Source organism: Argiope bruennichi, chromosome 4, assembly GCF_947563725.1.
Source record: "Argiope bruennichi chromosome 4, qqArgBrue1.1, whole genome shotgun sequence".
Classification (NCBI taxonomy): domain Eukaryota; kingdom Metazoa; phylum Arthropoda; class Arachnida; order Araneae; family Araneidae; genus Argiope; species Argiope bruennichi.
Genome location: NC_079154.1, coordinates 88,396,031 through 88,540,209, shown reverse-complemented (window position 1 = coordinate 88,540,209; position 144,179 = coordinate 88,396,031). Strand labels below are relative to the sequence as shown.

At 27.4% G+C, this 144,179-nt stretch overlaps 1 protein-coding gene across 7 annotated transcripts; it reads right to left on the bottom strand.

The window, feature by feature from the left end:
- Positions 1-57,753: 57,753 nt before the first annotated feature.
- Positions 57,754-122,811, bottom strand: LOC129965849 (regulator of G-protein signaling 11-like). Of its 7 annotated transcripts, none has more exons than XM_056080074.1 (16): positions 122,443-122,811; positions 118,220-118,314; positions 91,507-91,603; positions 81,699-81,749; positions 80,095-80,222; positions 79,324-79,372; positions 76,757-76,821; positions 76,598-76,674; positions 73,943-74,024; positions 71,346-71,429; positions 71,184-71,245; positions 69,293-69,406; positions 67,473-67,676; positions 63,396-63,614; positions 61,923-62,138; positions 57,754-60,699 (listed from the first exon to the last, which is right to left on the bottom strand). In XM_056080074.1, the coding sequence occupies exons 2-16, from the start codon at positions 118,277-118,279 to the stop codon at positions 60,528-60,530; spliced, it is 1,680 nt and encodes a 559-aa protein (XP_055936049.1). In that variant the 5' UTR covers positions 118,280-118,314; positions 122,443-122,811; the 3' UTR covers positions 57,754-60,527. The 7 variants fall into 7 exon arrangements, with proteins under 7 accessions (XP_055936049.1, XP_055936051.1, XP_055936053.1 ...); XM_056080076.1 differs by lacking the exon at positions 118,220-118,314 and adding an exon at positions 110,967-111,044; XM_056080078.1 differs by lacking the exon at positions 122,443-122,811 and adding an exon at positions 110,967-111,044 and having other exon boundaries at positions 118,220-118,311.
- Positions 122,812-144,179: the final 21,368 nt, after the last annotated feature.

The following is a 144,179-nucleotide window of genomic DNA, read 5'->3' as shown; positions in this document are numbered from 1 at the left end:
CGATGCAAAAGTTTCTAGGGATAGCTTTATGCGAGAAAGTTTTGGGAGGCCACACCCGCTGGTATAATATAGCAGATTGAATTAACATATTGACATCAATTTTCTTCCTTAGTAAGTAAATTTAACATTTGATGAATTTAGTGTTTGATAAAGATAAGGTGTTCATTTCAAATATTTTATATCATTTTTGTTATTTAAATTGGAGTCATAATGATCTTGACTGTCGTCTTTCAAAACTCGACTGACTCGCTGTCAAATGCATGGTCTTCAAAAATTGCCATCTAACAACTTATTACATCATCGTTTTTCTGTTATTTGATCCACGAGTACAATGTTATTGAAAGAAAATTTTGTCTTCACATTCTTTGAATATGGATGTAAAAAAATAATCTTATTTTGATTTATGTTTCGATCATTCTGTATTAACTCTTTTCCTTATTCACATGTTGTATATATATTTTGTAAAATAATGAAAGCTAATGAATTCTCCAATAATTGATAGAGAATGTTTAAAAGCTTATTAGTGAAGTAATAAAAAAAATTAAAGAAATCGCTTCACACACTACCCAGCCTGTTGCCAAGATTACACTTTCATTCAACAACTTTTGACGACCACCATGTTTTGTTTGAGTTTGATTTTTGTTAAATATATTATTCGTAATTTAATGCTCAGGATTTTCACACGAAGTAATTTTTAGCATTAAATTGTGATAGATTTTAAAGTTATGTAACATTTTTTCTGTTTATTGTTCATACGAACATTTATAATGGAATAAAGTCTCATAATGTCATAAAATTCCTAATTGTCGATCCTAATTCCTGTTATCCTAAAATTCCTAATTCCTGTTATCAGTCTTTAAATTATACATTATTGAGGTACTCTACTTTCTTGATCATTATTGTAAATAAAATAGTAAAATTTTCGCTCACTAGCTTCCAACATGGAAGAAAAATCAAATGATTTATATATTTGAATAATAATGAAAAAAGATGGGAAATAAAATGCCACAATTATATTTATTGTTTAAAATTATGCAAAAAAATTGAAAATTATCGAATTCAGGAAAATTTGAATTACAACTAAATTGGTTCCATTAATATTGCAAATTTTTGAACTTTAAAATTATGCAATAATTATTTTTGTACAATAATATAATATCCTACAGAATATTGAGAGAAATTTACTAATTAAAATTTTAAGAATCTGCTGTGAGTCATATATTCTTCCACGCAAATTTCATTTTTACCAAAACTCTAAATAAAACGGTCGGCTCTATAGTGCACTCGCACATAATTTCATTATTATTCTTTGATACAGTTATTCTTAGATAGCAATTTTGTTGATTAACACTATTTTACTTTACTTAATAATAAAAATTAATTTCGTTTGTTAATAATAAAAATTTCAATTGATGATTAAACTTTGTGCATCGAAATTGACTTTAAGAAATGAAAATGTTTAGTATACTGAGATCTGAAAAAACGTTCCCATTAGAAGACTTAATATGCTTTTCTTTCATATGGAGTATATTATTATACAAAAAAAAATCGCTATTGAGTTTTTATCAAGTAATAAGGTGTTGAAATTTCAACTTTTTTTCCCTGCCTTGAATAGACAAATGTTTATGTCTGAAAAGGGGCTATTATAATGCTTGAAAAAGTGCATTACCCTAATCCCAAATGTATAAGAATATTAGGGTTTTTTTCTTCAATTCTATTTTAGAAATTAAAAAAATATAAAAAAAGCCTCAATTTTTCCATTTCATTTTTTTTAATTCTTTTGTAATTTCCATTGCAGCAATGCGCTCCCTAAAAGGTAAATGAAATGAAGAAAATTTCAATATGTTTGATTTTTTTAATTTCCGAGAAAATACAAAATACTCCCTAGATTTAATTTCAGATATTTCTTCTTCAAACGTAAAATGCTAAATTAGGCTTCTTATTTTCTGTTTCCAAAAATCAGTAAATTTAATATATTTCGAAAGTTTTGATAAACGAGTTATTTCCATTACTTTTTTTCCACTCCTAATTCAACGCAATGCCATGGGACATTCTGAAATAATTTCGGCGCTTAAGAATTTTCCTTCCAAACAAGTAGATTTTACTTTGTTTATTCTTTAGAAACATTTTAAATAAATCTTTCCAGACTGAACTGTTTTCTTTGAAATGCTTTATGTCGTAAATTTCAAGAATAATAATTCATCTTTTTTTATATGTTTGGAGTAGCTTAGTTAGGTAAGATAGTGTTTTTTTATTTCAAAATCTCTAATGAATTTAGTTTTTATGCAAGATTCTTTATTAGAAATTCTTAAAACTGCATGGTCTTACGTTCTGCATTGTGATAAACAATATAAGAATTCAATAAGATACCAAATATATTTCATTTAAATTTTAAATTGAATTACATCAACGTTCTATTTTTTAGCAACATAGTTTAATTAGTAATGGGCTTTATAATATTGAGCCTAAGCCAAATGACGAAGACAACATATAAAATGGTATCTTCCTCTTCGAACTTCCTAATCTGAACGGATCTATTAAAAGAAAATTTGTTCATCAACGTTATTTTTAGATGCAACAGTTAGCCCACATAAATGGTGAACCTGTTTTGGAATTGAGTTTCGATCCTTCGACTTTTACTGCCACATCTCCACGATTCTCAAATTTATAATGTAAACAAGTCTCCTAGGGAAATCAGCTGGTTAATTGGGATTAGGGTTAAATTTGATTTCAGCTCAATCGTGTATTTTTTATGTGTGATGATACGCGTGTTGATGATTCAACCAAATTGTCTGGTATTAAAACCTTGTTGTTTTAAATGTCTTAATTAAGTTCGATTTATTGTGTACATGAACTTTCTGTTGGAGACGGTCGCATAATAGATATCTTAAAAATGTAAATGTTCAGTTTATTTTTCTTCTAAATTTCGCGGTATTGTAACTTCACTTTTTTATTTGCCTGGTAAGCAACGTAGATACTAAACAGAATCCTTTTCCCTCAGTTTTCAATACTAGAGGAAAATCATCCAATCAAATAGTTGATAAAACAGTGAAATCAGTCTGAATTTTAAAGCAAAAATATAATGTATTGTTGAAAATAATTGAAAAAAAAAGCATTTTTAAAATAACTGCCAAAATTCAGGAAAAAACTCTGTTTTAAATTTTAAAACAAGGGTAAAATTTATTTTTATGCATTGATATTTTTGGAAGCAATCCCGGAAGAAACTGCAAAATTTAACTTAAAACATCTCTCCCAAGTACATATGCGCCAAATTTGGCATTTGTAAGTCAAATAGTCTGGCTTATAGAGCTCCAAACTACACACACATTCATCTTCATTACTAGTCTAGACTAATCGCCTTTGGTGGCTAGTTGGTTCATCTAAAATATTTGTAGAATTTAAATTAAGTGAATAGCTTCAGTGAACATTTATTAAAATGTAACAAATCAGAAGCATACTTCCATGAATATGTACGATGCTATAATTATAAATGTTACAAGACATTATAAAAAGATTATGATGCAACTTTTTCTTATAGCTTCAGATAGTAAGAAAAAAGATTTCGTTTAAAATATTCATAAAGCATATTCTTATTTTATAGACATTTGAAATGAAAATTATGCCCATTTTTTATTATTATTATTATTATTCTGTGCAAACTTATTTCATCTCTGAGTGCGGTTTGCGAATCGTGAAATTTTTCTAATCAATAGTTTTCGAAACCAGTTTTGAGATGATATTTCACTTCTCTGTGAAATAACTACCTCCTTTAAATGTTCAAATGATTTCTCCCTTTTCGAAATAGCTGAGCTTAAGCATTCACAGCTAGAACAAGAATTCTCATTAACGGAAAAACAACTTTCTTCGTCTGTGGAGTTCTCGTTAAGACTTTTGGAAAATGGAATGAATGAAATTTTGCATGTCCAGAAGTATGATTACAGAAAACTTGCATGATTGATTATTTAATAAAAATGTTTGGAGTAAAATGTTTTTCGAGCCGTTTAGAACTTCAAATATTCGTTTTTAATAGCTTTTTCGAATTTTTTTCAGTTTTAAAGACAAATGAAATTTTCCAAGCTTATGTATATGTATTTTTCGTGCTACCCTTCATATTATTTTTTTTTAATTCTTATTAATTATTTTATAATTTTTCGTATTAAATAAGTGTTACAGACGATAATTTTATTATAATTTTTTTTAAGTTTTTTTCTAAAATGCCTATCATTTTTTAATATCAGGTAAGGGCTAAAAAGTGAGAAATTAATTCAAATCACTTTAAATTTGAGGGTTCATGTTTTAGTAATTGCTTTTAAAAAAATGCATATCGCCATCTAACTCTTTTTCTTTTGCACTCCAAAGATTAACTGTTGAATGATTATTTAAAAATCATTTTAAAACATTAAAGTTTTGATATGTTTGAATTAAAATATTTCTCTAAATGTATTTTTCATGCGCCTTTGGTTTTTAAAAAATATGATGTGCGCAAAAATCTTAAAAAGATTATCTTTTATTTTTAATAAAAAAAAAACAACTTTTATTTTCTTGTATACGTAGTATAGAGAAATTGTAGTAATCGAAAAAAAAATTCGAACTCGAGATTTTGACGAGTTTGTATGTTCTAGACCTCCCTGACTTCAAAAAACACTTTTTGGGAAAATGTCCGTCTGTCTGTGACAAAGATAACTTAAAAAAAGCCTTAAGCTAGACTGATGAAATTTGGTATACGCTCTTTACATCAAATTTGCATATTTCTATCAAATTTTGAGTAAACTCTGGTCAGAATAAGTCCGTCTGTTCAAATATGAGTTAACACGATAATTACGAAATGAAAAGAGCTAGATGGTTAAAATTTGGTACATATATTTAGCATCTTAACTAATCCGTCAATCCTAATATAACTATATCCGACAAGGGGTTGATAGACTGTCGGTCTACATTTTCAGGAAAACACATAAATGTGATAACTCATAAATGCAATGAATTTAATATATCAAATTTGATATGTAATTTGTGTCTACAATTGCAGTTTTGTGACAAATTTTTGGTTCGGAAAAAACAAATATAAAACAGAAATTTGATTTTTAGAACTATTAAGGCATGCCAGGAATTACTGGCCACCGTAGATTCAGTAAAAATACCAAATACACGCCAAAAAATATTTCGTAGCTATTGTATGTCAGTGCCATGTAAGGCGTTCTCTGGCATGATAAGCTTATTAGAGAGTATGCGAGAAAGTTTTTGGGAAACCATTCTCGCCGTTTTAAAAGGAGAGTTGCAAAAAATTCTCAAACTTTTGCCCAATGTATTTGCTAATGTTCTAACAGGAGCCGTGGTAGTATGGTGGTAAGGTCTTGGCTTCGAAACCGAAGGGTTTGAGGTTCGAGACCCGATTCCAACGAAGTACCGTCGGGTGAGCGAGTCTATGGACGCTAAATCCGTCAGGAGCAAACGTCCTCCCACCGGTTTGATGTAGAAGTTTTTAGAGAAGGTACCATCTCAGGTGTCGTCCTCGTCATCTGACCACGATTCAAAATTACGAGGTCCGTCCCAAAATAGCCCTAGTGTTGCTTTGGAAGGGGACGTTAATATAACTAAACTAACTAATATTCTAACAAGTGCATACCAGGTATATACTAAAATTTTCTATTCTTAACTGTAAGATTAAATTTCTTATTTTTCTCTAAATTGAAGAAATCTGTTACTATCTACAGAAATTTAAAGTAAGAAATATTGGCAATCCAATACCATTTTCAGAAGTGTTTTTATTTAACACTTTTTCAAAATATATTAAAAAATAAATCATTGGCATAAAATAACTGTAACTTCATTTGTCGAAAGAAAATCCCCATCAATATTTATGCATAGCTCCTGTTAAATATTTCTTCATGCAACCATTTTTAATAATCAAGTTTTAAAATATTCCAAAAATAATAATGAGTTTTCGACAAGTGATTAGGTGCTTAAATTGCATTTTTTTACAGAAGCTGAAAGAAACAGTGCAGGTTACTCGCTGAAGAACAATTTCTTTCCACACGAGAGAAAATCCTTTTAATCCCGAAAAGATTGCACATTCTTTTTGAATTATATTTTCGAAAATCAAAATGCAAAAGCAGCATTAATTTTTATAATTTTTTTCTCAAAAAAATCTAGCGCCGAAGACATCGAAGAGTTAAAAATAAAAACAATCCAATATATTTGATTTTTCAGATTTGTACCAGCAAGCAAAATATACCCTTGAGTTAATCTTGCATATCTTTTTTTCTCTTAAAATACGAAATGTTAAATTAAACTTCTTTACTGATTCTAAGAAAAAGATTTTAATATATTTTTGGATGATTTCGAATGCATTTCTTTTGCTGCTGCTGCAGAATCAAAAATACATTGGTAGATACATTGTCTCATTTGGCCGGGAATGAAACAAATATTATTTATTTTTTAGACGTATAGGTATCATTTGTCACACAAAAAGGCTTTATATATCAAATTTACTAAACAATTTTTTTTTAATTGTATTTAAATTTCTAAGTAAAAATTGCCCTTAATAGTGAAGAATTATTTTTCAACAATTTACTGTACAATTATTCATTACGAATTATGCAATAAATTCAAAATCTTTTATTCATAGAAAAAGAAATAAGCATAAAACAAATATTTATTTTTTTTAACCATATAGGTATGTTTCGAAATAGAAAAATACTTTATATATCTAATTTACTGAACCAATTTTTTAGAAACTATATTCACATTTGTAGGTTAAAACTGTCTGTATAAGTTAAAATTATTTTTTTAAAAATTATTGACATATTGTTCTTAAATATTAAGACATATTGTTCTTAAATATTAAGACATATTGTTCTTAAATATTAAGACATATTGTTCTTAAATATTAAGACATATTGTTCTTAAATATTTTTAGAAATATTTAAGAACAATATGTCAAAACTCATATACAAACATTTATACAATATATGTCAAAACTCATATACAAACATTTATACAATATTTGTCAAAACTTTTATCCATAGAAAAATCATATTAGCAAATATATGACTCAAAAGTATGATTTAATTTTAGTTAATTTAAAATTAACGTATGAAAGAAGCATGTTTATTTATCATTCTTGATATAAAATATTTTAATCTAAATATGTGATAGAATAAATATTTAATAACTCAAAATAATTTCCCTAATTAAAATACTGAATAGAAAGTAATTTTTTTCTAAAAATCATATAAGAAATAAAGTTATATTTTTGAAATTATTCTTTTCTTTTAAACTTGAAATGATTCTTTCTGCATGTTGTTCAGCATAGGAACTTCACTTTATATTCCAGTTATAAATTTCAAATTTATCAGCAACTATTTTCGTTTCTTTTAGATTATGGTTTTAAATTTAGTTTTTAAATTTGTTTTAGCTTTAGTTCCTATAATTTCATATTAATAAAGAAAAATTTAAGTAATTATGTGTATATTGTCGTTTCTAAAAGCCACAAATGTTGGAAATATTTTAGAAAGTTCGAAATATTATCCAAAATATTAATTTGAATATCTGAATTATCCAAACGATTATTCAAAATATTCATTTGAGTATTTGTATTTTCCAAACGATTATCTAAATGATTCATTTGAGTATCTGAATTATGATAAATATGAATGATTCTCATAATTCATATATTCAAAATATATGGCTCAAAAATAAATATTAAACTAAAGAAAATTATTCTAATCAGAATATTAAGAAAGATATAATTTTTTTTTGTAAAGAAACATTTCAAAAGTCATTATAAAGTCGATATATGAAACTCTCCCATTTGTTTCTGTTTTTGTTTTCATTAAGAAATCATACATTCCTTATATTTTAAGCCTTCAGATACGCCGAAGAATGAAATAATAGCTTCTTCAAAAAAATGAAACAAACAATATTAACATGTTCTGAACTTCAATATCTGCTCATAATTATGGGTTCTAAATCTGTAAATATTTTTCCTAATTTCCTATTCACACTATTTCTAAGGATGAAGAAGTTCGTGAAAAATATAATCCAAACTTACTCGCTAATGGAGAAAAATTCCATTAAAATGTTAATTCAGTGAATAATCAATCGCCATTATTTAAATTCTTTTTATGATACAGTTTTTTCTTGAATAATTTAGAAGAATAAAAGAATTTTTATTCGTGTATTTTTATTTTAACCGGCATGTTGATAATCATTTCCATCATTCAGATGAAGCTATTTTGAAAGAACGAAATAATTGTTGTTGCTTCTTTCTTTCCCAAAAATAAGTCTGATGGAAGAAGCTTTATTACTTTAGTAATAACTTCGAATCATTTCTACATTTTAAACGTTAAAAGCAAATGTTAGAAAAAAAGTTTAAGGCACTTGATTTCAGGAATTAAAAATTGTGATTATAAATAGGAATATTAACTTTAGGATTGCATCCAAGCCACAACACAATTATTAAAAGAATTACAAAATGTCTGTTCTGAATTATTAGTTCCACAGTTGTAGATTTTCTTTTCGTCTTTTGTATTAAAAATGCCTTTTTCATTTTTAAACAGAATTTAAATATTAATTGCTGAACATATTAAAGTAACCAGATATTTCCAATTTTTTTTCATTTTTTTCTCCAAAACTAATTTTAAAATAGAATTAGGTACTTTTGACAAAAGAATTTTCAATTGTGAAGCTGTTCATAATTCTTTTGATCATTATTAAGGAATTATAATTGGAATCAACTTACTGAAAACTTTTACTGATAAACGCAGTTTATAACAGTCATTTGTTGTTTAATATTACGGATTTTTTCAAAGTACAGTAGACTCCCGATTATCCGCGGGCGGGTTATCCGCGGAGCGGATTATCCGCGTCTGCCGCACTAAGTTTATTTTTTTGCTTCCAAGCAAAGAGAAAATGCTTCCAAAGCAAGAAGCAAACACAAATGACTGATTTCTTCAAAAAGGTGTAGTTTTACAGCTATGCTTTTGTAATTACATAATGCATTACAGTATTAAAACAGTACATATGTATTAATTTTTCTGTGTATCCTTGACGCCTCTCGTAAGTACAAAGCACTTTTCTGTTTTCATTAACAAAATGCATTTTAAGTTAGTTTTGAGTGATATACTAAAATATTAAGCGTTAGTTAAACATTTCCTGCTGTTTATTTTACGTTTTATTGTACATAAAACGATTTTTCAAAGTTGGAAGGACAGTTTTCTCTTTTTCTATACCCGTTTTTAGCTTTTTTCGGATTATCCGCGATTTTTGTTATCCGCGGCGGCCGCGCCACCCAATTCCGCGGATAATCGGGAGTGTACTGTAATTAGTTTCGTCGTAGCATTGTTCATAGAATTATCCTCGCACTTAATCTGATGAATTTATAAACATTTTAATCAAAACTAAAAAAATATACATAGTCGTAAAAGGCTTGAATATTACAATTTAATCATTTAAAACCTTAGACTTATTCTTTCTTATAAATAAATATATTACTGTTAACAGTATATTAATGATGCGCCTTCAGGTATATTAATATAAAGGAAAAAATAGATATATTAATATATGCACTCTTTTCAACAGGAACATACAACATTCAGTTTGATTCCAGAAAATTAGCTATACCTTAAATATTGTTACGAATCAGTAATGTTACTTTCCTGCGTAATTAGTCTCATAGTAAGGAATTGTCACTGATATTATGAGAAATGGGCACCCACTCAATGCCTTGGTGTTTGACGATAAACTTGGTGACAATTTGCCAAATTGATGATGAATCTAAAGATTTTGGTGACAAAAACGAATGTTCTAGAAAACACAAGAATCATCTCGATATCTCTATTAGGAATTGAGATCAAGACAATTTTATACCATGACACGAGATATTAACTGTTCTAAAAGGACTATTTTGTAGTTAAATTATATAATAACGATTTGCTGTTTGCCTCCGAGTTGTTGATTTCTGTCAGTGCTATTTTAGCGCATGCTTTGATGATGTTTTGTCGCGTGTGGCTCGTGCTTTCTAATGCAATGAAACTTCACTTTCTGTATTGAACTTGTTTGGTTTATTTCATTGTAGATTCACCGGAAGATTAGAACACCAGGACAATAAATATATGAATCAGAATTAAGGTTATTCACAGTTGTAGATTATCTTACACAATATGTATCTACTCTAAAATTCAATTAAATTTTCCATAGAATAGATTTCATGTGAATGAAACAATTTAAACTTTCCATTTGCTGACTTTTTGCAGGAACCTACGGTAGTGAAACTAAACAGGGTTGCATTTACTTACAATTTTACAGATTTAAAAAATAATGAGAAAATAGAATGAAAATTAAAAACTTTAAATGTATGCAAATCATACTCACTTTAACATATTTTGCTCACAAATGCAACAATTAAACTTGAAAAAAGCGAGGTTTCCATATTAAATAATTTTTGTTAATTCTATTACAGCAATTTTTGTTCGGAGAGAGATATGATTGATGAATTATAATTCAATTTTATAAAACTTTTATAGCGTTCCTTTAATTCCATTTACATCTCTTTACGTCTCATTGTATTGAACGAAATTTGTTTTGTGGAAATGCACACAATATACAAAATATTTTTTTAACTCTGTCTCTCCATTGAAGTTTATAAAGTAGATATTACTACTTAATTTCGAAACTTGTAATGTTTCCTATGAACTATAAGAACATGACTGTCGTAAAGATAGAAAAGTGTTTTTTCACTTTATTAAAAAGTAATCCCAAATACTATTTTATAGGAATGCTTGGAAAAGCGGGCCATCAACTTACAATATGTCACTATCCTCAGTTATTATTTCTTTAGTTGTATTCCAATTCACCAATAATATTAAGAATTCACCAAATTCACATAATATTAAGAAGTAAATGTGATAATCTAATGATTTGATTTGTTTTTTGAAAAAAGAAACTAATCTGTCTGTCAATCAATTTACAAGAGTATAGGGGGGTTGTAACTACCATATGTTAGACCCCAGATCGCTCAGAAAATGTGCTAATTAAAACAATATTTTATATCAGTTTTTGTGCATTTGAATTCATAAGATCGCAACTCTAAAAAATAATGTTAATAATTTCCACTTTTTAATAATTTTTGGATGGTTTATTTTTAATAATAATTGCCTTCAATATTTTTCATCTTTCAATCTTTCTTCTGGAAATGAACAAATGCAAAATGTTCAACGAAAATTCATATTGGAAAATGTATATTGTTTCGCATTTAAAAAATATATTACGTTTATAATGAGGTTAAAAATGATATACGAATGCAAAACACTACATAATGCAAAAACAAATTATCTATAAGCTATACTCATTTCAATTCACTGTTCTTTCGTTATTGCAGTGTCACCATCTATATTCTCTCCTGCCCAGGCTTCTAAATTATATTCTCTTCTATATTGTTATAATTGCTATTGAATATATAAATCATTAACTTAATTCTGCGAGTACTTCATTTCGTTTAGTAATCGTATTATTCTAAAGTCTTCTCTTATTCTTAACATATATTTATTCATAAGACTTTTGTTCCGTTGTATATTTATTAAATACTGATGTGAAATTTTTTATTATCATAAATAGGAACATTGTCAAATGTTGCATTCTACGTTATAGATAATGTAAATTTCTCAGTAGGTTTACAAATGCTTAACACATTTCAAGGAAGATGGAGACAGCGAGAGCCTCAATAAGTAATAAATTAATAAATGTGCAAGATTAAATTCCCTATATATGCGCAGTAAGGGAACATTCGACTCAATTTATGAATGTTAATTAAACTACTTTGAATTTACCACGCGATTAAACCAAAAACATTTTAGAGTTATAACACCGTCAATTAAATAATTAGCTTAACTTCTAGAATTCATATAAGGCATTGTTAAACCTTCATTTCTTGTGAGAAAATCTAATTAAAAAAATTTTCAGTTGCTGGACTAAAACATCGAAGAAATAATTAAATGTAGTCAAGTATTTTATAAATTCCTCCAACAAACAAAAATGTTATTTTAAAAATTTACGAGCAGAAATCATTTTATGTTAAAAGTCATGTCAGAAGAAGTCATGTTAAAATGTGATGCTCATAGCTGTAAAAAAAAGAAAAGGAAAATTGCTTAACGGGAACAATTATAGATAGTATTTAAGCAGAATTTAAAACTTAATTTCATATTAAATATATAATTTCTAAAGGAATCCGTAAACGGAAACTTAAACATTCATTTAATTTCAATAACTTTTTTAATCGAATGTCGAGCTCTATAAGGTTACTATTGCGCTATTATTTTTAATTTTATACATTCACATTCATTTATATATATATATATATATAATATATAATACGCTAACGTACATTAATGTGACACAGAAATCATTCCTATTACTTTATTAATTGAAAACAATTTAAACGAAAGCCGTATAAATTTATTTCATTGAACAATTTTACAGCATTGAACAATTTTCAACTCTAAACTTAACTAATTAATAGAGCTGCTAATGATTATAAGAAATACTCGGTTGATAGTTGATTGAAACTCCATTCAGTAAAATTAATGAAAGATATAAAAAATCAAGATTATACAAATAGGTATCTAACAGAAGTTTTAATAGAGCTCAAAAATAACCTTAGCACATTGATCGCTACATAACTCACTTGTGTCTCCTACATTTTGTCTAATTATATGACCTCTTCGAGATTTTAATTTTAAAAAATAACTAAGGAGGGGTCATCAAATTAGGTGATGGCTGAAATCAGGCGTAGATAGTGAACATCTATACCGTCACTAAATAAGGAAATCGTTATGACTTGCCTAACGATATTCCATCTTCCAAAAAGGATTTTTTTTATTATCTTAAAATTCGAAAGATTACATTTTTAATCGCATCATTTTCACTTACTAAAAGTTTATTTTTCTTTTTTTGACATTTATTTTTTGAATTTCATTTCTCACATAATCTGTAATAATATTTTTAATATTATGATAAAATTCTAACTCATTTATTAAAACATGCAATTTCGTGTCTTTGCCTGCGACTTTTGCATTCTCCAGAAATGTACTCAACTCAAATAATACGTTCTTTTCCGAGTTTTTTTTTTTTTTTTTTTTTTTTTGAAGTGTATATATTTTTCAATTTACAAGTGTAATAATTTCTAATATACTGATTCGATTAAATTCATGTTTTCAGTTTTATCAAATAATACGATAACAGAATAATTTTTAAGAAAATGCGTTCCATATTTGTAATTTTTAAGTCACTAATTGGACAAAAATTGGTCTCTAAAGGCATCTAGTATAGATAAATTTGTTTCACAGAAAAACATAAATCGTTTAGTACCTGAAAAGTATAATTTAAAGCTATAAAGCGCAATCAATGCATCGAAAAGGCAAAATTCTATTCTTGTCTAAATTTCCATTTTTATATGATCATATTTAAGACTGTATAAAAAAATAGTCTGGTAGTTGCAGAGGAAATTTTCTGTGCCATTATATATAATAATTCTCAGAAAAAATAGACGAAGAATCTGAGATTAACGCTGTAAAAAGAATAACTACGGATTTTTCTCATGTAGTCTCATTTTTCTCATGTTTTGTGCTCATTTAGCCTAATTCTCATGGTTGTCATCATATCAAACGAGTGAAAAAAGCGAGTAAAAGAAGACTGGATGAAAATTTAATGTTCAATAATTGTTATGGGATCTTGTAGCTGAAATCATATATCTATGTCAAATTTTCATCCTTTCGAGAGAAAGGAAGATGTTTAAAATGCCTTATATTATGATGATGTTAAAAATCTTAACTATCATTATATTAAGAAACACAAATTGCGCCATACTGCCCGATTACAAGAGAAAGTCAGGGGACAGTGTAGCAATCGTACTTGTCAAATGCTTTGACATTCAAACGTTAACCTCTTCTCACCCCCACACTACATCATTCTCGCTATACATTCAGAGAATGCAGAGAATTATAAACGGAGAAAAAAAATAGAAGTTATTAGGTTATATTAGTGTTAGAGAAATTAGAGGTGGTGGTAGTTATATATACTTTGGTTTAATCTGATATTTCTAAAGTGTTTCTCAGATTTAAAGAATTTGAAATCTTTACTATAAATTGAATTTCAGTAGTTGAAAATAATTTTTTTACTGCGAAATGAAACAAATTCGTTATTAATTTTAAAATGTGTTGTTAAATCTGATTTGAAGGTGAAAATAATTCGTTACTTACTTTACACTATTCAAAGCTTCATAACTCGGCAAATTTTGATAGAAGAATTACAATCTTGTTTTCTGTTTAAAATGTTAGCTTGCCAAAAATATTCTATTAAATATTTTTAACAAGGCAAGACAAATCTTGAACTTTCTTTCAGAAGTTTCTTTATTAACACCAACAACATAGTTTTGTGTCATTTGGAGCACGTTTTGCCATTGGAAGCTATATCTAACGACTTATAAAATAAAAAGTTGGTCACCATTAGTGGAGACGTCACACAAAGTTTTATGCTGAAGAAATCATAGAATTCTTAAACTTTTAGTCAGGATTAACATGTACGCATCACAGAATAAACAATAAAATTCAATTTTAAAATTTCCAACCCTCTTCTTTTTGAATCTCAATTTAAAATGAAAATTCAGTTCAATATTCTAAATTCAAACTTATCTATCCCCAGTTCTCATTTCGAATCTTGAGAGTTTTCGAAAACTTTCCAATCAATAGTTTCAAAAATCAACATTCCCCCTGATATTTGCTTTTGCTATGAAACAACTGCAGGCTTAAAATCTTTAAATGATTTCTAACTTTTGAAAACGGTACGACTTAAGCAGTCACAGTTAGAAGCGAGAATTCTCGTTAATGATAAAACAACTTACGACGCAGTCTGCAAAGCTTCTCGTTAAGACTTCTGAAAAATTAAATGAACGGATTCTTCTTGCGTGTTGGAAAGTATGATTGCATAAAACTTAGGTGATTGATCGTTTAGTAGAATTGTTTGGAGTGAAGTTTTGTAGATTTATTTGGAATGCTATAATCATTAACAGAATTTCACATCATTTTAAAGACTGACAAAAATTATAATGTTCATAATTATATTTTTCTAAATTAAAATATTTTGAACTACTGAAAGTATTTTTTAAAAAATAATACAAACTGGATATTAGACTTTGAAATAAATAAAACATGTTTAGTACTTTTAAATGTCTAAAAGAAAATTTACTACTGATGCTTTTCACTTAGTGTAAAATGTTAATGGTTATTCAAAGCTGTATATCATCTTTAATAAGTATAATTTCATCGTCTATACTTTATTTTAAGAATTACGTCGAATTTAATTTCAGTTTAGAGATTTTTTGCTTTTCTTCACAACATCCATTGTGGAACAAATATTAGAATATTATTTAAATAAAGATCCTTATATCAAGATATTTTGGAAAATATTTTTTTCAGGCAATTCCGCAAAATAGGAACAAGGTTGGTGTATGGTTCTAAAACCTACGCTTAATGATAAACAGAAAATACACTTTTTCCATAAAAATTAGGAAAAAATGGTTAAGATTATTTCATGCACAATTTTAAGGCATTCCAGAAAGTTTATAAATAATTCTTTCCAGACAATTTATTTAACTTGACCAGTTTCAAGTTTATTAAGACAGAATTCTGCAATTTGCTTGTTGCATTCTTCCTAATGTGCTAGAGTTTTGAAATATTGCGATTATGTGTATTCTTGATAATAATATACTATTTTAATATTTCTAAAGGTGTAATTAAAATTAAACTCTTAAAGTTATATTTAAAACTAATTAAATTGTAAATTGCATTTACCTAATGAACTACAGTACTATGCATTATCAAAGCACATGACTTGCATCACAATATATTATTTACTCCAGCGTATTTTTCATGAAAAAAATAAATAAAATTGTATCATGAAAAGTTCAAGAAAACTTGTTACAATGCTATTTCAATAATATTATAGGGACTCAAATTTAACATTGAAATTTTAAACGAATTGAATTAGTTGAAAGTTTAATATTGCCGCATTGAAAAGAGGCAGTCGACTCTCCATGGCCGAATGGTCATAGCACTGATCTAATAATCAAGAGATTGTGAGTTCGAATCCCACTAGAGACAATGCGACTCACAGTTTCTGTGAATATTTAATTCCTTGATTTTATGTTTCCCTTTATTTCATATTCCAGAAGATTCTGGACATTTCTTTAGTTTACCAGACAAGTGTTCTGGATTTTTCTTACTGTCTCCAGAAAAGTATTCTGGAACTTTCCCTGCTACTATGAAAGCAGAAGATTTGTCCGTCACTATGTTCAGAGTTCAATTAATAAATTGGTTTAGCTCTACTTCTTGTGTGTGGCATTGAGTTCTATGCTAAAGTATCTACGTGACAATATTGTTATGAACCAAAATGACTTACATTGCAGTGTATTATTTATATCAGTGTATTTTGATGGAAATGTGTATAATTGTCGTCATGGAAATATAAAGAAAATTTTTTAGTCTTATCAGAAATAAGTAATAGCTGAAATGGGTAAAAGTCAAAATATTAAAAATATTCATTCTTTAGTTTCTTCTGCTCAAGTTCTAAAGCCTCCACGATTATTAGTAGAACAAAATAGTTAAATTATTCCTATTTGAATCCAATACTCGTCGAAAAGCCTGTTTGTGTCCAAAACACGTCTTTTTCTTTTTTTTATGCACACTGCCCATTTTGATGAAAGTTAACCAGCGATTAAAGTCTGTCAATATTTGATAGTCATAGGTTAATTTCAAGAAACGGTTTAACATCATTCAATGTTTTTTATGTTTCTTTATATATAATAGTGTCAAGATAATCTTTAAAAATCCTAATCCATTGGATCTTTAACCCATTAATGGCTTTACACTAATGGGGTTTCTCTTTTTCAACGCAGAATTATTCCGCAAGTAAATGTATGCAATTGTTCAGAAAAAAATTTAGATAAGCTCTGTTTTAATTATTTTTTAATTTCTTTTCTTGTCAAAATTTCATCTGAATGCATTATTGAAGAAAAAAAGATAAGAAAATTCGTTTATTTTAAATTTTGTGACATACAACATTGACCAATATCTTTTAGAATATAGATTATCCATTATTGATCTCATTAAAAGATAGATCAAAATTTAAATTCATTTAATTTGTATACTTCTTTATAATAAGTTATGAGTATCGTTTTAAGCGAAAGCTCTAAGCTTCAACTCCTGTATCTCTGAAATAAATTTTTCAAAAGATAATTTTATACATTATTAACGATTTTAAGCTTATAAGATTATGAAAAGCAACTATATAAATATGCATTTTTCTCCTATGTTCTAATTTGAAACATTTAAATAATCTGTAATAATAATAAATTATTTTTAAAAAACGAATTTAGTATAATAATTGAAATAATGAAAATTATATAGAAATATTTGGTTTTAAAAATCGAAAGAATCTGAGTTTTTTATTTAAACAGTATTATATAGTTAATACTACATATTTTCCGACCAATGAAGTCAATATTTCCAAATGGAGCATTTTCCTATCTGCAATCAAAACTCCATTGTGAGATTTTTATGTTTATAAAACCAAAACAGAAATGATGGTGATATAAAACACCAGTATACGAATCGTTTATAAATACCTCCTGTTAAAAATTCTTTCATGCAACCATTCTTAATAATATTGTGTAAAAATATACCAAAAACAATAACGAGTTTTCGCCAAGCAATAAGATGTTTAATTTACATTTTTTTATGTCGGCAGAAAAGAAATAGTGCATGTTTCTGGCAGAAGAGCAACTTCCTAACACGCAAGAAAATTGCCTTTTAATGCCGGAAAGATGACATATTCTTTCTGAGTAACATTTTCCCAACATAAAACGTTAAACCAGTATCAATTTTTTTTTCAGAAATTTCTAGAGCAAAGAACAATTAAGAAAGCGCTAAAAATGAGAGAATTCCAGTATAATTGATTTTCAAATATTTAATGCGCAGCAAAATATACCTTTGATTTAAACGTACATGTTTTTCTTTAAGATATAAACTACTGAATTAATTTTCTTTATGCAAAAAGAAACTAATATGAAAAATAAAGCTTTGATATACTATTTTGAATGTCTTTTGTTGCTTCTGATTCTCAGTCAGTGCTTTTTCTTGAGTATGTTGATAATTTTCCTGAATTCTCTTTTCTTTGTAAAAATATTACATAAAATCATTCAAACTGCAAATGCAAAATTTGTGATTAATTAAATCAGAAATTAAGTAAATATCGTTTCAGTTTTTTTTAGGCGTATAGGTACATTTAGTCATATAAATGATCCTTTAAATTTGCTGAAAAAAAGTGTTTAGTAATTTTAGTTATCTTCCAAGATACAATTCCTCATAATCATGAACAAATTATTTTTACACAATTTAGAGCAGAAGCATTCGCTAATGATTAAGCAATGTGTGTTTAATATTTGATCGAATGAAAAAGGTATAATATATAACACAAAATAAATGATTTAATTTTAATGACTTTAGACTTAACAGATTGAAAAACAAATTAGAATTTTGTAATTCTATATAGGAAAAATTTTAAAGTTGATCTGTGATAATGCAAATACATAGTAACTCATAATTAATTGTCTGAATAACATTTTTCATGCATCATTTTAGAAATAAAGTTATTCTTTATACTTTTTCATATTCTTATTTAGGTTTTTTAGTATACAATTTCACGTTACGTTTCAGTCATGGATTTCAAATTTATCATTAATTATTTCCTTTTCGTTTTGATTTTAATTTAAGATTAAATTCAAAAACTTGACACTTTTTAGTCACTCTAACATCATGTTAATAAAATAAAGTAAATATTTTTTCTTGCTCATAAGTATTTAAAAATGCAGGGATTGGTAGGGAGTATTGTAGTTTGGAAATAAAAATCAATTATCAGAAAAAAAGTTCGAAAAATATGACACAATAACAAATCTTAAAATTTAGAGAATCGTGCTCTACAGAATATTAAATAAAATGCTGATAAAGTTACCTTATTCCATCCAGTATGTGAAACATTCTCGCAGATTTGTTTTTGTAAAATAAAATGCAAAAACAGATTTAAAAACAATAATAAATTATTTGTATTCTTTTTTTACACCTTAAAATACGTCGAAGTATATATAAGAGAAAACAATGAATACAGGCGTTGAATCAAACTACTGTAGCGTAGTTCAGACTTCAATACCTGTTCTTAATTGTGGAATCTAAATCTGCAAATATTTTCTCAATTTCCTATTCGTATTGTTTCTAAAGATGAAGAATTTCCAAAAAAACTACTATGCATACTAACTCAAAAATGGAGAAAAGTTTCATTAAAGTGATAATTCATTGAATAATTAATCGCCATTATTTAAATTTTTTACATTATACAGTCTTTATGCATAATTTAAAAGAATAAAAGAATTGTTTTTTCTTGTATTTTTATTCGTATCTCCCTTTTAATTATCCTTTCCGTCATTTAGATGAAGCTTTTTGAAAATAGAACCAAATAATTGTCGATGTTTGCTTCTTCCTTAAAAGTTTTTTTTTAGCTATTTTGTTCAAAACCTTTGTTGCTTTAATACCTTTCAATCGTTTCTATGATGAAGGTTTATTTTATGAGCTAAAACCCAATGTCTGGAAACTGTTTAACATTTTCTTTTAGATGTTAAAAATAGAATTTTTACTGAAGAAGAAGAAACAAATCCTTTGGGAGATTTCAGACTGAAGAACTATGATTTTATACTGAAGTGTTCTCTTACTAACTATTGATACTAAGTTACCAATGTCGAAAAGCAAAATAGTTGTTATATCTCCAAAGATACTAAGTTACCAATGTCGAAAAGCAAAATAGTTGTTATATCTCCAAAGATACTAAGTTACCAATGTCGAAAAGCAAAATAGTTGTTATATCTCCAAAGATACTAAGTTACCAATGTCGAAAAGCAAAATAGTTGTTATATCTCCAAAGATACTAAGTTACCAATGTCGAAAAGCAAAATAGTTGTTATATCTCCAAAGATACTAAGTTACCAATGTCGAAAAGCAAAATAGTTGTTATATCTCCAAAGATACTAAGTTGTCAATGCCAAAAAACAAAATAGCTGTTAATGCAAACAACACTGTGAAGTAATCTCCAAAAGGTTGCTAGCGGAATGACTCTGTTGTTTGAGTTACCATATTATCGACTATAAATTCAATGGGAACATCAAAGTCGATTCCAAACAAATTTAATTTCGTGGATTTTTTTGAGCGAAATTTTTTTTAAATTGCATGCATGAAATGCAGAATTTAATTTTTATTTCTTATATATTTCTTATTTTATATCTCGAAATAAAACAGCTAAATTATAGCTTTAAATTATTACTATTAAATAATAATTTAAATCTGCGAATTCTCAATACTTTTAATATTGAGCTACAAATTGAATTTCATGAATGTTCTATAAAGAAATTCTGTAGAATCTCTGTTATTTATATTTCTATGTGTTCAGACTCAGTAAAGCAAACAACCTATATGCTTATTTGAAAAAAAATTTAAAAAAATACAATTTGTTATTGAAAATATAAATTTTTTATTAATAATTATTATAGTGAATTCATAATACGGTGTATTAAGTATTGTGATAGCATAATACTCACGGTATACACCGAATCAGATATGGGGGAAATATATATTATAATGAACAATGGATAATTTTTTGAAATGCTAAAGAGTGCAGATAATGAATTGCAAAATCTAAATCGAAATTGTCTACATTTTTAAACTCTTTACATTATAGAATTGTTATTTGGTTATACTGTTTATGTATCAAATTTAGCCAATAAAAGTTTTAATTAATCATTAAGAAACGAAAATTAAAACAATTGCGCAAAGTTTTTCAATCTAAAGTATATTCAAATTATTTTCAATAAACCCGAAGAATAAATAATGTGTTTTTTTCCTAAAAGTGATGAAAAATGTTTTAAACTCATATAACTTGTTTTTAGTGGTTGTTATGAGGATGAACAAAAGAGAAAAGAAGAAAAAAAAAGAAAAATATCTTCGCTAGTTACCAATTTCCCAGAATCTCTATGATACCACTTTTTTAAGAAATTATTACCAACTATAAATGAGAAAGGTGGTAATTTTAAAAAAGAATGGAATATATCTCCAAATCATTACAATTAATTCTTGGGCATACTGGTGAAATGTAGAGAAAATTCAAATAAAATCAAAGAACAAATTTCACAAGAAATACGGTACAATTTAAAACTATGAATGAATTGAAGTATTTTACAATGGTAAACTTCTTAAAACAATTTCTTGCGTATTTTTTTAAAGCACTTTTCTTTTGAACAGTTAGATTTATACTAAGTATTAATTAAATTTGAAAGACTTCAAATGAAATAATATTAATTGCATATCGTCAGCTCATATAACTCATTAACCAAGAAAATGAATTGATCTTTATGAGTACTTTCTAGTAAAAAAATATAAACCGTATTTAACGGAACTATTAACAATATTTCTATGCTTTGAAATCAAACTGAAAATATTATTAAAATAGTTCTTCTTTAAATATTTTTCAAAGGCTATTATGGGACGGACTTCATAATTTGAGCTATGATCAAACGATGAGGACATCCTCTGAGCCGGTGTTCTACTCTTCAAACTTCAATGCTAAAGTCGTTGGAGAATTCCTTTAACCTCAGCATACTTTATACGCAACAGATCTTTATACTTTATAGGCAACAGACTATACTATACATACTTTATATGCAACAGAACTGATTAATTTTTCGTGAAACAAAATCTCGATATATGATCCTCCATCATAATGCTAATCATCTATCAAGAGATTACCATGGCTCCCATTTAGAAAGGAATGCTGAAACTAAATCTGTCTTTTAGCATTTCGTTATTACTATTATTTCATTTTTACGAAAACAGCAAATAGGAAATATTGAATTACCTCATAACACATTTCTGATTATTTTTTTACATTGAAAATGGTTGTTTTATGTTTTAGGATTTTTTTATTTATTTTCGCAACAGTTTTTTTTTCTTGTCTTTTATTCATTTCTCTTTCAAGAAAATTTTAACATCGATTGAAATTTAATTTCAATTGAAATAAATGCTGATTTTTTTTTTAGAAAAATACTTTTTTTGTTTTTATCATATATGTGTAACAAAACTCAAGAAGTCGGGTGAAACATTATTTCCTTTGAATTCTCCAAAGACGTTCCGAAACAAATAAAACATTTTTATTAGCCTTTCTCATAAAGAGATTTAACAGGAAAAAAAATAATTCCCTATTTCAGAGAAGAAATCTTTCAGTATTTCGCATTCAATTAAATGGAACTGTCAACCATTTTTATTTCACTTCTTCAAAAAAAAATGTTTCTACCAAAACTTGAAATCTTCTTTTAGAAATATTAGAGAAATAGAAGTGTCGTTCTCTTTTTCATTTCCTCTGACACACCAAGTGTATAATTTCTCAATCAATATTTTTCTGGGCAATTTTAGACCCATCACACGAAGCAATATATATCACAATATATATCTGCCAGTCTATTGCTTACATCCATTTTCTAAAGAATAATGCATCTACTATTTCCCAATTTGTCTTAAACCTATTTCATGAGATGTCGATGAAAGAAAATTATAAATCATTTTTAAATTCTTCTAGCGAAGCTTCTCAGCAGTTGGCGACAAAATAAATTTTTTAGAGAATTAGAATTCAACTAAAACTTTCAGATCTGTTGAAAGAAACTTAAAATTTGAAGTTATTATATAGATAACTGTTAGTTTTAGAGAGAAATCTATTTAAGAATGACTTCAATATTTCTTGATTTTTTTATGTTCGCTTTAAAATGTATACTGAATAATTATATTACTTCTATAAGTGTATTCTTATGATTATAAAAATAAAATGTTCAAAATTGAACAATCATACGATGCTATTCCGCTTCGTCTTTTCATTAGGTATAAGGATTTAATTTGAATAACCGTAACAGCATTGGCAGGAATTAAGCTTGAGTTCTAAGAGCCATCACCAGCCACGGTACAACCTTTCCCTTAGGAAGCATGTCCATTCATCGGTAAGAGGTAACCGATCCCCACCATATCTACACCAGCTCGGCTGGCATGAATCAATTACCATGATGAAAGCTTCTCATCTTTATACCAGAGGTACCTTCATGCGGGAGTTGAAATAGAATAAGCAAATTTTTTACATTAATTTTGAATTAACATGAAGTTTCAATTTAATGATAGAATACTGTAAAAACTATATGCCATGAAGAAGTTCATCATTTCTTTTGCGGTAGCCTAATGGTAAAGTCTCATCTGTTGAATCAAAGAATCAAGACAGCGTCGAAGGACAAATATATGTTAGAGTAATATGGAAGTTTCAAAGCAGGGGCCTGCTCGGTTGTCACCTTCATCATCTGATTATAGTTTAAATTTTCGTGAAACCAAAATAAAGTTCTTGCTGCTTCACAACATGATTAGCGAGTGTTGTGACGAAGTCATGGTTTTCTGATTCATATCTCATAAAATCAATAATAAAGTTCTTGATCTGGCATATCATCAGTAAATACCTTTTCAAAAGATCCTAACATATAAGCATCATACATATGTAAATTTTTAAAATGTTTTAAAATAATAACATTTTTATAATTTTATATGTATCTTGTCAAAATATTATTCTAGCCATATAAAGCTTGACAATCTTTCAATGAAATTTCAAAATTGAGAGCTATTTGAAATATATTTACGACATTTCAAACAAAACAGGAAATTTCGATTCAATTTAATAAGTGCTCAATAATGTAAACTTCCTGTAATAATATTTTCTAACATGCCAAGGAATTCTTTCATTTCATTTTCCAAAATGTATAAAAAGATATTTCACAAACAACAAAAAGTTTTTCTTCCATTAATGAGAATGATATTTTTGATAGACTGTTTATTCCTGGAGTCTCCAAAATCTAGAAATCTTTTAAACATTTTGAAAAGTTACTTGTTATACAGAAAAGGCAACTATCATCATTAAAGATTTTTTTTTTTTTTTTTTTTTTTTTTTTTGCTGAAAGTGCTTTTTGATAGATTGTGAGAAGAAATTCATAAAATGAAAATTAATTTGTGGAAAGTTGTATTAAAAATATTTAATAGAACTTCTGGAGTATATTTTAAGATTTTAAAACTGTCCGGGAATTCATTTTGTATTAATTCATTACTGTAGATATATGACCGTCATTTAACTTCTTGTCGTACGTGTTGGTAGAGTTTATCAACAATTTCTTCAGAATTACGTTCGTTTATATACATTCAAGCATAAGCACAAAATAAGATTCAAGTTTTTCTTCAAGGGGTGTTCAAATGAAAAGGTACAAAACGATACTGTGGGTAAAAATAAAGACTTTATTCAAAGTATACACCATAGGCCTGAGCACAACGATCCCATTGATTAACGAGCCGAAGGATTCCTTGTTCCCAGAACTTCTATGGCCGTGACAAGACCCAGTCCTTCACAGCGTCTTCGAATTCGCCATCCGAGTTGAAGCTCTTCCCTTTCAGATGTTTCTTCAGGGGACCAAACACATGAAAATCGCAGGGTGATATGTCTGGGCTGTAGGCGGATGGTCGAGCTGCTCCTACTTGAACTTGGCCAGTTCCGCGTGTGTGACCTTCGAGACGTATGGACTTGCGTTATCATGGAGCAGAACCACATCCTCCATGAGCAGCCCCGGTCTTTTGTTCTTGATGGACCTGCGTAGTCTTCGGAGTGCCTCACAGTACACGTCGTAGTTAATGGTTCTTCTGAGATCGAGGAATTCTACAAGTAGGGAACCTTGGACGTCAATTGGACGGCACTCTTTATAAGAGCCTCTGCTCTCTGCTGCGCGTGCGGGCGGGCGCTCGCTCATGCTCCGATCTACGCAGGAGACTCCAATTGCATCTCTAGATGTCGCGTTACATTCTCCCATAGAGGCATAGGCAAATATGTTAACGGTTACGTTGTTATGATGTTTCGTACCTTTTCATTTGAACACCCCTTGTATATACTTCCTATTGTATGTTTTTAATCAATTAAAGCATATAATTATTTAATAACTAACAAATTATTCACAAAATAATTAATGATTTTGCAAAAATGGCTTCATGTACTCGAATTTACTTTTAAAAAAATCGAATCAGTGAAAGTTCTGTCCTTAGTCAGAGCAGTACCCGATATAGTTACTTGTCATAACTATTTGAAATTGGGAAACGATGAGCAATTTTTCTTTCTGTTGGGTTCGAGGTATAATATGTCTGTTTAAAATAATAGATAGGTAACGGACAGCCAGTTAATCCAACCTTTCATTATTATATGGGATGCATTATTTTCTAAAATTCTGTTTTCTAAAATGTGATCCTATTGTTCATACTAACATTCTCATGAGTCCAAATTTAGCCCCCATTAGAATTTCTCTATAATTTTTCTTCTTTTAGATATATTCTAAATTACATTAACTAATTTATGATGACAAACAATCAAAAGAACAGGAAAAGATTGCAGAGGCAATCATGATTCAATAACGTTTTATTAATTTTTTTATTGTAGAAAGATGTCAAGGGGGGGGACAACAATTGCAAAAACAGACAAAACAAACAATAATTAATTATAAACTTTTAGACTTAAAAAATTTATAAAAAATATTATTATTAAAAATTAATATTAATAAGTATCATAGTTAAATTATTATTTATTTATTCATGATATAAAAACTTCTGAAGCTCTTCTATTTAAAAATTAAAAATAATCTTAGATATCATTTCTTGAAAATACAACTGAAGGCTATATAATTCCCATTAACTACATATAAAATCCTATACAAATCTTGAATTTAAAACTAATATCCAGAAGCCCTCTATACTTTGCAAAGCTTTCACCTTTTCATTTGATACAGATGATTCAAACATTTCATTTTAAAAGATTTTAAAACCTATTAGTATTTGCTATGAATCGCATGATGGTAACTATAAAGGCAGAAAAAAAGTGCTTTTTCACATCATTAAAAACTAATCCCAGGGGCTATTTCGCAGAAAATAGTTGTAAAATGAGCTTTCAACACATAATATTTAACTCCCACTCGTTTGTCGATAATTTTTTTTTCCAACATTTCTCAACGTTCACCAATATAATCGAGAAATAAAGATAATGCCTTAGAGATATGATTTATCGTTTGAAAGAATTCCTGTTTTCCACACTTTACAGGGGTATAATGGTTTCTTATAACTGCCATATGTTAAAACCCAGCGCTTCAGGAAATGTGGTAATTTAGGAAGATATTTTCTTTGTCATAAGGCCAATTTTTGCACTCGGCTATCTTTTTTTATTTCATATAATGGCAACCACAAAAAAATAAGCTAAATGAGCTCAACTTTTTAATAATCTTCAAGAGAAGAACATTTATTTACTCAATTGATTTTTTGGGTGAGGTGAGTTTTTTATAGGGTCTAGAGAACGATAAGCTTTATAACTTTTTCTTAACTATTCGCATTTATCATTAATTTGTCCTTTAGTGACATTGAACGAATTAGCAGTCATTCCCATTAGACAAAATTTTTCTAATTAATTAAGTTTTATATGTGATTATTAAAATATTTTTATTGAATAAATTTGGAATCCAATATATTCCAAATTTATTCATTCATTTTGAGAAATATATAGTTAAGAGAAAGCAATGTTTCTAGTTTAAATTTTTAAAAGCACAAAAAAATTTGTTATCATTTTAAAAAACTTTTAATAAAAGATAAAGCTTGACAAAAATAACGAACATACGATTCGTCGTTCCAAACTTTCTCATTTGAAAAACGGGAATTTTTCAAATTGAAGATTATTTGAATACGGTGATATAGCTTGTAGTTGTTAATGTTCCATTCAACATGAAAGACTAGAGGCCTTACCGTAGTTTCAAATACCATAGTTTTCATAATACCAGAATTTGATCAAGGGCATAATTATTATGACAGGTATTGAATAACTAAATATAGACATTTACTTCTGACTATCAGGTCTATGTTGTCAACTTGAGAATTCTTCTCAAGCAATTCGTTTCCAGAATTTGTCTTTAATCTCGTGAAAACTTAGCAACATTTAAAACATTTTAGTAAGCACTTTTAATCCAAGTTTTTTTACATAAATGTCTCTGGAAAATACACAATTCTATTTGGTGCATTGCTATCTTGATGTGCAAGACTGCACAGCACAGTGTGTGTGTGTGTGTGTGTGTGTGTGTGTGTGTGTGTGTGTGTGTGCGTGCGTGCGTGCGATATTTTTCGTTGTTGAAAGCTATGGAAGAAAGGAAAGATTATGTTAATTATCTGAACAGAATCTTCCAATGAGCAATCATTAAAAGATTTAATCTTATTTACTTGATCAATAATTTTATCAGGAAAAATTAGAAAGTGAAACTGCATTACCAAACTATCGCAATCGTATTTCATTACATGCAATCTCACATACATATCACAGGTACTTAAAATTATATTGGCACTCTATCTATAGAACTCAACATCAAAGGGCAAGTTCCTCCTTGGTTGAAAAAAAAAACATAAATATAAAATTATGCTGAAGAGATTAAACTAAATTAAATATAGCCATTATTCCTGTAAAACCAGAGGGTCAGGAAAGGTGACCAGTAAGACAATACTAGTGATGTAATTGCTTCTCAATAAAAGTAGAAAAGGTCTATTGTCTTTTTATATTAGATATATATACAAATATGTGACTACATTCGGGATGAATTTTTGATAAACGTTCGAAAATAGTTATATTTTTCAATATGTGCATAAAAAGAATTGAAAAAACATTTATGAAAACATGTACCAGATAAGTAGCAAAATGTTTTTAAAAATTGAAAAAAGGAGCTTTTTTTGGGGGGGGGGAGCGGAGGCTAAAAAGAAATGTAAAGCAAAAAATTTTCTACCTTAGAATTTTATTTTTAAACAAATATGGCAGCGCTATCAGATAGACCAGTATATATTGTTAACATTAGTAAATAATATAGCTTAGTAATAGAGTAATATAGATATATAAACGCAATTTAAAGTAGACACAAACAAAAACACAAAAAGCTTTATTCAAAACGAATTAGAAAATTAGCTAAAAAGTATTTTCTCTCAATCATAACATCATCTGTATATTGAAAAAATGAAGCATTCGAATATATGTCAGATATGGTTCCACTAACGGAATATTAAGAATATTGAATTTGGAAACTTATTCTTTGATCATTTTAAGGGTAAATATAGGGTAAATGATAAATTATAATATTTCTTTAAGAAACAGCTCTGACGCATTTGAGATTTCAGTATTCTTTTCATAGTTAAGAGATCCAAAGGTGTAAATATGTATCTTTAATTTCCCCTTCACAATAATAAAACAAGAACAGATCGCGATGAAAAATATATTCCCAAATTCCAAGCTCGTGGTGGAAGATTCCATTAAAATGTTAATTCAGTGAATAATCAATCACCATTATTTAAATTTTTCATACGATACGGTTTTTATGTGTAATTTAGAAGCGAAAAGAAAGCATTTTAATACAGTGTATTTTTTATTCTACAGAAATTTTAATACTCATTTTCATCATTTAGATGAGGTTTTTTGTTAAGAACTGAATGAAGGAAAAAAGAATCCGTATAATTGCTGCAAGCGATTGCTGGAGTTAAAACCTTTTTTATTTATGATATTCTTTTTTCTATCAGTTTGAGTTTGAAAGGTGTAATTTTAATACTGATAATTATATTCAGTTTTTTTAATAAGTTTATCCACGTAACGAATGCAAACGGTTGATTAAAATTATTAGATATTCAGAAAATATATTTCATTTTCAAAAGATTAAAACAATATGTAAAAGTAACGCAACGAAACAAACTAAAATGTTTTCAAAAGAAATCACATATATCTTCATTTCAGTTCAATTTTCTTATTTTATTATCATGTGAGAATATGATGTTGTTTTGGTTTGGGGGTTTAGAAGCTCGAAATCGCGTAGGCAATGAATATTGAATCTCGAAATCGCGTAGGCAATCAATAAAGCATAAATGGCAATTTTCATCACCATCTTTTAATCGCATATATATCTTTTACCTGCTTTTACCAGTATTGCATTATTATTATGTAGGTTTCTTTGAAAGCAGGTGCGATTTTAAAAGGTTGACCTGCTTTTATCAGTATTGCTTCATAATTATGTATGCTCCTTTGACATCAGATGCATTTTTAAAAGGTTGACGTAGAACCATGACATCATAGCTGTTATTTCATCTCAAACTCGGTCGAGCTCCAAAACTTTGTTTACCAGCTCGAAAAATTGAAAATGAAAGTTTTAAAAAATTATCATTATATATAGAGAGAGACGGGGGGACAGACACCGATACAGAAGTTTCGTGATTGTATCAAACCAGTTTAAACTGGTTAATGACTTAAATTAATTAAGAAAAATAATGACTTAAAAATAATAATGTTCTCACATGATAACTTGAAATATGCGATCGCAGATTTCATCTTACTTTAGTTAATATTTTATTTTTAATTTGAATTTAAAAGCTCATTTGATGATAAAACTATATTCAAGTTTTGCTACTATTGATATATTTAATTATTGTTTGTTTAATATTTGATATCGTTTTGAAAATATGTGTTGTTGAGTAGTTTAATAGAAAATATATTCTTTGGAGAATTTCACATCCTCACCTATGGATATTTTCAAAGATAATGAAATCTTTCATAAAAATTGACACAATAATCCATGCATTGAAATTAACTCCAAGGATACTAAAAGGCCCAATTTTTTCAAAAAAAGTTTGAAGGGCAAATATGATATTGAAAATGTATCTTTTTCACTGCATCTCGCGTCTGATTTTTCTTTTACAATAAAGTAATTTAATTTTCTTATGTCATGTATTGTTCTTATATTATTCAAAGTTTTTAGTACTTAAACCAATTAGGCATTTCAAATCGTATGAAATCAAAAAAATTTACTCTATGTTACGCCTTTTTTAAGATTTAAATTTTAATTATTGTTATATTTTTAGATGTTTATAAAAGAATCTAATGAATGTTTTTCGAATTTTAAAGCGATATATTTTTCTGTATTTCAAGTTATTTTAAATCGGCAATGTTATAAAAAAGAGAAAAATTGTCTGACATTAATACTATATACATTTTTATTTGTTCAAAAAAATTAAAAACTATAGTTGCACGGTTTCTAATTCATAAAATTTTTGATTTTAGTAAAGTTAAGTCAAATTAACTGCAACTCCTAGATCATATCAATTTGTATTTGTAATCCTTACACACACTTAATGATATTATTCGTTTTTTCACAGAATAAATATAGATCGAATACTCGCATTCCGTTCTTTAAAGAAACAAGAAAATGATAAAGTATACCAAAGGATTGAATGTCTAATTAAATTCAAATAATTGGACATTGTTTTAATTAGAAGTTCATTAATTATTATGAATAAACTTTCAGATTTTCCAAGATAGAAATGTTAGAAAATAGAAGACGCAATTCATTATGGTTTTGAGAGCATACGAATGGAAACGCGCCATACAATTTCTATGATTTTATAATTTAAATTAGATAAACAATATTGCCCCAGTACTCAAATAGTGTATAATATGTTATGATATTAAATGATTTTCGAATATTGTGTAAAATTGTTGAATATTTAATTACATAATATAATATCGCACAATATTGTACAATAATGTGCAACATGTTGTGCTACCTGGATATTGAAAAGATGAAACTTTTGGTCAATTTACCAAACATAACATATTATTTATGATATTCAATGATATTTGCAATATTGTAAAATATTGTTGAGTGTTTAATCACATAAAAAATATAATATCGAACAATATTGTACAATAATGAGCAACATGTTGTGCTACCTGGATATTGAAAAGATGAAACTTTTGGTTAATTTACCTTAATAACATACAATTTATGATATTAAATGATATTTTCAGAATTGTATAATATAGTTGAGTGTTTAATTGTATAAAAAATATAATATGGCACAATATTGTACAATATGTTGAGCTACCTGGACGTTGAAAAGTAGAAACATTTGGTCGATTTACCTTAGGACCATATCATTGTATTGTCGATTTTGATGCCCAACATCGCTTCAATAATTGCATAAATATGATTTTTATAATATTATAATATCTAGTTAGTGCACTGGGAATTATTGTGTATTACAAATTATCTTCTACGATAGCCAAATTAAATTAATATTTTAAAAATTGCATAAAAAAATTGCATGACAACAATTTGCAGAGACAAATCGCCAAATTCTTACCCTTGAAAAAGCATTTCAGATTCCCAAGGAACAAATAAATATTTCGAATTGACTCGCTTACATATATTTTATCTGAAGAAATATAGGATGCGTTTAATTTCTGCTTATTTACCATGCCTAATTTGCCGCTGATAATTCCTTCAACAAATTACTTTTAAGCACCAAAAACATTAAAGACACGTTATATTTTGTATTTGTTCTATATATTGCATGAATAAATATTGATAATGGAGTCAAGTCCCATTACGCCCTATCAATATAACCCTTGTAATGTCTTAATCCTGACATATCAAATAAGAGAGTAGCGTACAAACAATTCCTTTATTTACAGCCTTATATATGTACCCAAAAACAACTTGTTCTCATCTAGGTTAATATTATTTACAATATTAACAGTTGAAAGTTAATCATAAAATGATTCCTCGATCAATTTGGAGAATAATCACCAAAAAAAGGCTAACAGGCTATTAGCTCCAACGACTACTCCAGGATGGATCTAAACCCAGAAGCCCGAATCACACAGCTTCTCACAAAATCAGGTCTCAAGTCTCGCCAATCCCTCTTTAAAACGACTCTCACTACTCTCCTTTTTCCTTCAAAAAGTACCGCATTTTATTTCCGTCAAATCTCCGCCTCTCATTTTTTCAGTGGTGCACTTGGGCTACTTATCACCCAATAGCTGTTCAGTGATGTTCCCTCAATGGTAGCCAGTCGATCGTGGGAATGTCCGTTAATGATTATCTTTGTGTCTGACCCTTCCCGAACACATGTTAATTATAGTCTCTTTATAATGGGAAAAAGTTTAACATCTAGATGGTTTGAAGTTCTTCTTCCTTGAAAATATGATGGATCTCTTTGAAACGACGAAACACACATCTGCGGTTCTTTATCTGAATACAACTAATGACCAGACACGATGATTCTACTGGCATATTGGATCCCCCATTTGGCAATCAGGAGGCACTTAATAATGTGGGGGTACACAGTTGACGTTACATCTGGCCAAAATGCCAATTATCAGATGAGGGAAACGGGGAACGTTACACCTTACTGTCATTAAAAGCATAACTATCAATTCACCCATGCAAGATGTCTTTTATCACTTTTATATGTTTCATATAAACTGAGCAGATGATAAATAGAATCTTTCTTTAGCAGTCAACAAAAGGAAGAGAAATGGGATTAAATATTTAGCCAAAATATGCATATGGTTTGAATTTCACTACGTCAGTGATATATTTTGCTGAAGACATGCAAAAAAATATTTTTAATTATCAATCAAATCCTCGGAAAAAAATACATGACAAATAAATTGTAATCACTGACATCATAAAAATTTTTCAAAAATTTATCAAATCGAAAAGCAAAATTACAAGACATTTAAAAAGAGATATATATTTTTTTAATTTTAAGAAGCACAAAAGTCATTTTTACGCAATAATATTTTCATACATAGTAGGGAAATTATAAAATCTTACTTAATTTTTAATTAAAATTTCAAAAAAATTAAACGTTTTGAGAATCAATCGTATACTTCAAGTATATTTCTACCAAAATATTGCTTAATTAAGATGATCTGGCCTGTCTAGAGCGATCGCACACATACATACTCTTTTGTTATTAGAAGAGATTAATGATCAGACTATTTGAAAACTTTTATTTATATTTATTTATACTTCCGACTGATGTATCCTACACTAGCAATTAATGACTGCCGTCCCCTAAATGTTCTATTCTCTGTTGTTCAGTTTTCTGATTAATATTTTCTTTCGTACTATGTATAATTAATGTTGTGGAAATTATAAGTTATTATTATGTTTTCCTTGATGTTTTCTTTAATTTAATAATGGTGTTGTAATTCGCTGTTATTATTCTACATATTTTTATGTTTAGAATCTTTCTTGCGTGATATTTATTAAATGCTAGTGTACAATTGTATATTACCCAAAATCCTACACTTTATCTTATGTTAAATTATATGATATAGATAATGTGAACCTTCTTTGTAATTTGCATGCATCGTATATTCGTCTAGACAGGTGTAGTCGCTGAAAGATAAATAAATAATAAATGAATAACTATACATGTTTAAATTCCTTATCCATTACAATGAGGAAAGTTCAACTTCATTTATAAAAGTTAACCCTTTCTAGGACCATGGGAAGTATGCTTCCCACCAAATTTATCAATCTTTGTATGAAATTATGTAGGTTGGAATAAGTTCTGACAAATTTTTTTAGAAAGACAGAAACTTAGATGCTTCAGTTCTTTATCTCAGACAAAATGATGTGTCTTGATTTGTTACTTAATTATTAATGAACCAAATTAATTAATTAATCAAAATAAATTTATCTAATAAATTAAATGAATCCCTTTCCTTATTCTAATTTCAAGCCTGAAAATATTTTAACATAACATGACTAGAAAAAAATGACTCTTTAAAGGATTAATTAAACTAGCTATAAACTTATCATGTGATTAAATAAAAAATAATTTAGACTCATAACATTATTCTTATTATATTAGCATTATTTCTATAATTCACATAAAGCATTACTAAAACATGATTTTTTTATGAATAAAATTTAATTAAAACAATATTCAGTTGTCAAACACTAAAGTATCAAAGAAATAATAAGAGTTAGACATGTTTTTTCAAAATTCCAGGAATAAGCAAAATTTCTAAATTAAAAATTTCAAAGGCTAAATCGCAGAATTAACAAATTATCAGTTTATGTATGAAATTGTTACTTTTATATTCGATATTTTAATGCAAAGAAAAGTTACTGAACATGTGTAAATTTAGGAAGTAATTAAATGGCGTTTTCATTATAAACGATACTTGGATTTTCTGAGAAAATAATTATCATTATGTAAATATAATTTCTAAAGGACGGAATTTCAAAGAATGTTTAAATATTCCTTTTTTTTCCAACATTTTTGTCGATGAAGAAATTTACAGTGCAACCTTTTTCAATCTTATAACATTTTTATAACTTTATTATTTTTATTCATTCAAATTTATCTAAAACTGTGTTTTTCGGAATTTTTTGTAATCTGATACCATATAATTTAAAGCTAGAAATTGCGACAAATGCATTTAAGCAGTTCTACTCAAGATTTAATTTTTTTTTTCAATCATCAACTTTAAGTCTGTTTGAAAAATTAAACTGACAACAGAAATTCATCTAACAGATAAGATACAATAAATAACAAAAAAAAAAAGAATTTGACAAGCTTTTCGGGGCTATCTCTTTTCAGGAACTTTTTTGCTTTATTTAAAAAGTAAAAATTCTAAAAAAAAAAAGTCCCGAAGAATAAATGCGCTTCTTTCGAGAAATCGCGAAAATAGATTCAGCTCATTTGCTTTATTTCTCACGGTTGTCATCACCCGAAATGAAAAACGAAAACGAGTGAAAAGTGGCAGAATAGAGAATGAAAATTATCTTCCCAAATTACCACATTTTCTAAAGCACCGTGTTTAACGATCTGAAATTTTAAGAAGCTATGAAGCTACTGGAAACTGTGGCAGCTCAAAATTGTATTCTTCATAGCATGAAGCGCAACTCTGACGAATTACAATTAATTTTTTTATAATATTAATAAACGTTTCGAAAAACCTCGAATGAAAAGAGAAAGAAAATTTTCTTCTTAACAGAAGTGTTTATGAGTTAAAGGAGCGACCCCATTTGTACGGTGGCCTGATGGTAAGATCCTGGCTACGGAACCGGAGGGTTTCAGGCTCAAAACCCGATTCCACTGAGGAACCGTCATGTAAGCGGGTCTGCTTGCACTGTCGCGGCCAAATGTCCTCGCACTAGTGTGGAAAATTGGAGAGGGAGATGCCAGCTCAGTTGTCGTTCTCGTCTGACCCGGGTTACACGCTCTGTTAGAGTTTTGATTCCCTCCGGTGGGGAAAAGGGGAAATTCTGTTCCCCTAACCAGATGTATTCGAGACGCCGACGCGGCGACATGTACATTCTCTTTCTCCCGTATTTGTGTTGTGATGTGTTTGTGTAGTATTTTAGAAATGTTCGTGTCCATATATATGTGAAAATAAAACCTACAAAAGTTTCCACTCCTGCTTCGTCATTAATGGAATTGTCATGCACTAACTGAACACGCTCCTTCCCAAAATAGCCCTAGTGTTGCTTTAAAAACGGGACGTTAATATAACTAAACCAAACCTAAAGATATTTTTAATGATACTGAGGCAGACATTTTTTTCATAATTCATATAATAAACATTTCATAATGCTAAATATGAAACACTATTATTTAATTATGACTGTGCAATTAAAAGCAAATATTAACTGTTTTCTTAATCTTTCAAAATACAACTGTGCCAAATGTATCAAATAGAATCTTAGACTATTAAAATTATATGAAAAATATATACATTAAATATTTTTAATCAGACATTTCTAAAGTATTGCATGCATATAATGAATATTAAAATAGTTTCTATATATATTTAATAAAATAATAGACACATTTTAGAGATAAAAAAAAGTAGTGATTATTTTCAAAATAAAAGAAGAAGAAATGTTTTAAGTTGAAAATATGCAATTTAACGAAGTATGTAATTAAACGGAATATATAATTCTTCCCTTACTTTCATTAATTCAAAGTTTCATAATTCGCCACCTTTCGTCATATAAAAGTGAAGCTCTTTTTTTTTTAATGTCAGATCATTAAAATATTACTAAATATCATTCATAGAATAAAAGAATTATTTAAAAATTTATACATTTTAATCGTTTTAAAAGTACGTTTAACAACAAAAAGTATAATTCTTTATATCATTTTGGGCATTTCTCTATACTGGAATTAAGTACCCATCTTTCTTCAGTTTAGAAAACAGCTATTGAGAAACCATTTGACCCAACATCATGTGCAAAATATTAGAAAACATGATTTAATTTAAAATAGAAAATAACGATGAAATGAAAAATAGTGCTCCCATTCTCGTTTCCAAGATAAAAATTAAATATGCAATAGAAAAATTAAAGCATGCGCAGGTTCTGAAATTTAAATAAATATTTTTGCTCCTTTATTTTCATTTATTTGGTCAATCTATAAGCTACTAAATTTTGGTTCATGAGCATCTAATCACTTTCGAAATAAGGAGAAAAAAAACATAGAATTTTTATTAATTATTTCTTTTTTAAAATGTAGCATTATAGTGTTATAGAATATTATATATAAATGCTAAAACATTTATAAAGCGTTAACGAGTATTATGCAGAGAACTTGAATAACTTATATATGCATTTGTGTGCAAATAGTAGAATAAACATAAAAATTTAATTTAAAACTTTTCAGGCAAATTCTTTTTAGAATTTAATTTATAATAAAAATTTAATTCCACTCTCCTTTTTCCCCTCAATCCTCAGCTCGATTTTGGAATTTTGTCGAAAATCCTTTCTAATCAGTCGTATCCCATATGAAACTGTCCTGTGATATTTGTCTTTTATATAATAAAACTACATCCTTAAAACGCTTAAATGACTTCTAACTTTTGAAACTGATCTGGTTTAAGCAGTCCTAGATAAAACGGGAATTGTCGTTAACGTTAAAACATTTTTCTTCTTAATCTCTGAAGCCTCTCGTTAAAACTTTTGAAAAATTTAATTAATGGATTCTTCATGTGTATAGGGAAGTATGATTGCAGCATACTTATGTGATTGATCATTAAATATAGTTGTTTAAAATGAAATTTCCTAGCTGAGAGTATTAATATCCCCTTTAATATCATTCATGGAATTTTAATTTCTTTTTAAAGATTGTCAAAATTTCCAATGCCCACATTTATATTTCTGACAGCCTTTTAAATATATATTAAATATGAATATGGCATTATATTTTGGAATATATAAAGGTTGAGAAATCATTTTGAATGTCAGAAGTGAGCATATTATTTCATTTTTTTTCACTCATTTAGAAACATTTTTTTAGATCATTTCTAAAATATATTTCATCTTTTTAGAATATGATGATGCTATTTTTGGTAAAATAAAATACTGCACATCAATTCATTCGCACAATTAATAATTTTTTTATTTATTTTTTAAATTATGATTTTTTTGTTTCAATTTAATTTTAATATAGATCTTTGATTTGTCATCATAAGACCTATTATTGAACAAATATTTATCCAATCATTTTAGAAGATATTTTGATACAAGCAAAGAAGTTTATAGGATATTCAATTACTCTGACATTACGGTTATCTGTGACTGTACGATTGTAAATTAATTTTTAATTCTTAAAAAGGCATAAATTTCAAAAAACATATATATATCAGTTTGAAGGTGTTGCGAAATTTCCGGGTGTGGAGTACGCTCAATCAGCAGGCGGCAGTAGAAAATAAAACAACGACGTTTATTTACACGAAGACACACAGGACAGCACAAGGACGACAACTATATACAGCACAGAAGACGATTATCTTCAACCGAGACGTCTAGCATACACAGCAGCATACAACAAGACTCTCTACTGCAGACAGTAGCGCACAGCTTAGTTCAGCACTAGCTTGACTCCGTCGCTGTTCTGCTAATCTCGGGAAGGATAGTTCTTTACCGTCGATTCCGACTACGACGACTCAATTCACGACTCCTCCCCGGCAGCTGCAGCTCCTTTTATAGGTCTTAGGAGGCGGAGCTAGAAGCCTCTCAACCAATCAGGAACGTTCGAGGCGTATCTCCGTTCCTACTGGACGGATCGGGAAAATTCTCAATGTTTCGGGTATAATCTATTTTGGCGCCAAAGTCGCCAAATTCGTCGCCAAGCTCTGGGACCTCCTATGGAACCAACTATGCTGGGAAGCCGCATCACAGATTCGTAACAAAGGGAAAAGCAATTAAGCATTTTGGTACATTATAATAGAATAAAATATGAAGATATAACTTTATGTGGTCAAAATGGAGGAAAATCAGCATTTACTTACTTTGTTTCTATAACACTCATATATTTATCAAAATTGTTCACACTTTTTAATTTTTATGATAGTAAAAAAAAAAAAAAGAAATGGCTTCATTACATGAAATATTTTGTTCATGCCTTTTGAAGAAAAAATGAAACATGACCTAGTAAATCATTTCATGTTATCAAATACCTTATTAAACAGCAATTATTCAATTACAACTCGTAATAGTTTTTAATTTATAGCGAACTTCCTTAATTATCAGATGTCAGTTCAAAACCATAAATCAATTTCATACCAAAATAAAGTTCTGGCAGACATTACAAAACGATCTGTTTCTGCTAATACTAATTTCTTTTCCCGTTTAAAGATTTTTTTTTTTAATTTTGTTTCTATTTCAACAAAAGTAGTTTTTAAGAAGGTCAGCAGTGATTTATGTCTTTTAACTGGAAAGCATTGACTGCTCATGAAAGAGATTAAGACAGATGGACGGAACGGTGGATATATTGTTATTTAAAGAATGGATTCGAGTGGTAGTTTATCAGTCGTATTTTGGCCAGTCACGACATGTATTGCTCCTGGTGACGACTGTAAAATCACTAAAAGAAAAGCCCTGATTTATGGGGAAATGTTATTTGTAGAAATTGAACGAAGAAACTTTTTTAATTTCTAAAAGTTTGTAGATGGAGAGTTTCGGAGCTTATTTTTTTAAAGAAAAGTAAAGGCGATACAAAAACGGACATTTTCATTTCATTAAACAAGCAAGACTTTTTTTAACTTAAATTTTTTTTGTATCGATTAATTTGTAATGAATGTTAGAAAAGACATTTAATGTATTTCGAAACTTCATAGACTGAAGAAAAGAAAGTGTGCTTCATTCGGTTTTTGAATTCTACATTAATTACGCAGTTGAAACAAATGAAGGTTAGTGAAGGAAGGTTTTAGTGATATATACAAATTCATTGATTTAAATTTTAGCTAAAGTAATCACATATATTTCTTTTAAAGTAAATTTAATTATATTCTAAGCATACATTATGTTGAAGTATTGCTTTTAAGCTACAACGGGAAATACAAGGGGTGTTCAAATGAAAAGGTACGAAACGTCGTAACAACATAATCGTTAAAATATTTGCCTATGCCGCTATGGGAGAACGTAACAAGACATCTAGAGATGCAATTGGAGTCTCCGGCGTAGATCGGAGCATGAGCGAGCGCCCACCCGCACGCGCAGCAGAGAGCAGAGGCTCTTATAAAGAGTGCCGTCCAATTGACGTCCAAGGTTCCCTACTTGTAGAATTCCTCGAGCTTAGAAGAGCCATTAACTCCGAAGTGTACTGTGAGACACTCCGAAGACTACGCAGGTCCATCAAGAACAAAAGATCGGGGCTGCTCACGGAGGATGTGGTTCTGCTCCATGATAACGCAAGTCCATACGTCTTGAAGGTCACACACGCAGAACTGGCCAAGTTCAAGTAGGAGCAGCTCGACCATCCGCCTACAGCCCAGACATGTCGCCCTGTGATTTTCATGTGTTTGGTCACCTGAAAAAAGATCTGAAAGGGATGCGCTTCAACTCGGACGGCGAACTCAAGGACGCTGTGAAGGATTGGGTCCTGTCATGGCCACAGGAATTCTGGTAACAAGGAATCCTTCGGCTCGTTAATCAATGGGATCGTTGTACTCAGGTCTATGGTGTATACTTTGAATAAAGTCTTCATTTATACCCACAGTGTCGTTTCGTACCTTTTCATTTGAACCCCCCCTTGTATTTCTAAATTCTGCAACAAAAAAATTAATAAGTTCTGAATGAATCCTGCTTCTAATACTTTCTTTGATAAAACTAATAATAAAATTACAAATAGAAATAGATTTCCTTTTTAATTTAGATTTGTTGTTAATCAGTAAAAAAATTTTGTATTTTTCCAATCTTTAATTTTGTTTCTTATAAAGGCAAACTTACAAAGAAATGAATTATCATTAAAAAAAAGAAAGAAAAGAAATATTCCTCGTTATAGATTTTTTAAAATGTGATATTATTAAAATTTGATAAATATCTTTATGCATTTTCCAGATAATATATTAATCTAGCTACCTTACTTACTCTTCTCAAACAGAATAAAATTTGTTTGTGAGGTTTCAGATGTAAGAATTTTCTTGCTATTTTGCGGTTTTGAAAGAATTGCTATATCACTTAAAATCTGAACTTAATCTTAAACGGAAAAGGATGAAACTTTATTTTAACCAATAATATGTTTTCCAAATTATCATTATAAAAATACATGATTATAAAATTATAAGAATAGAAATTACAAATATTTAGTATTGAAGCCTTATGTGTAATGAAAAATATATTTTATGATTCATGTGATATTTTAGAGGATTATTCAATAACAGTTCCTCTGGTTTAATGAAAAATTTCAAAGTAATACAATAAGGAAACAAAACCCCATGCTAAAAAGCGATTATGCATTTTAGTACGTCTAATTACGTTGCAAGAAAAAAACAAAAATATTTAAAAATAAAGGAATTTTAAAAGCGAATCTCATTGCTTACTTTTGAAGTCAAGTATTTATTGTAAATGCAACGAAATTTCTGAATTTTTATTGAAAACTTTTTTAACAGAAATCTATTCAATATAGAAAAGTAAGCCAAATCCTCATACCTTGGTCATTTAAAGGTTAATGCTTGTGAATAAATTTTTAAAAAGCTTTGAGAACGAAACAAATTTCAACATTATCTCGCTTGCCAACGACATCTTTTTATAGACTTTGGAAAATACTTCATACAAATTTACAGAAATTCTTAAAGACCGAATTAAATGAATAGGAATAATTTAAGAGTTGATTCTAATAAATCTCGTTTTCATTTTCTTACAGGTTATATATAAATTGTAAAAGAATATTTTCAATGACTTGTGTGAAATCAAATAACTAAATAAATAAACACTGCAAATTGCAGAAACTGAAAACAAAAATTCCTTATTTAGAAATATAAAGGAGGCGAAAATGTCGAATAATTTCTATCACGTTTCCTTAATCCTTCTAGCTATACTCAGGAAATTTTTTAATCGATATAAAAAACCAAATTTTTAAGGGAATATAGAATTTAAATAATAAAAAGAGAAATTCGAAATATATTGAAGGAATTCAGTAACTTGTTTCTATTACAAAAAAAAGCAAAAGACACCCAAAGCAGCTCGTGGATCATTTCACTTTCGAGTTCAGAATGAAAACATATGAAAACTTTTATTAAAAATTTTTTTAAAATCGTTTTTTTAGAAGAAAAGCATCTCATGCACTTGTACTCACTAATAATATTCATTTTGGAAATAGAATTACAAACGGTCGGAACAAACATTGAAAGAATTCCAACAAAAGTTTCTTCCAAAAATTAATTAAATTGTTCGTTTGAAAGAAGGGTAAAGCACACAGCTGGTCCAGCTGAGAAGACATAAAAATTATTACAAACAGTGCAAGTTGGTAAAAGTAAATATAAAAATCCCATTGAATGTTTTTCTGCCGTGTAAGTTGTTTCTTTTTTAAAAGAAATTTTAATAAACAGTAATATAACACGAACTAAAAATTCTCCATTTATGTTTCACAAGTACTAGAATTTTTTTGATTCTCAAATAATGAAATAGAAAAATAAGCAATAATACTAATTAATACAAATAAAAAAATTATATTGAATGTTTTTGTTCCGTGTAAGTTGTATTGTTTTTTTTTAAAAATAAAACTTATAAACAATACGATAACAAAAACTAAGAATTGTGCATTAAAGTCTCACAAGTACTGGAGATTCTTGAATAATGAAATAGAAAAATAAGCAATAAAATAATTAATAGAAATAAAAAAAAATTATATCAAACACTTTTCTTCCGTATAAGTTGCTTCTTTTTAAAACAAATTTTAATAAATAGTAATATAACAAAAACTAAGAATTCTCCATTTATGTTTCACAAGTACTAGAAACTCTTGATTCTTGAATAATAAAATAGAAAATTATTATTATTTTTAGGGAAGTATCTGAAAATGGTGTAAAAAGGCAAACAAAAGAAGGCATACACTGCCATTTATGTACATTTATTTTCATAAGAGAGCTAAATATAACTAAAATGAAGAAACTTGAGCTAAAATGTTATTTTGTAGATATGATAAATTTAATTCTACAAAGAATAATTGAAAATAAAAAGTAAAAATTTTGAAAAAAATGAAACAAAAATATAAAAAAAGAGTCTAAACATTAAAAAAAGTTAAGAAAAATAATGATTTCATCGACTATTGATAAATTTTAAAACCCTGTATAAACTAATATGGCAACTTAATCTTTTCAATAGTCATAAGAAAACTGCGAACGATAAATCAGTAGACATTATATCTCTTTAAGAAAAATTGTGCATTTAATTTTGATATCTTGCAATTTTATATATCGACGTGTCGCAGAGTAAATTATACAATAGTTATTTTCTTGAAACTGAAGGATATTCTAATCTTTAATTCGAAATTATCGATCCATATTAGATAAGTGTAATTTTTTTTTAATGCTATTTATTTCGCTTCGGTAAAATATCCTACTTATGTTTTCCCAAGATATTTTTGTACGGCGATTTATTTTCATTATCTTATAGAATGTTTATCCAAAATAACATCTTAGAATTTGAATTTCAGTTCGTCTTATGACTTTTTTTATGATTCTCATTGACTGACATAATCTGATGATTAACTTTTGTAGAATGAAATATCATAATTTTTTTTTCGTGTGCGAAATATATGAAAGGAAATACTTTAATAGCAAAAAAAAAAAAAATTCGACTTTGAGATTTTGAATGATTTTTGCATTTTAGATAAATTTGAGTAAACAAAAAAAAAATAGAATTTCATCTCTCTCTGTCTGAACATCCTAATCCAAACATGCAATAAGCGAAACGGATGAAATGTGTGATGTATTTTTTTTTTCATTAAAACTGTAGGGTTCAATCTAATTTGAATTAGAGAAAATCTAGTAGGATAATGATGATGTACATACATTACACCAAAATTACATATCTCCATATAGTTTTAGACAAAAATCTGTCAACAAGCTGATTGTCTATCTTTATGCCTATTTATGTATGTGAATACTTTAACCCTTTAAAGGGCCATTTTTTTCTAGTCATATTATGTTAAAATATTTTTAGGCTTGAAATTAGAATAAGAAAAGGTATTAATTTAGCTTATTAGATAAATTTAAATTGATTAATTAATTAATTTGGTTAATTAATAATTAAGTAACAAATCAAGACGCATCATTTTGTCTGAGATAAAGAACTGAAGCATCGAAGTTTCTGACTTACTAAAAAAATGTGTCAGAACGTATGCCAACCTACATAATTTCATACAAAGATTGATAAATTTGGTGGGAAGCATACTTCCCACTTCCCTAGAACGGGTTAATTCAAAACAAGCGAGAGTGGTGGTGTCTCTAAAACTTTCTCACATATTCTCTAATAAATGTAGTTGTATATTATTAATCATGGGCCATGAGTGAACAGCAGATTTAGCATGGATCTTTCGTGATTTTTTTTTCTAGCTGTGAATTGTTGAAATGTGAATAATACGTATGTACAAGAAAATCGAATATATATTTTGGACGCTTTTTTCCCACCGCTTGACACCAAATTTTTGCATTGCGTTGCAATGAAATTGAGTTTGCAATTGCATCAAATTTGGATTATAATTGTAGTCACAAACAATCACATATTAAATTATATATATTTAAGTCATTGCTTTATGTTATCGCATTTACGTGAAGAGAAAGTACAAACTAATAGACAGACAGTCAACCCTTTGACAGATTTGCTTCAAAATTTAGAAAAAAAGATCCACGCTTTAGATACTAAATCTGTCTGTTACTTTTTATTCGTCTATCGCTTTAACTTTTGTACTCATCATGTTCACTTGTATTCGGATAGATTGGATGTTCACTTGTATTCGGATAGTTCACTTGTATTCGGATTCTTGTGAATGGATTTCGTTCAGAATCTGACAGATGGCTACACATTTGGCGTAAAGACCAAATACCAAATTTGGGTTTTTAAAGCAATTTTTGCTTTATTGTATTCACAGTCAGATATAATTATAAAAATGTATTTTTCGGATTTAGTAAGATCTCAAGCATGGAGATTCATCAAACCTGGAGTACAAATTTGTTGACATTACAATATCTTCTCTTTGTTATAATTCATAGATGAGATAGCAAAAATTCGAAGTTAGATAAAAGAAAATTAATTTGTGGTATTAATAGCAAAATTACGAATTTGTATCAAATTTGAAACCATTCAGCTAAATGAAGATTTAAAATACATTACCACTTTTCTTTGTGGGCATTATAAAAAGTTCAGGGCAGAACACTGCAGCTGATTTTTGAGGTGTCTATTGACAACCTTTATATCTCAAAATCCATATTCTGCAATCAGATCCCAATTTCATGCACATTTCCGACTGATTGAATAATTTCTGAAAATTCAAAATTAATCTTATGCATATGACATTCTAAAAGATAATTGATTCAAGCCAAATTAAAATTGATCAAATATTTACTTAAAAATTATTTAACATGACTGCAAATAATCACTGTGCTCCCTTCTGAAATTCGTTTCTTCGAACGTAATTTGCAACGAATAGGGGAATGCGGGTATGTTTATTAAAACCTGTTTGCTTTTCCAAGAACTTTTCTAAAAGCAATAATCATATTTCACAATACCGTTATAATTTCAGTCTGAAGCTAACCCTGCTCAATCCACTGAAGAGAGGATTGGGGAGGCTTTAAAATCTCATAGAATTCTGGTTCTTAGAAAGTCAGAATTCAGGGATGAAGAAAGTGATCGGTTGTTAGGGAAATATTAGTTGTGTGAGTACCCCAGTATATTGCCCAAAGACCGGCAAACGTCATCGTTGATAGTTAAGTCATTGTATGAATGGTTCGTTTCAGAATCCCGGGACTTACACTTTTGGAGAATTTTTCTCCACTGAGGAATGATATGCTGTATGATTAAAACATTTAAGATTTCTTTATTATGATTTCATGATTTATTAAGATTATTTTATGAATAAAAATTTTTTGGTAGTGCTTGACCCTGATATCAGTTCTGTTAGATACATTTTCTTTCATCTCTCCCCTATTGTGATAAAAAACAAACAAACGACTCATCGCCTATGTATAAACGTGCGACTGTTTTCTGTTTCTGCGAATCTATAGCATGAACATATGTTCAAATGTCGCTGTATTATTTACAAACCAACGATACTACTCTGAACCAAAAAAAAAGATGTTTGTATGTCCAAAGTTGTTTAATTAGTATATTATCATATTTAATACCCTATTTTTGAATAGACAGTAAAACCTATATTTTTTTATCAGCTACAAAAGATGGATCAAAATATTAACGCACAAAATATAAAAGTAGGGAGAAAGCACAGAAAATACAGAGTGTTTCACTACCAGTACAACAAATATTAAGAGATGTAGAAGGCATGAATGGAATCGGAATCACGTGGTAAGGCATGAACCAAAATTCCTGCGTCATGCGGTAGAAGGTGTTAGAAAAAATATCGCGGGAAGATCCGCGGGAAATCAGTATTTGTGAACTAGTTAACAAGGCAGTATGATAGATGAGTATGAATTCGGCCAAATGCACCTAGCGTACAGAGCGGTTGACTATAACGAGCGTGCCACTCTGCGTTTATACTAGGACCGTTTCCCATACAAGTGTGCTTCTCTTACTATGATTTACACATCACTTCATAGATCATGAGATTACATGAAACCGATTGTTTAAAGAGAGCTGCTATGAATCACGAGAAAACAACAAGAAAGCAATACAATGAGGGGACCATCTCACTTCATAAGAAGACAATTTGATTACGAGTACTCGAGCGATAAACCAACATGAGGATTTTTTTTCCATTCCTCTGCATGGTGAATACTATATGCTCCATACTATTTGTAACGCATCCAATCACTGCAACCTGCGTATTATCAAGTCCGGATTACTTTTGATACATGATATCTTCAATAGAATGCAGCAGAGAGCACATTTGTTCTACGTATTGATCACGAATGAATTAAGTGAAAGAGCAGTCAATCAACACAATGCCCATGCCCATTTGTGAGTTTGGGAGAACCCCATGATAAGTGACAATGTGCAATTCTACGCAATTTCTCAAACAATATCTGGGCAGACATTGCTGAATGCCACCTCATAAAACCGTATCTTCTTCCCCCTTGACTGAACGATAGGGTATACTTGATCTTCTAACAGCAAGTCACCCAATTTCTTCAAGAAGATCGTGTTCCTTTGTCGTTGCGTTGCGTAACGGGGACCCAACATATGGGGTACGCCCCCCCCCCCTTCACACACACATTACATCAATGACACCTTAACGTTACATTTGGACATCACTGAATAGGTTGTGGTGGTCAAATCTACTTGCATGCTCGATCGCCGGACTTCTGGCTCTTGGACAACCACTGAGATCAAATAAAAACTTTATTCTACGAGACTTCCGCTGTTTCAATTGAAGAGTCCATCTCTCGTATCTCTGTAGCTGCCGGGGAGATGCCGGATAACCAGGAATCTTTTAAAGAACCTTCTGTAGCATGTAACTGTTTGCCAACATGAAACTTGTCATTAAAATTACTTCTGTTGCTCTAACATGCCAATATTTCTGTTCTTTTTGTTCGCTTCTTTTAACCACCTGTCTTTACTCACATTGAAGGCATCTCAGAATTGCAATGCTGTAATTTGGATTCTCCTTGTTCTCCCTAGCTCCTGCAGGTTTTTCGCACTGGTAGTGAAACACCCTGTAGTTAGAATTACATTAAAATAGATACCAGAAAATGAAGTAGAAATCAGGTGAAGATGTATAAAAGACAAACTAGTAATTAATAAACACTTTTTATTTAGAAACCTAGCAACACTTAAACAGTTACGGCTAGTTTCATGAGAATTTCTCAAGGCTCTAACCATTTACATTAATATATGATTCACAATGGTTATACGTAAGTTGATACAATAATAATTCCATTCTTTCTGTCTTTCTTTTTTTTTGTTTGCGATTAACAATTTATCATACTAGATGCATGTCTGCCGTTTAAGCATTCATAAATACTTAAATGTTCTCATTTAGAAATCGACACTTTAATAAATTCACCTGGACTTAAGTTTCAATTCTGATAAACAACGTCTTCTTACTTCTCCAACTGACGTTTTTTGGTCATATTTTACTAAAGATGTGCTACATATATATATTAGCATTGAAAAAATATATATACTGTATAATTTTTAATTACTACCTCTAAAAGGTTGTACGATGTATTCCAATCTATATTTCAGTACTCATCATCTAACATATCTCTGCAATATAACAAGCTTCCAAAAAGATTTAGCATCTAAATTGCAAGAATAAAGGAGTGATTCAATCCTAGAACTTTGGCCAACATTTGACATAGTTACCCTGCAAAGAGTCATTCTCTCACCACCTAAATATCTGAAGAAAATTGAATGACAGTTGTCGCGGCAATAATACAGGAACTGAAGGTGGAGTCCTAAGGGCCATCGCGGCCTAATATCCAAGCCCTCCCACAAGAAATAAGCTCTTCCATCGGAATGACGATAACTCGATCTGATATTATTATTTTCGGCCCAATTTATTCGACAGGTTCTCATCTTCTTCCTCATGGAACCAACAGGAAGAGGGAGGTTCCCTAAGGCATAATAGAAGAGATACCTATTTAGTCATCTCCCATGACCCCAGAACGGCTCTGTGATGTCGTAGCTTGGAGCTTTGTGGAGTTCGAAGCTTGGTTAATCGTAATGGAGACAACTTGGCGCAACTTGGCATAAAATTCTCTCATATACAGTCTATTTTCATATTCTTACAGAATGTAATAGCCTTGGGAACCCCTAAGTGTTTAGCAAGTAATATTATAAAGTGCATATAATCAAATGAAGAATAAAAGTTCAACTTCAAAAAATAAATATAAGAGACTCTGTTGAAACCTTTTTCTATCTGAACTTAGTGAAAGAAATGTTGTATAAGAAATAAGATGCTCACAAAATAATTTTGTCAATATGCGAACTCCTTTCAATAGCCATAATCAACGAATGCAAAATGACCACTTATTGATAGTTAAGGAATGAATCCATATATCATATCTGATTTCGAATGCCATTTTCAAACACATGGTCCTCCAGATTTATTGTATACTATTGTTAATGCTAAATTCTCAACCATTTTCTCTTACATTTTTAATATCAACATGGAAGGTAGAAGTGTGGAGCATCTTAATTTTTAACAGATCGTGCAGACACGCTCGCCCATGTGGAGCATCTTCGAAATTACTTAATGTGCTTTGGTTTAGTGTTGTTTCTGAGTCTTCATTGGTTGTTTCCACCTTTTAGTTTGTCTGTGACATTCAGGTGGATTTTTCATATCTTTACAACGATTTCCAAGGTTCATATTGAACCAAATAATTAGCAGAGCATAAAAAAAGATTTGTTTTCTGATATATATATATATATATATATATATATATATATATATAATATATTTGCAACTGATATCATGAAAGCTCAGTTTTGTTTTTATTTGTTTTATTACACTCATGGATAAATATTACCTATGAATTACCTATATCTCGTATATCAATTTATAAGATAATTATCCAAGCCTCTAAATGCTTATATAGAGACTTAGATAATCACCTATACATTTATTTCAAATTGTCTACTGTAAGAAATTACCTTCTATAAAATACAAGAAATATTAAAGTAACAGATAGAATTGCTAACCGCGTATGATAATACAATTATCAAATATTATATATAACATTTCGAGAACTGTTTTGGGAATATATATAAAAGTTTTGCCTCAATGAAATGTTTTGAAAAATTCAATTAACGAAATTTTGATAAAACGGTAAGGATAAGCAGAGTTATTTTAAGGCGAACATATTTCTTTGACATTAAGCGCTATTCATATTTTGACTGTTTCACATTTTTACTTCAAATATCAAAAAAATATTGACTAATTCCATCTTTTACTGCAATATATTTTATCAAGTGAAGAAATCGAATTAATTCAATAATTCAAAAGCGAATTTGACATCCATGTTAATATATTTCGTATATCAAGATCAGTTCCATAATTTAAAATATGAATAAAGATGATAAATGTATTTATTTAATAATTTATGTCAATTTTCTATGTGAAAAGGAATTCAAACTTTATAAAGAATACAGTTAGTGGTAGACCTATGTTATTTTCTTAATCTTATAAACAATTTTATTCTTTGAATTCATTTGAAAATTATTTATACAGCGTCGATTATCTTTACATAAATATAAACTCCATCAAATTAGAAAAAAGTATATTCTAAAGATCTAGTCAAAGTCTAATTTTAGATCCAATCTATATATCCAACCAGACATGCTGAAAATGTCCAAAAAATATGATGTCTTCTATTCAAATGATTATTTTAAAATGGTAAAATATGATATCAGAAGAAAAGTGGGTGTATTCAAATTCTGCTATTAATACCATCAAAGAACTTTCGTAGTTATATAGTAAACCATCAACATCTGTATAATTTCAGGAAAGATATCTTTTACACTATTCATAGTAAGTTCCAGAAGTTAAAAAAAAATTAACTTTGATCTTCAAAGGAATATCTGAAGTAGTTCTTAGAGTGGGTTATTTATATGATAAATAAAAATAAGAATTAGTAAGCAAGATGAAAATTTTAAAATAAAACAATCCAAAAAAAATTTCTGAAATGGTTTGAACTTTATTTCAATTGCCATTAATAAAATGAACCAATTATGACCCATTACCATCAATAAAATCAACCAATAATCAACGAGTAATTACAATCAAGCAATGATATTATATGATGAATGGATATTTGTTTCTTAGTCATCGCAAAATAGCAAATAATAAAAACGGGCTTTTAATAAATTTTTCATTTGTTAATTCTTGTTATTTTATTAATTGTTCACCGCAGTTCCTTTAAGTTGCTACATTATAAATGAATAACAATTAATTTAAATGATCCTTCGATAATTTTAAAAAATGTTATAATCTCCCTTGATAAAAGACCAAATATATCATGATGAAACTAGCTGACTTTTGCGATTGACTAATCTACACATGCACAATCTAGTTTAAAATTAAGAGCCTTTCTGAATTATCCACAATTTTGCATTGTTTTTTTATTTCCCTCTTATTTGTTAAGCTATTTATACTTGATGTGATTTCATGTTGCATCGAAATAATTTATTCTTTCTAAAGTACCGATGTAAATTTTATTTTAACAAATTAAAATTTATTTCTTAAACAATAAATTTAATATCTTTTATTTAAACATCAGTTTGCTTATAGTTGTTTTGCTTAACAGTTGTTAATTTGATTTTTGGGCGTTTATTTTTTCACTAAGATTACTGAGTGCTTTATCGTTGAATTTCTAATTCCATATTGCACGATAGACCAGCTGGTGGAGTTTCCCCAAAACTTTCTCGCATATTTTTCTAATAAAGGTCTTACAGAGAATACGCAAGAAAGTTATAATATTTTGCACAATAACTACGAAATATTAATCTTCGGCTTGCATTTTGTATTTCTACTGAACCTATTGTGTGATCCTTGGCGAAATTTTTTGGCGAGTAATACCTGGCATGCGCTTAACAGTACCCAAAAATCGAATTTTGTTTTAGACGCGTTTTTCCCTAGCCGATTAAAACAAAAATTTGACACAAAACTGCACTTGTAGTCACAAAATCTCATAACAAATTTGATTTATTTAAATCTCTGCGTTTTCTAATTATCGCATTTACAAGCTTCTGAAAGTGCAGATCAACAAACTATCAATCCAGTTTTGAATTTGGCTCAAAATTTGTTTAGTGTCAACCCCATAGGTGTTAAATATGTGTTCCAAATTTTATCCTTCTAGATCTCTTCGCTTTGTAGATAGTGTTATATTCGAACAGCAAAATAAATACGGTGTGATGTCATGAAAATACAGCAGAGTGAATAGGCTAAATTTGTCTTTTAAATTAGTTAATTTATAACATCACAGTCGGACAAAGCACATAACATAAAAAACATTCACAACATATAAACAATAGGAAATTCATACATTATTATATTTTTAAATCCATTCCTACGACCATTATCTTAATCCACAAGATAGAACACCATCACAAGGCATCAATGCCTTTTACTTTCAACATCACATAACACAACACAACATCACATAGCACGACACCACGCTGACTCTAGCCTAAAATAATCTCCGTCTGCCAAACGTACTACCGGTGTGATGTCATCACATTTTTGATCTACATCAATACAGTGCTGCCATCTATCTTCTGGCAATTTTCCGGTAAAATTCTTTACAACGGATGAACGGAATTTGCTCACAGTGTGATATAAATCTAAAAATTTGGTGTAAAGACCGTAAACCAAATTTTATCAGTCTATCTTAAAGCGTTTTTGAATTATTTTTGTCACAGACAGGCAGGCAGAGGGAAATCTTTTAAATCTGTTTTTCAAACTCAAGAAGGTCTAAAAACAGGAAGATTAGTCAAAATCTCGAATTCGAATTATTTGAAGATTGCAATGTTTTTTCTATACTATGTATACAACAAAGTAAAAAGCTTATATGAAATTTAACAAAAAAGTTTTCGTTTGTTTCCAAATTATTTAAATCTATCACTTCTTAATAACAATAATTAGAAAGAGATAAATTATATTTCGCAACTTATAAGAAATTCAATTTTATTGAAATATTTTGATATTTATTTCATAAATATTGTCTGTAAACTTTATTTCATCATTCATTACGTAAATTCAGAAATATAGAAATAATTTTACAGCTAAATAAATACGGGAAAACTTACTGTTACTTTTCAAACAAAGCGGAATTCTCTCTCTAATTTTTAACCTTTTGTACATCTAGCATTTAAATATTTGAGCAAATCCAAAAACTTTTCATTCTCACCTTGGAAATGAATTCATAACTCTAGGAATTATGATTATTTTCACATACATAAAATAACTATCTTTACAACATTTGTTGCAGACAAAAGTCATCTGAAAATGGAAATTCCTCTCTTTTAACTAAATACCAGGGGAAAAATTCTGTAACAATTGCTTTCAAGCTCATTGCAGTAATTCTCATTGCATTTTGAAAGTCGCAGTCTCATAAGTATTTAGAGAAATCGTCTAGCAATTCCTTCTTTATTTATATTTAAATGAGGAAAAAATGTAACGAATAAAGCATGCACAATTTTGGAAAACACGAATTATGTGAAGCTTTGCATATATTTTTAATATAAAATTCACTTAAGTGTTTTACATCTTTTCGAATATTAATGTACCCGATGCAATTCTTTTCTCTGCTTGTGCAGACACATATGTTAATCTTTTCCCGATTTAAATTCATAAGGGTTTTCTTTTATCATAATAATATTAAGGCAAGTAAAATTTTTTTCATGCAGCTTACGAAATGCGATAAGCTTAATGGAAAAGAGAATGTTCAAAGTGCTTTACAAGGCAATCTATTGAACCCACAACTATCAAATTCGGCGTGTAATTACTACTTTAATAAAGCATGTTCTCTAAAAAAGGATTTTTAATTAAAAATTGATCACAATTTTGTCGATTTTTTTCCCTAAATAACTTCGAAACTTATTATTGTACAAATCCATATTTATATTTTATAATTTTAAAAAAAAATCCGTGGTATTACTTTAATTTCTTTTAGAATTTAATAAACCATTTTATACTTTTTGCAATAGCATTATTTACTTTAATAATTTTTAAGTATATTTTACAGTAAAGTCTTTCATTGTTTTAACTACTACAGCGCGTGTTACGACAATATTAAATATATTCTTTGCATGCACAATATCAATGCTATGACGCAACATATAAAATTTCATTAATTAATTTTAAATTTTAATTTTAAAAGACAAAAAAGGAAACTGTAATTCAAATTTGTTCGTTCTTGCACGCTTGTCAAATTTCAAAGTCATGCATAATGTCCAGCTGTTGGTTTGTTAATAGATTTTGAATTGAATTTTTTTTATTACTCGATGATGTTTCATTTCTGTTTATGCGTTAGACATTGATATAATAAATTCTTTGAAATAAAAAGAACATAGAAAATAAAATATATTCGATTGTGATCATATTAAATCTTTATGTATATTTTATTCTACTTTTGCTTTATATGCCGCTTAAGTTATATCTAATGTAGAATTAATATAGCGAAAATAAAATGAATTAACGTTGTTAAATGAGACAGAAAACTGTTTTAACGACATTTTGGTCAACGCGTGGAATAATAACAAAGCAATGTATTTCCAGCACTTGTTTATTTTTTACAGTCCCAGGTTTACTTGGCAATTTTACGTTTATTGCAAGCTCTATTAAGCATAAAACGCCAAGATGATTGAATTTCCAGATCAATTTGGCGATTTTCTGACTACAGCGTAAAACGAAATTCCGCTATACACAAGAAGCCAAAATATCACTAAGATGGTTGTATTCCTGGGTTAATTTGGCGATTTTCGATTTACGCCACGATTGCCAAAATAATGGGCTACTTCAATCTCCATCGGTTATTACGGTTGACAAAGGTTTACATTTTTTCATTTATCTTGGCGCCGTGAAAATAAATAAGCACTATTTCCTTATCGCCTTTATATTCTTTGAATTATATACTAGCTAATTTATCTGCTGTTGTTTGGGATGCCATAACGTCATGTCTTTTATTAACAAAAATATTGTTTATTTAAATCGTCATCAAGGATCTTAACTAAAAAATTTGTACGTGCTTCAATATTTATGAGAAAATTGTTGTGCTTATAAAAATGCTAACAAAGCTTATAATTATCTCGTATCAGATCAATGATTGATGGCGATGAAGTATAAAATTCTTGTGTACATGAGGATTAATATACCGGATGTTCCAAAAATAGCAGATGGATTTTGAAAAACAATGAAGAAGAAATGACTAAATGCGATGGAAATGTATCGTTTGCTGTCTTACACTTGGGGATTTTATCTCATCAAATTGCACATTTAGTTAACATTGTTATCGAGAGATGGCGTTGCCCATGTTTGCAACAGGTTAATTGAATGAAGTTCTTGAGATCGCATTCTGTATTGCACCATGTTGTAGCTTCAAATGGGAGTTATATCGTTGTTAATTTTTTCCAGCAGTCTTTGCAACATTTTTATATTGATTTTTATTTTTTCTCTTTCTTTGGCGTTATCTGTCGATGATAAATGTTAATTATTTTTGCAATTTGGTGAGATATATTTTCCTGTTTTCTCAAGCATGTGGCTGCAAACAATACCTTTCTATCGCATTCCCCCTTTCTTTTCCTTTTTTTTTTTTTTTTTTTCCAAAAATCCATCATTTATTTTTGGGACCTGATATATACAGTATTATTACTCTACAGAATACAAAAACTTTAAAATTATCATAGTTTTTAAAAATATATGCATAATATTCTTAATGCAAAAGTATTTTTATATAAAATACTATAATACGCAATGCTATTTTAAGGTAAATAAGTTTTATAATGGAGAAACTGTCATTTCGCTAAACTCTTTCTAAATGAGGTAGTTTCTTGAAATATAATAGCTTGCACCACATGACTTTTACACATCCACCAAAAGTTAATTTTTATCATAAGTTATTAATGATACAACATTTAATATAAAATATCGAATTACAACTTGGAGATAAAAATATTTTTTTAATTGATAATATTTTCATTCAGTATTAAATTGAATTGTAATATTAAAACAAAATATTTTCTATATATAAAGGAATATTTTGTTTAATCAATAAAAACATAACTATTTGATTTATTGTTACTAAACCTTCTTTTAAGATCATAGCGTTCTTGAAAAAAATCCATTTAATAGTTTCGATAATCACTAACTTCCAATCAATTTTTACTTTTGTTTACATAGATATAAAGGTAGGTAATTAATAACTTTCTGATCCAACCAATAAAATGCAAAGCCTCTTCTTCATAAGTGTTTCAATACAGTATTTCTAACGGTTCATATCAACTTCAATACATGGAAATTAATATTTTATGGTTCAATTTTTTAGAAAAATTTCATTCATAATTAAAATAGCAATTTTTAATAATAATTTTTTTCCTTGTAATATAATATAATTAATAATATAATATAATTTCTTATAACTTCAAGATTTTTTTGATGAGGTGAAGTATTTTGAAAATAATTGGTTTCAATAAATTGATTTAATTTTATATAAATTATTCTGTCAGCTACTATTAATATTACACATTCAAATTAAAATAAAACACACCTAATAAGATCCAGATTATTTTTTAGAAATGTAAGTAACATCGAAATTCAACCCATTTCAAGTCCCATTCTTATTTGTCAGGAAATTAAATTAATAAAAAAAGCTAATTAGAAATCTTTCTTTTTTAAAACTATGCTGAGTTTTAGTCTTACTAAATGTCCTCTTTTTTACAATGAAGGAACAGGACATTTAGCAAGGCTATAACTATGCACAGTTTTAGTAAGCTGTACTGAGTATAAAACAAAAGTATTTTCCAATGAAAAAATACTTCATATTGTGTATTATTCATTTGTGTCTAGATTGTGCTATCTAAGAATAATATAATGCACTATAAGGAATACAATACAATATCTTTGTTAATTACTGAATGCAAGTCACTCTGGTAATGCCAAATGGCATGGTCAGGACAGATAATGTTAAAATGCATACCCATTAGATATCTTTCAGAAGCAAATATGTTTTATGTTCATTAAATATTTTTCATGAGGAAGCTTTAAATACCATTTTCATTTCATTAAATGTAAATGTAGCTCAAATGCTATTAGTATCATGAATGTATATACCAATGTTACTAAGAGCACATCTGTCATCTATGTGTGTGTGTATAAACACAGCGCTTGAACAAATTTTAAAAACTTTGCTGAAAATGCATATTTTGGATTTAAGAAGAGCATTTTTTACTATTTGTTTTGATGAAATGTATGTCAGAATTAGCAGCATTGATCTCCCCAAAACTTCCTTACGTACACTGTAATAAAAGTGTAATCTCATATAAAAACTGTAAACTAGAACTATATGAACATTCAGCTTTTTAAGAGTCCCGAATATGAAATTGTTGTGCTTTTTGTTATAGGAAATCGAATATCTATTTTGGACACCTTTTCTCAATAGAGTGATACCAAAATTTGATACTAGCCTACAATTTTAATAACAAGAGCCTATACTGATTTTCATTAATAATGAAATATGATTTTAGAAAACAAACATAGTCGAATTTTCGACAAGAGCTCGAAATCAATCAAATGAAAGTGTAAAAATGAGATCCCATTGTTTTTATTAATATCATCAATTAATTTTAGTTAGAATTATTCATAAAAAACTTTTTGTAAAACATCAAATATTATTAAGCCTTTTTAGTATATTTCTACTTTTTTTTAGTGATAAAATTTTACTTTCTGCAAAATCTGATATTAAAAAAATGAGGCAAGGGAGACAATATGGATTTTGTGAATATGATATGCATTTAAATCAAAATAAAAAATGGTAAAAAAAAAAAAGCAATTTGAAAATGAAAAGAAAAAAATTTAGGAAGAAAATGTTGACAAGCCTTGCAAAATTATTATTAATAATAATAAACATTTCTTATGTAGTGATTATTATATATGCAGACTGAAAAAGAAAATACTGATAGTTGTTTAATGACTGCTGAAATGTGTTTCAATTTTTAAAAAGGAAATGTGTTTTATTTCTGGTATATTTTATTTATTATTAATTTTAATAATCAAAACTAAAAAATTACATTCTTAAAATATGTCATATATGACTATTTTATGTTGTATTGATTTTAAATTATTATTATGTTGTACTATTTAAATTTTTTTAATTATTGATTTTTAAATTTATTTAATATAAATTTTTTATACCAATTTTATGCATTTTCACTGAATTCATCCGTAAATTTCAATATTATGGAAGATTCATGAAATTTGTTTTTGGTAAGATAAAAATATTTTCAAACTTTTCATTAATAATTTTTTTTAAATATGATACTCAATTTGAATCAAATAATAATGAATAATAACAAGAACAAAATAATAATGAAAGTTAAGGTATATGTTTTGCTGTGAAATTTGACCAAAATTATACAATAAAACAGACATCATGTAGTGTTATTATGTTTAATATGCATCATACAGCAAAATAAAAAAATTTCTTTAGCACAACTTTGAAAAGTTTCGATATCACTACACTTCTTAGTAACTCAGTTTGCTCTAAAAAAGAGCATATAACAAAATTGATAAATCAACATAGTTCAGCAAAAAGCATTTTATTTACAATTACAATGGCAAACATCTCTCCTTACAATCAGAAAGAGGAGTTTTCATAGTACTCAAATCTTTCCTTAAGTACGCTTTCAGAAATAATAATAATAATCAGATCTGTTGTTTAGTTCATTATTACAAGAGGAGCACAGATAAATATTTCATGAATAACTTATTTACATAATATCTATGCTTAGTAATACAATCTGATAGAAAATAATAATTATTGAAACTTCAACAACAATTTCTTAGTACACATGTCCTCTTAGAGCATTAATACTCTGAAATGTTAGAATTTTTAAATTAAAGCACCTTCATAGTCTCTATATAAATAACCTAATTCCAAATATTAGATCCTATACGAAAAAGAAGACACTGCTACTAAATTAGCCATACAATATGCATGCAAGGAAATGTTTAAAATGGCAATAATTTTAATTTCAAGGAAAGTTCTCATACAAACTTATTTATATAATAGCTATCTATAAAAATGCATGCAAAATGGTAAAATAATAAAACAAAAAGTTATCATTTTCTGTGCTAGATGGTATGTAACTAAAATTGCTGTAAATGTTCAGAAAATTCTATTTGAAAGTATTAATTAAAAAAAAATTGTACATTGAGCATAAGTGTTATTTTTTTAACAGGTGCAAAGAAAATAATTTTCTTTTTCATTGTTAATATTAAAAGCAATTCAATAGCCTTCAAAAAAAATTTCATACATAAAAAATTATCATGGTATTACAAGAATTTCATATTTATCTTTTACATTTTATCGCAATAAGATTTGTCCATTCTTGTACAATGCAGATATAAGGTTTAAAAATAAGAGTATAAAGATTTTCTTGTTAAATGTCAGAGTGGAAGTTTAGTACAATTACCATGAATTGTTGTAAGAGAAGTTTTCATTATTAAAATAATAAAATAGCAGCAAATATAAAAATATGTTCAAAAAATATACAAAACCAGTTTGTTAAGTTAGAACAGCAGTGATCAAAAAGAATAAAATTTCCCATGTTTTCTTCTATTATTTATTACATCAAATGACAATAAATATGATGTAAAAATCTGTTTTCGACATGGTACTTAAGAAAAGCTCTCACTTATGAACTAGTATCACGTTCAAATGACAGCACTCTGAGATCAGTATATGTATCCTTTTAATTTCTAAATATAACAACACTGTATCACATTCTACTATAATAAATTAATAAAATCTACAACAGTTATTAGAATCACAAAGTACGCTATGACAAACATGCCACTGAACCAAATTCTTAAGAAATGCACCTTTTTTTTTAACCCCCTATTTTCAAATTCTAGCTCTTATCTCAATTCCCTACCCATGATTCAGAGGTGGACACCATGATTTATACTATATTTGTTCATCATGAAATTTTTCAGTTTCTCAACCTGAACCCTCTCCCCATTTTTTTGTTTATTTAGAATATATCACCAATACATAAGAAATTCATTCTATTCAAAGTCTCTTAATAGTAATTTCTCTTAATAGAATAATACACATTCCAAACATACCTTTTTTTGGTATAAGCAATAAACTGAGGAAAATAACAACTTAATATACCCCAAATTATGTTATGCAATTTAACTAATAATAATACATATTTCCTGTTTTCTTTTTCAATATTAGAAGCATACATATGAGATAAAAAGTGCAGCAATATAAATGAGAAAATTAGATGAAAGTATAAATAATACTATTTTCAATTTAAAAATTAAATGAAATCAGACATGTTTTAATAAAACTCCACAAACTTTCACCACATTTAAATGAAATCCAATAAATGATATTTTAACAACTAAAAATAGCACAAAGGAAAATAATTCGTTTTCCTCATAATAAAGCTTTTTTATCTTCAAATTAGCAATACCCTGAGAGAGAACAAACCTCCAAATTTAAAACCAATTTTTCTATATCGTAACAAAAGAATTTTAAACTAAAATTAATATTTATTTATAAGATCCACTTCTTAATCATGCAGTGCTCAATATGTAATTGAGCATTAAGATCTAATACTGAGTTAAGTTCAACTGCTGTATTAATGTGTGTGGCCCTATAGGTTAAGTTCTATTTTTGTGCAGCATTTCACATTCATTCTAAATTTTACAACATCAAGTCTCACTGTTAGATTGTTTATCCGTATGTAAATAATACATCCAAGTCTTTAATATGTGGATGAAAAAAGTAATATCTGTTACTATATTTTCATAAAACTTGCATTATAATATTTCAACAACACAATGTAAAAAAAAAATAATATCAACATATAATAATCAACGTATCCATTTACAACGGAGAGTCTTTATAATGTAATGACTTAAAACTTAATATGGCCTTGAAATTTCAGATTCATATGGACATAAAAAAAAAATCAACAGCTCAATGAAAAGAAGAGTAATTATAAAATATAGTAATGATAATTTCTAAGATTTAAATGAATAATGCTAATTTCTGGTCAACTTATGATGAAAATTATAAAATTCACTGATAAAACAGAATGAACATTTAATTATTAAATACAATCACAATTTTTTCACTGTTGAAAAAAAGTATGACACTCTCGTATTTTGAGGTATTACTGCAAAATATCTCCACAAAAAATGAACATGAGAACCATAAAATAAAGACCGCGAACCATTTCGCGCTCCTTGGCCTAGATAGAAATTGACTGAAGAAATGTAAACGATGTTAAGGGCATTCTAGACATTGAGTATGTCCAACGCAGAGAGGAGGGAAGAGGTCTAACCCTCCATATCCCAGGGTGCAACAACACTGGCAGGGCGGCTTGGTACTGTCAAAGACACCCCTAAAGTAGTTTCGGGTTCACCACCGCCTGGTGAAAGGCGGGGCACCTGAAGAGTATGGGGATTGTCCTCCGGTACATTGTCACGTGAACTGGATGGTGAAGACAACCTAACAAACAAAAAAAGAAAATTATCAGCTTCAACTTCAGTGGTGAATCATAATGAAAAGTATCACAATAAGATGAATGGTAAGTAATTTATTTTACTGCTATAAAATTTTCAAATGATAAATTTAATAAATTAAAAAAAAATATTATTAGTATAGTATTATATTTTTAGTTATTATGTTCTATTTTTATTGTTCATTTATAATTCATTTTTATAACTATTATTGTGGGATCTGCAAATCAATTTTTTTCAAATTCATATATAAACAAATTTTAATTAAATTAATGGATTAACTAATAATTAAGTTCTGAAAACATTAAAATAGCCTATTGTAATTAACAATAGCAAGAATACATAACATTAGAACACTGGTATTTAAGAAAGTAATTGAAAAATAGCAAAATTCCATCTTTATAGACAGGAAACAAGTTAAATAAGAGACCAAAAATTAAAACTAGTAATAAAGAAATTTCAAAACATTTTTTCCAATATAACTATTAAGTTACATATAAATTACACAACTATTATTTCCATAGTTAATTAAAATATTTTTGCAAAACTGACCATATAACTACGAAACTCTAGAATTTTTTTTTTTTTTTTTTTACATTAGTTTTACAACATATCTTCAGAATTAAAAATCACTTCAATCAGTTCAATTTACTTACTACATGCAGACAAATACATATTTGCTATCCATATATTGTAAATGATTCTAGCATATATGTTAAATCTATGTTTTTCAATTTATTTTGTTGCAAATTAAAAGTAATGAGGGAGTTCATTTATGTTATCAGGTTATTTTCAATGATTTTTCAAATATCTTGAAATTTACAAAAATGATTCAATATGATTTAAAAGGAAAAAAATTAATAAAAGAGCAAATCTCCAACTATCAGTTTCAAGATTTCTGATCAATATATCTACATTAAATCATATAAGGGATTAATATATATATATATATATATATATATATATTTTTAAGTAACAGTATCATTAATAGAAGAATTAACTGACCAAATTAAATCTGCACATTACATTAAGCATCAAACACATATGAGTAACAAAACTTAACAAAAATGTCATTTGCAATCTTTTATTCATAAGATTATATAAATCATTTGTCTTTTTATCTTTTAGCATACTTGTCAAAGCATTAAATTGCTTTCTTTATATGAATAAATCAATTCAACAAATATATCTCAGAGATAGAAAAGCACCAACCTGCTGGAGGCAAGGTTCTCTCCAGGAATGCCAAGGTCATGTAGATCACTGGTAGAGTGGGAATGCCTACTCGACATTGATGGCTCTTCCATTTCCAAACTGTGGCTCATATGTGTCAGATCCACAGAGCTACCAGATAAGTGACTAGGATTAGGTCTCCTTTTAGCACCGGAACTAGCCATTCGTTTCTTCATACCTGCTCCAAAATTGAAGAACCTGAGGAAAAAAAAGTGTTTCATAATAAAAATATTGGACTAAAACAATCAAAACAACTTAATAATTTAATGATTTCTTAACAATTTTAGATTGAAAAATTTGTGTTATAAATGATTAGCAAATTTTTATTTATAAATTGACTATATTTTAACAAAAAAACCAAGGAAACTCATAATAATATATACATTTTATGTAGGGTTTTTTTTTCCTAGTGTAAATTAAACAGCAAATGAAGAAGAAAGAAAGATTTGTTATTAATATAACTAAAACTATTATGCGATGTTATAATTCTTTAGACTTATATTAGAAACAAAAAAGGGTTCATTTTAATGAAAAAGGTGAAATCATAATAATGAGGATAGAAATTTATTCACTAAAAATAAAAAATACATATTTGTCCATACGAAATAATAAAGGATGGTTAAATATTTAAATGCATTTTAAACTCAGATATTAATACATGATTACATATCTTCAAATATCTAAAAACCCTAAACAGATTAGGACTTTCAGGACAAGAAAAAAATCAAATATATCTAAAAATATAATAGATAATCTAAGTCCTCCAAATTTATAATTAAATACTTATATATTTATAATTTATTATGATGTATGAAAATCATTTTAAAATACTGGTTGAAAATAATAAGAATTATGCTATTCATCATTTTCATCTTCTTTAAATGCTGATAAAATAATACAAAAACTGTAAATGTTAAATTTATGGAGTTAAGTGATCATGGATATCCATATCAAATGTAGAAACTGATTTTCAAAATACCTGTTCATAATAAAGAATTTACTTTTTAATAATACAAATATTGCTATTACATTACAAATATCTTAGCTGTACTGGAAATTATTTATTTTGAATTATTTGTAGAATACACTAAGCATGTTAGAACAAGCAATGTTAGTGAAATTAAAAACATTCTACAATACAATTTCAAATAAGCTGCAGTTAAAGTTTTTAAAAAATGTCACTTTAAATATTTTAATAATAATTTATGATAATAATACTTTAATATCATAAAGTATTATTAAAGTATGATAACACTTTATTGAAGAGTTAACAATGCATCTTAATAAAATTAAAACAATAGAATTAAATAAAGCCATTTCTCCAATTCTGTTTTAGTTAATTTGATATAAATTCATTTAAGAAAATATTTTAATGCAAAGGCACTGCAGAATAAGATATGAAACATATTACAACTATTGTAGTATTCGTACAGAAATGTTGCTGTATATACTTACTTCTTCTTCTGAGCTGGATGTAGTGAATTTAGAAGTAAATCTCGGTAATGGGCTGATCGAAGAAACCGTGGGTATGTATCCTTCTCCATGAGTGAGTACACATGTAAAAGGGCAGCATCAAATGTATAGCGCGATGGCTTTCTCATGGCTTCTTGGACAGTTTCTATTGTACTACTGTCCAGATTTACTTCACAAGGGGCATTTGGTGCAAGAAATTCACTTTAAAATAAGAAATAATTCATTTATAATTTTGCAAGTATTTTAAAAGCATTATTTCTTTAAATTAATTTTCTTTAATTAAAAGTTGAGCATTTTAAAAGTGCAATACAATGCATAAAAAATGCATATCTAAAATAGGCAATGCAACAATTCAATCAGTTTTCACTTCAGTTGATAACAGAAAATTGATATGAATGCATTTTAACAAACATCATTTAACAGAAACATTAAATTAAAATAGGTTGTTATCAGAATTCTAAGAAAATCATAATATAAATGTTAAAAACCTAATATCATTTAACTATTTGGGAATTCCAAATTTTGAAAATAAGTTACAAGATTCAAACAAATTAAATCAAAAATGAAAGTTCACTAAAAGTAAGGAAAAAAAATCTAAATTGCTTGTTAATAAAGCAATTTATATAAACAAAATAAATACAAATTAATAATTTACATTGAATCCTACACATAAAATGTTGTGATGGGGAAAAAAATTATAGATACATCTAATCAATTTAAAGAGGAATTGCATTGCTGAAAAAACACTAAGATTATAAATGCAATTAAAAGAATTTCTTAAGTTCATCAATTATTTACAAACATTTAAACAACTTTTTGCATCATACAGATTCTTTTGGTTCTTTAAGTTTATAAAATCAATATTGCTACCAAAAACTTCATTGAAAATGGAACAATTTTACATATCATACATAATTTATAACTATACAGAAACAACAAAGATTACAACAAAATTTCTAACAATCTACGAAAAGGGAATTGACATAGACCATTATCTCGCAAAACAAATACATTAAATTAAAAATGCATATCCTATAAATATATAACTTTAAATAAAACTAAACATCAAATTCAACAGCAAGCAGCAGAACACACAACAAGGTATATTTGAAAGATTTATAATAATTCTAATTTAAAAATTATATTAAAGCTACATATATTTTCATTAACTTCATAAAGAGATGGCTACAATTTAAGCATCCTTCAATTCAGAATCCTGTTAATAATTTTAAAAAAAAATTAAACCAAGAGACATAATGCAAAAGCTTTGTGGTTGCTCTTTAAAATATAGGAAAAAGAATGACTTAAAAGTTTCCAGAATGAACATTAGGGGAAAATAGGGGCATAATTCTCAACTGTCAGTTTATATTAATTTAATTAAAGCCAGGAAAGCCCATGATTTCTAGTTGATATAAAAGTGTAACTAATACAAAAAAAACATGAGTCCACAGCAACCAGTTTAATTAATTTAATAAAATAAAGAGTCCAAACATCAAAACAAATATCTATTTCCAACTTTTTTTTTTTCACTTTGTTTTCTTATGTTATGAAGTATTAAGCATTCTCTAATTCCATTTGTTTGTGTACTTACAGAATAATAGATATTTCTAGTTTCATTCAGTATTTGTTTCTTCATTAGTTATTAAAGACATCAAGAAATGTAATCTTATTAAAATACTTATAGCTTTTAAAAAGCACACTCGTAAATATCGTAAAATAAAAATTATATTTTGTAGTTCTTACCAATGTTAAATAGGTATTTGTTCTATATTTTGTCGAACAGTTAAGATTTTAACCAAGCAATTAACAGCATCATTTAACTTTGATGCAAAAGCATCAAAGTTAAATGGACAAGTCATATTTAATCAGTCTCACAGCTATTGATGCTTGCGACTCTAAACCAATTAGAAGGCTACAGTAATAATGCTACAAAATTAATTTTATCACAGCTTTTTATGCATGCTTTTGTGTTTTGATCAGTTAGAGTTCTATTTGTACTTTCTGAACTAACTGATATTAAAATAGTTTATAAAGATGAATTAAATGATATTGAATAACAACAGAAAATCTCATGTAAGAACATTACAGTCAGGGGTGTTTGTGGGACCCCAAAAAACCCCCTGAAACTTTTACGGACTTACTACCGACATTTTGGAGTTACGAGAAGAAGGGGGGGGGGAGAAATGAAAAATTACAATTATGAAGTATTGAATGACCTAATTATAAAAGTTCAATGAATTACTTTTTTTGCAAAATTAAGACCTTTGAACCCAGGTCACGTGATCGCACATCTGGTCGAACGAAGTCTCTCCCTTTTTTTTCTGACGCGCCTACTTGCCGAAAAGAATCCAGAAGAGAATGTCCGAGAACCGGGGGAATGAGTCATAACTCGCAATAAGGAAAGAACAAAAAAGAAGTTTTTTCCCCCTTTTCACGCATTATCACTGCCTTTGGAGAAAGAAAGGAAAAGTTTTCACCACACACACTGACCTTGCGTTTTCTGCCTTCAAAGCAAACAAAATTACCCAGATCAAAATAAATAATTCATTATTATTCTTACTTCCTTTTGAACGACGATCCCCGGAATTTCCGGGTATCGAAGTTCAAAATCCCCGGAATTCCGGGGTTTCCCCGGAGCACAAACACCCCTGATTACATATACTTTTTGAATGATTTGATATAATATTTAAAAAAAAAAAAAAAACAGCACCTACAAGGAAACAACTTATATTCAGTTACTTAAAAAATTGACATTACAAAATCATTTAGATACTTTTAAGCATTTTTTATCCAAGATAGGACTAAAGTAATATTTTGAGGATACAACTTCTCTTTTTGATTAAAATATAAAATATAAAAAATATTGTTTGACTGATGATGCAAAATATTTTTCTCTAAAAGTATTAAACCTTTTTCCACCTCTTATCTCACATTTTCACTTATGAAACATGTATTATTCATCTCAGATAACTGAGAATCTATTATACTAAAAGCAAATTTAGAAAAAGGTATTTCATATCTATTGAAATACACAGCTTTAACTTTGGCACATTATACTTAAAAATATTAAGAAAAAATATTCTCACTGAAAGTTATGAAGTAATGTTAATATTCTTTTTTCCATGATTTTTGCCCATTAAACAAAAAAAAAATGTATGTTGATAACTCTAACAAGATAGATTTCCTATTTTCTGTCAAATGCCCATGCAAATGCATATATACTGAAATTCATAGTTAAAAAACTAATTCTTGAATTTAAAATTCCCTCTCATTTGATGTTCATTAGACTAATTGTTTCATTTATTTCAACTTGTTGTTTACTTACTTAAAATCTATAATGAAATACATTTATTGTAAATCACATTAATGATAATTTTTGTTAATTCCTATTTTATTTGAATCTGATTTATTTATTGACATCATATTTAAAGAAACTATACCTAACTTTTATTTGAGATTTTACATATTTTGTAGTTTGATTGAGAAAGCTACTATAAACAATTAAGGCATTCTCCAAAGAGTAATCTAAGATGTTAGTCATTATAGTAATGGTTACAGCCAACCATTATCGGTAAAGGAGGCAAAAATTTCTTACTAACATTAAAGACAGAACTGATTATATATATATATATATATATATATATATATATATATATATATATATATATATAAAGTTACATTATTATAACATATTATGTACTCTCATAAAAGGAACTGAGATATTTAATCCTATTTAACAGAATAAAATTATTATACCTCATTATGGCATTATTCTAAATTACACTAAAACTAAATACAATTATTTAAACTTATTAAGTTATGAATGCAGTTTACATAAGTTATGAAATTTCAGACCTTTATAATATGTGGTATCTTTTAGGATAATGAAGTAAACTACTTGATAAATAGCAATTTTCTGAAAATGTAATATTTACGATAAAAAGTTCATAAAACATATATTCTGACATCTCCAATAATGAAAAGGAGTTTTTGAAGATATATATTTTAACATTTACAAAAATCAACCTCACAAAACACAATTTTAAAAGTTTTATTTACTTGTATATATCATGAACTTTCCTCTCTATATCTGACTTGCCCCCTCTTCGCAAAGACTGTACTGCTTTCCAGAACAAGATATTCTCATGACTGTATTCAGATCTTAAATAACGCTCAAATTCTTTAATCCCAGTTGGATCGTTAAGTAAGTCTTCTAAGGAGATGGCCCACAACTTTACTCGTTGCTCTGTAGGTACCTCAACTCTAGACATAAGCAAAGTATTTAAATAAAGATTGCCAACCACTACACCATAATATTGCATAGAAAATTTTAACAAAACATGTTTTTTTTTTTAATTAGTAGATGATTATATGATGAAACATAGCAACAATTTAAACTCATAACAACATTGAAACTCATAAGAAACATACTTCTCATCTCATATTAAATAATCTAAATATCAGCAAACTGTATTCTAAAATGCTTCACATTTCAGTAATCAAATGATACTAAAAACAAAATGATTAAAATTTCAAAGGAAAATTTCAAAATAAACATAAGTATTATTTAATAAAAATCACTTTACTTCTTTAAAAAAAAGGAAAACTAAAAATGTACTAAAAATTTATTTAATGGTTAACATATCTGCTTTATTTTCATTTAGTAGAAATTACGATTTTAAGCTTTTTTCCCACACACAGCAATAAAAAAAAATAAAAAAATTGTTGTTTTTTCTACTTTTGAGCATTTTAATGATTTTAAACAACTTAAATAAGTGCATCTAATAAAATGAGGGAAGGGGATTCTGTTAAAAAAGGTTTCCCAATTAGAATTTTTAAAAATATAATTCATTTCACAGACTATATAATTCAAAAATTATATCAACTCCCAAAGAATGATTTTTTAAAAATATATATACACTTTCACAACAAAATGCTCAGAAAATTAATGAGTTTATCAAATGCAGAAACATTCTGATATTATCTTAATATAAATAAAAGTATGAAAATTCCATATCTCTTCTTAAAAGATAAGGTCTAATTCAAACACACTTGGCTCACTGTTATTTAAGATAAAAGAAAGAATATTAACAACTTTTCAAAGAGTACAATTTAATTATATTTAAATTAATAAAAAATTTATCAAAATTTTACCAACAATAAATATTTTTATATAATTTTCAAATTTGAAATGTCACCTTTTTCAGTGATGATAATTTTCCTTCAATTTTTATTAATGTTTCAGAATTTTCTAAATCAATGAGTAAATGCAATCAGGCTTGAAATTAGGAACTGTATAAATACTCTAGCAAATGATAATACATAAATTACTCTTTCTTTAATTTTTAATAGTTTTTACTTTTTTAAAAAAAAATATTTACAATATTCCTTTTGTTGATTTTAAAAAGATTCTAAAGCTTTTAACAAGAAAACAATAGAGGGATTTTTTGCATACAGTAATATTTCATATAAAATAAGCCTTTAAATTAAGAATATATTATTTAAAAATAGTTATTGGACAAGTTAGTGTTCTATCATATGCTAATATAAAATTGATTCATAATTTTTCTTAAATCACACACGATTAAAAATTTGCTCACATATGCTAAAGTATGTGCAACTGAAGACATTTGAAGCTTTTCATGAGTAAAAACATACAAATTTCATGCTAAGCAGTGCTGGTGTTTCAGCTAGTATATAACAGATGAAAATGTTGCTTAACAAAAATATATTTTCAATACATTCTGATTACACATAAATTTTTAAACAAAAAAAATGGGAGGAGTTTGGATATTTAACAAAACAGTAAATGTATTAAATTAACAAAATAAATAAACATAAAGATAAAGATATCATTTTAGAACCAATAATGTTCTTACTCTCGATTATTGAGTGTCCATAATGTAGTATCCTCTGTTATCCAAGGATTTGAAGGCAAAACACCCACTACAAAGGCATCGAATTCGATGTACTCTTGACAATGATTCAAAAGGCTTTAAAATAGAATGGCAAAAAGAAATATGATTTTTAAGAATTGCACACTTAAAAAATCAACAAAACATAAAAGCACATAGCATTTTTTTTTTTTTTTCATTTGTAGATATTTTTATCTTATTTAATCTTACCTCAACAAATAAAATAAAAATTTTAAATTGATTTGCAGGAGATAAGATACTATCTGGTAAATTGATTATAGAAATAAATTTTGAATTAACAAATAGATAGCAAATATCTGATAAATGATCATCCCCTGCAAATGAACTTATGGTGCTCACACCTATGCACACAAAAAAAAGTGATTATTTTGCCAATTGAATAAAGAAAACATAGAACAATTTTGAAATGAATATCAAATTTAATAATGCAAAATTTGGAATTGTTTTACATATCAAAAGAATGCACAGATTTTTAAAACAAGAATATATTTAAGAAATTTGATTTACTAAATTGAACACGCAAGAAAAGATAACATTTTTTTACAGAAAATTATTTCAGTTTTCGTTGACAGCAATTATGAATCTCAAAAATGAAAATCGTGTACATGCATATATGTATTCTTTGATTGAGAAATAATTAAAGCTGTATTTAAAATTAGAAGATAAATATTTCTTTTATATTTCAAAAACAAACTAATATTTAAAATAATGCATTTGTCATAATTATGCATTTAAAAGTAATATAAGAATATTATTTGAATTTAAGCTGAACAATTTTCATTTAAAATTCTTTTCTTATAAGTTAATTAATTTTTTTATTATCTTTATTAATAAAGATGGGGGGGAAAAGATCCAATTCCCACATGTACTAATTATGAATAATTTTTTTCCCTTCTTTTCATGAACTAATAGAAAGAAAATGCATATCTACTTTTGATTTGACTTAAGGTTAACATGAGTAATTATTATTTTTCTTTATGTATTGTTGCCTAAGTTTCATTATACTTTTATCAAACTCTCTCTCTCTCTCTCTTTTTTTTTTTTTTCTCCTTCTCTAAATCAAATACATAATTTGATTCTTAAATAGTGAATTCACCAATTCATCCATTAGTGAATCAAAATTAGCCAAACAAAAATTACATCTGTTTACATCATTTTTTTATTATTATTTTAAATACTTCTTATATTAAAGGTTACTTTCTATATGAGACAATTTTTATTTATTTATTTATGTATTTTGTTGATCTGTAGCTCACAATGTTGTACTTAATGACTTTAAAAATAATTAGTAAAGAAACCAAAAGATTGTAAATAAGATTAATTTTTTTTTTTTTAATTTTGAAAAATTAACCAATAACTATAAAAATACATCCTGAATTTATATTTTAAATTTTCAAACATTTGTGTCATTTGAAATACCACTCCACAAACTAATGAGTAATTCTGGCATTAAATTAAGCTTCATATGTATATAAAAAAGAAAGTTCTTAAAAGTCTTACATTTTTTTAAAAAATTACTGAAACGCGTTTGCATTCAGCACATATGAAGCTTATTATGGAAAATTAGTTATTTAGGAAATATGAAAATAAAATAAAAAAGTTAATTATTAGTTGTTGTTTTTTTTATCACTTTGAAACAAAATTACATATATGCTATGATTTTTTTTTTTTTTTTTTTTTTTTAATTTCATTGCACATTTATTGCAAAGTTTCATGTTCATGTTGTCCTTAATGTTACATTAATATTCAGGACAACATGAATGAATGAAAAAAATATATATATTGTTAACCTTAATATATATTATTAAAACAATAAAGAAAATAAAATGTTTACCTTTCAACAATTTGACTAGTTTTAACCTTTGGTTTGGTAAGACTCTCTAACAACAATGTTTTCTAAAAGAGAATAAAAATGTTATTTTTTTTTACAAATATTTCCATTTTAAAGCATATAATATAAAATAAACCATGATTATCTTAATAAAAAACTGCATACTTCTCTTTTCAGATCATCGACACCTTTTTTCTTCACTTTCCTATTAGCTAGAGGTGTCCTCTCAAGGCAACTAATAGTACCAGGCTAGTAAATAAATTAATATTAATTAAGTTAAAGTTGCATGAAAGTTAATTACCATAAATTAAAACTACAAAAAAAAAGCAAAACAGAAATAAAAGAAGAAAGTTTTTGATTAAAATTAAATTATTTATTTAATGCTAACATTTATGTAACTTTGTAAATGGAAAATTAGATGCTGAAAGAAATGAAAAGGAGATATATTGAAAGACTGAAAATGAAGTACTTGATTCATAGCCATATATTAATTAATAAAATTCTTAGAAAATCTTATGGTTGTTAATAAAACATTATTTACATCAGCATTTAACAAAATTGCCACAATACTTAATGTAAGTACTATTTATGCATATTTCTACAAATGCATATGTCCTTATGCAAGATGTGTTACATTATACATATCAATTACATTAGTTTTAAAGATTTTCTTTGCTCTAGAATTTATTTCATTAATAAAACAATGTATTTAATAAATTACTAGAATTGTTAATATACTTTAGAAAACAATACTTAAAGTTATTAAAACTCCAATAGCATATTGGATTGCAGCTTTTAATTGAAGAAAGGTTAAATAATACCATAAAATGTCACTCACATAAAATGTAATAGATAAAAAATGATTTTGAGAGCCATCAGATAAAAATTTTTAAAAATTGCATTTGAAAGCGTAATAAAATAGCATATTGATAATAAATGGAATATAATATATTCATTGGATACTTTTTGCTTTTTGTCAAAAATAGATAGTATCTACAGTAATGACAAAATTGTATTTAACTGCACAATGAAATATTGAATGATGCCCTTCAACATATATTTGGCTTTAATGACTGAAAAAAAATATGTTCCCAGTCAAGAAGAAAATTAATAAACATTTAAAAAACTCTCAGAACACCTTAAATTCTTTTATATACTTCTACATTTCAAACATACAAATTTATTCAAAAATCAGATTTATTATTAGCATCTATATGCAGTCAGCATATTTGAATCTATTCTTTAAAAAAACCCAACCTATTCACGATATCTCATTGATTTTACTTTGAATAAATTTTGAATCTCAATGCACTATTATCTCTTATCTATTACTATTACTCTTATCGTTACTATTATCTCTTTTAATGGCATGTTTTAAATTTAAAAAGAAATTGTATAATTATTCACTATGACTAATTGCTATTACATAATATGTTTTATCATCAAATAATTAAACATGCAGCTAATAACTCATTCCTCAAAGATGAAATTCTATTTTGTGTCAGTCATAATTTATTTCATCTTTTACAACCCAGAAAGATCAACCAGCCCATAAAGCTATAGGACAAAAACAATGTGAAAAACATTTTGTAGAAATACTTGTACACTCAGACAGTCAACCTCCAAGATTAACAGCTTGTTTCTTGGAATTATATAGTGTTAATGTGTTGAGAACAGTAGAAATAATTCATTGTAATTAGACTGTGTGAAAGCTTTGTTGATAATGCTTGTTTCTGTGAGAGAAAGTTAAAAATAAATGAAGACCTTACACTGACCTTAACCACTTAACTGTTTTGCCCGAGTGCCATACATGCATCGATTTATCGAATTTTGATAGTTGTAATCAAAAAATAAACCATTCATATGAATTATAATTTAATATTAAAATTACTTCGAATACATAGATAAGTCAAGCATTCAATGGATTTCCATTTGAATCAAAATAAGAAAATATTCCCAAAATAGAAGGTGTCATCTTATTAGATAATAAAGAAAATAAAACAGTTAAGGGGTTAAAATGATATAAATTATTGTAGGTCATGAAAGCACCAGAAGGATTTGGATGTCATAACATTATAATTAGCTATTAGTTGTAAATCACAAGACCAATACTCAGTGAGTAAATACTCTTACATATATAACATATGCTTTTGGTACAATACAATTCAAATAAAAAGCCTTTTGCAAAAATGAAATTATAGAAATTGTGAACTTATTAAAAATTCTACATGCAATTTAAATTTATTTCATACTGATAAAAAATACAAAGAAAATAAGATCAGAAAATTTTAAAAAATAAAATTTTATATGAATAATTCTCTCTTTGTACAGAACTAGAATAATTAAAAACATTTTTAAAATTCAATAAAAATATAACATTTTTTAATGATCATATATTGATATTTTTATAAGCTGAATATAAAAGATGCAAATAATATATAAAAGTGATATACCCATATATATTTACATATTAAACATATTTACATAAAAAATGAAAATTAGCTACTAATAAATAACAGAAATTATATTTATTACCTTTTGGTTAAATTAAATTGCAATTAAAAAAGCAAACATTTTGTTATTTCATAAACCTAATTTTAGATTTTATTTCTTAATTCTAAAATTTACTTGAATTTTCCATTATGATTACCTTAAATTGAAGATTAAATATAATAAATTTAATTAAGAGCTCTCAACAACAATTTTCACAAATTTTCTTATTTAAAGAAATACTATAAATTTTCATGAAAAATATTACGTACGGGAGGTCTGTGTACACGCCAATATGACTTTTCTTGGCTTTCTAAAACTAATCTGTCTCCTTTTTTCTTGTCTTTAGCTACACTAAGATAAAAAAAATAACAGAAATATTAGACATGATAATAGCATAAATACTAAACACCTTCATTTAATAGAATATACCAAAAAATGTCATTAATGAATATGAAATTTTAAAAAAACAAGTTAAATTGCTGAAATATGAAAATAATATTTTATAGTAAGGAAACAAAAAATAATGATACAATAGGATTAATAATATTTCTAAAATAACATTAATTAAAATAAAGAAAAAATAGCAAACAGCAATATTTATAACAAAATTCTAAAATAATTAAATATTTCAAGAAAAAAAAATTTCAGAAAGTGACTAATACAAAATATACTGGTACCATCTTTATTGTTTAAATTGAAGACATGAAAAGTGTATGACTGTCGTTCCTGAGCTGAGAAATAGATAGATAATAGCCAGCAATAGATGAATTCATTATAAATAAAAACTTCTGGATATGATATATTATTTATATACTCTCCCCATAAAAAGGTTACTTATAATTTGTGACCAAAAATTTTTATAACCATGTGTCATATTATAAAATGAAGTAACTGTCATTTATAAAAATTAAAGAAAAATATTTGTTATTAACAGCATTTTCAGTGTTATATTTAGATTTCCCAGTTCATGTATTTTGCACTGATAACTTGGAAACTTATCAAAAAAGAATATTATGTTATAATTTTAAAAAAAATTATCTATTAAATAATGTTATATTGATAACCAACTAATAATTTTTTCTGATTTCAATTTTATTTTCAAAAAGTTATTTCCATATATAACCATGACAATAAAATATATTATTACCAGGATATGGATAATTTACTTAACTTTTTAATTGGATGGAATATAAGTGAATAAGCAAAGTTAACCACATATGAATATAAATGATAGTAGAAATGCATCTGCAAATAAATAGAATATTATCATGTATTTTTCTTGGATGTTAAAACATTTTTCTTACAATGATCTTAAATGAATATTTTGTTTTTAGCTTCAAAATACAGCAAGGGAAACTGAATATATATTTAGGAAAGGTATCCAATCTTGATGCATTCATTCCAAAATTTTATACAAATTAAAAAAATTTATACAAAATTTGGTATGAGGATTGCTCTGATACCAAATTACATTTATCTACTTTGTTACTTCTTTGAAATCAAATACAAACAGAAATATTTCTGAAATGATTTTTGCAAAGCTAGGAAGCTCTGCTTAGAGATTCATCACAGTTTTAAATAAATAAATTTGTCCTATTTATACCCTACCTCAAAATAAAAATAAAAAGATGCTTGAAAATTTAGAGGAGGGGGGAGGGAGAAGAGGAAACGTCAAAACTCTTCTTTATATTTTTCTCTTTGGGATGCATGATTATTTCAGTCATACATTATATAATGATTCAATTGATGGTGTCCAATATTTTCTTACCTTGATAACAGCTTACTAAAATCTATAGATTTATTATTTTTCTTTTTTTGTTTTATGCATGTGCAGACATATAAGGATTCTTTTATCCAAACACTAAATGTAAGAACAGTATACACTAAACTTCTTCCATTGGTTCAAGGCATATTTTAAATTTGAGTGAAAATAGAAGAATACTACCTATCTAAACTTTAATATATCATATTGAGAATTTCAGACAATTCTTATTCCTCTTCTGGCCAATTTAATAATACACTTTAACATGGAGACTTTGTAAAATTTGTTTCCAGAGTAATTCATTTCTAAAATAAGAATTACTTTTAAATGCTTCCTAGGGAGCAAAGTGATAATGTGAACCTTAATTACAATATTTGGTCAAAAATTCTCAATTTTCAAGATTCCAGAAACTTTTTAAGTCATAAGAAATATATTAATATGACCAAAATTAAGTGATATTGGTGAAAGTGTTATATCCTTTTACTCCTACAATTCTTGCAGAAAATCATATTAATGGAAATTTACATATTATTTCAATTGCAAATAAACTATGCTGCATAATTTGATTTAGTCACTTTGGTATGAAGAATCTGAGAATCTGAAAATAATAAACTTCAGAAAAGAATTTGATAATGCTTTTATAAATTTATGAATGAACTTGAAAATTAAAGAAACTGCTTTCCCAAATAACAACCATAGATTATTTATCAAAAGTCTGTAGCAGAAATCTTCAAAAAATGTTAAAGTTTATTGATTGAGAACTCTTCATCAATTTTATTTTAAATTATGTTAATGAAAAAGTTTGGCACAACTTGATTTCCGTGGCAACCATGGTAAGCCACCAAATCATGTAGAGGAAAAAAAAAAAAGAAAAAAAAAAGTAGCCAAACTAAGAGCAAACCAAATGCAAGTAATTCTAGAGCTTCACATTATTCTTGGTGCCATTTTAATAGCAGTCGACGTGAAATCAAGAAGCACAAAAAGTTTTAATGTTAATCAGATTCAGAATTTTAAACCAATGTTAATCAGATTCAGAATTTTAAACCAATGTTAATCAGAACCTATCAGAAACAAATAATCTATAATAATGATTGCAATGCACCCATCAACAAATTATTTAATTATTAGTAAGAGGAAATCTTTTTTCAATTCTTTTACTTACTTGGCTTGTTCTTCAGCTTGCAATTGGATGAAATCCCATTTATGGCATAGCAGTTTTTTTAGCCGAGCCAAGGCCTCCTTAATTTAAAAAAATTATTAGTAAAATATATACAACAAAATTATATACAGAAAAATATGACAAAAACATTATAAAACTCACTTGTTCATATTCTTCTAAACCATGCTTCTGTTTGTTCTTCATAGATTTTTTTAACAGATAAATGGCTGAACAGAAATAACAAAAATTAGTATAACAAATCAAAGCATGGATGCAGATAAGACAACAATTTCCCTCACATAGTCATATTGATAAAAATAATTAGATCCAAATGATTGATATAATTAGATATATGATTAAGAAAACCTCTATGAAATTTCATAGAATAATTTCATGAAAAGATATTATCAATCTATTAGAATGGCAAATGCATAGTTTATGATGTTAATATTTTAATTAAAAATTAATTTTTAGGGCCTAAGTTGTTATGTTAACATTCCAGAAAAATTGTGATTTAATATAGCAATTTAGAAATGGAAGAAAATCACTACAAGGATTTTGCCTACATTAAACTTATTTTTTTAAAGCATACTTCAAGATTTATTATACTAAAACATAATAGGCAATCTGATATTACATCTTGAAGAAATAGTTAAATATAATTGATTTGCACTGCTTCATCACAAAATTATGATTGATTTAAAAAAAATTCTCAGCAACATTTATCCTTGTTCCCACTTACACAGAATTTATAATTAAAAAATTCTGTTATTATAAAAAAAAAAAAGGAATTGTCACAATTAAATTGAAGTTAAACACTTAATACAAAAATCTGTAATGTTCCAATCATCCAAAGCAATATTTACTACGCATATAGAATTATTTGAATGAATAAATGTATGATAAAGTATTTCATTAAAAACAAATCATTTATTCTAAATGGGTTTCACAAAAAGCCCTCAAGAAGAATTTTGAAAACAATAACAAGATGATCCAAGTTGGCAATTTTTGTTTTTATATAAATTTTATTGTTTTTTTGTGCCCTCCTTGTCTGGCATAATAATATATACAAAAAGTTTTCCCAATAGTTTCCTGTCAGAAATGAACATATTCATGAAACACACACACTGTCTCGAATTATTTGTTTTTATTTATAGTTTATAAAAAAATGATAAAAATGTTACTGTGAATCTGGCACTTTCTATCAATTAGTCCTGTTGCTCTTCCTCAACACACAATAACAATTTCTAAATATGAACAAAGAGCATAATATACAAATTTCACATCTCACAAACTGGTGTACTCTCTATTCCTAAATCCTTTTTCTCTCTTTTATGTACAGTAAATTCTCAGTAATCTGATATATATATCAACCCAGAAGACTTCAGAAAAAAAATTAAACAAACTATGTTTATTATACAGAATATATAAAATTATTCAAAAAATTATAAGAGATGTAATAAATAGCACAAAAGATATATTGAAACCTCAACTTAACCAAAATATTCCTTTTTTGAGTCTAACATATAATGTGAAACACTCATAAAGCAAAACAATTTTTTCCCTATAGGAATCATTACAAAAGTACGACAATGCATTCTATTTTCTTTCTCGCCCCTCCCCAAATATTCAAATTAATTTATAATATTGTAATTTATTATTTGTAATGCATGCTTTCTGTTTTAGAGAAAAGTCTTCTATGTCTTTGCCTATGCTTCAATGTTATGCTTGGCATAAATGAGACATGGTATTATCATTAAATGAATTTTAGCACTCGTAGGGTGATACTTCTCAATGTACAATGCAATAATTTACCATCCTTTCATCATCTCTTTTCAATAGAATGTTGTTCCTCTGCTGAGACTATTATTTCTATCTCTCCTGATCAGAATTCATTTACAATTTTTTTGCTGTGATAAAGAATGCAAATCCATGAACTCTTCAATAGTTTTGGATAGATTCTTCCATCAGTTCATTAATGCATTATTATCCAGCTCTAGCTCCACAAACTTGGCCAGAGACATAATCTTGTTGATTAAGATTTTGCAGGCAGCTCACACCCCTTGGAGTCATAATTAACAATGCTATCTGGATAAAGTCTTTCTATGTAGAAATAAGAATTATCATCAAACAAATGTTCAAGACAGACTGATACCCAAGATATAGATCAAAACTACATATGATATCATGGTGCCTAACTGGTACTTTTGCTACAAAACATCACTTGTTAAAAGAATCACTGTTTTTTACATTTTGTTTTACTGATTAAGTGAGGTTTAACTGTAATTCCAAATCGCAGCAGCAACTTATTCTTTACACTACAAGTAGTGGTTTGTTCATCTTTTAACAGTTTCCACTATCTTTGCTGAAAATACAGGATTAAAACAGGAGCTGGATTGATGCAATGCCAGATTACAGTAGTTATAAATTAATAGTCTACTGCATTTAAAAATTACATTAACTCTTATTTCCTGAAATTTTGAGAACTATTTAGCAATTATGCTTGTAATACCACACTATTTTTATAAATAGTAATAGTCAAAATTTAAGAACCATCAAGAGTTCCATTCACTGAATGCATATCAGGGATATTTCATGAGCATAAGATGCAATTAATCATTGGACAAAAAATATTTTGGGAGTATATTGATTCAACAAAAACTTCAATTTAATTATCATGACTTATACATTTTTATGAAATAAAGGCATATAATACAATAATGTTCTACCATAATCTGTATTGTCTGGTTGGTGATGAGATGGCCAGAAATATGGAGCCTGCAAGATAAAAAGTATTACTGTTATAAGATGAAATATATTGTAGGCTGCCTTCAACCATCTGAATGCTATTTCTTACTATAGAAAAAATTATAAATACTTTCAAATATACAAAACACAAAAAAAGAGTTCCTATAAGTACATTCTCTCACTATTTTTATAGAATTAATTGCATTCATTCATCGGAAATATTTAAAATTGTAACATGTTGCATATATTTGATTTTTAATATATGTATTTCAAACTTTAAAATATTTTCAAATGTTCAAATGCTTCTTTGATGACTGTTTTACTAAAAAGATAAAAGGCTAATAACAAGCATCCTATTTTTTAATAAATATTCTGATGAAAGATACAAGTATGGAAAAACTATCTATTTATAATTTGTTTCATAATTATTTAATTATTATTTAACTAGAGTAAAATGGTAACAGCAGAAGAATGTTGTATCATTCATATAGAAAACTGAAATTTCTTTATATTCAGCTCTCTATTCTTTATATTCAGCTCTATATTCAGCTCTTATATTCAAATATTGAAATTTTCAAAAAGCAGTAAATTGAAAATATTTAGAAAGGAATTAAGGAATAAAAATGAAAATTTTAATAAGTTCAATCTTGTTATAATATATGACAAAATAATAATAAAAAAAGAAGATTTTTTTTTAATTCTGTTATAAAATAGAGAAAATGAAAAAGGTTCTGTAAGATCAGAAGACTTACTTGAAACCTATAAAGAGAGCCATCATCTCTGATAGCTAGAGACCTAGTATCGCCGACAGGAAAAAAGTAACCATGTTGGCACAGAAGGTTGGCTAAATGAACTGCTTCTGCCAAAGGACACAAAGAGACTTTAAAGAAATAAATATACTTGCTCATCATATGTCAATTTGATACAAATCATCTATACTATTTTTTTAAATATTATTTTGAAAGAATCTAATATTACCTGAAGAAAAAATTGAAAATGCTTAGTAAGCAAATTTTTTATTATAACAACTTACATTTATTTTTGTTGTATCTGTTTCTCTCTTTTTTTCAGCTATTGAAATAATACTGCACTAATGTATTAACTGCATGGTATAATTAAAATTTATGTTTTTGAGCCACTGACAAAATTTAAGCCTAGTCGCATATCACTGGCAAATAGTATTAAATTTTAGCTATGACTAACATGACATCTTGGTGAATAATGACTGGCTGCAGTAAACTTGACATCCTTAGTCATTTTTTTTTTCTTTGACAATTAATTGCAAACATACAATAAATACAGAAGTACCAATAAGCACATTTTGGAGGAACCTGTACCATTTTCATCATCTGTAGAAAACTGGGGTTTCTTTTGTAACACAAACCATATGCAACCTGTTATTTCAATAAAGAAAGATCACCTAGCATATATATATATATATATATATATATATTCAATTAGTAAAAATCTATATTCTATAATATAACTAGTACCAGCAATCAAGAAACTTTTATACCAGATTTTTACATGTATAAATATTGAAACAGATGAAAGTATAAAAAAATTAAAAAAGAATAAATAGAAATAATAATTTAAAAATATGCCTTACATTTGCAAGATAAGGTGATGTTGCATAAAAATAAATATGCTACATGTTTTAAAATAAAAATGTATGTTTTTTAAAGAATATTTATCAACCATAAATGCATAGTTATAATAATATTCATATAAATTTTATATCTATTTTAATTCTAGAATTATTTAATGGATATGATGATTCTATAAGCACATGCTTTAGAATATATATATATATTCACAATGTTTAGGGGTATTTTAAACTATAGACAATATTATGAAGATAAAATTTTGGATATTTTGTAATAACTAATAATGCTATTTTGATTTGATGAGAGAAATTACATTAAAAAAATTGAACAGTTTCATATTTGAGCAATGGAAAAAGAATTCTTGCAGGCAAAAATTAAAAAATATTTCTTATTTCTTTAGAGCAAAAAGAAACATAATTAGGATTAACAAGGATTTCTTCAGAGCAAAAAAATTTAATAAACATAATTAGGATTTACAAAGCTTTTATAAACTTCCCTGCATTTGATTAATACTGCTTCATTACTAATAAAGTAAAGGCTTATACGGCTATATTCTTAGATATCTATAAAAAAATATGTCAAATACAATTAAATGGAATAAAAGAACACTGAATGATGAATTAAGAAACTCATTGCTCCAAAAAAGAAAAAAAGTTTCGGACAGCAGATAAGAATAACAAATAAATAGAAAAATAGCAAAACGAAATTACATGAAGAAATACATTGATTCTACAGCCATGAAAACTTACCTAATTCTTCAATGTTCAACCGCTCCATCAGCCATTCCACAAGATCATAGGCTAAAAAGAAAAATCATTTATTCTTATTTTAATGAAAGAAATACATTTTATTCAGAACAAAATATCTGATGCAAAAATTTTGATGGTTACATATATTAATTGTAAATTGCTCAGATAAATAAATAAACAACCTACAAAATAAGCATATACTTAGTAGCAAAACTATTATTAAAAATCGTAAATTTTCATCAGTGAATTCCAATTAATAAAAAGCATTTTTTTTAAAAAAGCAATGCTCGGAAATAAAATATGCTGTTGAAATCGCATTGTTTTATAAATCGAAATTCCACTATTAAAATCATAATAAGAAAACCTCAAAATTCTGAAGTTGAAGTGATCGAATAACGGAGTCATTAAGTTCTAGAGCATAGTAACTCAAGGAAAAACGATTAATTTTTTTTATCATATTATTATTAAAATGAAAAATAACCTTCATTAGTTTAGTGGAAAATAAAAATACATATATATGATCAAATGAACCGCTTCTTATTTTTCTTCGGGGGAAGATAAAAATAAGTAATTATTTATATTCAGTTCAGTTCAGAATTTTTTAAGGCGTTTGTTTTATCACTATTGACGGAACAAAGAAAGTGAAAATAAAACATTGGAACTTGTAGCAATTTATTAATGCTGCAATAAACAGAATAATTTTCTTCATATTTGAATTTCAATTAAAAATTCGAATAAAATATTAAGCAGAAGTTTGTAAGGATAAAATGAGAATGTCGGAGGCACTGAATAAAGTGAATAATTTTCTTAAGAATTAGGTCAGGTTTCTGAAACTACATGAAGGATAAGTGATGGACCACTCTAGAAAAGTAATTTTCCACTACTGTAGAAAAGTAATTATCAAAGACAATTAATTAGCACTGAATTTTCACAAATTCCCACGCCACAATAACTTGTGTTGTATATATAACAACACAATCTAAGGAAATACTTAAGTCTGAGAATCTCAATGAAAAAAACTAGAGCTTCGAATCCATGATCCTTTTGATTTCTCAAAGCAAAAATACTGCTATCCAAACATTGCTGCTTGGGGCTAGCATTAAACATGTATGCCTATCAAATATCCTATTAGATATACAAGTAGGTTTATAGCAATGAAATTTCTTAAAGAATGTAAAACAATTTTTATATTATTTATTTTGTTTAATTACAATTATATTTCACTTACTTTTGCTTACTTATGTAAAAATGCCCCATAAATTTCAAATTTTTATTTATTATCAAAATATTTGTTATATTAATTATATTATTATATGTTATTATTATCAAATATTGTTATCAAAATATTGCAAGATTTCATATAACTAAAATGACAAATAGTTGCAGAAATCATGCATCTTCGTCATTGAACTCAATACAATTAAGTGGGAGAAGCTTAAAAAAAAGAACACTCATTCAAAATTCTTTTTTGAGAAACTAAAATACAAGTAATGCATAAAAATGAACGATCTTACAGAGTCAGTAAAAATCGAAGGCAAAAGAATAGCTCACAGAAAATTGAATTTATTGTGATACTTTCAATAGTAAATTTAATACTCGGATTGGATTACTGTTATCATTACTATTTACAATTACCAAGGAAATTTGCTATGAAAACTTATTACATTGTAATAAGATATTAAATCGGAGTGTTTTAACCAAAAAAAGACTAAGAAAATTTGAGATTAAGAAAGTTCCCTCCTACAAATTCATTTCCTTATTTTTAGTAAAGATTCCGTCGTTATTTTATTTTATTAACCGTATGCCAGTTGTCACAAAAGAGCCTATTAACGGCGAACTTCAGCTATTTTTTTTTTCGATGATTAATTCCTGGCATGCGGTTAATACATGGAAATCGAATTTTATTTTTTCCCGATCCTTTTCTTTTTTTCCCCGATTGGTTGAAACTGAAATTTGATATAGAACTCAATTGTAGTCACATAGCAAGATCACATATCAAATTTCATTTATTTCAGTCATTCAACCTTTGAATTATTGTATTCATATGCATACGCATAGATACCAATGGATAGACGGTCAATCCTCTGACAGTTTGGTTCGACATTTGATAAGAACCTACATTTTATATGCTACATCTATGTGCCAAATTTTATTTATCTAGGTTTAGACATTTTTTGGTTATCATGTTCACTCTCTATTAACACATGACATTGTACCATATCTCAACGATGTTGTCCGAAGTTCTGAATGCTGGCCAACATCATGTAGTCATCGTAGCAATATTGTTGGGCGTTTTGTGCTAATAGGACTTGTACTCGGACAGTCGGTCTTGCAGACTTCCTCTGAATGGATTTCGCTCAAAATTTTGCAGAAATCTGCAAATGTAGTGTTAATTTACCAGATTTTATTCTCTTAATTGAAAATATTTTTCAATTATCGTGTTCACAGATGGACAAATATAATTCCAAAAATGTGTTTTCCAGATTTAGGAAGGATTGAAATGTAAACATTCGTTAAAATCTCAAGCTCGAATTCTTTTGACAATTATGATAAGTTTATGTTTGCATACTTAGTATACAAGAAAGTGAAAAGTGTGAATCCCAAGCATGCTTCATGGTTACAAATATACTCTCTATTTCCAAACACTTTCTTTAGAAAACATTTCAGACACTTTGTACTGAATAAAAGTTGTCTGTTTTAATAAAGTTTTTTTTTTTCTTCTAATGCAAATAGTAAAAAAAGTAATTTTTTTTCTTGTAACTTAACTTTTTTCTTGTAAATATAATAAGTAGTTGTTTACCAAAATCTCACATTTATCTGAAAACTAATTTTTAAAAATTATTTCTCTGTATGTATAGGCTTACCACAAAGGAAGTCGATTTGTATTATCCAATCTCAACCATCACGTTTCGTTTAAGTCAATATTGATTTTCGGAAAAGTTTACAGATTGGCAATCATGATTACTAAGAATCATGTATGTTCAGAAATTTTACCACAAACCACAAAAATGTTCGGATAAGGCTTTATCTGCAACGATTTTCCTTTCTTTTCTTCGATTATTTTAGAAACAGCGTGATTCAAAAAGTAGAAACAATTTTGATAATCAATTGTAAGCAAAGAAAAATTTACAAATTCAGTTTGCGAACAATAGATGGGGTTGAAGCTTACGAAGTATACAAAGTATATACGAAAGTATACGAAGAGAAAATACTGTAATAGAGAAAAATTTTGAACTCGAAATTTTGGCGAATTTTTACGTTTCAGATTTCTCCAGACTTGGAAAAGCATATTTTTGGAATTATGTCTGTCTCTCTAACAACTTAAAAACGGTTTCAGCTAGAAGAATCGAATTCGTTATGTAGTCTTTACATCAAATTTATTGATTTCAATTAAATTTTGAATGAAATCCATTCTCAGGATATCTGGTTGCATGGCTGTTCGAGTCGTAGAAAACATGACAACTACAACGCGTATAAAATTTATCATATAGATTTGGTATCTAAAATGTATATCTGCAACAAATTTTGAATAAAACTGCAGAAGGGGCGATCATATGTATGTTTATACTTTCTACAGCATGTAAATTCAATAACTCAAAAACGAAACAATATGGATAAATAAAATTTGATATGTTATCAACCTAATAAAATTGCAGTTCTGTAACAGATTCTGTGTCTAAAATGTACATTTTGTTTCGTCACTATTCTACGAAGCACAAATCTCTGATATGAGAGATTCTGAAAATAAAATTCTGAGCATTCATGGCCTTCATGATTATGCACAAGGTCCTTACTTTTATGCGGCCAACAGAGATAACACTTTCCTTAGAGAATAAGGGGAGGGGAGGGGTGTTTCGGTTAGACCATCTTTGTTACAAAGATTTTTAAAATGTATGTTGTTATTTCTTTGTAACGAAGATTTCTTACAGTGTTGTTGTTATTTCTTTGTTATGAAGATTTCTTACAGTGTTTGTTGTTATTTCTTTGTTACGATGATTTCTTTGTTTGTTTGTTATGGCACTTGCCACTGACAAGCCCGCTGTTACGAAGACAGCGATTTAAGCCTGAGGGGGAACGTCTCTTATTTTTTATAGCAGCGCCAACTCGGGCCAAGAGTACGACTTTGCCACTCACGCATCATTCATTCGCTTGCACAACCCCTTTTTACAGGAGGGCACTTTCACACATCTCACAGATAGAACAACAGAAGAACAACCATGCCCAAACCGGGACTCGAACCCGGGACGCCCAGATCACGGGGAAGACGCGCTACCCCTATGCCAGGACACCGGCATGATTTCTTTAGAGTGTTTGTTTTTATATTTTTGTTACGAAGATTTCTTACAATGTTTGTTGTTATTTCTTCGTTACGAACGCACCGATTTAAATAAAAGAAATTTGGTAAGTAATATAGCAATAAAAATTGTGGTTTTTGGGTCAAATTCTGATTTAAATTGGTCGAAAAAATTGCGTCCAAAATACACATTTAATTTTCTTTACTATACTTTCGCAACATAACTCTTATGTGCGAAAGTCTGAAGAAAAAATCCCAGCATTCAATCCGTTCATGTTTTGCGCCTTGCCCATTTATTGGGAGAAAGGAGAGGAGAATAAAATCTTTATTAGGGAGCATGTGAGAAAGTTTTCAAAGGGGTCATCTCTGCTAGCAATATGTCTATTAAACAGTTGTTGATAATAAAAGAGCATCTTGACGAAAATTCAAAATCTGTTGAAACCGTATTTAATATAAACAAACACTGTAGAGTTTAATTATCATGTGCTTCCGTTTTAGCATTTGTTGAACATTTATCCTTTTATTTCCCCTTCTTTACCAAAATAGCCTGCAGCGAAAGAAAGATATCTGATAAATTTCAGCTCCCGCAACAACAAGCTTCTTAGCTGAGAGAAACGTTGCTATAGAAACAGGCAGAAGTCGATGACCTACACTGTAACTGCTCCCATAAGTTCGTAAATGATGGCTTCAGAGCAATCGCAAGGGAACAGACTCGTTAAAGCACGTAAAAGCGCATAGGAAAAGGAATATTTTTGTTACTTACAGAGAAATTTTGTTTCGAAATATTAATAACGATTCTTGTCATTTTCATGCAGAAAAAATAAATGAATATTTCTAATGCATGATTTTGACATCACAAATGGAGCAATAAACGCACAGTTCGTAATAATGAAAGAAAAAAAAAACACTTGAAATATCGCCAAAATACGCTAGAAAATTTTGTTTTGAAGTATTATTATTTTAAATTACCAATAATTGTAAGTAATAATTCATTTGAAAGCCAGTTGCTGATAACACTTTAGAATATCATTTCGTAATAATAAAAGTAAAAAGACATTTGAAATATTGCCAAAATGAACTAAAATTTTTTATTTTAAAATAATTTCAAGTATTTTTATTTTACAAGATCAATAATTGGACGATTCATTTGGAAGTCATCTGCCATATAGCTGTTTTTGCAAAATAATTAAAGGAAGAAAAATTCTAAAACCTTATTTTCCCTAGACAATTATCGCATTAGAAGCAGTACTTTGTTACGCAATGGAGTGGAAATGGTTTTATTTGCACAGTAAAGTGCATGTAATTAGACACAATTTGCAACGGTACGCTTAAAATTATTAATTCGTTGTTGATTCTGTTTTTATGACTGAGTTCAAAAATCTCGATTATTTTAGAAAAATCAGCTAATCTATGCACGTTAAAGACTTTTTCATAAAAAAATGTTTCCTTAAAATATTACTACTTTAATGTAATGTAATTAATTTACTTATGATCACATGGCAATAATAATTACATACAACATTGTTTTACGCTGAGTCTTCTTACAGCAGAATGAGCAATATATACCAAAATAAAATAAGTTTGACATTTTTTTTTTATATTCTATATAGGAACATGAATTGATTGTCAATCTGCTGTAAATTATACCTATAGCGTAAATGTTTCATAGTTATAAAATTACGCAATTTTTTAAATATAATCTCAAGTTACCAATGTTTTAATTATCTTATGAAGTTTTAGATTCAAGTTGCAATGTTATATTGATTATTTCATTTAATTTAGAATAATTTTTTATTATTTATATATATTCATTTACTTAATTTTTGCCGTTCTAATATAATACCATTTAATAAAATCTTCATATATCCAAAAAAAAAATAGACAAAAAAAATTTCATTTATTTTTATATTTTAGAGGCGTTTAAATTAAATAATTTATTCAAATCAAACTTCATAAGTTTTATTTGATTTTTAAAAGAATTCTCCTTGATTTGGTTTCGATTTTAATTTGAATTACCTTTCCCTGCTAATAACTTTTTCAGGTAAAAAAAGAAAAAGAAAAAAAAAAACTTTGAATGTTAAACTATATTCTTTAAATGTTTAACTATATCAGAGTAAAAGAGTAAAAATATTTTGAACGTTGTTTGCTAACTATTTTCAAAACTTATAAAATTAAAAAACAAAAATATACAATGATTTCATAAATTTAAAACTGCTGTAATTATTACTTTAAAAAAATTCAGCAAAGTTTTAAAAGAAGTATCAAAAACATAACTTTTAATAGAAATTAAGAAGTTCATTACATTTATACAAGTTTGAGTGCAGAAAAAAATTAGTTGTACAAAAGTACATTGACAGTCAAAAAAATTTTGAAAAGCAGAAAAAAAAAATCACAAAAAATTATCCTTATTCATAATGATTATCAAACAAGTGAATCGATGATTTTTTTTTTTATTATTCCGAGGTAATAGTTAGCCTGTAAAATTTTATAGCTTTATCGTAGCATAATTCAAAAAATAAAATTTAATATTTTGAATTAATTATCAAATTTTTTATCGATGGAGTCGTAGAATACCTCAAATAGTAAGCATCTCCAGTTAAAATAAAAATAATGAATGAAAATACTTGAAATTTTACACTCAAAATAACTATACTGAGAGATTCAAAGTAATGTTTTTTTCAAACTATACATTTAAATATAATTTTTTTTTCAGTGTCTAAAAGTCTGAACCATTCTTTCCACTTAAAGAAGAGTAAAATTTTATGTTAAAATTAAGATAATTGTTTATTTCACTTTTATCAGTGAAAAATTTTTTTAAAAAGCCAAATAAAGGTACAAAGATCAGCTAAGCATCTTTCAATCATAAGTAAACACCTGCCTAGATATTTTAAAATCATTTTCACTTATAGATTACAATTTTCAAGATTTTCGTGAATTATTGAAATAATGCTATTAAAAAGTTAACCGCCATTTTGAATACAATATTATAATATTTGAAAAAATGAAATAAGAAAAAGTGAGCATGAAAAATAAAAATCCTGGAACTAAATATTGAAAGAGGAATAAAGAAAATACATACTGATTATACAAAAATAAAATATAAAAAAATATGTAAAATAATAAAAGAAAGACTAATCTTATTAAAAAATAGGATAAATAAATAACAGAAAATCCATAATGTAACAAAAATGCATTTTAATATTAACAAAAATTTTACTTAATTGGGAAAGAGGGCTGAAGCGATCGAGAGATGAGGTTATTTAGAAATGCATTGCAAAAATGGAAAAAAGGCTGGGAATAGAAAGAGTTGCTTTTTTCTTATGTATGGCATATCATTTTTATTAAATAAAACAGTCTGAAATAGCAGCTAATGCCTCATGGTTAATTAAATGTAACATTCCAGATACATATTTTTCTTTCAGGATTAATTTTCTGTCTATTTTATTCGATTGTGGTAAAAGATTGTTTATGAAATGTTTACCCTGAAACCTTACATTGTGATACATTGAATCCGACTAGTTATATGCAATTAGTCATGAAACTATAGTTTATTACATTATCTTTGTTGAATGAAACGAAATGCTAGATGGAATGCATGTCATTTCATTCGTTTGATTCAATAAATTTTGATTATTAGTGTGAGGTAACTTCATTACCTAATTCATATTAGGGACTAAATAAAACTTATTTCTAATTATACCAAAATAAAAAGAAAATATTTTATTAGATATAACAGAATAATAAGAATTCTTATAAGATTAATATTTTATAAGAATAACTTTCTTATAAAAATTAAAAAAATTTATATAATTAATCTTTTTATTAGGATCCGAACGTAATAATCTTTGACAGAAATTCTTCTCGATTATGGACTAGAATAGATATCATGCTAACAAGTTTGTTTAGTTAGATTAAAGTGGCATTTTGAAGAATCATGAAGGCTATTTGGGGGTGAACCTCGTTCGTTTGAAATGTGGTTAGACGACGAGAACGACATCAGATTTTCATCAATTATCTACACAGAAATGAATGAAAAAAATTTAATTCATATCATCATTAATGCTACGATCATACACAAACTGAAATAGGGAAGAAAAAGTGTTAGTGACATAAAAATATGAAGAATTAAGTACTGGAATCGAAGGACAATTTTCAGACTATTAAAGTAATATCAAGTCACATATACAGGAAGAATTTTAACTTGAGAAATCAGAATTAACATGCACGAAAGTAGACAGCATAAAGAATTAACGGATTGTTCAGCTTTTTTTAAAGGAAGCAAGTATTTTTAAATTTCCCTAGGGGCTATATAAATGCTACAGAACAATATAATTTCTTGTATAGAGTGTGACACAGATGCTGTTGTTTCAAATTCAGTTTTTTTTTTTTTTTTGAAAAAGGTAAACTCCCCCACCCCTTTTATTAATGGCAACAACATGAAGTGCACAGAATAAAAAGGTAACGCAAAACATAAAGTAATAACTGAAAACTTGAATTGACAACGCAGTAAATGTCATTGCAATTCTGTATCTAAATCACTCATCGTGGTAAGCGATGTAAATCTGGGGAATCCCTTTTTCCTCCAGACTTTGAAAACCAAATATTTTTTATTAAATTTAATTTAATCTTTATATAAGTCATTTTAAGTATGAAATGTTATCAAACTTAAATAGCAAAACGTTTAACTGTATATCTTTTTCTAGAAAGCTGATTTCAATATGTAGTGTATAAAAAATGTTCAAGTCAAATTTAAATTAATTTTAAACAAAATAGTTCAAATAATTGACAACAATTTTCTTAACACAGTCTAAATAACATTTAATAATAAGATCGGACCTTCTTTAAAAAATTATAAAGCACCACATTTTTTGCAGAGAAATTATAAGATAACAATATAAAATTTGCAAAGGATAATTAATTAAAATTATTGATAAATAATACTAAAATAAATTAACATAAATAATACTTTTTTAAATTTGAATAAGTTTGATTGTGTGATCTTAATAATCAAATGAAAATATAAAATTAAATAGTTTTCAAAAATCTCGAAGAATCGGGACCTTCAAAATTTGTGGGGGTTTTAGGCAAATGCTTATGTTGCCAATTTAATAATTTGGCGTTACGTCTACCAAGCCAAATCTAAGAGAAGTTCAACTCATCTTTATATATCTCCATTCTACCAATCTACTGTCACATATGTAACATAACATTTCTTACCAAAGAGGTTATATAAGAATATACAATTCCTTGTTTGGTAGACGAACACGTTTTTCATTTGATTTTAATGGAGATAAGGAATTTCCCTACTTTTGTTTCTTTTTGGGCAGCTATTCTGAAATTTTGTCTACCCAATTTGTGAATCTTTTCAGTTAAGAATTATTAATACACCATCAATTTATTTTTATGAGTGAGGTTTCCTTCTACGAAAAAAATGAAAATGATCTGAAATAAACAATGAATGATCACTGAAAGATAATGATGTGACTGAAAGATAACGAAGTATAATGATGTTACCTAAGAAAGCTGAGGGAATTGTGGTGAGAAACATCTTCTGTCTGCGCAATGGAACTCCTGTTTCAGGATTCTGCATCTCGCACACCAACTGCTCCATCTAATGGAAAAGAAAAGAGAGGTATACGTATAGTTTTATTGTTAAAATTTTAATCAATAAAGTATTTTAAAAACTTCAATCATATAAATGATTATTGAAATTCTTTATTTTGCAACGGATCCTATTTTTTGATTTTCACTTATCAATAAAATATAATAATCAATATATAATCCTTTATTAATAATACTTTACCTGTAAACGTTGCTGTCCTGGAAAAAATGCTATCGTTCGCAATAAGCATAACCGAAAATATTTTATTTTAAATTCAAACTTCAATGACCTTCATAAAAATATCTGTTATGATCATAAAAAAAATCAGTGATATTTTATCAGCTGTTATTTTATTTACGATCTAAGTATAGATACTGATGTAAATACTCAATCTCTAAATAAAGTAATATAAAATAAAAGTTCAAGAGCAAAAAGGAATATTTACTTTTTCAAATTTAGAAACTCTACATAAAATCATCTTCTTTTAAGAATGACAAAGTTTTACTTCACAAAAGTTTAGTACAAAGCTGCTTATTCTATTCAAGTAAATCACAGCATAATAATTATAGAGGTTTTCTAATGAAAATTAAATAACATATTAATTTTTTAAATGATTTAAATTGATTCTGATAGTTTCAAACCTTTCATAAATAAATTCATTTAAACGAGAAACACATCGAAATCAGGCTCATACGATAGAATGAAAATATTTCACTTTCGCTACAAGGGAAAACAGAAGAAAAAAAATATCAACTGAATTAGAGCGGAATCCAAAATTCAGATTCTGTGGCCGTCCGGGTAAAAAGAATTCACAAAACGTATGCCACAGATTAAAGTATTAATACCATGTAATATTATCATAAAGACGAACATTCTTCTAAAAAATAAAACTGATATCAGCATAAAGTTTTTCCCGCAAAATAAGAACAGAAAAGAAATTAAAATTCCTGACTTAGATTTTTGTTTGTTTGGAGATTTTTGTTTTTTAACAATAACAAAAAAAAAAAAAAAAAAATGGACTTTCATATACTGTTTCAGATTTCTACTGATTCTGTTAAATACTTTTTTGAATAGTTCAAAAAAGTATCAACTTTTATTTCCGAAGAAGTATTTCGCAATTCTGGTACAATTCTTCTTGAATGGATATTCAACTTATTATGACAAATTTTCTCAAACTTTTTAGAATTTCAACTGTCTCTTGGTTTCGGAACTTTCCAGTTCCTCTTTTGATTATCAAACCGTAAATGATTTTCGGTCGCATAAATTTCAAATTCCTAATTTGAATACTCATCTTCGTACGAACTGTTCTTTTTAGTTTACAATATTCTGTAATCCTATTCAACGGCCAATATTGAAATTAATCTAGTTACTTTCTATGAAATTTACTCATGCTAGTTCAAGACTTTTTTTTTCCGTTGCATTAAAATGGAGTCTATTTTATTTTACCATATAGGCACCTCTTCTGTCCGAAAGTATCGAATACATTTCGAAATAATTTTTATCTAAATTTATGGCATACATTTATAAGTAATTGTGATGTTAGTATATGCAGATTAAATTTACTGATTATAACTGATTTTACTGATTATACTAATTAGCTCTAAATTTACTGATTATAACTGATTTTACTGATTATACTAATTAGCTCTAAATTTACTGATTATAACTGATTTTACTGATTATACTAATTAACTCTAAATTTACTGATTATAACTGATTTTACTGATTATACTAATTAACTCTAAATTTACTGATTATAACTGATTTTACTGATTATACTAATTAACTCTAAATTTACTCATTATACTAATTAACTCTAAATTTACTGATTATACTAATTAACTCTAAATTTACTGATTATACTAATTAACTCTAAATTTACTGATTATACTAATTAACTCTAAATTTACTGATTATAAGCATTAACATAATTTAAGATGTAAGCTATTTCATTTGAAGTAGGATTTGGTGGCACCTCTCACGATAAAGTTTCGATTTTTAAAGAATCTTGGAGGAATTTCAACAATTTTTTTTCCATGTATTATTCTCTTTTTCAACATGGCAATGTTTCTAGTCTGATAGACTATCTGTAAATTGCTATTTGAATGATAAAAAAAAACCATACAAACCTTTATCAAGTTTACTCATTTTTAGAACTACAAAATTAGACAAGTAGTTCCTTCTAGAATGGGTATTCAATGAGAAAGGGGTTTGTAATATTTTAATGGAGATTCTAAATTAAAATTTTAAAGATTTACCTCAATAATTTCTAAATATATTATTGCATAAAAACCACTGTGTGATAATATGTTTCGAAACTAAACCCACTATTCGATATAAACTTAATATGTATTCCTGACTCTAGTTTTGGAGTTGCTTTCCCATTATATACAGTACACTCCCGATTATCCGCGAAATTGGGTGGCGCGGCCGCCGCGGATAACAAAAATCGCGGATAATCCGAAAAAAGCTAAAAACGGGTATAGCAAAAGAGAAAGCAGTCATTCCAACTTTCAAAAATCGTTTTATGTACAATAAAACGTAAAATAAACAGCAGGAAATGTTTAACTAACGCTTAATATTTTAATATATCACTCAAAACTAACCTAAAATGCATTTTGTTAATGAAAACCGAAAAGTGCTTTGCACTTACGAGAGGCGTCAAGGATACACAGAAAAATTAATACATATATACTGTTTTAATACTGTAATGTATTATGTAATTACAAAAGCATAACTGTAAAACTACACCTTTTTGAAGAAATCAGTCATTTGTGTTTGCTTCTTGCTTTGGAAGCATTTTCTCTTTGCTTGGAAGCAAAAAAGAACTTAGTGCGGCAGGCGCGGATAATCCGCTCCGCGGATAACCCGCCCGCGGATAATCGGGAGTCTACTGTATTTTCGAAAATATAAATTTTGCATAGCGTAAACAATTTTAAAATTCTTTTCAACACAATTTATTACATACACAGCCGCTAAGGTGAGGTAACTATGATTTTTTTCTTTTTGTATTCTATTTACCTGCAATATTCTAATAATATAAGGAGCGATGTTACGATTTATTCAAACAGAATTTATTAATTTCATCTACAAATTTTATTATTGACAAAGTTTTACGCATATTTATTCTTTCTTCGAGTAGTGTTCATTATTTTCAACCGGTTTGTTCAATAATTGTTATTATTAATTAGATTCATAAACTTAAATAAAAGATCTTATTCAAAAACCGAACTTTTAGTTGAACACAATTCTCTAAATATATTTCACACACATAGACACATTTGTAACATTGTAGTAAAATAATTAATTATAAAAAATAAATTTTAATTCTGTATGTATATTAAAAGTATAATTAGTTTTAACATTAATTATATATAATTTAAATAACTCTGTCTTATTATTATAGATAAACCAGAGGAATGGCCACTCCAAAACTTTCTGACATATTTTCTTATAAAGTTGCCATGCCAGAGAACGGCGTACATGGTATTGCACACATTCTTTTCACTGCACACATTCTTTTCTGTGTCGCTATATCTTATATCAAAAATTCAATCGAACAATACTATAATTGTTTTGCCTAAAAGAACAAAAAAAGTTTCGTAAGAACCTTTACTTTTCTGTCTATAAGTTTAAGCGGACAAAAACGTTTCTGCAGCTATTTTAATCTTGGTAGATGGTCCTAATACTACTGCAAGGTCATTTTCACTGGTCATAATATTTTTTATTCATGTCTAAATCTTTTTTAGTCGGATAAATCTCAGATGAGAGACTGAATGGAGCGTCTCTTCATGTGACCTTGAAAAGAAGGAAGAGCACATTACAGGTCGATATCGAGTACAACACCTTCCGTTCATTTAAAAAAAACAACAACTTTCAACAACTTTCAGTGTTTTTTCCCTTTGCGAAGAGGATACAACGCTGATTTCTTTCCTCCGCAATCGATTGTTGAAGTTAGAAGTACATTTCAATCCCCCCCCTTTCCTTGAGCGCGTTGAGTCTTGGAAAACAACAAAATACTTTGCTTTCAAAATGTCTCCATGATTCTAAGTTTTCAAAAGTTTTCTGTTTTATTTTTTGATATAAAAAGTAGGGCCATATGATTAAGGAGATATAAAACTTGTTTAGTTAAATAATTTATTGTCTCAAAATTCATTAAAAATTATTCAATCTTTTTACTATGCATTGAAGCTCAAAGTATCAAATTAGCAAATAACAACAAACATCAATTTTTTTTTAAAAAAAATTGGTTTACCGCAACGTAAAATTCCCTAATAGTATTTCTTCAACAACGAGCTTTCTAAAATATGTCTTTTCTTTTATTTCATTTCGTTTCATAGTAATTCTATAATTACATAAAGAAGGATACATTTTTTTAATCAAAAATCTGGAACCCAAAAGAAAAAAACGTAAATGAGACGCGGATAGAATAATCTTAAGTAAATAGTAATTGTAATCATATTTATAAAGCATTTTTAAAATGTTTTATAAATTTTAAAAATTTATAATGAAATTTAAATCTATTAAACATTTTAATTTTAATACAATAAATGTATAAGATTTCTTGTTTTATAGGATACCCACTATGGCTTTATAGCACTCTTCTATTATTTTGTGCGCTTGACAGGTTTACGATTTTTATTTTAATCTCAAGTATTCTGATACAGAAATTATTTTTCCTCATGAAACTCTTTTTAAAATTGTTTTTAAGTTTATTATATTTTAGTTTTCAATCTTTTTGGTTTCAAAAATGTCCTTTGGAACATCTCAATTTTATCCAGGAATCATAGATGATCATGCAGCAACATCGCACAAAAACATCAGTATCAAATCAGCCGATTTTCTTCAACGTTGCATCCATATTCAAAACACATAAAATGTCATTGCGAAGAAAATTACCTTCCATTCATGATCTAAATTGTTAAGAAAAATATTCTAATTTGTACATAATTTTTAATATTCTTCTTGAATAACACATATTCTATTTCATATTAATAATATAGCTATTTTAAGAATTCATAACTTTTCATTCTTAACTTTTAATAATATTCTTAATATCTTATTCTACCTAATTTTTTAATAAAAAATATGGATGCCAAAACAAAACTAAAAAACTAAAATTCAGCCTGAAATACAAAAAGAACACACTAATAAAATATTTTAATAATTCATTTACAGTATGGTTTTATTTTCAATAAAACTATATTATTTCCTTTTTTATTAAATAAATAAAATAATGTATAAAACAATCTTATTTTTATTATTCTCCACTTTTTATATTTAATATGTCTCATAATTCATGGATACAAATGCTTTTGAATCTAAAAATTAATATTTCTCAAAATTTCTAGAGGCAGCCATTACATTAAAATCAGTTTTTTAGCTATATTAATAGTATATTAATTGATAAATATGAGTTGCCTTAAAAACTATGAATTATTGTTTAACTTAATGATTATTTTATATTAACTTTTAATTAGCTTTTCATGGGGTTTTTTTTTCGAATTTCTAAACTTAGAAATACTAGAAAATTTTCATACCAGATTTTTAAAAAAGTCAAATTTTGGATAATTATTCAAAAATGTGCTAAAAACAGAATTCAGAATTTAATTTTTCATCGTGGATTCGAAAAATAAAAGTAATTCATTGAAAATGGATTCAAAATAAGTTAATCAAATTTCAGTTCATAGCTTGTTTAGCTAAATTAATCTTAATTTTTTAAAAATTGGCTTTATTTCGAGAAGTATTGCTATATACCATTTATTATTATTATTTTATCCTTAATAAATATTAACAGTCACTATTTGATATTTCTTCAAAGAATTCATAGCAATCAGCAAAGTAATTTTTGCTAGGTAAAAATAATTGTTTAATTTTACCAATTTATGAAACCTAAATTAATAATCCACGTGATTATGAAATCGATACAATATTAGAATCCATTCCAAATTTTGTATTTACCATTGATTGTGTTAAGGATAATTTTTTAGTTGATTGAAACAATTATTTAATATCTGCTATATATTTTTTATGATAATATAATTCCTTACGTTTGAGTTCAATTAAGTTTTTTTCCATCTATTAGTTCTTGAACTATATTACATTTAATAAATTAGAATTATCAAATGGAAACTTGAAAAATGTTTTTTTTTCAGACAATAATTAGCCTTCTCTTCAGTAATTTATTATTTCTTTTATTTGAAAGGAATTTTAAGCATATTAACGCAACGTCACAGCACAATGTAAGAAATTTGGCACACTTGTGCAATGTACAATTGCTTGTGAAATGACAAGCCCATTTAAGTTTATCAAATGGCACTGATAGTACATGAATAAAATCTATTCGTTTTCAGTAAATTTAATAATCTTTTCAAACTGTTTTTACAAAAGTATTAAGAAAATTCGGAGGCTACATGACAATAATACTCGTCGTTCTTATTGCCCACTATCTTAACTGAACAATAAAGACATGTGCCTTCTCTCATCTTTTCCTTCGAGATTATTCAATAGATTCCAAATTAACACGGCGTATTTTATTTATATCAGGTAATCAGTACCAGGAAGACCAAGCTGAGCTCGGCAGGGTTTTTTTTTTATTCTTTTAGTAAAATCGTGTTTTGTCGTGGAAAATGTTTAGATACGAATCACATACTGATTACATATGAATATTTATCAATCTTACCTACATATGAATTGGTCAATTAAATAAATAAAAAATTCATGAAAGCACTTAGTTTAGCATGTTATTCGAAACAGTCAGCAGTCATTACAGTATTCATTTTACAGTTTATCTATCATTATTTATACCTTTGAACTTACACTCAGTTTTAACATGATGAAATCGGATCCAAGATGGCGTCATATGACATTGTTAGCAGGAGGGCAGATAGAAAAAAAGCTGAAATAGTTAGTTATAAAAAAAATGATTTTTTTGCGAGTAAAATTTTGTTTTTTCTCAGGAAAGACACCTATATAGAGAAATTAAAAAGTAAAAATATTAAATATAAGTACATAAGTAAAAAATAAAGCAAAAAGCGCTATTCGAACGGGATAACACACGCATCAGCTATGTAGTTCCGATATTGCATTGCCCACACTTCGAAGCAGAAATTGAATAAACTTATTCTAATAGTTAGTTATAAAAAAATTATAAATTTTGGTGTAAAATCTCATTTTTTTAGAGAAGATACCTATATAGATAAACTAAAAAAAGCAAAGCCTTATCTAAATATAAGATTAGATCCACATCATTAGAATCGTTTCAGAGATACATGAAGTAAATAAATTTATATATACATACAAGAATTACGGGTTTAAAGTCATAAGATGAATTCTCTTCACTTGCATAAATACAACATGTTTATAATATACGATTTTTGAGTCGATATCATTTTAATAAAATTTGTAGAATTTTCTTTCAAGGGCAAAGGAAAATATGAACAGGAAAAGAAACAATATTGAACAGAAACTGTTTCATGTGTTTGTAATTATTTCAAAAAGTCTATTAGGAAAAATAATCCATGCTATGAACTTAAGTTTCCTTGTTGTTGCTATAGTTATTGCTGTATATGTTTTCCTTCACTTTTTATCTGTCTAAACATGGTTTTTTTTATTATTATGAGCAAGCAACTTTCTTAAAATTTTATTTTTCAGCTACATTCAATAGTTATTTTTGGCAATAGTTTTTTTTTATAATATTCGTTGAAGCATGATTTTCATAAATATATAATTTTTGAATTGAATAATTTCAAATTGCCTTTTTTTTCAATGGAAGAACACCTCAATGAATCTAATGCATAAAGAAAAGTGAATATCGGATATGTAAAGAATTATCGTTTTATTTCAACAACATTTTTCGATATTGACATCCTTAGTCCTTGTGATAAAAAAATTAGATTCATTTTTTACGAAGTATTTGTACCACATAGACGTATGTACTTATTAAGCTATGGCTAATTTTATAGACTATGTGCATTCCTTCAAGGAACACCACAAATATGTGGAGGGGAAATAAGAAGGTTCTTTTTTCCTTAATTGGTATAACAATGTTGTAAGGATGAGTTACTGCCATTTCAGTGATGGGATGTACATCTTACGGGAGGGATTCAGCCATGGTTAGTAATGGCTCTTGAAGCTTTTACCACATTTTTCTTTCTTGCATTGTCGAAATGACTGCCATTCAGATCATCTTGAGTGCCAAAACAAGAGAGAGGTTGTGATAGTGGATACATCACTTTCAAAATTATATAAACGTTCTTTAAAAATTAGATATATTTCCATTTTCCATAGCGCCATTATAATATTTATTTGATCTATATTATCATTAAGTTTGATATGCTTTCTCTAGAGAACATATAAATATTATCTCGGTTTGAACTAAAATCACACGTACGTTTTGTCTTTATAAATATTTAACAGCACTACCTAAAGACTCGGCATAAAGAATTGTAAGAATTCTGTCTGTCTCTTTATGCACATTAGTTCAGATAAAGCATCTCACAAGCTAAAAAGAAAAAAGGAATTCAGTTCTTCATTCTCAACAGCAAACGTCCAAAAAAGTAATAATTCATGGACCAGATTCAAACACGCGCGAACGACGAAATAAAACAGGAGGAAAAAAAAATAGCGCAATGAAAGAAAAGACCTTTCTTAGCTCACAGAACGAACGCATCGATCATGTAATATGTATAGGAAACAAAAGAACGCTCTCTTTTGTTAAGTACAAATACAAACATTCATGCATGCTTCTCTGGAGTATATATATATTGAAAGAAATATATATTTATACGTCTTTCAAAGGGCTGATGCGAAAGGACGTATAAACAGAAAGTTGTATAAACGATTTTTTTAATTTTCATAAGCATTATCGATTATTATAAATTTAATTATACTTATGCAAATTCATTTAAAAGCAGAAATTTAAAAACTTTTAAGATAGTTCTAATATATTATTAGAACTACTTTTAATATAAAAGTACACACAATAATGTGTGTACTTTATTTTATAGTCCTTTGTGTACAATCTTTATTTATATCTGTAATTTGTAGCTGTCTGATACCAAAATTTTTTTTCAATCATTTCAAACAACACGGTAAAATTTTAAATAAACACAATCCATATCAATAATCAAACAACCAGGAAAGTCAATATAGTGAAGGTGAATGTGGTATAATAATAATGATCAATATATGTGTGCGTGTTGGTGTTCTAAAGGCTTGACCAAGAGTTACCAAACTTGGTACAACAAAGTTACACAATCCAGAAATTTAGAATTTTTTTTTCAAATTTTCAACATTTGAATTTTTTATTGCAACGAAATTTAAACCGTTTTCATCATTTTATCAAATTTTAATGCCATGCTTTTATTCGTTTGCTGAAATCTGCAAAAATAAGTTATGTTCATTATCTACACTATTTATATGAAGAAAGGAAAAGTAAAATTACCTTACAGCAAAAAGCAACAAGCAATTCGGAATCTATAACCGCGGCATCTCAATTTTTATTGGCACTATGATGCCATGAAACTGGACACCATGTACGAAATAAACAGATCAGGAAAGACAGTAAGGCTATTAAAATAACGCGATTAGAATGTATATCTCAATTTGATGCTTAAAAATAATTTATTAATTAGGAATATCAAATTGTGAATACGAAATTTAAATTAAATTTTAAGCAATTAATATTCTTGTTAAATCATCTTGTCACACATGCGGTAAATAAACAGTATTTCAACGTATTATTAACAGAATAGATTATTCCAGTTATTAATAACTACTTTTCATATTCTGTTAATAGTTATTGAAGTGAAACAGGGTTTAAAATTTATTTTTGTAAATTATATATTCTTCGATTTACTAAAAATGAAGTTTATTCTTGAGGGAACATTATATCTTCCAATGTTCTCGAGTATTTCTTTGATAATTCTTATTAAAATATATCTTGGGGAAAACTTTACTCTTTTGAATATTTGAACGAATTTCTGCTAACCATATAGTGTTTCATGTACATTTCTGACTTGAATGTATATGGGTTTTAAATAATTTGATTATAAATGAATGAGCCATCTTTGTTGGATTATTAAAAGAAACAAAAAAAAGTACAGCCTTGTTGTTCATCGAAAATCAAAAATATGAATCGAAAGATTAAAATTCAATACAGTTATAAGTGTTCAATGTGACCCCTTCAACAATGCAAATTATATCGAAGTGGTACGACAACTCATTCCACAATTTTTCCTGCATGCTGATATGAAACTTTGAAAAGGATGTGGATATACATGTATGGCAATATTTGACATATACATCAAACAGCAAGTGTTTACTTCATCGCTACTAAATGATGGTGAAGAACTTAAGACATGCAGAACTGCAGGCTTTCAATGCATCACAGCAAAGATGCTGAAAAAGTTAGAGATGAGCTATCGAATTGTTTAGATGTATTTTTGGAGTGGTTCATAATGAACATTTACAACTGTACTGAATTTAAACTTTCAACTGTTATTTACAATTTCCAAAGAACAACAAGATTATACTTTGTTTTCTGTCCTTTTAATAGCCTTGCAAAGTTGCAGATCCATTTTTAATCACTCTGTGGATTAGAAAAATTGTTTATGGTAAATAATATAAAAATGTAATAATCCACAACTATTTAGTAAATATTAGGGTAAAACTTTTAACTAATTAGAATTCGATATGTGCATTCATACTGTTAAGTTAAAGTATTACTTTGTATGGAATTTAGAACTAAATTTTGTAATGCAAATTTCATATAAACTGGATTTTTGATGCGCATATTAATTATTTAAAAACAACTTAAAAATGCATCTTCATATCTCATTTGAGACTAAATTAGCAAAAGAGTGGAAAAAGTCACTCTTAATAAGAGTGACTTTTTCACTCTTAATAAGAGTGAAAGAAGAATTCCTTTCCTTTAAGAGTGATTAAGAATTCCTTTCACTCTTAATAAGAATGAAAAGGAATTCTTAATAAGAGTGAAACGGAATTCTGAAGAATTCTTATTAGAATCAAAATCAATACTTACTCAAAGGATACATTACGTAATAGAATCAACAATCATCGTCTATAAAATTTTACATATCTTAGTTATCTACTTTTTGATGCCACAAGATGAACAGCGATACTCGATATAAACAGTCACTAATGTAGCTCTTACTTGAGCTACCTGGCGACCGGCAACGATGTACTCGAGATCGAATCGTACATTAATTAATTAATATCATTAACTAAATTGAAAGGCAGTTGATGCTGAAAAGTTAGACCCTTCCTCGAATAACTTGCCTCCACTTTTGTTATACAAACACATCTTTCCTTGTCTTTTATAAACATAGTTTTTCTAAACTATTTCGTGCAGACTTGCACTTTCAGAAGAATGATATTGACAGCCATAACTAAAACTTTGCTATTAAGTTTAATGAAAAATAAACCTGTTCTTCTTCAATTAACTTCTATTCATCGCATCTTTTTGTTTACCTTAAGTATTTCCGCAGTATCATTAGCTAATGAAATGGATTCTATTAGATTTTTATGACGTTACGTAAGATGTTGTTTTAAAACACGTTTTTGACACATGTGTTTAAACAGTATATGGATTTTTAAAAATATGGACCAAAACGGTATAGAATACAGCTTATAATTTCTGATTTTTTTTCTTATTAAAATGAAATATGCTCCAATTAAGTTAATACTATTCAAGAATTTAATAAAATTTATTTAACGAGCATAAGAGAATTCCATACTGAAATGCAAATTTCTTGTCCATTCTTCTGACACTTATGTTTTGCTATATGAAGCGATGCACATTTCTGTGTAATTTGCCACATTAAACCGATCAAAAGGAGGTGATTGTGCCCCTTCATAGTATATCATTGTTATAATTTAAATTAATTGAACACATATTTGTACCCATGATAAATTAATTTAAAACTTCTCTGGGAAATACATATTTTAAAATATGGCAGTTTTTGCAAATAAAAAGATAAAATTTGAATGCTACTTTTAAAAAATTAGTATTCAAATTTTATCTGTTTATTTACAGAAAGTCTATATTTTACTTTGAATTATTACATTCGAAGTAATCTGTTCTATAATGTATGGATGTATTTCAGTTTGCTACTACAAGCTGCACACAAATGCAAATAATAATACTGAACCCGAATAGTTCGTGGAAAATGAAAGTACGATTCTGTAAGTGAGAATAGAGTTGATTGCCAACAAATTTGTAAAGAAATCAGCATTCAATCTATACTTATAATAAAGCTCAATGTGTGTGTGTGTGTGTGTTGGCGCTCTACAGGCCAGGTCATTTCACATACAGCTACCAAATTTGGTACATGTATACCTTAGAGGTCGGGAATGTGCACCTGGGGTCCCTTTTTTTGAAATTTTAATTAGAATTTTAATTATTAATTAAAAACTAACTTTCCCGCCAAAAAAATCTTCCATTTTCCCCAGCGCCAAATGAGTAAGGCTTCAGCTTTTTTTTTTCTCCCAACAGAAATGAGGCTAGGGTTAAAATTTTTCGGCGGATTATTTCAAACGATTCTGTTTATTTTCTTAATGTTTTATGCATTTAAAATTAAACATTGTTAATTAATCCATGTTTCAGATTCATTCTGAAGTACTTTTGAATTAAAATAACACAGAATAAAGGAAATTAAAACTGTATAATCTGCATAGCGTTACCCCAACTGGCGTAGAAAAATTCACGCATTTGCGTTACCGTAATTGGCGAAGAAAATTCACGCATGCGCATTCTGTTCCGATTGTTGCCATGACAACCATTATCAACGGACGATTTAAATTATTTTTAGATTAGTTGCATGCTTTTGTAAGTAAATTGTATTTATTTTAGTTATATATTTTTTGTATATGCTTATAGTTTTAAATACATCGTTTTTTAAGTAGTTTTTTTAAACCTGTTTTCGACCGATTATTTTAAACGATTCATTTTATTTTCTTAGTGTTTGATGCATTTAAAAGGAAACATTGTTAATGAATTGATCTGTTCATGATGAATCTGAGAAAATTTTGTTGACAAATTCTTGAGATAATACATAAATTAAGAAAGATATTCTTTAGTGCCCATAAAGTTTAAACGCTCAGTGACTCTATTATCAGTAATCATATTATTAAAAAAATGCTTTGTTTCAGTAAAAAATATTATTATATTAATTGCAGATTAATCCTTTCCACTTTAATTTAAAGCATAAATTCTACGGGAGCTAACAGAAAATGAGAGAGATACAGATTACGTTATGACTGAAGGTCTTTATAATATTATGAGTGAATTGAAATTTTAAATTTTGAAATATTTTAATGAAGAAGCTATTAAAGTAGGAATTACATAAAATATTTAAGTATTAAAATTTTAACGAGCATTAAGATTAGCGAACCGGCTGGTCGCCAAAGGCGGCTAGTATATAATAATACTGAAGAAAAATTAAAATGAAATCTACGATCGCAAATTTCAAGTTATCATGTGAGAACATTATAATTTTTTAAGTCATTATTTGTCTTAATTAACTTAACGTAAGACTTCTCTATCGCTCTCTCTCCCTACATATATATATATTTCATTTTCAATTTTTCTAGCTGGCAAACAAAGTTTTGGACCTCGACCGATTTTGAGATGAAATAACAGCTATGATGTCATTGTTCTACGTCAACCTTTTAAAAACGCATCTGCTGTCAAAGAAGCATACGTAATAATAAGGCAATACTGGTAAAAGCAGATCAACTTTTTAAAAACGCATCTGCTTTCAAAGAAGCATACATAATAATTATGCAATACTTGTAAAAGCATATAAAATATATATATATATATACGATTAAAAGATGACGATGAAAATTGCCCTTTATGCTTCAATATTCATTGCCTACACGATTTCGAGCTTCAAACTCCCCTAACCAAAACAACATCATTTCTCGCATGATAATAATAATAAAGGTGAATGGCTATGTGTTTTAACACTCTGCAGAACGAACCATTTGATTTAGAAATTTTAAAAAAAATTGGTGAAAATATTTTATATGATCAGAATGCGCACTTCGAAGAATTGAACAAAAATAATTTTTATACGTTTAAAAATTTTTTAAAATTTTCATTATAAGAATAACAATTTGATTGCCATATACTTTTTTTCGTGGATATCGACAATTTTTAAAAATATTTTTTATATGAAAATTTTATTGTTTCATCAAATATTTAATCACGCGTTTCCGTCCACTCTTCAAAATTAAAGAGGAAAGATGTTATTTATTATGAGGGCCGATAACAAAAATAAGTAAATAAAATAAAATTATAGTGGCGTGAAATTAGAAAATGGATTACTTGGACAGTTACATTTTTAATGTAGTTACTATTTAAAAAAAAGTATATATGTGTTTATCTGCATACGTGTATGCAGATGTATGTGTTGTGTTTCAAAGAGCTTCGGAATTTGGCCAAAATATACATTTAAAGTTAATAATGTGCACCTCGGAAAGATTTTTTTCTTTTAAAATTTGAATTGATTAAAATAAAGCAAAATTTCACGTTTTTCCATCATAACTTCTAAAAATAATACGCCACAAAAGTAATTTTGCACCATCTTAAAATTAAAAAATAATAATAATAAATAAATAATCCGTTCAGTGTTGCAAATGTTCTGCCATAATATTTAAGTATACTAATCTAATTAATAGTAAATTACTCTTTATAATATATTCATTTCTGTCATAACAAATCATTTTCAATATTAGCACAATTTTTTTTCTGGATTTTTTCTTCCATTTTTGATGATTAAAATATGAAGATTTGGCTTTTATACTGAGTGAGTTTGAATTTTTAAAATATTGTTGCACTTACAGTTATGGTTTAAATTCTGAAGTAAACAATGTTATAAAACTTTTTAATATTCGTTGATTTTTAAACATTATTAATTCTTCTTATAGTATAATCGCAGTTATAAAAAATATATCAACACTGTTTTAGTCCGCAGTTTTGTTTCTTTATCGTAATGCCTTATATTCAGAATTTAAACCTTAAAGTTAAATTTTAAATTCTGAATTATTCTCAGAAATATTGCATAAATTTTGAAATATATTCAGAAGTAAACATAAACTTCATTGTTGAATGATAGTGTTTTCAAGGCTTGTGTATTTTACGAAAAGGCTTCGATTTAACAAGCATATTATTATATTAGATGAAATTTAATCATTTTTCATTACAATTTAAAAAAGTACAAATATTTAATGCACACAATGATCATTATTGTGAAAGATTCCTAAAATAGTCGAGTGTCATGTCTATTTGAGGTTTAAAAATACTTCGTTGAGGTAAATAATCAAGCTAGGTAATTAAAAATAATTTTTATTGAAATTTTTGCACCCTGTAATCCAGGCGAGTCAATTGGTCTCAAAAAAAATATGGCTAGAACAATAAATTAAAATATTTTTTTCTTAAAATTGGAAAGATTTATTAGATTATGAAATGATACAATAATTCTAAGCTCCGTCAATAAATCGAGTTATGAATTCACGATCACAATCTAAGCGGAAATATACTAGCTTTTGTAGGAACAAATGTATCTTCAAAATTACACTGAAATGATAGAATGACGGAAAATATGATTTTGTTGTACAAATTCATATTTTAATGAATTCTCTAGCTCAGTAAGCTTACAATGGGAATAAATTACTAATATATTCCAAAAATAGTGAGTTTTATTTTGAATTAAATTGGATTTTGGACTCTTCGAAAATTCATGTTTCTGAGGAAATCTATCTCAAATTTTCCATTATAAAAGAACGATATAATAATTTGTATATTTTTGTTATCAAAATACTAAAATTATAAAATGTTATACAAAAAAAGGAGTACGTAGAAGGGAATAAGGAACAAGTTTATTTCAATTTATATTACTATTTTATTTCTTTATTGAAAATAACGGAAACATCATATCTTTTAAAAATTTCACACCCGTGAACTGAAATTTTTCCTATTTTCATTAATGATATCATAATAAAAACAGGGAAAAAATCAGTCTCTAATTTAAGAAAACATGTTTTTCCATTTAAAAACAATTAATGGCATATTTTAATGGATTAAAAGATTTTAAATCGTTACTCATACCTAAAATAAAATTGTTACTGATAAATGTAATATTTTTAATTTGAAAATAGTCCGGACGATTTATTTCCATTTCCAAAGTTTTTATTTAAGGCAACTTATTTGAATTCCATCAAGTTCTAGTCCTTCGCTTTGCCTTTAATTTCCAACATTGCAAACTATTTGTATGAATAAAATGTTTCAATTTTTCTTATTCTCAAGTAAAGCTGAAATAATATATTTGTAACTTAATTATAATTAATATTAATTCATTTATATCAATGCTTCAGCGCCATTTTAAAATTCCCCCGGCTATATGTTAAATGTCATTCCCATTGGTTTACGAATTATTAAATGCAAAAAGATATTTTGTCAAACCAATATAGTTTAATTAAATATTTAAGGGAATCTTTCTCTCTATATATGGCAATAGAATATTGTTCAGTATTAATTTAATAGTCAAAAATTCAGAAACAAAAAGCTAATTCCTATATAATGAAAAATTAGGTAATTTATAAAGAAAAATTTATTTAAATAATTTTCGATAAAATAAAAAAATATCTTCCAGTAGTCTTAGTAGTCGATATAAATATGATAATATATAAAGTCATAATGTACCACGAAAAAGAATTTTTGTAAGAATTTGTGTAAAGAAATGGTAATAAAAGAAAACGGTTAGAAATGAATTTCATCATTTTCGATGAAAAGAAAGAAAAAATAAATTAAGTGGAAGGTTTCTGAACTTGGACTACCTAAACAATTTCTGATTGAAATATATTAAAATGTATCCCCTCATAACGGCAAGGATATCAACAATGCCAAGTCACCAAAGCAGTAGGTGTACAACTCAACAAGGCAAAACATCAGTATAATAATCAGCAATAGGGCTGCCAAGAAAACTACAACCTTGCTTCTTTGGGTTACCATATTGGCAATTAACTCAAAGGGCGCGTTAAAGTGGATTTCAGTCCATTTTTTTAAAACATAGGGATGCAATTTCAATAAAAAAAAAATTTTATTTCCAAAACAATGTTATAAACATTTTACAGAATATATTTTAAAGAAGATAAAACGAATAGGAAAATTGTATCATCGGTCCTGTTATGAAAATTTTTTGACTAGATAAGACCACTAATTTTTTGAAAAATCAAATGAACAATTTTTTGAATCATAAATAAAGCAAAGGGTTTTTTTTTGGTTTCTTAAATTCACTTTATCACAGAAATTCACAACATAATTCAATTACAACTTTTTAAACTCAATATTATTTCTTCTTTTTCGCTTCATATGCGACACGAAATTGGAGCCTTTATTTTTAGTCCTCTTTGAGTGATAATATGATTTCTTTCAAAGTTTCTTTCGTCTTTCACTTGTTCCATTTCCAAGTTATGACAACTTCTAGCGATTATAATTATTTTTTTGAGTTATTCTTTTTACTTCAAGATAATAATCTTATTCATTTAAGCAATTCCATTTCGGTAATTGTTTGTAGTTCAATCTCAGTAACTTTTGGACAATTACAAAAAATGAACTTATATTTAATACCCAACATTATCTTTCAACTATTTAAAAAATTATTATAATAAACTGTAGTTAAAGAATTTTCCTATCTGAGGACGTAATGATATATTTTTCTATCCGCTTTAACCCTTTAAAAGGACCATTTTTTTCTAGTCATATTATTTTAAAATATTTTTAGGCTTTAAATTAGAATAAGCAAAGGGATTCAGTTATCTTATTAGATAAATTTAATTTTATTAATTAATTAATTTGGTTAATTAATAATTAAGTAACAAATCAAGACACATCATTTTGTCTGAGATAAAGAACTGAAGCATCTAAGTTTCTGACTTACTAAAACAATTTGTCAGAACTTATGCCAAGCTACATAATTTCATACAAAGATTGATAAATTTGGTGGGAAGCATACTTCCCACGGCCCTAGAAAGGGTTAAAAGAGCGTAATTACGATTAATATTTTGTTAAAATATTTAGTTGATGATATCTAAAGACTCCTCTAATCTAACTGCAAAAATATAGCGCTTTCTCTAAAAAAATGATTTTATAAGTCACAATTACATCGTTGCAACATAAGTTGCCTATTTTACAATATAAATATTTATACAAAAATGAATTTAAGATACAAGTACAATTTAGGCACTATTCCAAATTCGATAACTCGTCCCTGATATCAATTTTCAAACCTTAAAAATTATTTAAAGATTGCACAAAAATTATTGTAGGCAATAATATTTTGAGATTATCAACAATAATATGTATTTATTGTTTTTAGACACAAAAAAACGAAATTATTTTATAAAGTAGAAAATTTCCTTATTTAAATGAGCAGTCTATCAATAAATATCAATTATGAGTTAAATTTGCCTTTTACATCTTTTCTCTAAAAAAATAACAATTTTTTTCTTTCTAAAATTTAATTAGAAATAATAACCCAAAATTTAATCAATAATTCTTATCAGATGAAATGCATTTCTAAATTATAAGAGTTTTGTTTTCTATTTAATAGAAATCTAATTAACTTAATCCCGAATTTACAATACTTCATGAAAATTTTCTTCGATTTCAAGCAACAAATTAAATTTAATTGTTATAAAATTGAAAATGCAGTCACAAAATTTTCAACAAATTATTGCTTTCTGAAATTCACCAAATAGCATCACTTAACCGATGATATAAATGAATAACGATTAGATTTTTTTCTCACATTTTTATTACGCATTTGAACATCAAGCATTTTTCATAAGGATAGCTTTAAAATTAAAATAATAAAAAGAAAAATTAAAAGAGAGAGAGAAAGAGAAAGAGAAAATAAATATATTCAGTACTCAGAGAATAGAATGAAATAAATTAAATAAAGATAGCAATAAATAAAGTTTTCACTTTTAAAATTTGAATTTTAATAATTGATAGAAAAATGATTTATTTGTAAATTAATCAGATTTTTAAAAATACATAATGAGACATGCATAACGATAATAAAAAGCGTTAAAATTTGGATTTTTTAGATAAGGGTTAATTTTACTTAGGAATGGAAAATTGAGATAAAGAGAATATGTATATTAATGATACATGAAAGATTTTAATCAAAACAAAATACAAACAAGTTATTAATTGTTAAGATAAATAAAAAGCATCCCAGAAAAGTGCATTATTGTATAAGTGCACCTTATGCTATAAACATGCATATTTTCATTGCATTCTAACTATAACATTTTCTTTCAAATATGTATATATATTTACTTGTCCACAGCGATTCTCAATGAATTTTCAACACTCAAAAGCACAAGTTCCATAACATTCTTTATCGAAAGTGTTGTTCTAAGGAAATGAAAAATCATTTTCAGAATAACATACAAATTAACTGCATTTTCAGACGATTTCACACAACTGCATTCAACTTACTTTTAACATCTTTTCTAAAAAAAATAATTCATTAATGTATAAATTTATGTAAATTAAAAATAAACCATTTTAACAATGAGGATAAATATTATTGTAAAGGGAAAAAATATCGTCAGTATTTCAAACTTAACAATTATTTTCTTTAGAATCAAAACAAATTTTTAATTTTATAGAATTTATAATATAATTCTACTTTACTGTATTGTTTATTATAAGAACAAATACTGTTTATTACGGTATTTAAATATAATTTCATTAAAAGTATTTGTTACAAACAAATTTATTGTTTCTAAATATCAATCAATTTTAATTGAATATAAAATCTAGTCCAGGAAAATGGTAAAAAGTCTAATTGTTGGTTTAAAAATTTCGGTTTAAATATGAATACTAAATTCATTTTAACTAAAGGGACAAAACATCTTGTGAAAAAGAATACCTACTGAGAACTATTATTAATATTTCAAACGAATAGCAAGAATGAGAAAATTATTTAATTTTAAATCAAATCAAAATATTGGAATCTATCAGAATTCACATAAATAATTCTGCATAACTTTATAATTTATTCTGAAAGACGAAAGATGCCATACGTTAAAGTTTTCAAAGATAATAGAGGTAATTTTTTTTTAAAAAAAAAGCATTATATTTGTTTTAAATAAAGCTAAATTTAAAACTGAAACTATATTTCAGAAAATCTATATTCCAGCATGATTGGAATCATTGTTAAACCAACTTACAAAGTTGATAATTTTATTGGAAGATAGATAAAAGCTAAAATTTGCATGAACTATATTTACCTTCTCAAACGGAGTCATGTTTATGAAACACGTATTAAGTGAAGTCCGAAGACACTATGGTTCGGGATTTGAGCCGAAGTCTTTATTCAGCTGCACCTGAATTAAGTCGTGGGAAATCCCATTTTTACCACGGACTTCCCACAAACTGCGCCATTTACTTTTATAGATGATTAAATGTTATAAAAGGAGTAATCGAAATGTAAACATATTATTTTTTTCGGTTCATTATTAAAAACATTTTTTTTATGTTCTAATTTATATCGATCGATATTAAATAAATATTTAATCAAGAAAGTTGAAATAAATGAAAAAATTTGTATACAACTACTCATGATCAAAAAAGTGATTAATTTCACCGATATCATTCCATTAACATAGCTTCTTTTAAACGTTTTACTAAAAAAATCGTTACCAAAACAATACTATCCTTCCGTTTTGTAATTATAAAATGTTCATGTATAAAAATAATTTTTATAATAATAAAAAAAGTTTTGCTTAAACTTTACTTGCATTATATCAAAATATTCAATAATATCTATTAATGCATTTCTATTTCTAGCATGCATTAACAAAACAAATTTGTATTCTAAAAGACAGTTTTTTTTTCTCCTTTTTTCTTTTATTTATAAAAAAAACCATCTTAATTTTTAGATGGGCCCATGAAAAGCTGGAAAATACTAAATTAGTATCTGAAATCAACAAAAATATATACAGCCGTTACAATGAAGATTTGGTTATAATCGGAAGATGGAATTAGGAAATTCAATTAAATTGTAAATAACGGGAAAACATGCATTTATTTGTGTATTGTAGACCAACATGTACACATATATTTTCCACGGGTTACCTTATATGCTTGAGTATAATAAATATTCGGAGCTTGCCCGAACTTTGAATTTTCATGTAATTACTTTTATAAGAGAAGAAGCTTCTACATCGCCACAATTATTCAATACAGCATTTGCCAGAATAAATTGATTATCAGATTTCAAAACAACCACAAGAGAACAAAAGATTATTAAATTATGTTTAACATAAAATATATTGAAAAATTGTTTCAAAAGCATCAGTAATAAAAGCAAAAATCACTGCCAAAACGCCTAAAGGAAACTGCAAAGATCTAAAAAGATCTTAACAATAATGAAATAAAAATACAAATAAAACATTCAAATAGAATATAGTATTCCCAATGATCAATAAATCTTAATCTATTTGGAAAGGAGAGGTTCGTTTTTGATAATTAGGTATTCGATATATATATAAATAATGAAACATATTCACAAATAATTATTCGATTTCATTAATTTAAATATATCACGCAGAAATGTAGAGGAGTTGAGAAAGAATAAAAAACGTAATTTTTCTTTTTCTCTACTCAAGATTTAAATCGAAAGGTGTTCGTTTTATAAATTTTTAATTTCCTCTCTAACTTATATAAATAAAACAAAAATAAAAACACAGAAAGTAACATTTATGGGCTTTCGGCAAAAAAGCAAATGATTTATAAGCTCATTTAAATAAAAGCGTTTATTAATTTACTTTCGAAGATTCAGAGAAAACGATAAAATCCACTTAATTGATTCCGTCTGCATAGCATAAAGCTGTCAATAAATGAAAAATAATGGAGCAAAAGTAATAAGATCGAATAAAGAAGAAAAAGAAGTGCGGAGGAACTCATAGCATTCTTTCCATACCGCTCAACTGCTCCGAAGACGAAGTGAAGCAATTTATCTTCCTTTCGTAGGATTTTTAATCTGAATGACGTCACTAAAGACACCTAACTGCCTATGTTCGTCAGAAAGGGGACAACTCAGCAAAAAGCAAACGATCTGGAATAATGAGGAAGGGTTCTGAAAGTGCGCGTTTCGTGAGATATCACTCGTCGGTTCCTACCTACGTCATTCGGAGGAGAAATTTTTGCTGAACATACATTTTTGCATACAGCGGTCAGGGATATTTTCTGAGTTTATATCTCTGTTACTTACTCATTTTATTCAATTTCTAGTTAACATTTAAAATGCGTAGGAAGTTCTAATTTGATCATGATAAAACATTGCAAGAATAATTAAATTATTGGAAAATATATATAAGACTGACTTGCAAGTAAATATGAATAATTTAAGAAAAATGTTACCTTTTTATATACTTCTTTAAAATCCTATTAACTTGTTAAAATTGATTCAGGGTTGTTTTTTCGTTTCTTATTTTTTTTTTTTTTTTTTTTTCGAAACTCAAGTAAATATTTTAAAACATTGTTTTAGAAGAGAATCAAAATAATTATTTTCTAGAGTATTTGAAATAAATAGATTTCTGAGAAAAAATGGTTCCAAATCTGCAAATGGGTAAAGAACCGGTAATCTTCAATGGATAAATAGGATGTTATTATAAGTGTAATTATAGCTAAAAAAAAATTATAGCATTTTCTCACTAGGCAATAAAATGATTTTTAATTACACTCGAAATTTATTAAATATAAAAAATAATAATAAAAATATATACATTTTCACGTTTGGCACGTTAAAATGCTTTAAAGTTTATTAATTATTGAAAAAAGTAAAACTGCTCCTAAAGTTGAATAAAAATGAATGATTTGATGTTGCATTATTTGTGACAAAAATATTTTGCGAATGAAAACTAAACGATAGTTTATGATTTGAAATTTATATAGTTGTCATTAATTTATTAATTATCGCCTTATAATTTATTAATTATCGCTTTAGTGATAATTCATTAATAGTCACTAAAATAGTAGCAAAAATAATAAATTAAAAATAACTGAAAACATTTTAAGAATTTCTTTAAATTAATTTTCAGAGCCTTTGTTAAAATATGAAAAATAGCAATATAATTAAATTAATAAATTAAACATTATTTTATTACTCGAAGGAATAAGAATTGTAGGTCATAATATCATTGGCATTGATATTTGGGTAAATAACCCGTAGCTTCTTTATAACTGATTAGCGAACAAATAAAAAAAAATTAATATTTTTATAGAGTGCTTATTTAAATTCTTCACATTTCATGAATACTTTTTGAATAGAAAAAATTTCAGCCATTATAATAGGACAAAAAAATTACAAGAATAAGTATAAAAACATTATTTTCTGATGCACTCTTAAAAATAAACCTCTGTTATTAAAAACACAATTTTTTGAGATTCATATGCGGATTTTCAACCATACATCCTGCTACTTCCATAAAGAGTTAACAAGTAAATTTTATTTTATTTATTTGTTATAAATAAAATTTTATTTTATTATTTTCCCCAACACGTCAATGTATTTACTTCTCAACTGTTTTACAAAAAAATGTAATCTATTACATAATTGAAACAATTTAAATAAAAATATAGTAAATTCAAAATATCATCAATGAATTGAAATTATACGTACTGACGACACAAATAATTCGAAAATAAGCAGAAAATAATATTTTAAAAGTTACGCAATGTTTAAGAAATAATTAAGTTAAGAACTAACAAATTAAAAAAGAAATCAAAGTTCTAATACAGGAGCTAGAATTGTATCAACAGAAAAATATGAAGCGAAAAATGTTCATTTATTTTAATAAATAAATAAAAAAATGTTAATCTTACCGTAACGCACAGCCGGTTCGCAATGTGAATTACATTCAAAATTTAAACGGAGCGAGTCACATTACATTCATCATAAGAACTGACTGCATAACATTTCGCCAGTTTGCATCAATCCTCTTAACAAAAACACTTATTTTCTTCATTTAGCTCTGCGTAACATATTTGTTACTTTGCATGATATAGTAAATATCACTATTTTTCCTTATACTCGTATTAGCAATGTTTACATCAGTCATATGGATCATATACCTCTTATTCAATTTTAATTTTTTTTTTATCTCTGAAGCCTAACGTAAGAAAATACGTTTGTTTTCAAGATTATTTCTTACACTAACTCAACATCTGCATTCGTAAGCTGTCTAAAAGACTACAAACACATGGAAAGGGGAAAAAATAGGTAAGAATACCAAGCGACACAAATAGCTTTTTGCTTGGCATACCTCATCAGCAAATGCCACAATGGAGATATACTCCAATCCCATTACTTCTACCAAACAATAGAAAAGTTCTTTTACGATGACCCATTTAACAGTATATTACCCACTTGGAGAATCATCAAAAATTCATTTATAAGTCTTTATGGCAATTGCTAAGATAAATAAGACAACTAATGTATACAAAAGAAGTAAGCACAGAAAAAGACTGAAATTTTTCTGGAATTTAAGTACGATAGATAAACAAAGTAGAACTAAAATGTTTACAATAGTATCTTTAAAATGAGATATGTTTTAGTGTTCTTTTCCTCTGTGAAGTAACTCAAATTCTGAAAGCGTAAAAAGTGACATAAAGCGTAAATTATACCTAGAAAATACTTTACAAATTAATCAATGAAGAAAAATTACTTTCTTGAAGTCGTGCAGATAAATAACTGCTTTTGCAAACATAATTTTAATTTGAGACAACTCTTTAGAGAGAATTTCATTCTGAGAAAAAAATCGTCTGCTAACAAAATCTATTTAAAAATGCACTGAATGGGAAAATAGGGATTTCGAAAAATTCATAAAATAGAAGATATTAATTGCATATATATGTATTTTTAATAAATAATTATAAAATTTATAGTTAAAAAATGCTGTTGAATTTATTTTAAATTTTTTTAACAGAAAATAGTGAATTCTGTGACATTTAGCAAATTTCAAATTAAAAACAGTAGGCTTTTTTCACAATTTATGACAAAAGTCAAAATAAAGAATAAAAATATTTTTATAGAATTTCTAAAAGGTCAACAGACCAACGCAAAATATAAATAATTGTTTAAATTATTCAAACTTTTTAAGATTTTAGAGAATATCATGAATCAAAAGATTGATTTTCCTAACAATGCATTTACAAATTGCGCTACTATCTAATAAACTAAATGAAAATAAAACTAAACACAAAAAAATGAAACAAAAAGAGTGTAACACAGCAAACATATGATGTTTCCCCCGGAGGTAATCAACAAAATAAGATAAGAAACAAGGATAAGATTATACGAACAGTCACATACATATAACTTCTGAGAAGCGTTTTGACATCTTTCAACACACACAGCTTGCTTTTGTAATTTTCATATAATTACATATGAAATAGTTTTTTGATTTTGATTTCAAAATCCGCAAACCGTATAGTAAAAAAAAAAAAAAATTTAATTCAATTCCTACTTATTTTCTTATATTATTTATGATCGGGTGTCGCGGCAGTAATCTCAGAGCTTGGCGATCATTCGGCAACATGGTGATGGATTTGGCGAAGAAATTACTGGACAATTTAATTAATTAATTAATATTTGAAAAAGAACTGTATTAACATCAAGTGTCATTCATTACAAGTTTAAAAAATGTGTTTTAACTTCAGTGGATGAATAAAAAGTATTTTATTAACGATTGAAAATTTGAACAAAACTAATAGTAGGAATTGAAAAAATGACAAAATACAGACTTGAATAAATTTGATTGAATTGTAAAAGTAAAACGAGTTCTTATTTAATTAAATATTTGGAACTAATTATGAAAATGACTTCTGTTCTAAAAGAACATTTATAATATCAAGAATATGAGCAAGAAATTCTTAAAGTGTGACGCGTGACTAACCTTGACATATGTTGATAAGAATTAGATTTAAATCTTTCAAAATTTATTTTGAAAGAAATTTAAATAACTTAAGATTACATATTAAAACAAGATGGTTGGGATACAATTAAAATATTTTTCGATCTGGAACTGTTTGCAAAACATTTTCGGAACATGCGTTCTTATTTTAAATTTGATGTAAAATTATTTTAGTCTATAAGAACAAAGTCAGAATACTGCAAAGTGTCGAAATGTTTCATATTGAAAATTAAAGATTACAAAAAATAATTGGGCTATATTTCATTTTATATCAAGCAGAATTTGACAAAATAATTAATATAAGAAAACCAAATGTGTAAAGTTCAGTCCGCATCGAGCCTGAATATTTTAGTTCAAAATATTTAATTTAGAAACCCCGTTTAAATTAGGTCACATTCTATGTTCGAACATTTACTAGAAGCTCTTTATTCAAATACTATGGACGAAATGTGAATATTACCATACTGGAATGCATTCGATGATGGTCGGGGATTAACAGAAACTCTGGTCTTGATGATACTTACGTTGAGTTTGCTAAATAGCAGTGTAAAATTTGGTTGTTCATTAAATGAAACATCTAATGCATGCTGCGTGACATTTTTGTACCTTATGTTTTTCCTTCGCCTCTTTTTCAAAAACCATAGCTGCGGAAAGAGCTCGAATCATTATCGGGCTTTCTGAAAATTCGATGAACCAGGATCCTGATTGATTAAAATATGATTATTGTCAAGAGATGCTATATTTATTACTTTACATTAATAAACTCACATAACAGCAAGATGACTTGCAAATTCAACTCTAATGATGCCTTTTAGTCAGTGTCCTTTTAAAAACTGATAGGAAGAGCGAACCTATGAACGGTAAGATTAGATTTGTGGAAATAATTCTGCTTTTCTTTCACGGTAAAAGAATTTGTGAGCAAGTCTCGCTTAAAAATTCAATGGGATGACTTTTTAAAAATGGCCAAATGCTATTTTAAGGCTCTTGCCAAATAAAAAAGCAATAAATTAAACTTTAAAAGTAAGATTTATTAAAAATAATTGTATTTTCTTTTCAAAATATTATTTCCATTTAATGTAGGAAATGATAGAAAAATAATTCTTTAATAATTATTAAGAAAATAATTTAATATTTAAGAGATGTTCCTTATTACAAAATAAGCAACAAATACAAAAGCAGGCTATATTTTTTATAAAAAATTTCATTTGTTGAATTGCAATGTTCTAAAATACATAAGACACTATAATAAAAAATTACTCCTCTTCTGCAAAATATAAAATTTTAATTAACATCCAATTTAGACTTTAATTATGAATATATTATGCAGAATATTTAAAAGAAATTTTAAATGAATGATTACTTACAAAATTTGAGGTAGCTAGTAATTTAAGTTAATTTTTGATCATATTTTATTTGACAGCCAATTTTCCAAAATCCTTAAATGTGTCTGTCGTATTTGCATCTTCAGTTAAAAGTTATAATAGTTGCCTTGGCATTAAACACAATTATATTCTTTCTTGCAAAAAAAACAAGGAAAAAAACTTTTACTCTCCAAATTGTTAGGTTAAATTAATAATATTACGGAAGTCAGCTATGATAGCCATCCTAATATTTTCAACTGAATTACTTTTAGTATTTGAATACAATAGAATTTATTATAATAAATTTTTTTTAAAAAAATTCAAAATTTCATTTAATTCATCAAATAATATGCAAATTTTAACATAAAAATGTCTTATAAAGTTATCCAAAATGCTTAAATTTAGTTTTGAAGAAAGCAAAATAATTTAAATTATTTATGAATATTAAAGAAATAAAATATGAAGCAACTATTACATTGTATTGTTTTCGATTTATTTCCACACATTAAAATATAAATCTCTCCATTGTTTAGTTTTATTCCAGACAATAGATTTCTATAATTTTATTTTAGTAAACTTTTTGCTGATGAAAATCACACTGACCAAATCAATGAAAACCATCATATTATATTTTTACCTTTGTGTCTTAAACAATATTTGGTAATTGTTAATTTTACAGATACTTTTGAAGAAACACCTTAAAATTTTGAATCGTTATGTGATGGCGACAACACTTAAGTCAATATCTAGCATTCAAAATTTGTACATCAAGTCAATGAGAATGTTTGATTAATGCATTATGAAACATTCTGCAAGCTCACAGAACTGGCGGCAATTCTTAAGATTGGGCTACTTTGGGACAGCAATCTTAACATTTTTTTTTAAACTGTCGATTTTTATTGCCCTAGTCAATCATAGGAATGGTAAATATTTTCGGAAAGTCCGATAGTTTTTTTCTTTTAATATATATAGTTTGATTACAGTTAGTTAATTAGGCCTAATTTTGTCGTTTAATATTATCAGACGGAACAATAATATTGATAGTCCTTGCTTAAACTAATAAATGAATAAATACTTTATTTTTTATTTAAAAAACGTTTTTGGTAAAATTATAATAGAATTTATTAAGTAGAATTAAGATGAAATACTAAATAGAAAAATAGTAGAAAATGATACGGAACTATAGCACATTTCTTCATTAACACATGCATTTGTTATAATTATTATCTTTGTTTGTGTATGATGAAAATTCGCAATCAATTCATCACTTTTAAATTTATCAGAGGTGTATCTCCAATTCATTTTTCAGAATGGCGAAAAATTATAGATTATTTTCAAGTATTGCTTAAATACAAATGCAGAGGCACTTTACACGAGCTCAATAATTTATCAAAGAATCAGCACAAAACTCGATAAGTGTTTTAAAAATGATTTTTTATTCAAAACTTCATGATATAATTATTAGTTATATCATTTTATACATGTGCTATTAATGCATTTAGAATAAAAAAAGCAAATTCTCACGAATAATAAATTCATTAAATTTGATCAAATAGCAATTAGAATTCATAAAAGAAACGGAAAAGTAATTACCAAATTACACAGTTATTTTATATAAATACGTATATAATATAATTGTGTTTTAAAATGTTTGTAATAAAATATATTTATATATTTTATTTAAATACAGATCCAATCTAGTCATGATCCTGCGAAATGGAGAGACACAGTTTCAACCTCTGTGATGAAACATAATGATTCCGATTCGATATTGTCGATTCGAGAGGCATTTTTTGATATTTTTTTGATATTATTTTGAAAAATAAAACCATGGACACTATCGATATGTATATCGAATAGCACAGTCATTATTTTACCGTTATTTATCAAAGAACTCACTTTTTATTAATATTGCCTACTTAAATTCATCTTATCCGAATTTATCATCTGAATTATCAATCCAACAGAAATAGAAATTTAAAAAGGATCAATATGATTTAACTTTTAGGAGTGATAGTTTAGTTTTAGTTAATTCTTTTTATATCTCTTTCGCAGATTATTTTCCGAAAAATAATACATGATTCTATATTCAGAAAAAAAAAATATGCAATCAGTAAAATTCTAAAACGGGAAAAAAAATTCTTTGAAAGTTTAAAAATAGTTAGGGTAAACATTTGGAATGAAATATTTAATTTTTTTCATTAATTTTTATAATAAAACGGATTTTAACGGATAAATTAAGCATCCGTTTAAATCTAATAATATATAAGAACTCTGAGTACTCATTATGTCAATTTTTAATTTCATGATTATGCTTTAAAATTTTTAACAGCAACAGTACAAATGAGCAGCAAAATAAAGATAATTTGGTACTCCGTTTATTAATCAATTCAATACTGCGAGAATTTTCTATTATCAATAATAGAGAAAAAAAAGAAAGAATTCATAACGCAAATGTAATTCCAAATTTAATCAAGAAGTTCCTGATTCCTACTATTGTATTTCATGATTATGAAATCAATGTATGAAATAATATAACGATAGTTTAAGAAAGAATAAAAATATTTTTATTAATACGATAAAAATGTATTGTAACTTATGTCAAATTGAATTAAAACTATATCTTTTCAACAAACGAATGAAATCAAATTTAAAAGAACAGCCATAGTTTAATGAATCTTTTTTTAAATCTTTTTTAATTTAGTCATCTTTGTTTTTATCTCTCTTAGAATTTCAGCCAATGAAAAATAAAAAAAGATTAAAAAATATTTTGAACTCAAACCAGGTAAAAACAAGGATGGATATTTCGAATCAAGAAAATGGATTTAAAATATTTAATGTATATAAAATGCCGTTGTTTTGGAACTTTAAAAAATTAAGAACAATATTTTAATCAAAATATTTATGAAATGCTACTTCATTAGTTATTAAAAACAGCGTGCGTTTTAAAGAAGCGAACAATGAATATGGTGAGGCAGCTTCAACATACCTGTCTCAGCTGATATTTATAACATTCAAAAAAATGATCATCGTAATTACTTTTCACAAATAATTAACCAAAAGAATTATCATTCATAATGTGAATTATGATCTTCGTAATTACTTTTGACAAATAATTAACCGAAAGAATTATCATTCATAATGTGAATTATGATTTTCGTAATTATTTTTGACAAATAATTAACCGAAAGAATTATCATTCATAATGTGAATTATGATCTTCGCAATTACTTTTAACAAATAATTAATCAAAAGAATTATTCATAATGTGAATTATGATCTTCGTAATTACTTTTGACAAATAATTAACCAAAAGAATTATCATTCATAATGTGAATTATGATCTTCGTAATTACTTTTGACAAATAATTAACCAAAAGAATTATCATTTATAATGTGAATTATCCTATACGGTTATATTGATAGGAAGTACAAATTTTCAAAACATTATGTGAAAATAGGCCTTACCCTTTGAAAAACAGTTTCTCGGGAACAGTCTCTTACTTCGTCCATGGCGTTGTACCCTATGGTCATCTTTATAGAAGTCTCCTCTGAAATGTCTTCATACGCCGACGATTAACATTTAGCAAGAATCTATGTTCCAGTTCATTCTGTAGAAATATCGTTCACCTTCCTTGAGTTCTTGGTAAAAAGTTGTCTTGTTTCGGAAATTTCTTGAAAATCTCATATTCTTAAATCTTTATGATACAAAGCATATAATCTGCCATGTTCAGTAACTTTTTTCAATTTCCAATCTGACTACTTAGAGCCTTGAAGTATTTCGTTCCGATTTATGTACAAGAATTTTTTTTGTTTCGAAATATAAATAATCTTGCAGAATCTGCAAAAGAAAAGAAACATCAAAATTATTATCTCCCAAAGTTTTTTTTTATTTAATTTAATAAAATTCTAGTGTAAATCAAAATTAACTGGATTTTATTATTAGAATTTTATTAGTAAAATTATACTAATTTTTTTTATTTATGCATACTATTTATTTTTATATATATATATTTTTATTTATAGAATGGAACGAAAACGAACAGTTCATAGGTAATGGAAGTTCTAATCCAATTCGACCCACCATATCTTGTCAAGCCAATAAGTCATGGAAACATGACAAAAGGAAAATATAGTATCTTCTAAAGCGATCATGTAAGCACTTAAACAGCACCTGAGGTAGAAGTATGGCTTAGTTCCAATGTATGGGATTACATTGTCTTCTTCGAGAATTTTCAAGGGAAATTATCCTACATTTATATCTTGCTTTGATGAAAACCAAGAAAGTCTACAACAAGACCATCGGTTAAAAGTAGTTAATTTTTTAACCATACATGAAAGCACTGATTCTTTTTTTTTCCTTTAAATAATTCAGATAAGCACAAAGATAGTCTCTTCTTTCGTCTCTTTTTTTTCAGTCATAGCAAATCTTAACTTCCTAGATGACTGGTGACTGGAAACATTTTGAAATATTATTATTATATATATATATTCAGATGTACATTGATTGCTTCAAACAACATATGTTTCTATGTTTCTTTACTTTATTTAAAATACTTTTTTATTAGAAGGATATGGCTACCTATAATGGTTTGGAAATGAACCCTTCGTCCATTATTAAAGAGCATAATTGAGAAGAATCATAAATTGAATGCGATGCAACCATTGTTCTTAATTTAGGATAGCAAAATCTATATATTACTTGAGAACATTTAAAAGAAAATTGATCGATATTATTAACAGCAAATGAAATTGATAGGACCTAGCACATTTCATAGCAATAAAACAAATTTATTTAGGAAGATACATTAAGCTAATGAGTGGCTTCAATCCCACAGAATATAGATAATACTCTTGCTTAAGAAAAAATTCTGTTGAGATCCATCGATTACTTTCAAATGCATTAAGATCATGCAAAGGGTGTTCAAATGAAAAGGTAAAGAAACGACTCTGTTGGTATAAATGAACACTTTATTCAAAGTATATACCATAGGCCTGAGCACAACGATCCCATTGATTAACGAGCCGAAGGATTCCTTGTTTCCAGAACTTCTGTGGCCGTGACAAGACCCAGTCCTTCACAGCGTCTTTGAGTTCGCCATCCGAGTTGAAGCGCTTCCCTTTCAGATGTTTTTTCAGGGGACCAAACACATGAAAATCGCAGAGTGACATGTCCGGACTGTAGAGCGGATGGTCGAGCTTGTACCAACTTGAATTTGTCCAGCTCCCCGTGTGTGATCCTGGAGACGTGGGGACGCGCGTTATCATGGCACAGTACCATACCCTCAATGAGTGCCCCCGGTCTTTTGTTCTTGATGAACCTGCGTAGTCTTCGGAGTGTCTCACAGCACACATCGGAGTTAATGGTTCTGAGAAAACATCTGAAAGGAAAGCGCTTCAACTCGGACGGCGAACTCAAGGACTCTATGAAGGACTGGGTCTCGTCACGGCCGCAGGAATTCTGGGAACAAGGAATCCTTCGACACGTTAATCAATGGGATCGTTGTGCTCAGGCCTATGGTGTATGAATAAAGTCTTCATTTATACCCAGTGACGTTTCCTACCTTTTCATTTGAATACCCCTTGTACATAGGATTGTTTCATTGAACTTGAGATACACAACATGAACTTTCACGATCTGTCAACGTCATATAATGTACTGTTGTGACCTAACCTGTCATTTCACTAAATTATTATATTCCTTGATGAACCATAAACATAAATTCTCACTTTGCAACATTTTTTGATTATTTGCAGCTGTCATCCATCAATCATATTAAATATTTATTCTATATTGAAAGGTCAAATTAAGGTTATATTTTTCCTTAATAACCGGTAATTTTCCCCTTAAAGACCGGTATTAATTTTTTATCAATAAGAACACCCGGTTACGAACAAAAAAGATGTTGAATTTTTTTAAGCGCATGTGTTGAGTAAATGATCCGTCATAAACATAATTGTTTCCAAAAACTTTACTAACAGCTCAAAATAACAAGTTTGACACACTATAACATACCCCATCGTCGAAAAGATTTCAGTCGCTTATCAACTATTCCTTTGATTTTCAGCTTGACATAAAACAACATCCGGCGAATCAATGGGCGTTTCTTTTCTTTAAAAAAAAACTCTTTTTGTCCGCCTTTCATCGAATAAGAAAAGATTTGCCATGATGACCAAATTGAATGTTTGTCGAACAAGAGAAATCGTCATAGCAACCACACTTCGATTCCTTTGCCAATAGATAGCGAAAAATCGACTTCTTCTGTTTCTCTATTTTTTGGGGAGGTTCTTTTTTTTTACATATTTTTATCTACTTTCACCTTTATTATCCTTTCGGGGATTTCGTGTTCAATAAGCTAGATGGTCTTCCATCAATTAGAGGCGGTTCTTCCGTGTTTAACAATGCGAAACATGGCCATCACTATGGCAGATGGTTACACCCACATCATGTCCATCAACCCTTATCAAATTGAAAGATTATTTTTCTATTATTTTCAAATTCCAAAAGGTCTATTGGAATAGTTAGTTGTTGTTTTTTAAATCTGTCTTAAACATTTTTAATAATACTTTTATTTCGATGAATTTTCATAAAGGAAAATCAGCTTCTTTTAATGCAAGAGTAACATATTCGAGACCCACATAGAATATCTTTGCGGTCTCCAGTATATCACTAAGAACATTGGGTGTAATATTTATCCCAAATATGTAAAAAGAATTTCAATAATTATGAAGTATGTGAGATTTAAGATTCCTGAACATTCAGTTTGAAAATCTATGATGTAATCACAACTTATCTATAAAAATACTAACAGATTTATATTACGCATTTTTAATATAGCTTTTACAAATGCGATTCAATCCAAATTATAAATTTTTCATATCATCCCAAATGGAAAACATGCTTCTCCACGTGCAACGGTTAGTTAAGGATGGGTTGATATGTAACCTGCTGCAAAGGTAAAGGAGGTAAAGGTGTAACTAAAAAAATGTTGTAGTCTTGCAAAACCACACTAGCAGACTTTTTCAAGTTAATACAAATTTTTATCTTAATTATATTTAAAATGCAAATACTTTTAATTAAACGATCATAAGGAATAGTTGAAATAAATCTTATCGTTGAAACATGGCTATTTCGTGTCGGAATTCCTAATCCTAGTTAATATTCCTATTTTGTATCGTTTTAAATATGCTTAACAAAAGAAGCAACGAAAAGGCTTGTCGATATACTGATGTTTTTTCCCCAGAGTTGCCAGAGTTCAGAGCACAGAGTCATGTAATTCCAGCTCTGTTTTTGTTTTGCTTCTTGTCCGCATGCAAAGTATTTGTAATCATAATCACGTGACACACACAAAATTTTTTTTTTTTTTTTTTAATTTCTGTGAATTTTTTTTTTTTTTTTTTTTTTTTTTTTAACGTTTTACAGTCTACCTCTATTCTAGGTGAACAGCTGGTTTTCGAGGCCGGCTCCAAGGATGTGCAGTCACAGGACGCCAATCCGTAATCATAAATTTAAAATTTTGAGCGCATTACCTGGCTGCCGGCTGAAACACAGTAAAAAGGAAAGCGAATTTACCTCTTTTTATTCAAATTTGAAAATTTTAACCACTAGGGTATAACAAGTTAATGCCTGTTATACCCTATCAAGGTTACAAAAGGCCAGTTATACTCTAATATCAGTCCTATCTACCCATTAATTATAGATAGCACTGATATTTCATGCTAGCCTGGTATTAAATATCAGTGCTATCTACCATTTTTAAACCTCCCAATGATTTTTTAAAAATTTTCATCGCAATTTAAATTTATATTAGATAGAAAAAATACTTACGTATTTTATACCTTATTGAGGGTTAAGCATTTATACCAGTTTAGTTTAGTTATATTAACGTCACGTTGTAAAACAACACTAGGGCTATTTTGGGACGGACCTCGTAATTTTGAACCGCGGTTAGATGACGAGGACGACACCTGAGCTGGCACCCCCCTCTCCACATCGCACCACACCAGCGGGAGGACACATTTATACCAATATATGATATATATAAATGGGAGAAGCGTCTCTACATCTCAAACAGTGCACCGAATACTCTGGAACCGACTCTGAATGGTCACACTATTGATAGTCAGCTTTTCAACAAGCATATTATTAGCCTTAATTTAATAATTTAAACTAATTTTAATGAATTATGGTACATTTCATCAAACAAAAATACTATTTTACACAATGCACAATGACAGAACATTCAGACTGGCTCGTTATGCCCGCAGAATAGTGAAATTAATTGGTGAAACAGGTCGAATTGTATGTTATTTCGCCTGTTACTTTAAATTACTAAAATTAAGAAAAAAAAAATCTGAAAAAATCATTATTAAGTTAAAAGCGTGAAATTATTATTAAGGAATCCACATAATGGCCACAAAATGCATAAATTCGCCATGGACTCTGTGAATCTTACAGAAGGCCATAAGATGCGACGGCACGGCACAGCATGAGAGCATGCGCAGTAAAATACTAGATAACATGTGCAGTTACATGTATTATATCACTGGAAAATCACGTGAATAGATTCTATTCTGAAAGCATTTGATGAAAGTGCAAAAAAAAAAAAAAAAAAAAAAAAAAAACTATATCGCTTTTATTGCCAACTTACCAGATAAAGAATGAAAAAGAAAAACAATCCATATAGTATTAACACTAACAGTAAGTAATAATTAAATATTTGAAATATTAACCTAAATAAGTGTGTTATATTTTCTTTACCATGCCTTTTTGGATTCTAAAATCCGATTAAAAGCAAAATTTGTCAAATTAATAATTACTCAAAAATTTTAATATAACATTTAAAGTAAGTTTTTAATAAAATAAATATTATTTTATTTTTATGCAGATAAAAAAAAATCATCTTAAATTTATCTTATTAATTGATTTCATTTTGAAAAAATAAATTCGTATATTTTAGATATGAGATCGTCTGCTTAAAATTCTTTTCACTAATTTTTGACGAACTTTTATTATTGCACGGAGCATGAAATAAAAGGGGAGAAATTTCAATTTTTAAAGCTGTTGTAAGGAATTCTAAAAAAACAGGAAAATATATCAAAATTGTCATTGCATGAGTATGAAAATCATTCACATTAAATATAATAAATTTAGAACAAATAAAATTATAGATCAAATATTTTCTAAATATAGATTTTTCTCTAAAAAAACATAATTGTAAATAATAACTTTATTAATAATAGTTTCTTTAGATTTTTATGTTTCAAGAAGCTATAACTAAAACTTTAAACTATCATCACCTGACAATAATTCAAAATGCTCTATTTTGAAAAAATGAAGGTTTTTTCCAATCGCAATTTGCCCAAGCTCAATAAAAAAATTATGAAGATTTTATATGTCAAGAGATAAAGTATTAGCGCCATTTTCTTTTACTGAGTCACTAATTGCGATTTGACGCAATAAATCATATTATGTGACCTGGTGCCTTTAAGACTGGTTACGCCGCTATTACAAATTCTTTTCCAAACGAAGATTTTAAGCTATAAAAAGATTTTGCGAAGTTAAATATAAATTGGTCCGTCAAACGCGAAGTTTCATTGCTGAAGATCTGAAGAGAGAACAGAATTATGTGACAAGACAAAGCCGTAGTCCAATACTGAAAGTTATTAAAATCGTGATAAAAGAAAATGAAATACGAATTTTAGCTTTATCTCGGACAACATGCAATTTGAAGACCAGAACGAATTTTAGAATCATGTCATTTCAAGCTCTGTGTCAAATGACGATTGTTGTCCATAACCGATTATAACTCTCAAAAATACATAGATTCTTTTTTTTCTGTTTTTAAATTATGATATAAACATACAAATAATTTAGAAATAAGGAAGTCTGAAAAGTGCAAGCACAGCACAGAAAACTTTATGTCATTGTGTTTTGATCATCTCAGAAAATTTCAAACCAATTCATTCAATTCTCAAAAAAATTCATTTAATGAAAAAAAATTTAACACTGCTGCAATTAAACTTTTTTTTATAAAAAATGAGCGTGAGAATGATGGATGTTATATAAAAAACTGTTTTCAGAGTTCAGTATTGGAGCTTATTTTATTTAAATAAAAGAATAAATTAAAAAGTATAAGAAATATGCCTTATAAATTATTATTATTAATATAATATCATAATCATTATCAAATGATATAATAATACGATTATGATATGATTCATTCACAATAAAAACGGTCTCTATTAGCAACGTCCAAAGCATAATGGAACAGAATGTCGACGCTGACAATGTCTTTTTCCTAAAGCCAAAACTAAATTTTTTTAAAATCACGTGCTTTTGAAGAAGTCACTAATTTCAATATGATGTTTCTGAGAGAAAATGATTTCTTGAATTGCATCTTGATTTCTATTTAAAATGAACTGCTATTCGTCTACGATTATTTTCATTGAATAATTATTTTATTATGAATTTGCGAATCAAATTATTTGCTAATAACTTCTGTTATTTTTTAATTCCAATTAAAAATGGGTATTTTAACTGTTACAACATTCATTTTGCGTATACTTTATGCTTTAACAATAAATAAGAATTTTTTCCCAAATTTTGTTGTCTTATTTTGATTACACTAATGAGTTCATGCACCTAAAACTAGAAAAAAGACACAAAAATTGGCCCTGAGCCAACCAACACTTTTGGATGAGCTTTATCAAACAATGAAAGATAATTAAAATTAAATGTTTTATATTTCTCGCTGTAGCCATTTTCCTATCATGTCATCATCATATTTCTACATGCAATGAATATAATTTTTACTTTTATAATTTTTAAATACCCTTTTTATCTATTTTATGAAAAATTAGTCTTAACTCTTTAATCTTGTATTACAGGATATATTTTCACGAAAGCATATACACTTTCACCAAACAATTGTCACATAAAAATAATTTTTTAAACAACAGCATGGATTAATGATTATAAGGCAACTCAATGATATTTTATTCTATTTGTATTCTTACTAATTTCATTTGACATTATCCGTTTTGAAATTTTTAAAACAACTCTTTGATATTCATTTTTTAAAGTAAAATATTTACTTTCAATAATGGCTAATGAATTTTAATTGTTCCACAATTTTACTGTAAATTAGTTAATATTTTTAGTAAAAAATTGGCATACAGAACAGTATTTAGGTAGTCAATAAAAAATCTAGATAAATTTTGTAAATTATCTTCTGCTTTGAAAGTTGCAAATATTAAAAAGCAAAAAGTTTCTGATAGTTGGCAACATTTTGCTATTTCAAGTTCAGCACTTTCAGTTTAGAATACTCAGTGTGACTTTCTTCAATTTAGTTATATTATAGACAAAATTTTTATCTTAACAAATATTTTTTATTTATTTGATTTATAAAAAATAAAATCAAAGCATTTTGCCTGTTGCATTCTTTTGCAATCATTCTAAAAAGAATATATTACTAAATATGCTTATCAAACAGTAATTGAGGTATGTAATTTATTCAACTTCCAAATGTATTATCTATAATTTTCAAAATCGCATTTCTGATAATACATACATTAGTGTATTTCTATATCGGTAATATTCAGTCAACAAATTTTAAAATATTAATTTATCGAAAAAATAGCAGAAATTATAACTAAAAGATTATATAATTTACGATAAACACACAAAAATTAACTTAATTTCTTATCCACAAAATTCCACATCCTTTTCAACTGACAAACGATAGCATAATAAAAGGAATTTATTCAGATTTGCAGTATATATATAAACAGGATTCAGATAACATTCTACCGGAAAGAAATGTTTTGATCATAATGATATACAAATGGAACAATCAGATAAGAGTATGGCATCACATTCTAGATTTAATTATTTGATATACAGTACAAACACATTTCTCCTGGTAAATTTTTGCATAGTATTCTTTACATAGTAAAGAACATAATAAAATATTTAGGTAAAATGCATAGAACAAAATCTAATCTTCATTCGGAAATACCCCAGCAGATTTAAGAATAAACTATAATATTTAATTCGAAATGTCCTGACAAATTAAAGAACAAAATATAATATGAAATACGAAATAATCTTGCAGGTTTAAAATTCTAATTTTTTTTCATCGTTGTCATTCCAAATATTCTAATATTCTGGAAGATTTAAGAGAGTTTAAAATCTAGTTTTAAATATCAAAGAAAATATTGCAATCATAAAAAGAAAAATTAAATTATCATAAAAAAATGCAAACGGAGTTACAATGAATTATTTCTGACATCAAATGCAAAGGCAATCGCAGAACAATTACCACAATAACTTGAAATTTCTTACAACAAAACAGCGTTGTTTTAGTAAATTCAAGAATGCCTTATTGTATTGCAGAAATGCAAAATGCATGAAACTAAAATAACATCAAAGTGCATCACTGAAAAAAATAAATATAAGAACCGAAACTTCTGTTAAAATTTCATACATTTTTTATTACAGATGTTAATATTGAAATTTCATAATCAAACCGTATTTAAAATATTAGATAATGTATGATTTGATATTTTAATTATTTAAATTCTGCATTCGTCCTTTTTAAAAATTAATAATAATTCAGAATTTGTTCTGCTTTTAAGTTCTTCTACATTTAATATAGGAAATCAGGAATATTCTGCTAAATCTTGGTACGAAATCACCACCCACTCTTTGTCTCTACAGACAACCATTTTTAAATCACACGATTTTGATTTTTTTAAAAAATATCTGATGTCACATATCAACTTGTAGGACAAATACAGCAATATGCCTTTTCATTTTCATTATATTAATTTATAATGCATTATTACAAAGCAACATTTCAAGTCACCATACGTTTTTATAAACCGCTGAAGATCTTAACCTTTCGTTTCGCTGCGGGTTCCCTGTAACCGCTAACCTTCAATGGAAGGAACAACATTGTTCTGATGGCAATCCGAACAGAGTTAAAAGGTGAAAACAACATTAAACTACAATGGAAAATCAACTCGCCTTGAATTATTCGAGGTAGATTTCCCTGTCTTCCACTTTCGATTCGAACAGGTTCATAGGTGACGCAGACGATAGAGGAATCACTTGCAGCTGCGGGGACCTTTTGCTACAGGCTCGAAGGAGATCGGTTGCTGTGACGTTTCGCGGGGAGAACGGCTCATAAACAGAAGAGCCGATGGGAGCGCTGCGCAGAGCACTTGTGCGCATAATGTAATGAGAGGAGATAAAGGAGAGATTTCGGGTGTTGACTTGGCAGGCAATGTGTTTTTATGTACTACGAGACGTTTTTATTATCATTTGTGATTTCTAGGCATTTTGTTTATTTATTCTGTCATATTTTTTATAAATGAAATTAATCCTAGCATCGGTCCGAATTCTTCTAGGCTTTGCTTCTTTTAAATCAAAATCTTTTAGTCGATATTGCAAAGAGCTGACATTCGAAGTGCTTTTCAAAATAAAAGAGGTTCTTCATACTTACCGAGTGTGCCAGCAGTCGTTTTCTAAAACACGATTTTCGATAATTGAACTAAGGGTCAATACTTTAAATAAATATTTTTTTTTAAAAAAAAGCAATATATCTCTTAATATATATATTTTCAGATTATATTTTTCCTGTAGTTTAATTCCTCTCTATTTCATTTGCTGATAAGAATAAATTTATAAAAACAACAAATTTCTATGCTGGCATTCAATATATATATATTTTTTTTCCTTAAACTAATTCCACTTATAACTTTATATGGCATTGCCTCGCTGTAAATTTAAGATTTGTGTTAAATAGTTTCATAACAAATGCTGCACTAGAACTTATTTTTTTCTTTATACCACTTGTTACAACTTTCCTCAAAAAACTTCATTATCCTCCTGCAATTATAAATTGGTTCTCTAATGACCTTGTAGATAATTCTATTATTCCCTTTCTATGTTGAATGAAATCTTCTGAAATGAAACTTTCTACGTTGAATTGCCAATAACTAAAATTACTATTGATAGTTGAAAACAAATTAAGTGATACCATGGGCGTGTGGAAGAACTAAAAGATAACTCCTTTTATTAACTTGAAGAAAGAGATAACAGTTTTCTTATTTCATCACCAAAATAGCCAGTATAAGAGCTTGTTTCAAATTTTGACCAGCGAATAATCCAAAGATAAAACCAAAAATGAATTACAGAAAAATGTATTTAAAATATTGACTACATGAAAGCATTTTATTTAATGAAAATATTCACCTTCATTAAATACTAAAATAAAAATCTCACAGCTTTCTCAAAAAGCATCTAACATGGGGCAATAATAAATCTAATCGAATAAATAACAGGAATCAAAATATATTTTTTTTATGATTTGCATTGATCTTTAAATTTCTTTCGAATTATCTGTGAAAAAAAATATTTTCTGTCCGATTCTCATTCATAGAATTTGAAGTTCTAATATTATTTTCAAATTTAATTTCACTAAATACAAAAAAGTTGAAATGAGATGCATATGCATATCATTACTTAAATTATTACAAAATCTATTTTGTAAAAACCAAAGAAATTTCTAGAATTCTAAATAAAAGCATAGAATAGAATTTAAATGTACCTGACATTGGTATTTGTATTTCTAAGTCAAAGTCAAATCCTTTAATTTAAATTTCGTACGACTGGAAAAAAAAAAAAAAAACCTTTTTTTTTTTTTTAACATAGTAATTTTCGAAACGTTGAAATTGGCATTTTAATGTTATTAAAATAGTTCTTTCGGATAGTAGTTTGTTGCGTTTAGAATTTTTTTTAATCCTGGATGCTCCTAACATATATTTATAGCTTCAGATTCTTGTTGAGGTAGTTTTATGAAAACAAAAACATTCATTTTCTTTCAATACAAAACCAATAGTTTTACCATCATACTCATCCTTATTTTAATCATTGTCATTAAATTCAAAATATTGTTACTCCAGAAAGCATTGATGCAATCATTTATGGGGTGAATTCAACGACAAAATATTAATTCTGATATAAGAATTTAGGCACAAAGATCCCAATAGCATTTACTTACTAGAAAGTTATGATTTATGTTCAAAACATCCTATAAAAAGACTCGGCTGAATGAGAGGACTCTAACCTCATATTTTAAAAATTATCGTTTTGTTGTTGTCCTTGAGCTGTTATTGTTTTCAAGAATGAAGAATAAGCATTTATGAGTTTTTGACAAAAGCAGAATCATATATATATTTTTTTTTAATTTGAGTTATTTTTACCATGTGCTTTGTGAAGCAGAGGTCCTTCTTTATTTTCATGACTTTTGATTGAATTCATTTCAAATTCGATACCATTTTAACATATATTTTATTCGAACAAATCTCATTTTTTAATTCAGTTTGATGGATTAATTTTTTAATTGTACCATGTTAGGCGAGGCATAGTCATATCTGGCTCTTGTGTCACGAACCGCCTAACAGAGTTGCTTTATTTAATTAACATTCGAATATAGGTTAAATGAAGCATTTATTTGACATAATGGCGATAGTCCTCAACTTAAAAATACGCCCTGTTAAAAAAGCTTAAAACGAAAAAGAGGCATAGACATGATGGAAAATATTGTTTACTATCTGATATTCTAAGATCAAAGAATATTAATATTTTAATTCCAACATTGCTTGGAATTAAAATATTAATATGTCTTGATTAATGAAAAGTTAACTAATTAATTTTTACCATATTATATATATATTACTCTTATCGTCTTCTGCCTTATTTTTAGTTTGAATAAGAATATCACAAGAATATTAAGAATACCAATATAAATCACTTTTAGAATTTGTGCCAAACGATTTTTAAATATCTTAGGTTCTAGGGAAATTGTAGATTTTAGCAAACGATTTTTAAAAACCACAAGAGCTGATTTTTTTCGTAATATTTTGTAAAGACTTTCATCGGGCATTACGTATAGCAACTCGGTGAGGAATAAATAGAATTCAATTTAAAATATTTATAGTAATTTCATCTGGTACGGGTAGCAGCAATAAAGACAAAATTATCTCTTCTGTATTTGGAAGCTCTGTTTGAAATTAGTAAACAATTAATATTTAATCAATGTCACACTTCACTCAAAGCTTTCATAGTATCCATGAATAAAAGTTTGAGAAAAAAATTTATTTATTATTTTGGGTTTCTGTAGTTTATAAATTATTTAAGAATTTTATTCCATATTCGGGCGTCAAACTTTATTTACTTATCTTTGGTTGCATACGTTTTTATTGTGAAAGAGACATATGACGATACTGCTCTAATCACATGATAATTAAAAGACATTTAAAAGTCTGATATGTTTTCAACTAAGATTAGTTTTCCATAAATTATTAAAACTATTAAAATTAAAACATGAAATAAAATGACATTTTACATGAAATGCTTGGTAGAATTTTTATGCAGGAAGAAAAGAATCGATGAGAAGCATTAATAAGTCTAAGCAGAATCAAATGGAATATTGATTTTTAATATTAAAAATCAATCTGAAAATAATAGTTCACAGGACGAATCCTATATGTTATTAGCATCTTCAAATAAGGCTTCCTTTTGGCATATTATTAAAAAGCTTTTGCGCAGAATGTTATTTCATCGAGAACAAAATGTTATTTCACGGACTTCACAAAAATGATTTTCATGATGTTTTACTTTTTCGTATACGAAGTGCATAGAAAAAGAGTAATGAAGTATATTAATTTAATAATGAAGTATAATACAGGGTGTCCCAAAACACATCAAGACGAGTATTATGATGACAAACTTCACACCTCAATTAGACTATGACGCTATATTCGGGGACACCACCCGTTATGCATCAAAATACTCGTCTTGACGTGATATAAGTAAATATTAGAAGCTGTATACGATGTGGAACACCCAGTAGTTTAATAATGAAGTATAATAGTTTTATTTATTTATATTTGAACAATGATTTAAGAATTTATTCTATATTTCCAAACAGAATATAACAGCGATACATCTACTCTGCAGAATTTATTCTTTATAAACTTCAACTTCTTTTTTCAAAAAGAAAGAGAGTTTTGATGTTTTTATCTTAATAATATAACTATAATTCAGCACATACACTTTAAATTATTAACTGCTTTTTTTCTAAAAGAATTCATCCATTAAGTTTGTGCTTATTATAATTAAAATGGAAATCAGTTAATCTGCCAGGCAAACATTGTTTGTCTAAAGCGATCAGTGACAAAAAAAAAATCAGAAAATTCCGGATATTTCTAAAATATATATGTATAAAAATGTTCAAACCACCAAACCTTATTGCTATAGATTAATGTTCTTTCCCAACGAGGAAAATGGAAATCAGCTAATTTGCCAGGCAAACATTGTTTCCTTAAAACGATCAGTGACAAAAAAATCAGAAAGTTCCAAATATTTCTAAAATATACAAGTATAAAAATGTTTAAACCACCAAACCTTATTGCTATAGATTAATGTTCTTTCCCAACGAGGCAAGGAAAGAAAATTTTAGCCGTATCAAATTTATCAATAGTTCGTTTTCTTTGGACTCATAAACTTATCCAAAAACACGTTATATTATTGAGAAAAATATTGTTTAAAATAACTATTTACTCTCATTAATGAATGCATATCGAATAATGTTACTTAATTTAGTTAGTATATTAGAGAATTTGCTTATAAATACTAAAAAGATTACAATAAGATTACAAAATTACAATAAGAAAATGAAATGCGAAATATACAAAATACATAAAGCTGGAATACATTTTTATTCATTAAATGATGTCAGATTAAATAATTCAGAGAGACAAAATAGGTAATCAAAAATTTATTGCTTACAAATGAAGTTTAACCTTGATTGTATTTACTTCAAAATTAAAAATCAGCCAAATTTCAATAATAATCTATCTTTCAACAAATATATATAAAAAAAATGCTATTTTCATTTCTTAGTTTTTCATTATTTAAAAACATGCGATTCAAAACGAATTATATAATTTATATGATTTTTTTCGACAATCAGACAAACGGTGGTATTGCTGACGCTATATATAGCAAACTATAATCTATAGCTATAAGACTCAACACATCTGAACTTTGACGGATAACACTGACCAACTTGGAACAATTAATATACTGAAATTAATTGAGGAATAAACAAAACAATTATAATTTTCTTCAATAACATCTGAAAAAATTATTGAAGAGAAACAAACCTTTCATTGTTGAAAGTCTTTTTTTTTTTTTTTTTTCTTTTTCAAAAAAGGACATTAACGTGAGTTTTAACATATTTAATAGCGGTTTGATTAGTGTATAAATTCATCTTTAATTTCAGCACATTTTAAAAACTCCGTTTTAAACTAGCCGCCTTTGGAGACTAGCTTAAAACTTCACTTGGAATATTGGTTATATTTAATTTGAAATAAATATTTTATTCAACGCTTGATGTTCATGGTTCTGTCAATAAAGCATTTTTAGGCATTACAGCCATATTGAAAATACTTTGTTGTTGTATAATATATACTTCTTCCTTTTTCATCTTTTTAATAGACTTACCGTCTGTCCGGATACTTGTTTTGTTTATAATGTGAATGAATCATCTTAATCTGATCAATTCACATAACATCACAGTGTTATTAAAATCCTATCCATCTGTCTCTAACTTATGCCATACATCTGCTATATATATTAAGTTCAATTTTTAATAAGCTATAAAGATAATAATTCCAATCTCTCTTTCTGAGTCCATTTCTTCCTTTTGTCTAAAAACATTACATAAATAAATAAATGATAAAATAATAAAAAAGAATTGAATTTCATTGAAACTCTTAAATGTATTGATGAAAACTGTGCAAAAAAAATTAATGGACGAAATTTTTTTTAAAATGCAGGGAAACTAAACCAATACCATTAAACAGGCAACTTTTTAAATTTTAACTAGAATATAAAATTTCTTCAATCGGTATAACAGGCTCAGAAGTTGCCGTGGAAAAACATCAAAATCTTGCCTTTTACTAAATCTTAAAAAATGTTTTATTAATTAAATTTCTAGTTAAAATTTCGAAAAAAGACTCGCCCCGATATACATATTCCCATCCTCCAAAGTACATTTTGACATCTGAAGGTCAGACGGTTTGGTCTATAGTGCGCCAGCAGATACATACACATTCTCTTTTATTATTAGTCGATATTTAGGTCGATTTCATTATTAGGGATAGGGGCATAATTTGAAAGAACATATTCGGCTGTTACAATAAAATGGAATGCTTTTCAGCGTTTCTTTTAAATATTAAATCATGCGTTTTTCTTTAGTCATTGAAAATAAAAGAGCAAGGAAGTCATGTTTATATATATTGTTTGTAAAACAGATTTTTATTCTTCAAGTAATTGCAATGAAATTTAAGTATTGTTGAAATTTAAGTATTTAAGTTATGTTCATTTCTAAATTCTGCTTTTTTTATCAAATATTTTAAATTATTAAATTATTCTTTATTATTATTAAATTATCCCTTATTATTATTATTTTTAATTATTTAATATAATGTTTTCCTTTGCTATATAAAGCAATAAATCGAAGATAATGATGAATCCTGGATGATTATCTGTTAATTCTTTTCATCTTTAATGTATAACTCAAATAAAATGCATTATTTTGATTGAAAATTTCATCATATCCTCTACCACATTAAATTAAAAATTTTGACCCTTTTGACTTTATAGTCCTTTTAATTGATATTTCTTTCAAATGATAACAACTTTTGCTTTTAATGTATGAGATCTTTCTAAAAAAGAATATATAATTGGTTTTAGAATGGAAAAAACCAGGAGAAAAGGAGAAAAAAATAATATTATGTAAAAATGACGCATAAGAACAATAAAGTAAAGCATTCTATTATGTTTCACGAATTTTTCAGCGTACTTTTTATGTTGCCATCGTATATAAAGGTGGGCTTCATATATTAGTGGAGTTTTTATAATTTTTATGATCACCCAATAATCTGTTAACAGAGCCTGCTGTTAATGGGGTTACCCTTCAATTTTACAATACTACATGGTTTGCGACCTACGTAATAAGAAAGCAACTAAAAAGGACTTATTTTTGGTTCTTATACACTAAATTTACAATTTACTCTATGGTTTCAGAAACCCCCGATCTATATATTGATGTTTATAAAAAGAGAAATATTCTACACTATATTTATAACTTTCTGATATTTATCACAAACTACGTCATTGATATATTGTATTAATGACCAAATAAAAAAAATGCCAAAAATATCCAATTTTTTTTTCTTTTATAACCGTTTCTCCAGTATTTTTAACTTCTTTTGTAGAGTTCCTGAATAAAAAAAAGACCAGATCAACTTGAAAAGAATTCAGTGCATTTGGAAGAAAACGGTTGACAGTAAAAATGTAGAGGACAAAACAAATTATATTCCTATTGATTGAAAATGGCTTGGCACAATTTCAAAAGATTCATCCTACTGAAATAGAGAAATCTTATACTGCACTCGAACGGAAACTCGGAGAAATGTTTTCTCTGCTGCAGTAATTCTTAAGTCAAAGGGAATTGAATAATTTACTTTTTATATATTTCAGTTATTTAAAGCTCGAAATTAAAATCTTCGATTTGCAAATTTTTGTCATCTTTTCTTTTGTTTTCTCGTACATTACACGAATAAAAGAATTTGCCATTATGAAAAGAGGCTGAGTCATGAGAAGAAGAAAAACACGATTATGAAAAAAATGTACATTTTTGATGAGTTGACAATTATTAGATTTCTTTGAATTCCATATTAAAAAAGAGGGGATTGCATGTATGCATATATCATCTCTGCGTGTACATGTGAAGACGATGCCTGAAAAACGCAATGGCTTAAAAGAATGAAAATTACCATATGGTCCTTAAACCGAATTGCATTATAAAACTGACATTATAAAAAACAACCAGTCATCATAAAAACAGACTCAGTCATTATAAGAAAAAACATTGTCATCATAAAAAAAATGACCTCGAAATTTTGTCGAGTTGCCGCATTTTAGACCTCTTTGAGCTTGAGATAAAACGTTTTTGTGAAATTAGATCTGTGCATCTATCTGTCATATCTTTGTTTGTTGCTAGCCCAATAATTGAAAAAAAACGAGTTAAAAGATTGAAATGAACCATATGGTCCTTACAACCAAACTGACAATATGTAAAAAATTTTTTAGCTTTAATTCATTAGTAGAAATCGACATTTTTTCCTAAACACGCATTTGATTTTTAAAAAAAATGGAATTGCATGTGTGAATCTATCATCTCTCTGTACATATACGAAGACTATATCTGAAAAATGCAATGACTTAGAAGAATGAAAATTACCATATGGTCCTTAAATCCAATTGCACTATAAAACAGACATTATAAAAAACAACATGTCATCATAAAAACAAATTCAGTCATCATAAAAAAAAATATGGTCATCGTTAAAAATAGATCTCGATATTTTGATGAATTGCTAGATTTTAGATCTCTCTGAGCTCGAGATAAAAAGTTTTTGTGAAATTAAATATGTGTGTCTGTCTTTTTATTACTATGTTGTGAACACATTAATTGAAAAACACGAATTAGGAGATTGGAATATCCATATGATCCTTACATCCAAATTGTCAATCTGTAACAATTTTTTGGCTTTACTTCATTAATAGAAATATACTTTTTTTCCTAATTACGCATTTGATTGTTTTTTCCTTTTACCAAGAATCAGTAATTTGCCATTCTATGACTAGCTCGTAATCGAAGTAATCTAAAATAAACCAAAACATATATCCACAAAAGTTTATTTATTTCCCCTTGACCAAGTATTCAGGAACAAATAAGATGTATATGCTTAAATGTGAATACAAGTTTATCTATTCGGAAAATGGTTAAATAAAAATAATTTCAGTGGTTAGTAGTATAGAAATCCTAGTTCAGAGTCTCATGTTCAGAGAGTTTAAATCATAGTGCATTTAAACAAATCAAAAAAATCTTGTGAATTTCTACTAATCATCAAAACTATTGCACATCTGCAATTCCCAATCATATTTGCTTATCATCCTATCATATTCTCTATTGGTTCTACTGGACAAACTGTTGAATCTAAAACTACTAAATTTGCTACAAAACACATTGGAAGGCACCTATAGGTAATTCAGAGAAATGTTTTCGAAATTCTTACCAGAATTTTAATTTAGTAGAAATTAAACACGTTTGCAGTGTTTTTGCTTGGTAAAATACGAAAGTATTATAAAACAAATTTGAACTTAACACCATTTTAAAATTTAACAAAATATTTTTAATGCCAACTGTAAATTGACGCTTTTGTGTAGCCTGACTGCGGGCAATTGCTATGTTGTGTGCTTTCTTTAAAGAAACGAAGCTATTATTTTCCTAATTTTTTAATTTAAATATTTGAATTATTTCTAAGGATATTCTGAATGTTTTTCTTCATATTATTTTTGGAAACCATGTTTCATTTTATTTAAGATTATTTCGCTTTGCATTTCAAGGCACCATATTATTCTTCTGCAACACGTGTAGGTATTTTACAACTTTTTCATCCATTAGTCTTTTGATATAAAATTTGGCCATGCGTCGACATTTATCTCCACTTAATTTTTATTAAAATGCATTATTTCTATGCATGTTTAAAAATTGATAAGGCTTTATTTGCGCAAATTTCAATTTTCTTTAAATCATATTTTTCAATAACAAAGGTGAAATTTAAAATAGGTATTCGGTAATGATTTAATAGCCAGGACAATAATATTATTGGCGATAAATATAGCCATCATTGCTGATTTGTTTTTAAAATGCAAAATGATGAACTTATATAATTGTACTAATCTATATAGAACAGGTAACTTATTATTATTAAAATAAAACATATATATTAACTACGATTTTTTAAAACATTTCTTCACATAGGTAATAAAACTTTTTTATTACACATATTATGCATTTACATAAACCTATCGAATTAACCGATAGAATCTGAACGCTAAACGAATCCCCCAACCTCTCCAAAATCGCATATGGATTGAGAAGGAGACGTTGACACGAATACTGATTAACTTCTTTAAGACTAAGTGGTTATGTAGAGAAGTTCTAAAAATAGCTCCCTTTTTTTTCCCGTGCTTCTGTTCTGGATTCGGTTTTAACGAGGTAGTTGACGTAAACGCCCAGGTTTAAATTTGAGCTAATTGTTTCCGGGCTAAGGACAGAATATCTCATTCGTTAAGGAAGGCAATTAAAGTCGTGCACACGAATAAATAAATGAAAGGTTTCAGCAAGGTTATTAAACAACTCCTTCGTTTTGAAACACGAGTTGTATAATGGGATGCAAGGGCATTGTTACTGTGACTTCAAATTAGAATGATTGTTTGATACATGTTTATTATTTTATGCATATTTGAAATAATTAGCAGTTTGATGTTTTTGTAAATATTTAAAGTACTTGGAATTGTTTTTATCTAAAAGTAATCGACTTCGACGACCATCTGGTTCATCGGGCATATCGTATATATTTATTTTCAGTTCAATTATTTACTTCTCATTTCTGGATTCTGAAACTCTCCGCGCTTTTGCGCATGCGTCAGGAGGCCTTTATTTCATCAAAAAAGGTACGAGAAAGAAGTTGAAACGAGACGTTTACATTTAGCAATTGGGTTAAAGCTCAGATTAGGAGGCGTAATAACTACTCATCTTTCTGCGTTCATCCCTGAGCGAAGTGCAAGCTTCGAAAAGTGCTAGTCTAACAAACAGTAGTCTAAATACAACTTAACTAACCCCTAACATATCCAACTTCACATCCATGATGCAGCCAAATTGTCAAGCATTAAAATCGTAATATTTTATCTTACAAATATTCTGTTCATTGTACACATGAACCTTTCTAAAGGAAGCCTCTCATGACATTGTAACGATATTAAAAAAATAAGGGTTAAGGTAATCTATTTTTTAAATTTCGGGATATTGTAACTTCGCTTTTTTATTCATCTTGTGACCTAAACAATTAAGCAGAACCCTTCTTTAGATTTAGACAATGAAAGAAAATCAGGCGATTAACTATTAGATGAAACAGTAAAAAAGTTTGAATTTCAGTGCAACGGAAAAATCGATTATTGGATATTAGGCAAAAAGTATTTTCAAAAAGATGACAAAATTCAAGAAAATTATGTAGGATTATAAAATTCACATAATTAAAAAAATATTTTTTTTTTAAACTTTGAAATAGCGCAAAATTTATTTTTGTGAAATAATATTTTTCAGAAGTTATCGTGTACAAATGTCAAGATTCAGTTTAATATGTAATTGATTAAAATTTCAAAAATATCATGCTTGGATGCATAATTCCACTCTCCAATATCAAATTTTATACTTGTAGGTCAAATAGTCTGACTTCTAAGTGACAACGCACACAAACATATCCATCTTTATTATTATTAAAAAATTATTTTTATACTATAAGATTTATTTAAAGTTCCCGAATTTTTTAAGACATTTGTAAATTTTAAAAAGCGTAATTTATATATGCAGTAAATTTTTTCTCTTAATTTAATAATTTAATATTGTGTTCTCAAAACTATCCATATTTAGGATAGGTTCGATAACAAAGTTCGCGACATTTAACAATTATAGCTTTTTATTTATACATCTAGTTATATATACAAGGTGCCTCATTCAAGTGAAATAAGCGTTTATTTGCTTTACTATTACAAATTAACGTATATTTTCAATCGCAAAGTTTAATCAAACAAGGTACCTCATTGTTTATAAAATAATTTGGTTTTTGTAGAGGGTAGTAATAAAAAGATTCAAAAATTCAATTTTATTCGATCTTCAAAGCCAAAAAGTGTCAATGTTTATGTCACACTTATTTATAAGGACACAGAGTTTTATGCTTCAATCTACAAAATTTGCTGAGCTTTAAAGGGCAAATTTATTAACTTAGGCCATTTTATCATACCTCTAACCGGTGTTAAAGTGAGATTTTCGCTGTAATTTCCAGGGATAATATACATATCACAAAAAATATTAAACGAGTAGAATCAGAAAGTAATAAAACATCAATACAAAATTACATATTTTTAACAATACTTGCACATACGTGATCTAGTTCATTACTTCTGGCATAAAGAAAGTCTTTCGAGACCGGTGTTA

Excerpts from the sequence above, each read along its gene's own strand:
- LOC129965849 (XM_056080073.1), bottom strand. The coding sequence starts at position 122,508 with ATGACCATAGGGTACAACGCCATGGACGAAGTAAGAGACTGTTCCCGA. Across the intron at positions 69,407-71,183 it reads ACTAGTCAAATTGTTGAAAG|CCTTTTGAATCATTGTCAAG; the intron begins GTAAACATTTTA and ends TCTATTTTAAAG. Across the intron at positions 62,139-63,395 it reads CATCCAGCTCAGAAGAAGAA|GTTCTTCAATTTTGGAGCAG; the intron begins GTAAGTATATAC and ends TTTTTTCCTCAG.